The 144,179-nt window shown below is 39.6% G+C and overlaps 1 protein-coding gene and 1 pseudogene across 1 annotated transcript; one reads left to right on the forward strand and one right to left on the reverse strand.

Annotated features, from left to right (window-relative positions):
* The first annotated feature begins 23,864 nt into the window (after window positions 1–23,864).
* LOC107826498 (katanin p60 ATPase-containing subunit A1-like) lies at window positions 23,865–113,942 on the forward strand (annotated as a pseudogene).
* Window positions 113,943–114,959: 1,017 nt separating this feature from the next.
* Window positions 114,960–119,150, reverse strand: LOC107798223 (glucuronokinase 1). The gene is made up of 6 exons (XM_075234613.1): window positions 118,705–119,150; window positions 117,916–118,065; window positions 116,651–116,784; window positions 116,371–116,563; window positions 115,779–115,939; window positions 114,960–115,388 (listed from the first exon to the last, which is right to left on the reverse strand). The coding sequence occupies exons 1-6, from the start codon at window positions 118,921–118,923 to the stop codon at window positions 115,142–115,144; spliced, it is 1,104 nt and encodes a 367-aa protein (XP_075090714.1). The 5' UTR covers window positions 118,924–119,150; the 3' UTR covers window positions 114,960–115,141.
* Window positions 119,151–144,179: the final 25,029 nt, after the last annotated feature.

Here is a 144,179-nt window from a genome sequence, read left to right on the forward strand (position 1 = left end):
CAGCTCAATCTTCTTAGGATCCACCTTTATGCCTTCTGCCGATACAACATGCCCCAAAAAGGCAACTAAGTCTTACCAAAACTTACATTTTAAAAACTTGGCATATAACTGATTATTTTCAAGGTGTGAAGCACACTTCGTAGATGCTGCTCATGTTCCTCTCGACTGCTGGAGTAAATCAAGATATCATCAATGAATACAACCACAAAAAAATCTAAATAAGGCTTGAACACCCAATTCATCAAATCCATAAATGCTGCTTGGGCATTTGTCAACCCAAATGATATCACTAGGAATTCGTAATGCCCATACCGAGTTCGAAAAGCTATTTTAGGGACATCAGATACCCTAATCTTCAACTGATGGTAACCAGACCTCAAATCGATCTTCGAAAATACCTTGGCACCCTGAAACTGATCAAATAAGTCATCAATTCTTGGCAGCGGATATTTGTTTTTGATAGTGGCTTTGTTCAACTACCGATAATCTATACACATCCGCATAGAGCATTTCTTCTTTACAAATAATACTGGTGTACCCCAGGGCGAGACTCTGGGTCTAATGAATCCCTGATCAAGCAAGTCTTGTAATTGTTCTTTCAATTCTTTCAACTCCGGCGGGGCCATACGGTATGGTGGAATAGAAATGGGCTGAGTGCCCGGAGCCAAATAGAAGTCAATATCTCTGTCGGGTGGCATCCCCTGCAAATCTGCAGGAAATACTTCTGGAAATTCATGAACAACTAGTACTGAGTCCATGGAAGGAGCATCCGCACTGGGATCGCGAATATAAGCCAAATAGGCTAGACACCCTTTCTCTACCATACGCCGAGCTTTCATATAAGAAATAACCTTGCTGGCAGAATGACCAGGAGTTCATTTTCACTCTAACCGAGGTAACCCCGGCATGGATAGGGTCACTGTCTTGGCATGAACATCCAATATAGCATGATAAGGGGACAGCAAATCCATACCCAAGATGACATCAAAATCTACCATATCAAGAAGTAGAAGATCCAGACTAGTCTCAAGATTACCAATAGTAACCACACACGAATGATAGACATGATCTACTACAATAGAGTCTCCACTTGTGTAGATACACACACAGAAGCACTCAGAGAATCACAAGGCACAACCAAATATGAAGCAAAATAGGAGGACACATAGGAATAAGTAGATCCTAGATCAAATAGAACTGAAGCATCTCTATGGCAAACTGGAATAATACTTGTGATCACAGCATCAGATGACTCGGCCTCAGGCCTAGCTAGAAAAGCATAAAATCAGGGTTGGGCCCCACCACTCTGAACTACGTCCGTGGGACGGCCTCTAACTGGTTGGCCTCTACCTCTAACGGTCTGACCTCCAACTCTAATGGACTGACCTCCACCTCTAGCTGCCTAACCCCTACCTCTAGCTGGCTAAGCAGGCAGGGAAACAACCGGTGCCGGTATGATGGCACGAGAATCTTGCCGAGATCTGTTACTCGCCAATCTAGGGCAATACCTCCTGATGTGACCAATGTTTCCACACTTATAACACTCATCCTGATGTCGTGGCTGGTAAAGCTGACCCAAATGGGCCGGATAACCGTTGTAGTAACTTTGGAGTGGTGATGCACTTATAGGAGCTGAATGTGCACTGAATACTGGCTGCCCAGAGTAAGGCATAATAGGACCGTGACTCCTTGAAGCACCGGGAGATGCATGAAGTGCTGAATGAAACGGTCTGGGAGGATGACCCCTACCAAAATTACCCCTACCTCCAGACGAGGCACCACTGAAGCCACCGAACTGACGAGGCCTCTTATCAGACCTCTTCCCTCTCTCCTATGCAAGAACCATCTCGATCCTTCTCGCGACATTAGCATCCGCCTAAAAAGAAATCTCACTTCCGGTCTCCTTGGCCATCTGAAGCCTGATAGGGTGAGTGAGTCCCTCAATAAACCTCCTCACTCTCTCTCCCTCAGTAGGTAGTAAAAGGAGAGCATGACGGGCCAAATCTACAAAACAGGATTCATACTGAGTAACAGTCATACTGCCCTGCTGTAGATGCTCAAATTGCTTGTGGAATTCCTCTCTCAGTGTGATAGGAAGGAACTTCTCCAGAAATAGCTAAGAGAACTGCTCTTAGGTAAGTGCAGGCGATCCAACTGGTCTATTCAATGTATAATCTCTCCACCACCTTTTGGCAGAATCCGTCATCTAAAATACAGCAAAATCAACCCCATTGGTCTCAACTATACCCATGTTCCGCAGCACCTCGTGGCAGCGTTTAAGATAATCCTGTGGGTCTTCAGAAGGTGTACCACTAAAGGGAACTGGAAAGATCTTAGTAAAATTATGCAGTCTCAATAAGGCCTCAAAAGACATGGAGGGCCTATCACCGATCTATGCCGCAACAACTGGCTGAACTACTCCAACTGGCGGGGCTGCTGGAACCTGATTCTGGGGAGCCATCTGCTCCAGAGCGGGAGTAGTGGGAGTTTGTGCTCCTCCTCCAGCCTGTGAGATGGCTGGTGCCACTGAAAATGTACCATTCTGGGCCACGCCCTTCATAAGATACCAAACGGACTAGAGCGTCCTGAAGTACTAGAGTGGCTATGAATCCTTCCGGGACCTGAACTGGTCCAATTGGTACATTCTGAACTGGAACTTACTCCTGAAGATCCATCTGAGGTTCTATAACAGGTGCAGCTGCTCGAGCTCTGGACTGAGCTCTACCTCGGCCTCTAGCACGACCTCGACCTCAACCACTACCCCTGGCCATAGTTGTCACCGGGGGTTCTGGTCCCTATTCATCGGTAGAGGTATTACGTGTTCTCACTATCTGCGAGAGAATAAGAGTAGAATAATTCAATCATCGATGATAGAATAAATTCGCACGACAAAATAAGAAAGAAGTGATATTATTCTTAAACTTTATAGCCTCTGAGAGATAAGTACAGACGTCTCCATACCGATCCATCAGACTCTACTAAGCTTTCTCGTGACTCGTGAGACCTATGTAACCTAGTGCTCTGATACCAACTGTCACGAACCGAAATTCCCACCTTCGGACCGTGATGGCGCCTAATATTTCACTTGCTAGGCAAGCCAACGTTAGAATAATATTATCCATTTTAAAAATAATTTTTAAATTTATTAATAACAAAGAACAATTGCGGAAGTAAATTCTGAAATATGATGAATAATCCATAAAAACAACGATGTCTAAATACCATCCCAGAATTGGTGTCATAAGTGCACGAGCTTCTAGAATAAATACAAATAAAGGTCTGAATAAAATAAAGTTGTCTGGAAACAAACACACAGCTAAAATAAAATACACGGGGACTTTAGAACTGCGGACGCTATGCAGTTATACCTCAAGTCTCCTTCGAGTTGCTGAAATTCGAGCAAGTCTATGGTACGCCGCTGGGACCAACTCCGAAATCTGCACAAGTGCAGAGTGTAGTATCAGTACAACCGACCCCATGTACTGGTAAGTGCTAAGCCTAACCTCGACGAAGTAGTGACAAGGCTAAGGCGGGTCACTTACATTAACTTGTACGCAATATTAGTAACAACAACAAATAATAAAAATAAATCAGGTAACTCATTTATAATAATTGAAGTCAACTCAACAGTCATAACCAATTATCATTTCCAACAAATTCCGTTGCAGCGTGCAACCCGCTCTCACAATATATTCACATTCAATTCTGTTGCGGCGTGCAACCCGCTCCTCCAATATATTCATTTAAATCAATCTATTGCGGCGTGCAACCCGATCCTCTAATATGGACTTTTAATAAGTCTGTTGCGGCGTGCAACCTGATACTCCAATATATCCATTTAAATTAATTCTGTTGTGGCGTGCAACCCGATCCTCCAATATATCCATTTACCAATTCTTATAGAATAAATTTTCCCAATAAATGTAACAAATAATATAAAATTATAAGACAACAAGCATACAATAATTATGATTTAATTATAAAACAAACAATGACAAATAGCAAATTATTATGGAAATCAGGGAGAAAATAGGCAGTTTAATATTTAATATGCTAAATGTCAAATAATAATTAAGACACATAACTCAAATAGCATGTAACAATTAATGCAGGAATTCAAGAATTAATATTTGACAAAGAATAGGAGAGAAATAATTATTATAATAATTAATTCATGATTTAAAAAAATTTATGATTTTTCAAGTAATTATGCAAATTAATTTGACGACGTATAGACACTCGTCACCTCGCATATACGTCGTTCACATGCATTTCACATAACAAATAGTTTAAGGGTTCTATTCTCTCAAGTCAAGGTTAACCACAACACTTACCTCGCTTTGCAAATTCCAATAAATTACTCGACCACGTCTTTTCCTTTTAAATTTGTCCCGAAAAGCTTCAAATCTATCCATAAACAATTCAATATACTCAATATGAATTAATTTCATATGAATTTACTAATTTTTCGGATAAAAATCCAAAATTCATTAAAATATTCGACAGTGGGACCCATATCTCAAATCTCACAAAAAAAACTTACAAAATCTGAAAATCCGTTCCGATACGAGTCCAACCATATAAAATTTATCAAATTCCGATGTCAAATGAACCTTCAAATCTTAAATTTTTGTTTCTGGAAGATTTTATAAAAATTCCAATTTCTTCCATCTAAATCCGAAATAAATGATGAATATAGACTTAGATTTATGAAATACAATCACTATATGATAAAGAATACTTACCCAGTTCGAAATCGTGAAAAAACTCCTTTGAAATCGCCCCTAAACCGAGTTCTAATTGAGGGTTTGTGAAAAATGGGAAAAATCTCGTTTTGGTTCTGTTTTAAGTCACATGCGTCAGGCCTTCTTCGCGTTCGCGATGATTAGCGGCCAGTGGCTTTCACGTTCGCGAGTCCTCCTTCGCGTTCGCGAAGGCTTTTTCCCCCCTGGGCTTCGCGTTCGCGTGCCAGTGCTCGCGCTCGCGTAGAAGGACGACTGACCCCTCCTCCAGGCCTCTAAAGCTTCGCGTTCGCGTTGAGCTGGTCGCGTTCGCGAAGGATAAAGTCCCCATAGCTTCGCATTCGCGACCCAATCTTCGCATTCACGAAGAAGGAAAATTCAGCCAGCCCAGTTTGCTCTTCGCGTTCGTGAGAGTACATTCGCGAGCGCGATGAAGGAAATACCAGAAGCCTGAAGTTACAGAAAACCAGATTTTTCTAAGTTCAAAATCATCCCGTATCCTATCCGAAACTCACCCGAGCCCTCGGGGCTCCAAACCAAACATCCACACAAGTCCTAAAACATCATACGAACTTGCTCGCGCAATCAAATTGCCAAAATAACACTTAGAACTACCAATCGGACGCCAAATCAAAGAAAATTTCAAGAAAACTTTAAAACTTATATTTTTACAACCGGACGTCCGAATCACGTCAAATCAACTCCGATTCTCACCAAATTCGGCAAACAAGTCATAATATTATTGTGGACCTTTATCGGGCTCCGAAACTAAAATACGGACTCGGGATCAATAAATCCAACATCAGTAATTTCTTAAAAATTATTAAGCTTTCAAGCTTTTAATTTTTCATCAAAATTTCATATCTTGGGCTAGGGACCTCGGAATTCGATTTTGAGCATACGCCCAAGTCCCAAATCACGATACGGACCAACCGAAATTGTCAAAATACTGATCCGGATCCGTTTGCTCAAAATGTTGACCAAAGTCAACTCAGTTGAGTTTTAAAGCTCTATTTCACATTATAATCCATTTTTCACATAAAAACTTTCCGAAAAAATTATACGGACTGCGCACGCAAGTCGAGGAATGATAAATGGTGCTTTTCGTGATCTTAGAATACAGAATTACTTATTAAATTTAAAGATGACATTTTGGGTCATCACAATCTATTTTCTAAAACATAATTTAACTTTTATTTTATAACTAAAAAATATTTTCTAAAAAATATTTATGTGATTCTTAAAAGTTTATGCTCATCGTCATCGATATGAGGTACACGCGCAACGCACGTGCCTGGGTACTAGTTACAGAAACACAGTGCAATAAGTGGTACAAAAACCTCATCTGCTTGTATTACTATTCGACAACATTTGATAATGTTGCTTGTTAAGCCATAATCTAGACATAAATGACGACAAAATATTTACTAAACTCCAATTGTAAATAATCTTTAATCTTCTCCTTACAAGGCCAAATTGACTATAGATGAGATTCTATATAAAAGAGGTAGACTTTACTGTTATAGTAAATAAAGTTCATTAATCATAGCGAATATGTACAAGACTCCTTCACCTAGAACTTTTGATTGCTGCATCCAAGAAAAAGTCAGTGGGGAGGATAAAGCTGAATCTAAATGCTGGTTATACATACTATTTGGTGCTGACTTTTACCCCTATTTGTACTGAGTTGAGACTTTAAGACCTTTTATAATATTCTCAAATTTAATTATTCTTTCAATAAGTATATAAGAACTTTACACCTTATTGAACTCAAAATGTGGTGTGCTCATTTAATATAAAATTATTTGGCGAACACTACAAGAAAAGCACTGGATTTTACTTGGGATTTTATTCGCAGATTATACCTGCGGATTTTCATGGGAAACATTAAAATTTCTAAATTTAAAATATTTTACCTGCGATAAATATTTTTATAGGAAACTCCATAGGTAACTTTGGCGTCATTATGCGCCAAAATATTACCTTGGAAATTACCTACGGAAATAAGCCGGCAAGTACATTTCCGTAAGAAAATCCGCAGGTAAAAAAATAAAGAAAATGGAAAAAAATTCTATGTTAATCCGAAGGAATACCCCTAGGTAATTCTACATGAGAATTTAGTTGGGTATATTTTCTTGGGAATTTGCTTATTCGGAAAATAACCTGGGGATATTATTGTTGCGGTTTTAGTTGGAGATTTGTTCTTGGAGATTTACCTGGAGAATTACCTGGGATGTTATTGCTACAAAGTTAGTTAGAAATATTTTCTTGGGGATTTACCTGTGAATTTTCTTACTTTGAAAATTACCTAGAGATTTGGTTGATGTGAATTTAGTTAGAATTTATTTTCTTGGGATTTACTTATTTGGTAGAATTACATGGGGATTATATTGTTATAATTTTTGCTAGAAATTTATTCTTGGTATTATAGCTTGGGATTTACCTAAAAAATTTATTACCTAAGAAATTAGCTAGAGATTATTTGTGTGGTTTTAAACGAAAATTGTTTCTTGAGAATTTACTTGATTATTTCATTATATAGTTTTGACTGGGGATTTGTTCTTAGGATTTAGCTAGAAATTTTATTGTTGTTGTTTTACTTAGATATATAGTATTTGAGAATTTACATGAGGATTTTATAACTACATATTTAAGTTTAAAATTCTTTAAATACTTTTAAAAATATTATTTGAATTTCTAAGACGATGTTATTTTTTAATTTAAAATTATATTTTTTTGAAAGTTACAAGAACTTGATATAAAAGAATTCTTTAAATAATTTGAAAAATATTATTTAAAAGTACAAAATATCATCAGAAATTCAACTAATATCATCAGAAAATATACTAAATATAACTAAATGATTGATACCTAATTATGTTTATGTATACGGAGAAAAGCGAGCTCATGGTGCATCCTAGCCTCCGACAAGATAAGTCAGGCTCGAGGTATGGCAATAAGAGACCGGAACCGAGCCTAAGTCTCACCGGATTAGAACCCGGGGGAATGATGCCTGCCTTCGAGGATATCGAGGTCATAATCCCGGAATCGATCCTAGCCTCGAACGACTTCGAAGAATATTGTCAGACGATCCAGCATAGCCAATAGAAGGCTGAAATATTCGTGACTGGTCGAATATTATAGTGGGAATCTCGGCACGTATCGATAAGGAACCAGCAATCAGCGAATCAGAAGATCGTTTACCTTTTATAAAGTTGTACCTAAAATAGGACTCCCCTACTATATAAAGGGGGTCTAACAATTCATTTGACACACGATAACACACACTAAAAAGCAATACATTGTTATTTTCTCTGTTTTTAAGCTCTTGTTCTTTTTTATCGGCACAGGTTATGGTGAGCCCGGCTCGAAAGCGACTATTCCATCAAAGCTGAAACTATCCAACTCGTGTGGTTCAAATTTAGTTTATCTTTATCTATTCAATAGAAACTTATTTTATCGCTTTGTGTCAAGTTAATCTGCGTATCCTTAAAACCACCTAAAAATTTAATTGTTATCCGATTTTGAGGGTAAACAGTTTGGCGCCCACCGTGGGGTTGAGGATAATAGCGGCAATTTGATACAAATTCCCGTAACGCACCCTATTTTACATTTGTTCTTTGAAGTTTTTTTTATTCCAGGTTAAAATCGAAATTTCAAACCTACAGTTTGCCCCTCTAAACACGGACACGGAGTCCAGCAACCATGGAGAGAACAACAATGCAGCACCCAGTAACGAGGTGCCCCTAGTCAATCTCGGCGGAGTCTCGGTGGTGGACCCCATCGACACCAGTTCGCATGTGGCCATCAACACAAATTTGCCTACTGATCCCGAAAACAGCGTATGTAGAAAAGTCCGATCAATTGCCTAGAATACGCACATCGGTGAAAACGATGGGATCAACTTGCGAGTGATTTTCGATATATTACAGGCTCAACAGGCGGCGATAGTTCAGTTGCAGAACCAAAGCCGAGCACCGAACAGGGTTGATCCCGAGCCATCCTGGGAAGGACACCTGTAGAACTGAACCGATCACGGAGAGGACGAATGAAAATGAATCGGGGACTAACCCCGTGATCATAAAAATGCTCGAGGAGTTGACAAAACGGATAGAATCAGGGGAGAAAAAAATCGAAGCCAATGACAAAAAGGTGAAAACCTATAACTCCAGGGTCGACCAAATCCCAGGAGCACCTCCGATATTGAAGGGCTTGGATTCCAAAAAGTTTCTTTAAAAACCTTTTCCTCCGAGCACAGCTCCGAAGCCGATCCCGAAAAAATTTCACATGCCTGAAATTCCTAAGTACAATGGAACAACCGACCCAAATGAGCATGTGACCTCCTACACATGTGCCATCAAAGGGAAGAACTTGGAAGATGACGAGATCGAATCTGTCCTGCTGAAAACGTTTGGGGAAACTCTATCCAAGGGAGCTATTATATGGTATCACAACCTACCTCCTAATTCTATTGACTCGTTTGTTGTGCTTGCAGATTCATTTGTAAAAGCACATGCCGGGGCTATCAAAGTGGAGACCAGAAAGTCAGACCTTTTCAAAGTGAAGTAGAGGAATAACGAGATGCTTAGGGAAATCGTGTCCCGGTTCCAAATGCAACAGATGGATTTGCCTCCAGTCGCAGACGATTGGGGCGTTCAGGCCTTCACCCAGAGACTCGATGCTCGAAGCTCGTTGGCTTCATAGTAGTTGAAGAAAAATCTGGTGGAATACCCGGTTGTCACTTGGGCTAACGTGCATAATTGGTATCAATCAAAAATCAGGGTCGAAGATGATCAACTCGGGGCCGCTTCTAGGTCTGTTTATCCCGTTAGATCAGTTGGCAGAGTCAAGAGAGATATCGATCGTGAACCACTGTCGAACATGTATCAGTATCAGCCATACAATGGAGACCGAAGAGGTGGTGGATCTGGGAAAAATCCTGTGAAAAGTGAAAGAAGTCCCATCGGGCGGAAAGAAGCGCCAAGATTATCGGAGTACAACTTTAACGTCGCTGCCGCCGCCATCGTATCCGCCATTGGACGTATCAGAGATACCAAATGGCCTCGACCTTTACAGTCCGATCCAGCCCAAAGGAATCCTAACCTAATGTGCAAATATCATGGAACTCACGGTCACAAGATAGAAGATTTCCAACAATTGAGGGAGGAAGTAGCCCGACTATTCAATAACGGGCATCTCCGAGAGTTCCTGAGCGACTGAGCGAAGAACTACTTTAGGAACAGAGATTTTGGTAAACAGACCGTACATGAGGAACCTCAGCACGTCATCAACATGATCATCGGTGGGGTCGATATTCCCCAGGGGCCGATGCTGAAGCGCACCAAAGTATCTATCACAAGAGAAAAATGAACTCGAGATTATGTATCGGAGAGAACCTTGTCCTTCAATGACGAAGATGATGAAGGGATCATACAGCCCCACAACGATGCACTGTTAATATCAGTACTTATAAATAAATCTCGAGTTAAGCGTGTATTAATTGATCCAGGTAGCTCGACCAACATCATCAGATCGAGGGTCGTGGAACAGCTCGGCATGCAAGATCAGATTGTGCCCGTGGTCCAAGTCCTAAACGGGTTCAACTTGGCATGTGAGACCACTAAAGAAGAGATAACATTACCGATAAACACCATCGGGACCATTCAGGAAACAAAGTTCTATGTGATCGAAGGGGACATGAGGTACAATGCTTTGTTCGGGAGACCATGCATTCACAACATGAGGGCGATACCATTCACTCTGCACCAGTTGTTGAAGTTCCCGACGCTAGGAGGAATAAAAATAGTTTACGGAGAACAACCGGCCACAAAAGAGATATTCGCAGTCGGCGAGGTGGTCCTGATATCCGCACTTTCGACACTGAAGGAGCTGGGTCCAGTCACCAAGGGAGAAACCAAATAGCAACTACTGACACCGACTCTGTCCCAACCGAAGAAACATGAGATGGGCGAAGATGACAACTACATGGTTCCCAGGTCTTTCATAGCTCCCAATGAGTCTGACGCTACCAAATAGACGATCGAGGAACTGGAGCAAGTCATATTGATCAAAGACTTGCCCGATCGGAAGGTATACCTGAGCACGGGGTTGAATCCCGAGCTCAGGAAAAAACTCATTCAATTTCTTATAGCTAGCAAAGATTGTTTCGCTTGGTCCTACCTTGATATGATACGGATCCCGCCGGAAATAACCACTCAGAGGCTAAGTTTGGACCCGAAGTTTCCCCCGGTCAAGCAGAAGAGGAGACCCCAGTACGAGGTCAAACATGCTTTCATCAAGGACGAGGTATCTAAACTCCTTAAAATAGGATCCATTTGGAAAGTAAAATACCCGAACTGGTTAGCAAACGTAGTAGTAGTCCCCAAAAAAAGGAACAAATTAAGAATGTGTGTGGATTATAAAGATCTGAATAAAGTGTGTCCCAAGGACTATTTCCCCTTGCCTAACATCGATCGCATGATCAATGCGACGGCCAGCCACGAGATCCTCAATTTTCTCGACGCCTACTCCGGGTACAATCAAATTCGGATGGACCCAGGTGATTGGGAAAAAACTTCCTTCATCACCAAGTATGACACCTACTACTATAACGTGATGCCGTTCGGACTAAAAAACATCGGCGCCACTTACCAACGCCTAGTAAATCGGATGTTCGAAGAACAAATAGGAAAATCAATGGAAGTTTACATTGATGATATGTTGGTTAAATCCCTGCGAGCAGAGGACCATTTGAAACATTTTCAGGAAACCTTTAACATATTGAAGAAATACAATATGAAGCTGAACCCGGAGAAATGTGCATTTGGAGTCATGTCCGGTAAATTCCTCGGATTCATGGTGTCCAGTCAGGGGATCGAGATCAATACCGATAAGATCAAGGCCATCAAAGATATCATTGTCATGGACAACATGAACGTCGTACAAAGGTTAACCGGACGCATAGCCGCTTTGGGACGATTTATCTCGAGGTCATCCGACAAGAGCCACCGTTTCTTCTCACTGTTGAAGAAAAAGAATAATTTCTCATGGACCCCGGAATGACAACGGGGCTTGGAGGAGCTCAAGCGATATCTGTTGAGCCCGCCGCTGCTTCACACACCAAAAACAGATGAACTATACCTATACCTGACAGTATCAGAGATAGCGGTAAGTGGAGTCCTGGTCCGGGAAGAGAAAGGTACGCAATTTTCAATTTACTATGTTAGTAGGACCCTTAGTGAGGGCGATACTAGGTACCCTCATCTAGAAAAGTTGGCACTCGCTTTGCTAAGAGCCTCCAGGAAGCTAAAACCGTACTTCCAATGTCACCCCATATGTGTCGTAACCACTTACCCATTGAGGAATGTAATGCATCAATCCGAGCTCTCGGGACGGTTGGCCAAATGGGCCATAGAGATCAGTGGACACGACATCGAATATCAGCCTCAAACTGCCATTAAGTCTCAAATTTTGGCAGGCTTGTGTCAACTTTACACCGGCCTTAATACCCGAGGTCGAAAGAGAGTTGTTATTGAACTCGGGGACCTCTTCGGGAATCTGGACACTCTTTACGGATGGCGCCTCAAACGTGAAGAGGTCCGAACTTGGGATTGTATTGAAACCGCCCGCAGGTAATATAGCTAGACAATCTATTCGGCCAATAAGATTAACTAACAATGAAGTCGAGTATGAGACCATGATTGCAGGTCTCGAACTGGCCAAAAGCCTGGGGGCAGAGGTGATCTAAGCTAAGTGCGACTCCCTTCTTATGGTGAACCACGTTAATGGGACCTTCGAAATTAGAGAGGAACGAATGCAAAGGTACCTGGATAAACTGTAGGTAATGTTGCACCGGTTCAAAGAATGGACCCTACAACACGTGCCTCGGGAGCAAAACAGCGAGGCCGATGTCCTTGCTAACTTGGGGTCATTGATCAATGATGATGAGTTCAACTTGGGAGCGGTCGTGCAACTCATGAGATCGGTAGTGGAAGAAGGTCACGCCGAGATAAACTCAACAAGCCTAACTTGGGGCTGGAGAAATAATTATATAGAATAATTCAGGACCGAAAAATTGCCTTTGGACCCTAAGGAATAAAGGACTCTGTGTACGAAGGCAGCCCGGTTCAACTTGTCCGAAGATGGTACATTGTTCCGGAGAACGTTCGATGGCCCACTCACAATATGTCTTGGACCCAGAGACACCGAGTACGTTCTGAGGTAAATACACGTAGGCACTTGCGGAAACCATTCGGGCGCCGAATCATTAGTTCAGAAAGTAATCAGGGCCGGCTACTATTGGATCGACATAGAAAAAGATGCAAAGGATTTCGTACGAAAATGCGACGGATGTCAAAGGCATTCTCCGATGATTCATCAGCCCGGGGAGCTACTGCATTCAGTCTTATCACCTTGGCCATTCATGAAATAGGGGATGGACATCATTGGCCCCCTTCCATGGGCAACGGTAAGGCTCAAATTATATTGTTTATGACTGACTATTTTTCTAAATGGGTGAAAGCCCAGGCGTTTGAAAAATTCAGGGAGAAGGAAGTCATTAATTTCATCTGGGACCACATAATATGTCGGTTCAGAATGGCGGCCGAGATCGTGTATGACAATGGGAAGCAGTTTATCGGCAGTAAAGTAAGCAAGTTTCTCGAAGATCATAAGATCAAAAGAATACTGTCAACACCCTATCACCCTAGTGGGAACGAGCAAGCGGAATCCACGAACAAAACCATACTACAGAACCTCAAAAAGTGATTGACCGACGCCAAAGGAAAATGGAAAGCAATCTTGCCCGAAGTCGTATGGGCATACCGCATGACCTCGAAGTCCAGTACCGGAGCCACCCCATTCTCATTAGTTTATGGTGTGGAAGCCCTAATACCGATCGAAGTAGGAGAACCATGTCTCGGGTTACGATATGCAACCGAAGAATCGAACAACGAAACCATGAACACGAGCCTAAAACTGTTAGACGAACGGCGTGAAGCCGCCCTCATCTGAATGGTCGTCCAAAAACAACAGATCGAGAGGTATTACAATTGAAGATCCAACCTTCGACACTTCAATGTCGGGGATTTTTTCTTGATGAAGGTCACATTAAACACCCAGAACCCGAACGAAGAAAAGTTGGGACCGAACTGGGAAGGTCCATATCAAATTATCGAGATCACCAAAAAAGGGTTGTACAAACTCAAAACAATGAACGGTGGACAATTACCGAACAACTGGAATGTAACTCACTTGAAATGATATTACTGCTAAGGTACGACCCCGATCACTTCTTTTATTTATCTATGTTTTGGACTAACACTTGTAGGTTGCCATCAAAGAACGACACAAGTTTTTAGGCCTGAAAGCACGCGTTGCACTATTTTTCCCTTGAACCGGTTTTGTCCCAAATGGTTTTTTCGGCAAGGTTTTTAACGAGGCAACACTGGATTATGTTAACTTAGAATCGAAAACCGGTTGCCAACAGTATTTGAGGCTTCTCTACGATCAACCCCGAACACTGGGGGGCATTACTCTTGGAAAACAGTTTTGGCAAGGAAAGAAACTATGTGCTCGAATAGTGTAAGCTCGATCGATAGGATTTACTGTAAGGGCCAAACAGTCAAATGAACTGTGCCCACATAGACCACCCGATCCCGGACACAAAGCTTGAACACATGTGTAAATTTGTATATTACGCACAAAATTGAAAGGAAGTTTCTATTGCGGATAAATATTTTGCCATTTGAAAATTTTTCCTTATTACATTCGATTCCCCAAAGACGTCGAGCCCAAGGGACACCTCTCTCGGGGACTGCCGCCCAAGGCAGGTTCAGACATCCCAAGATAATAAAGTCCGGAGGCACAAAGCTTATTTGGAAGTGACCGAACTTTAAAGACTACAACCACCCCATTCGGGAATGGTTATCTCGATTAAGCCTTGATGACTCGGGGTAACAAGCCCACTGGGCAACACCCAAACTAGAAAGGCTACGTCCGTACTAAAATGGCTCGAAGACGTCCGAGACTCGTAACAAAAAACAAGGCCTTCAAAATTTCTAAATCGGTTCAAAAGGCTACCCTCGGTAAATTATAATCTAAAAAATTCTAAGTACTTTGGGAAAAGCTCCCGGTTGTACCGAGCCCCCACGAGTCTTAAACAAAATAATATCGAAGGTGAGGCTTGTTTGAACCTCCAAACAAGACCTAATTATTACATGGTAAGGCATTTCGATATCTTTACAATCATAAAGAATAAAGCGAAAGGAAACAAACTTAAAAACTGTCGAAGGGAAAAAAAGGCCTTATATTATATATGAAAAGATCTTTACAAAGTCCAAATGACCTTCACAAAAAAAAGTACAAAAGTATAAAAATACAAAAACAAAGATATACAAGGAACTTAAATGACTTAGTCTTCACCGGATCCCGCCTTGTCACCGGAATCATCGGAGTCTCCTCCGCCCTCGGATCCGCTCGAACCTTCGGAGGCTTCATCGTCCTCGAGATATGCCAATTTCTTGGCCTTGGCTTCGATCTTCTTAGCGCTTTCGATCTCGACCGACAAATCAAAACCCCGAGCATGAATTTTCTTGAAGGCCTCCCTTCGGGACTGCCACTTCACGTATTCGGTGATATCTTTCAGTCGGTCCTGGGCTACCTCTGCATCGGCCTTATACTGGGCCATCATCTCTTCGGCATCAGCTTTGGTTACTTCAACCACCGACTTGGCCTCCTTAAGCTCCTTGGAAAGGGTCTCTCAATCAGAAACAACAGAGCTTAGTTGAGACTGGAGCTCCTCAATCTTTTGGGACCGTGCCTCAGCCTTCTCCCTTGTCGCTCGAAGCTGGACCTCCGCCGAGGTCAACTACGCCCGGGCAGTCTCTTTTTTCGAGGCCAGGCAGTCCATCCTGCCTCTCCACTCTTCGACCTTGACTGCATCCATCTCGACTCGGAGCTGGTCGATCGGATTAATCTTCTGTTGAACCTGCGGGTTCCGACCATTAGACATCGTGTCTATCTCATCGTCTGTGATGACCCAAAATATTATCTTTAATTTAAACATTCATTTATGTGCCCTAGGACCTCGAAAAGCACTATTCATCATTCCTCAACTTGCGGGCGCAGTCCGTAAATTTTTTCAAAAAGTTTTTATGTGAAAAATTGATTAAAATATGAAATGGAGCTTCAAAACTCATTTGATTTTGATCAAACGGACCCGGATCAGTATTTTGATAGTTCTGGTAGGTCCGCATCATGATTTGGTACTTGGGCGTATGTCCGAAATTGAATTCGGAGGTCCCTACCTCGAATTATCACCATTTAACGAAAATTAGAAATTTAAAGGCTAAAGATTTCCAAAGTTTGACCGTGAATTTGACCTTATCGATATCGGACTCGGGTTGAGATTTCGAGAGTTGGAATAGCTCTGTTACGTCATTTATGACTTGTGCGCCAAATTTGAAATCATTCCGGATTCATTTAATACGTTTCGGCACGGGTTTAGTAATGTGAAAAGTTTGAAACTCATAAGTCTGAATCGAGGAGTGAATTGTAATTTTGACGTTATTTGACATAATTTGAGACCCCGAGTAAGTCCGTATTATGTTACGAGACTTGTAGGAATATTTGGTTGAGATCCCGAGGGCCTCTGGTGGATTTTGGATGGTTAACGGAGTTTAATTTGGATATTCTAGAATGTTTCGACGTCGTTTCTTAACAAATAAGTGGTATCAAATTAATCAAATTAGCTCTAAATTCAGTTTTGATTGAATCATTAGATCCATATCGAAATTTTGGAGCCATAGCAAAAAGAATCGTCGAATTCGGACATCGTATGAGAGAGTTATGCCCATTTCCGTGTGGGGAAATATTTTACGTCGTTGTCAGCGTCCAGGATAGCGTGGGGCGCTATCCCTGGTGCTGGACTGCTGGAGGTACTGAAAACGGCGCCACAGGCAACGCCCCACGCCACCTGTGGCACCACGGACATAAAAAATCTCATAAAACGGGGAGTTTTGCCATCTTTACTCATTTTTGCGTTTGGGGAGCTCAGTTTAGGCGATTTTGGGGCGATTTTCACGGAAAAACATTAGGGTAAGTGTTCCTTATCCAATATTGATTATATTTCATGATTCCATACTCATTTACATTATGAATCCGTGAATTTATGAAAGAAAAATTAGATCTTTATAAAATCTTTCAAAAATGTAAAATGAAGATTTGAAGGTCAATCCGATGTCGTAATTAAATACTTTTTGTATGGTTGAACTCGTATCGGAACGGGTGTTCGGATTTCGTGAGTTTTTACGGGATTCGAGAGTGGGTCCCACTATCGATTTTTAAAATAAATTTCAGATTTTAACCCGAAAAATTAGGAAATTAATATGAAATTAATTCCTACGATTCGTGTTGAGTATATTGAATTGTTTGTGACAAGATTTGAAAATTTCGGACACGAATTCGCGAGGCAAACGTTTATTTGAATCTTGAAATTGGTTGCGAAACGAGGTGAGTGTCGTGGTTAACCTTGACTTGAGGGAATAGAACCCTTGAATTATTTGTTATATGAAATTCATGTGAACGACGTATAGGCGAGGTGACGAGTGTCTATACGTCGCCAAATTAATTATTTGCCTAATTATTTAAAAATCATAAATTATTTTAAATCATGAATTAATTATTATATTAATTGTTTCTCTCATATTCCTTGCTCAATATCTTGAATCCATGCTATAATTGCTACATGCTTATTTGATTTATGTGACTTAATTGCTACTTGACATTTAACATACTAATTATTAAATTTCTTATTTTCTCCCTAATTTTCATAATTAATTGCTACTTGTCATTACTTGTTTTCTAAATAAATCATAATAATTGTATGCTTTGTTGCCTAATAATTTCTTATTAAATGTGGTATTTATTGGAGTATTTTTACATTTAAGAGTTGTTTAATTATATTGTTGGAGCGAATTGCACGCCGCAACGGATTTATTGAAAGTGTATAATGTTGGAGCGGGTTGCATGCCGCAACGGAATTAAATTGAAAGATTATATTGTTGGATCGGTTTGCACGCCGCAACAGATTTTATTGTTAGAACGGGTTGCACGCCGCAACGGAGATTAATTAAAGGTTTATGACTGCTGGATTGACTTCAATAATTGATATGATTTACCGGTCTTACTTCTATTCTTGTTATTATTATTATTATTATTATTATTATTATTACACACAGGTTAATGTAAGCGACCTGCCTTAGCCTCGTCACTACTTCGTCGAGGTTTGGCTCGGCATTTACTAGGTACATGGGGTTGGTTGTACTCATACTACACTCTGCACTTCTTGTGTAGATACCAGAGTTGGTCCCAGTGGCGTATAGTAGATTTTCTCGGATTCAGCTATTCACATGAGACTTGAGGTATAACTGCATGGCGTTCGCAGTTCTGAAGTCCCATTCTACTTTATTTTAGTTGTGTGCTTTCTTTCGGTCAGCTTTATTTTATTCAGACATTTGTTTGTATTATGCTAGAAGCTCGTGCACTTGTGACTCCAGTTCTGTGATGGTATTTAGACATTTCTATTATTATGGATTATTCACTTTATTTCACACTTTGTTTCCGCATTTGTTCCTTTGTTATTAATTAAATTTAAAATTATTTTAAAATGGCTAATATTATTCTAACGTTGGCTTGCCTAGCAAGTGAAATGTTAGGCGCCATCACGGTCCCGAAGGTGGAAATTTCGGGTCGTGACAAGTTGGTATCAGAGCAATAGGTTACATAGGTCTCACGAGTCACGAGCAAACTTAGTAGAGTCTGAAGGATCTGTACGGAGACGTCTGTACTTATCTTCCAGAGGCTATGGAGTTTAGGAACAATTTCACTTATATTCTACTCTGTCGTGCAATTGTATTCTATCATTGATGATTGAACTCACTATTATTGTTCTCTCGCAAATGGTGAGAACACGCACTACGTCTACACCCAGGTAGGATCCAGAGCCCCCAGTGACAGCTATGACTAGGGGCAGAGGCGAGGCAGAGCCCAGCCTTGAAATCGAGAAGCAACACATGTTGCAGGACCTCAAGCGGATTTGGAAGCAGAGGTTCAGGCTAAGACTGTACCTGAAAAGTTTGTACGTGTCTCTCTTCTTAGTAAGCTCTCTAACTTCGGCTTCGAGCTGGTTCAGCTCATCCCAGTACCGGAGGAAAGTTTCATGGTGAAGCACCGAGGCCTACAAATACGAAGAAAAATACTAGGATTATTAATGAATTAATTCAAGTATAAAAGGAGAAATTGAAATCATCTAGAGTTATCTAAAGTTACCTGGTTCAGCGCATGTTGTGCTTTGTTGAATAGGCAGGGCGCATCTACCTCGTTCATTTTGGCCTGGTCTTCTTCTGTCACTAGGCACCGGAGGTAACTGGCCATCTCTACGGGGGCGAAAAGAACCCGGGCATCCTATGGAACGGTAATGACAATGGATCACTTCTGATCAGGATCCATACTCGAGGGCACCGTTTGAGCCTCGTTGTACATGGACTCAGTGAACGAGGGTGACTCAGTGATGTCTATCACACCGAGTGCTTCCTTTGGGGCATTGTCCGCATCCCGGGAAGCCTCTGTCACGACCCAAAATCCAACTAATCGTGATGGCACCTAACCCCAACTCGCTAGGCAAGCCAATTAACAATATCTAATTCCAATGAAATTAATAAAACAATTAAATAGAAGATATTATCTGAATCTTATACATTCCCTAAGGACTGGTAGTACAAATCATGAGCTTCTAAGAATAGAATTTACAAAGTTGGTATGAAATAAATACATCATCTATTCGAAAAGTACATAAACAGAGTTTTATGAATCTAAGGCTACCATGAACAAGAGGCAGTTGCAACCGGAACGCAGGTACGTCTTCAAGTCCAGCTCCCGTCGAACATAACAACATCATCAGTCAACATCTGCACGCAAGATGCAGAAGTGTAGTATGAGTACAACAGATCACATATACTCAATAAGTAACAAACCTAACCTTAGGTTGAAAGTAGTGACGAGCTAGAACAAGGTCGTGTCCAACACCAATAGCCAACAATAGTTCGTAACAACGTAAAGCAAGTAATAAAAGAAGTAATCCAGAGATGAAATGCTCAGCTTATTCATAGTTTCCCGGAAAATAGTTTTGCCTTTCAAATATATCAGTGAAAACCCAAGTCGTTTACCGAAGTTGCCAAAAGTATGAGTAAGTTTGAAAACAGTAATTTTCCCAAAAATCCTCTCAACAATAAATAAGATGTTTCATTTTCTTTCCAGATAGCCAATGTAAAATGCATCCCTATGCCCATATGCCAATATGTGTGAGAAGTCATGAATGACGCGATACCATACAGTATGAGGAAAATACATCTCTATGCATGTATATCATGTATGCATGTCAATGCAATGTATCTCAGAGATGAACTCATGTACTCACACTCTCAGAGTACTCAATCTTACTGGCTCACACTTTCCACTCATCATGCTCAATTAGTCAGTATTATATATGGCCAATCCGACCCAGGGAAGATCCATCCCGGAATGTATACATCAACTTATCATCAGTCACTCAGTACTGAGTAGGGCCAATCTAGCCCGTGGGGAAGATCCATCCCCGGGTATAAATGCTTCGGACAAGATCCATGTCTAGGAAAGATCCATCCCTCAATATAAATGCTTCGGACAAGATCCATATCCAGGGAAGATCCATCCCTTAATATAAATCAATCACGCTCATTGGGGGGGGTGTACAGACTCCGGAAGGGCACCTTCAGCCCAAGCATTATCATAAATCAGTATAACCATTGTGGCGTGCAGCCCGATCCCATAATGTCACTCATAATCAGGCCCTTGGCCTCACTCAGTCATCAATCTCTCCAGTCTCTCTCTCTCGCGGGCTCACAATGTCATGAAACTAGCCCGAAAATGATGATATGATGTATCAATAAATAGCAACAGAGACTAAGATATGATATGCGTATGACTAAGTATGTAATGCAATGAAAGCAAATAACTCAACAAAAAAAATGACCTCAGTGGGTCCCAACAGGATAAGCATATAGCCTAGGCATGGTTTCTAACATGGATCACAGCTCAATAGCTCAAGAACTTAGAAATTTTATGGTTATAGGTAAGATCAGATAACTACACAGTACCAAGGAATAACAGAGTCATAATTCACACGGTGCACGCCCACACGCCAGTCACCTAGCATGTACGTCACCTCAACATCGACCACATAACACGTAATTTGGGGTTTCATACCCTCAGCACTAAGTTTAGAAGTGTTACTTACCTCGAACAAGCCAATTTCAATACCGAGCAAGCCAAGCGATGCTCCAAAATGCCATCTCGTGCGTACCGACCTCCGAACGGCTCAAAGCTAGCCAAAAGCAACTCAAATACATCAAATAAAGCCCAAGGAAACAATTCCAAATGATAAAGATCGAATCCTTAATCAAAACCCAAAACCGGCTAAAAGTCTCACCCGGGCCCGCACCTCGGAACCTGATAAAACTCACAAAATCCGACAACCCACTCAATTACAAGTCCAACCATACTAGTTTCATTCAAATCTGACTCTGAATCGGTGTTCAAAACTCAAAAATTCGTTTTATGAAACTTTAGGCTAAAACCCATAATTTTTCTTTAAAATTCATCAACCAATTGCCAAAAATAAAGATAGATTCGGGGAATAAGATCAAAACCAAGTGTAGAATACTTACCCCAATCCTTGTGATGAAATTTGCTCCAAAAATTGCCTCAATCCGAGTCCCACATCTCAAAATATGAAGAAAAAACCAAAACCCTCGATTTATAGCTTCTGCTAGCATTTTCGCACCTGCGGCACATTAGCTGCTTATGCGACACAACCTCCTCTCCTGAGGAATCAGCTGAGAACTCGACCCTCGCACCTGCAGAAAAAATATCCACTTCTGCGCCATCGCAGGTGCGAGCCACCATCCGCACCTGCGAAATACCTCGCTTCTGCGCTCCATCACTTCGCACCTGCGCATCTGCATATGAGCCCAAATCTCCGCTTCTGCGGTCTTCCTCACCCAATACTCACCTTGCCTCTGCGATGCCTTTGTCTCTTCTGTGGCTATCGCACCTGCGCAAAACCAGTCGCAGGTGCGATCACACCAGAACCAGCAGCATTCAGCAATGTACTATGCAACAAAAATAATCTGAACCTCGTTCGAAACTCATCCGAGCCACTCGGGACCCCGTCCGAATATACCAACAAGTCCAATAGCATAACACAGACCTACTCGAGGACTCAAATCACGCATAACAATATCGAATCGACTAATCGCACCTATCTTCGAACTTAATGAACTTTGAATTTTTCAACTTCCAAACCTCGTGTTGAAACATAGCAAATCAATCCGGAATGAACCCAAATTTTGCACACAAGCCCCAAATGACATAACGAAGCTATTCCAATTCCCGAAACCACAATCCGAACCCGATATCCACAGGTCAACTCTCGGTCAAACTTTTGAACTTTCCAAACCTTCAAATTCCCAATTTTCGCCAATTTGTACCGAAACCTTCTAGAAACATCCAAATGCGAATTCGGGCATATGCCCAAGTCCTAAATCACCATCCGAACCGAACGGAACCATCAAAACTCTGTTCCGGGGCCAAATTCACAAAAGGTCAAACTTGGTCAACTCTTTCAACTTAATGCCTCAACAATAAAATTCATTCTTCCAAATCGATTTTGAATAATCTGAAAACCAAAACTGACAATTCACATAAGTCATAATACATCATACGGAGCTACTCATGCCCGTAAACTATCGAGCGAAGTACAAATGCTCAAAACGGCCGGTCGGGTCGTTACAACCTTGGTCTCCTCATCGATCTCCCTGGCTTGGGTCAGATCTGCCTCACGGATCTCTGGTTCGGAGGCCCCTGCTTTTCGAGCTGCGACGGCTCACGGGCTACTAGAACAAAGGGTTCTTCTCCGGATTCGTCCCTCAGTCGATAGAGTGAATCCGAAGTTAGGGCTCGGGCGTTGGTGCTTTCTTTTGACTTGCGCACCAACCTTCTCCTTGTTTTCTTTTTCTCCAAGCTCGGGGAACTCAGAGCCCTCTTTTTCGGCCTGTCTCGGAGCAGGGGACTCAGTAGGTAAGTCCTCGCTACCGGCTGAAGGCCTCAGCTCGACATCCTTAGATAAACCTGCAAAAAAGAAGTAAAGGGAGTAAGGGCTTAATGTTAAAAGAGAAATCTTCTCACCATGGGAACGGGCCTCCCAACGGCCCTTCGAGAGCTTGCGCCACGAGCGCTCGGAATAGGGCATTTGTGATACGATACCCTCGACCCATTCCTTGAGTCGAGGAACAGCGTTTGGGACCCGAGCGGCAGCTGCACCACCACAAAGCACCAATAAGAAAAAGAGAAGTAAGTTTAAAATCGACATTCAAAAGTAAATCGTACTTACGTGAGGTATTCCACTTCTCGGGGATTGGCCTGCACTCGGCTGGGATTAAGTCTGAAGTACTCACTCGGACAAAACGGCCTTGCCAGCCCCCATCCCGGTCTTCATCAATACTTGAGAACGGGGCTTTACTAGCCCACCGCACAAGCTTTATCAGTCTCCCCCAGAAGATTCAGGGACTGTATAAGCATAGAAAATGGTCGATGGTGAACGATCACCCATCGATTTTGTTCACGAAGAACCGGAGGAGGATCACGATCCTCCAGAGCGATGGGTGAATCTGGCCTAGGCACACGCTGTACCTTCTGCAGAAATCCAAAATGACCGAATCCACCGGATCCAATATAAAGGGATAAGTGTAAACACTTAGGTATCCACCTAGGTACTAGTTACAGAAACACAGTGCAACAAGTGGTACAAATACCTCATCTGCATGTAATACTATTTGACAACATTTGATAATGTTGCTTGTTAAGCCATAATCTAGACATAAATGACGACAAAGTATTTACTAAACTCCAATTGTAAATAATCTTTAATCTTCTCTTTACAAGGCCAAATTGACTATAGATGAGATTCTATATAAAAGAGGTAGACTTTACTGTTATAGTAAATAAAGTTCATTAACCATAGCGAAGATGTACAAGACTCCTTCACCTAGAACTTTTGATTGCTGCATCCAAGAAAAAGTCAGTGGGGAGGCTAAAGCTGAATCCAAATATTGGTTATACATACTATTTGGTGCTGACTTTGGATTCTGAATTCATAATTTACTTCAATTTACCCCTATTTGTACTAAGTTGAGACTTTAAGATCTTTTATAATATTCTCAGCGTCCTTTTATACAACTATCAGAATGCAGAGTATACATGGCCTGATCCTCAATTGGCTGCTAGTCTTGAAAAGGAAATATTGGATACTAATCCAGGGGTGAGATGGGATGATGTTGCAGGACTTAATGAAGCAAAGCGGCTTTTACAGGAAGTAGTGCAGGAAAATATTTTTCATCATTTTCTGGTGTTCCCAAAGGGGGAAAATGATGTTATTTTCTTTATAACTATGTTAACTTTCACTTCATATTAATCGCTCCAAATAACATTTGGACAATATTATTTAATCTTAGTACTTACAATATTTCATTAAAATACTTCCGAATTTGCTAATCTGATACAATGGAAGTCACAATGTCTTGCTAATATACAAGTTCTGATTTGCAGCTATGCACAAGTTACACGGCACATTAGTAAAAGAGTGATGAAAACTTATTATGAAACTTCTATATTCAATGTTACTTGCAGGGAATCAGGAGACCTTGGAGAGGAGTTCTTATGTTTGGTCCTCCTGGCACAGGGAAAACACTATTGGCCAAAGCTGTTGCTACAGAGTGTGGAACAACATTTCTGAATATTTCTTGTTCTTCATTGTTGGGAAAATGGTACGGGGAGAGTGAACGACGGGTACGGTGCTTATTTGATCTTGCCCGTGCTCATGCTCCAAGTACAATTTTCATTTATGAGATTGATTCTCTTTGCAGTGCCAGAGGGTAAGTAATCAGCTCTTCTAAAGTGATTTCATATACATGTGGCGGATGAGGATTTTTTTCATTGTCTTGCTGTTGTGTAAGGTTTATTTTCATCACCATATGTGATAAATTTGACTTCTGGGCATATACATATGTTACGGGTCTACACGTCCTAGTAACTAGACTTCAATCATTTAACAGAACCTGATTGGTGATGGACCGTATATTGACCAGTTTGTTCTTGCTTTTTTTTTTTCCGATTAAATAAGTGAAGTTCCTCTACTAATCCAAAGCTTTGTATAGGAGCTGCAGAGAGCAGAGAAGATTAAAACAAACTTAAAACCTTAAGAGAATACCGAGTACGAAAGAAATTAGAAGCTCTTGTGTTTGCATACATCTCACAATGACATTTATGCATCGGCTTAAAAGTCAACATTAATTTGAGCCTTAATAGTTCTTAGGTGTGTTATACCTTATAATTTCTTAGTTTTAATTCTAGTGGTAAAACTTCATCAACTCTGAACCTGTTCCTTAGGGCTTCTGGAGAGCATGAAGTATCCCGAAGGGTGAAGTCTGAACTTCTAGTTCAGATCGATGGGTTAAACAACTCCACTAATAATACAGCAGGCAAACCGGTCACAGTTTTGGCAGCAACAAATTTTCCCTGGGGTCTTGATGAGGCACTAAGGTTAACTTTACTTCTAAAATCCCTAGTCATTATTAGTTTTTTTTTTTTTTAATTACTCTGATTTGTGTTCTATTTCATCTCTGGATCTTGTCTAATTGGTGATTCACTGTACTACTGTAGGAGGAGGCTAGAAAAGCGGATTTACATCCCGCTTCCTGATTTTAAGAGCCGAAAGGAGCTTATAAAGATAAACTTAAAATCAATCGCGGTAAGCTCTAATTATTGTTGTCTGCTGGTTTTTTAGTTCGAAGGTACTGTGTTTAGCTTTTTAAAAGACATTTGTCCTGCCCTGCCCTATCAAGCCCTGCCCTGCCCCGCCCCATTTAATTTTATTTTATTTTTTCATTTTATTTTTCATTTTGCAGTATGTTACTTAATTGTTTTTTTACTTTTTCAACTTTTATTGAAACATTTAAAATTGACATGTCAATAAGAGTTATTATGTATATTGGTTGAATAAAATATAATTTTTATTAATTTTATATAGTTTATCAATAAATTTCCCTATCATTAATGCTTCAATCCAAGTAAATGGTGAACTGTTTAATTCACTTTTGGGACTGTGTATTTAAAATGTGAAAATCAAGTATTAAATTCCTTCTTATTTGAACTAGGTAATATAACAAATCTGTAAAAGAAATTAATCCTTTCTAAATATTTTCAGTCCAGCAATAGAGTTCTAAATAATTAATACCTCCGGCAAGTGCGTTTACATAGAAGCCAAATAATAGACCACTTTCTCAGTTCTCCCTAAGCAAATTCCAAGTTTTATAACTTACATGTAATAAGAGTATGTATTATTCAGTTTTTAAATTGGGCCTCAGGCTATATAATGGCCCACTATTGGAACTAAAAGCCCACTTGCAACCTGCCCTGCCCCATTGAAATTTTTTAAAAATTAAGTTTTGTCCTGCCCCGCCCTATTTAAGTGTCTGCCCCGCCCTGCCCCAATTGCCATTCCTACTTTTTGGTAGTTCAAGCCTCGCAGTGGAGGTACCGATTCATATAACTGTAATCCAAATGTTTATAACAACGAAATGAATCCATTTTTTGGTATACTTACCACACATATTCCTTTCCATTCTAAATATACTAGATGGCCAACTTTCTGTCTGTTAATTGCACATCTACAAGATTAATGAAAAAAGTTAAACATCAAAAAAAAAAATTAATACTTATTTCAAGCATTTAACAAGATAATTGAAAAAGGAAGCACTATTGTCAAGTTATTAAAACTTTACAACATATTAACACTTAATAATATTTTCATGCATTGAGGAGAATTCTATATAGTTCAAATGTAACCTACGTCAAACGGCATTTGTAACATCAATCTATTTACTTTGTGGTCTTCATCCAATCTACGACATGTCGAAGAATGCATTATCGTAGAAGTATATCTACGGTCAGAACGGTCCTTGAAGATTTCCTCACAAACTTTTCGGAGGGGTTTTCTGCATCACGAACAAAGTGAGAATACATGGCAAATCTATAATATTGAAAAAGTGATCACAAAACTATAAAAAACCCCACGTAAAAAAAATCCAAAGCAACACTCTAAAGAAAGACAATGTTTTACTTAGGTGGCTCACTTGATAAAATCTCCATCAAGGAACCCACAAAAATCTCTGGCTAGATGAAACAGAGAAGAGCAACTTAAGACACTAAGATTATTTAAATAATCATACCATCATCATCATTATCATCATCATATCATCATATCATACTATACTAAAAATGGAAAGACCTAGTTGTAAAGTTGAATTACCAAATTATCCATCAAAATCTGACTGACGTTTTTACCCCCTCATCTAAACATTATTTCTATAATATTTTTGTGCCAAATAGTAAATTTACCTTCCATACATTATGCTTGCAAAACAATAGTGTAATATCGATCTGATACATGACCTATCTGAAACCTTTATTTATATTATCATTAATGATGTATTAAAGAAAGGAATTTCATAAGTCAGAAACGTATTGGAAGATAGGGTATGAAGTTGATGATACCACTTTCACCTTCTCCTTGTTCTATAGATAGTTTCAAAATTAAAAAAAAAAATGCTTTCTATCCATTTCAGGAACTGGATGAGTGGATTTGCTCCTCAAAAATAAATTCAGTGTTTCTCATATAAGAATATTAAAAAAAAAATGGCACCAACAAAAATAAAATTGTAAACATTTTAACATATGTATATTTTATTGCAATCTAGAATCTATTCATTGTAAAAATAAAGTAATTTCATGTTTTGTTTTGCAGAAATAGATAATGCAGAAGAAACTCAATTGACAAGGGTCTATGATAAGTCAGTGGAGCATGATTTCAAGCCTTTTCTACGGATATATACATTCATTTATGGCTGGAAGAAATATTTGGACTCGTGTGAGATGTCATGGGCAGAGCAGTTGAGGTATAGAGCCTGCATTACAAATTAAGGTGGAAATGAGTCTTCCAAGTTTTCCAGCAAGAGATATTTCATCCCTTAACGGCATGCAAAAAGGTATTACTCCGTTGTGTAGATTTTCATGTTAGTCCCGCCAATATTGTTGTATTTGTAAATAATAATTCTGAAAAATATAAGTTATCGTAATGAAACAGTAATTAATTCGAGCCCACTGAATTCACAGTGTTTCCTTAAGGAATTTAATCCCCTCCTAGTACCCAAGGTTATGGATTATTTCCTCCCAGGATAGAACGAATCACACACTGGTGTAGCGGTACTTCAAACCCCAGTGTTTCAGCGAACACAAAGTTCGGTAGCAAATCACACTTACAGTTGCTTTGTTTGAAGTTAAAACAATGCAGAACAAAGGAGTAGAAACTCAGAAAATCGTATGAAAATGCTGAGAGGAAGGAGTGCAATGTATAGCCAAAGTTGAGCGTTTTCAGTTTTGTGTTGTTGTGTGTCTTTCTTCAACAGCTGCTGCATATATTTATAGCAGTCAGCTTTGAAGATGAACGACCCTCCACCCTCCATGGTGGAGCATGCACTAGCTTATTTGTGGAGCAAGCACTTGGCCATAGTGGGAAGAACATTAGGCGGCTGCTATTGCAGCTGGTGGTCAATACACGGATTAGAACATATCCGTTACAAATGCGGATAATATTACATTAATATTTACTATTAACAAATAAATTTGGTCCAAAAAATTAATCAATCAATCGATCATTTGACCAAATCCGAATCCGAATCCGAAGCCGAAGCCGAAGCCGAAGCCGAAGCTGAAGCCGTAGCCGTAGCCGAAGCCGAAGCCGTAGCCGTAGCCGTAGCCGATCCGAGCAAGCGACAACGACAATGGCGCGAGGCTTGCTTTCTTCTTAACTCTTTAAGAGCTACAAGAAGAGCAATTATATATATATCCACCAAAAATCTTTTCCTCTTCTAATATGGGACAATGTCTCATTGTCAAGAGGGGGAAACTTAAAATTTTACTCAAAAATTTTATTTTTCCCTCCATTTTCCATTCACCCTCATTTTAAGACTATTTCATCTTAAATAAAAAAACTCAACAATCCCCCACATGAATGGGGAATGGCTATATCACGGAAGTATGCATGGAAAAACAATGTGATTTGCAAGCAATGATTAATCACATCTGGATAAGTAGGTTTCCCTTTGAACTTTCCGTAGTGAACTTATGTCGGATATACTCGGTCAATCGGTAGATTTGATATCTTTGAACCGTCGATCTTTGGTGTATACCTAGACAACCATAAGTCACACAATCAACCCTTAACCGTCTTTGGTTCTCATTGTTGTGTTCGTTTCAGCCATGAACACCGCCTGGTTTCATAAGTGCGTAGAGAACTGGCCTTACAAAGTTCTCCTTGAAGCGGCTAACACTTCACACTTACATAGGTGATTCCTAAATGTATCATCTTGTAGATACACTATTTGATATACCCCGTATCAAATTTAGAAATTATTAAAAAGCCTTAATGTTTTATCCTTGGTACTGAACATTGTCTCATCACGAGAACGGACTAAACTTTAATTTGACAATGTTGAACCGTCATTAATAACTTTGTTTGATCTCCTTGAACCTAGATCTTGGGATCTCCAGTCTTCTAGGTAGAGTTACCGCCACAATGACTTGTTCTCGGCCATAGCCCCATTTCCCTTGATGATTTCTCAACTACCTCTCTAGTTAGGCCTTTTGTAAGTGGATCCGACACATTATCACTTGACTTTACATAGTCAATCGTGATAATTCCTCTAGAGAGTAATTGCCTAACGGTTTTATGTCTTCGTCGTATATGACGAGATTTACCGTTATACATAACGCTCCCAGCCCTTCCAATTGCCGCTTGACTATCACAATGTATGCATATTGGTGCCAACGGTTTGGGCCAAAATGGAATGTCTTCCAAGAAATTCCGGAGCCATTCAGCTTCTTCACCGACTATATCTAAGGCAATGAATTCAGCCTCCATTGTAGAGCGGGCAATACATGTTTGTTTGGACGACTTCCAAGATACCGCTCCTCCACCAATAGTGAATACATATCCACTCGTGGACTTAAAATCAGTTGAACCGGTGATCCAATTTGCATCACAGTATCCCTCAATCACCGCAGGAAATTTACTGTAGTGTAAGTCAAAGTTTTGGGTATGTTCTAAATATCCCAAAACTCGTTTCATTGCCATCCAATGAGATTGGCCTGGATTGCTCGTATATTGACTCAGTTTACTTATAGCACAAGCTATATCTGGTCGTGTACAATTCATGATATACATTAAGCATCCCAACACACGAGCATAATCCAATTGTGATATGCTTTGGCCTTTATTCTTTACTAATGCAAGATTCACGTCAATTGGAGTCTTTGCAACTTTAAAGCCCAAGTGCTTGAATTTTTCAAGTACTGTCTTAATATAATGAGATTGTGACAATGCTAGACCTTGAGGAGTCTTATGGATCTTAATTCCCAGAATTAAATCAGCAACTCCCAAGTCTTTCATATTAAACTTGCTATTGAGCATACGCTTAGTAGCATTTATGTTGGCAATGTCATTACTCATTATCAGCATATCATCCACATATAGGCAAACAATGACTATGTGATTTGGAACATTTTTAATGTACACACATTTATCACATTCATTTATCTTAAAACCATTTGACAACATTGTTTGGTCAAATTTCGCATGCCATTGTTTGGGTGCTTGTTTTAGTCCGTAAAGAGACTTAACAAGTCTGCATACCTTCTTTTCTTTACCTGGAACCACAAACCCTTCAGGTTGTTCCATGTAAATTTCTTCCTCCAACTCTCCATTTAAGAAGGCCGTCTTAACATCCATTTGATGAATTTCAAGACCATACACTGCAGCTAATGCTACTAACATCCGTATGAACGTAATTCTTGTAACTGGTGATCCAATTTGCATTACAGTATCCCTCAATCACCGCAGGGAATTTGCTGTAGTGCAAGTCAAAGTTCTGGGTATGTTCTAAATATCCCAAAACTCGTTTCATTGACATCCAATGAGATTGGCCTGGATTGCTCGTATATCGACTCAGTTTACTTATAGCACAAGCTATATTTGGTCGTGTACAATTCATGATATACATTAAGCATCCCAACACACGAGCATAATCCAATTGTGATATGCTTTGGCCTTTATTCTTTGCTAATGCAAGATTCACGTCAATTGGAGTCTTTGCAACTTTAAAGCCCAAGTGCTTGAATTTTTCAAGTACTGTCTTAATATAATGAGATTGTGACAATGCCAGACCTTGAGGAGTCTTATGGATCTTAATTCCCAGAATTAAATCAGCAACTCCCAAGTCTTTCATATCAAACTTGTTATTGAGCATACGCTTAGTAGCATTTATGTTGGCAATGTCATTACTCATTATCAGCATATCATCCACATATAGGCAAACAATGACTATGTGATTTGGAACATTTTTAAAACACACATTTATCACATTCATTTATCTTAATACCATTTGACAACATTGTTTGGTCAAATTTCGCATGCCATTGTTTGGGTGCTTGTTTTAGTCCGTAAAGAGACTTAACAAGTCTACATACCTTCTTTTCTTTACTTGGAACCACAAACCCTTCAGGTTGTTCCATGTAAATTTCTTCTTCCAACTCTCTATTTAATAAGGCCGTCTTAATATCCATTTGATGAATTTCAAGACCATACACTGCAGCTAATGCTACTAACATCCGTATGGACGTAATTCTTGTAACTGGAGAGTATGTATCAAAGTAGTCTAGACCTTCTTGTTGTCTATACCCTTTGACTACGAGTCTTGCCTTGAATTTATCAATAGTGCCATCATCTTTGATTTTTCTCTTAAAAATCTATTTAGAACCCAAAGGTTTATTTCCAGGAGGAAGATCAACCAATTCCCATGTATGGTTGTTCAATATGGATTCTATTTCACTATTGACTGCCTCTTTCCAAAATAATGATTCGGAAGAAGTCATAGCTTCTTTAAATGTTTGAGGCTCATTCTCCAATAAGAAAGTCACAAAATTTGGTCCAAATGAAGTAGACGTTCTTTGACGTTTACTACGTCTTGGATCCTCCTGATTACATATACTTTCTTTTGTTTCTTCCCGAGGTCGTTTAGATCCTTCACCAAACGACTCACATTCATTTTTATACGGATATATATTTTCAAAGGACTCAGCATTATCTGATTCTATAACCGTATTATTATGAATGTCGGGATTTTCTGATTTATGAACCAGAAATCGATATGCTTTACTATTTATCGCATATCCTATGAAAACACAATCAACGGTTTTCGGTCTTATCTTTACCCTTTTGGGTTTAGGAACTTGCACTTTTGCCAAACACCCCCACACTTTAAAATAATTTAAGTTGGGCTTCCTTCCTTTCCATTTTTCATATGGAATGGATTGTGTTTTACTATGAGGCACTCGATTTAATATTCCATTAGCCGTAAGAATGGCTTCCCTCCACAAGTTCTGTGGCAAACCAGAACTTATCAACAATGCGTTCATCATCTCCTTTAATGTGCGATTCTTTCTTTCCGAAATCCCATTAGATTGGGGCGTGTAAGGGGCTGTTGTTTGATGAATAATTCCATATTCTAAACATATTTCTTCAAAAGGAGATTCATATTCACCACCCCTATCACTTCTTATCATTTTTACTTTCTTGTTAAGTTGCCTTTCAACTTCATTTTTGTATTGCCTGAATGCGTCTATTCCTTCATCTTTACTATTCAGTAAGTAAACATAGCAATATCGAGTACCATCGTTAATAAAAGTTATGAAATACTTCTTTCCACCGCGAGATGGTATTGACTTCATGTCACAAATATCTGTGTGAATTAAGTCTAAAGGATTTGAATTCCTTTCAACTGACTTATAAGGATGTTTAACATACTTAGATTCCACACATGTTTGACATTTTGATTTTTCGCATTCAAACTTAGGCAGTACTTCCAAGTTAATCATTTTCCGCAAGGTTTTATAATTGACATGACCCAAACGTACATGCCATAAATCATTTGACTCAAGTAAGTAAGAAGAAGCTGAAATATTATTATTGTTTTCCACAACCATTACATTTAGATTGAAAAGGCCCTCGGTGAGGTAACATTTTCTTACAAATATTTCATTCTTACTTATGACAACCTTGTTGGACACAAAAACGCACTTAAAACTGTGCTTAACAAGAAGTCCAGTAGAGACTAAATTCTTTCTCATTTCGGGAACATGAAGGACATTGTTCAAAGTCATGACCTTGCCAGAAGTCATTTTTAGAAATATCTTCCCATATCCTTTAACTTTGCTGTTGAAGCATTTCACATATAAACTGTCTCTCCGGGTCCAGCAGGAGCATAAGTAGCAAAAGCTTCTCTAACTGCACAAACATAGCGAGTGGCTCCTGAATCAAACCACCACAGTTTAGGATTTCCCACCAAGTTACATTCAGAAAGCATGGCACACAAGTTATCAACATCATCATGCTTTACTACCATGTTTGCTTGACCCCTTTTCTTGTCTTTCTTCGGAGCACGACACTCCGTAGATTTGTGTCCGATTTTCCTACAGTTGTAGCAGTTTCTACTGAACCGCTTCTTGCTTGGGTTGTATTTCGGACCAGAAGCCTTCTTCCTCTTTTTGTTATCTTCAACAATATTTGCTCCCATTATTGTTGAATTTTCACGGCCTCTCCTTTCAGCAGCTTTATTGTCCTCTTCGATTCTCAACCGAACAATGAGATCTTCAAAGGACATTTTCTTTCGTTTGTGTTTCAAATAATTTTTGAAGTCCTTCCACAACGGAGACAACTTCTCAATCATTGCTGCTACTTGGAATGCTTCATTGATGACAAGATCTTCAGCAAGTAGATCATGAATAATCACTTGCAATTCCTGGACTTGGGTAATAACAGACTTGCTATCTACCATTTTGTAGTCCAAAAATTTTGCGGCAATGAATTTCTTCATCCCGGCATCTTCAGTTTTATATTTCTTTTCAAGCGCATTCCACAATTCTTTTGACGTCTCCACGCTACTGTATACATTATACAGATTATCATCCAGTCCGCTAAGAATATAATTCTTGCATAAAAAATCAGAATGCTTCCACGCTTCAATCACGATAAAGCGTTCATTCTCTGGAGTTTTATCTGGCAGATCAGAACCATCTTCCTTGATGAACTTCTGTAGACATAACGTAGTTAAGTAGAAGAACATCTTCTGCTGCCAGCGCTTGAAATCAATCCCGGAAAATTTTTCGGGTTTTTCTGCCGGTGCCAACGCCGGTGTTCGGCTTGTTGATGCGTAGGCAGTCACAGTCGGAACAGCTTGGTTTTCGCTTTCAGCCGTCATTTTTTTTTTCTGTAAAAAAGAAATGACACAAACAAACGTTTAATACACGTTTTCAAACTGGAGTAAAAATCACGTAGATTTTAATCTCCAACAAAACGCCACGAAGTCTTTACTCTCCAAAACGGGAGTACACAAAATCACAAAGGTTTTAGTTTGCAGAATAATAAGAATAACATAAATACAGAAATAAATATTAAATTCCTTAAGATTGTTAGTCCCGCCAATATTGCTGTATTTGTAAATAATAATTGTGGAAAATATAAGTTATCGTAATGAAACGGTAATTAATTCGAGCCCACTGAATTCACAGTGTTTCCTTAAGGAATTTAATCCCCTCCTAGTACCCAAGGTTATGGATTATTTCCTCCCAGGATAGAACGAATCACACACTAGTATAGCGGTACTTCAAACCCCAGTGTTTCAGCGAACACAAAGTTCGGTAGCAAATCACACGTATAGTTGCTTTGTTTGAAGTTAAAACAATGCAGAACAATGGAGTAGAAACTCAGAAAATCGTATGGAAATGCTGAGAGGAAGGAGTGCAATGTATAGCCAAAGTTGAGCGTTTTCAGTTTTGTGTTGTTGTGTGTCTTTCTTCAACAGCTGCTGCATATATTTATAGCAGTCAGCTTTGAAGATGAACGACCATCCACCCTCCATGGTGGAGCATGCACTAGCTTGTTTGTGGAGCAAGCACTTGGCCATGGTGGGAAGAACATTAGGCGGCTGCTATTGTAGCTGGTGGTCAATACACGGATTGGAACATATCCGTTACAAATGCGGATAATCTTACGTTAATATTTACTATTAACAAATAAATTTGGTCCAAAAAATTAATCAATCAATCGATCATTTAACCAAATCCAAATCCGAATCCGAATCCGAAGCCGAAGCCGAAGCCGAAGCCGTAGCCGTAGCCGAAGCCGAGCCAAGCGAGCGACGACGACGACGGCGCGAGGCTTACTTTCTTCTTAACTCTTTAAGAGCTACAAGAAGAGCAATTATATATATACCCACCAAAAATCTTTTCCTCTTCCAATATGGGACAATGTCTCATTGTCAAGAGGGGAAAACTTAAAATTTTACACAAAAGTTTTATTTTTTCCTCCATTTCCCATTCACCCTCATTTTAAGACTATTTCATCTTAAATAAAAAACTTCAACAATCCCCCACATGAATGGGGAATGGCTATATCACGGAAGTATGCATGGAAAAACTGTGTGATTTGCAAGCAATGATTAATCGCATCTGGATAAGTAGGTTTCTCTTTGAACTTTTCGTAGTGAACTTATGTCGGATATACTCGGTCAATCGGTAGATTTGATATCTTTGAACCGTCGATCTTTGGTGTATACCTAGATAACCATAAGTCACACAATCAACTCTTAACCGTCTTTGGTTCTCATTGTTGTGTTCGTTTCAGCCATGAACACCGCCTGGTTTCATAAGTGCGTAGAGAACTGGCCTTACAAAGTTCTCCTTGAAGCGGCTAACACTTCACACTTACATAGGTGATTCCTAAACGTGTCATCTTGTAGATACACTATTTGATATACCCCGTATCAAATTTAGAAATTATTAAAAAGCCTTAATGCTTTATCCTTGGTACTGAACATTGTCTCATCACGAGAACGGACTAAAGTTTTATTTGACAATGTTGAACCGTCATTAATGACTTTGTTTGATCTCCTTGAACCTAGATCTTGGGATCTCTAGTCTTCTAGGTAGAGTTACCGCCACAATGACTTGTTCTCGGCCATAGCCCCATTCCCCTTGATGATTTCTCAACTACCTCTCTAGTTAGGCCTTTTGTAAGTGGATCCGACACATTATCACTTGACTTTACATAGTCAATCGTGATAATTCCTCTAGAGAGTAATTGCCTAACGGTTTTATGTCTTCGTCGTATATGACGAGATTTACCGTTATACATAACGCTCCCAGCCCTTCCAATTGCCGCTTGACTATCACAATATATGCATATTGGTGCCAACGGTTTGGGCCAAAATGGAATGTCTTCCAAGAAATTCCGGAGCCATTCAACTTCTTCACCGGCTTTATCTAAGGCTATGAATTCAGCCTCCATTGTAGAGCGGGCAATACATGTTTGTTTGGACGACTTCCAAGATACCACTCCTCCACCAATAGTGAATACATATCCACTCGTGGACTTAGAATAAGTTGAACCGGTGATCCAATTTGCATCACAGTATACCTCAATCACCGCAGGAAATTTACTGTAGTGCAAGTCAAAGTTCTGGGTATGTTCTAAATATCCCAAAACCCGTTTCATTGCCATCCAATGAGATTGGCCTGGATTGCTCGTATATCGACTCAGTTTACTTATAGCACAAGCTATATCTGGTCGTGTAGAATTCATGATATACATTAAGCATCCCAACACACGAGCATAATCCAATTGTGATATGCTTTGGCCTTTATTCTTTGCTAATGCAAGATTCACGTCAATTGGAGTCTTTGCAACTTTAAAGCCGAAGTGCTTGAATTTTTCAAGTACTGTCTTAATATAATGAGATTGTGAATGCCAGACCTTGAGGAGTCTTATGGATCTTAATTCCCAGAATTAAATCAGCAACTCCCAAGTCTTTCATATCAAACTTGCTATTGAGCATACGCTTAGTAGCATTTATGTTGGCAATGTGATTACTCATTATCAGCATATCATCCACATATAGGCAAACAATGACTATGTGATTTGGAACATTTTTAAAACACACATTTATCACATTCATTTATCTTAATACCATTTGACAACATTGTTTGGTCAAATTTCGCATGCCATTGTTTGGGTGCTTGTTTTAGTCCGCAAAGAGGCTTAAACATCCATGTAAATTTCTTCCTCCACCTGGAACCGCAAACCCTTCAGGTTATTCCATGTAAATTTCTTCCTCCAACTCTCCATTTAAGAAGGCCGTCTTAACATCCATTTGATGAATTTCAAGACCATACACTGCAGCTAATCCTACTATCATCCGTATGGACGTAATTCTTGTAACTGGAGAGTATTATCAAAGTAGTCTAGACCTTCTTGTTGTCTATACCCTTTGACTACGAGTCTTGCCTTGAATTTATCAATAGTGCCATCATCTTTGATTTTTCTCTTAAAAATCCATTTAGAACCCAAAGGTTTATTTCCAGGAGGAAGATCAACCAATTCCCATGTATGGTTGTTCAATATGGATTCTATTTTACTATTGACTGTCTCTTTCCTAAACAATGATTCGGAAGAAGTCATAGCTTCTTTAAATGTTTGAGGCTCATTCTCCAATAAGAAAGTCATAAAATCTGGTCCAAATGAAGTAGATGTTCTTTGACATTTACTACGTCTTGGATCCTCCTGATTACATATACTTTCTTTTGTTTCTTCCCGAGGTCGTTTAGATCCTTCACCAAACGACTCACATTCCTTTTTATACGGATATATATTTTCAAAGAACTCAGCATTATCTTATTCTATAACCGTATTATTATGAATGTCGGGATTTTCTGATTTATGAACCAGAAATCGATATGCTTTACTATTTATCGCATATCCTATGAAAACACAATCAACAGTTTTCGGTCCTATCTTTATCCTTTTGTGTTTAGGAACTTGCATTTTTGCCAAACACTCCCACACTTTAAAATAATTTAAGTTGGGCTTCCTTCCTTTTCATTTTTCATATGGAATGGATTGTGTTTTGCTATGGGGTACTTTTGCCAAACACCCCCCAAATTTCTGTTTTTTTTTTTGCCACCCACCCCCTTCCCACCCCCACCCCACTGCCCCCCCCCCCAATAATTTTTTTTTTTAACTTTTTTTTTTATAATTTTAAATTTCTGTTTTTTCGTTTTTCTGCACCCCGCCGCCGCCCCTGCCCCCTCCCGTGGGAAAAAAATATTTTTTTTATATATTTTTAGTTTTAGTTTTTTCATCTTTCAGCTTGTTGGTTCGAAAGTTTATGACTTCATGTTTATTGTATTTAAATTATTTGTGAATATTCTTGGGAAGTTATTTTCCTTAATCTGCATACCAAACATCGGAAAATAAATAAGATTACTACTTATTTTCCAAGAAAATATTTTCTTGGAAAATATTTTCCACAAAAAAATATTTTCCGTTATACCAAACACACCCTAAGTGTTCCATTTTAGAAAATTTAAGCAGGAGAAATATTGACACTCCATTGAATCAAGCCAAAGTATCTGCTACCTCAATAGACAAATTAAATACGCTTTTGTTATAAAATAAAGACTATAAAGTAAAGAAACCGAAGACAAGTATAGAGGGAGATTGATATTTTTATTCAACTTCAAACTGTTGTACATAATGAACTGAAAACTTCTCTATTTATAGAAGAAAGGAAGCAGCTGCGAGACTTTTCAGGAAGCAGCTGCAAGGCTTTTTCTTTAGCTGCTTGTAAGTTGTCTGCATGAGCTGCTTGCAACCTACCTGTTTAATAAGAAGCTGCTGCAAATCATTTCATTGAGCTGCTTGCAACCTGCCTGCATCAGCTGCTTGCAACCTCCATGCATCAGCTGCTTGTAGATAAACTTCAACAGAGTACTAAATGGATAATGTTCTTCAGGAAGATTATCTATAGCGGAGTAATAAATGGACATCCACAATAATTATTTTCATAACACTTGGATGTTCATTAAAAGGTATTGTGCCTCATTAAAACCTTACTAGGAAAAATCCAGTGGAAAAAATCCTAGTGAAGGAAAAAGAGTATACATATTTAGTAATACACATTTCTAGCAGCCTCATTATAAACCTTATAAGGAAAACCCTATGGGAAAAAACCTTAGTAAGGAAAAAAGAGTACATCGCGTATTTTACTCCCCCTGATGAAAACTTTGTTTCAAATATTTGAGTCTCCGCATTTCAATATTGTATACCATCTTCTCAAAAGTTGAAGTTGGCAAAGATTTAGTGAATAAACCTGCCGGATTGTCACTTGAACGGATTTGTTGCACATCAATGTCACCATTTTTCTGAAGATCGTGTGTGTAAAATAATTTTGGTGAAATGTGCTTCGTTCTATCTCCTTTTATAAACTCTCCCTTCAATTGGGCTATGCATGCAACATTGTCTTCGTATAAAATTGTGGATCTTTTATCACACTCCAAACCACATTTTTCTTGAATAAAATGAATCACTGATCTCAACCATACGCATTCCCTACTTGTTTCATGAATAGCTATTATCTCAGCATGATTTGAAGAAGTAGCAACAATTGACTGCTTTGTGGAGCGCCATGATATGACAGTACCTCCACATATAAACACGTACCCGGTTTGAGATCGAGCTTTATGGGGATCAGATAAATAACATGCATCTATATAACCAACAAGATCTACACTACCTTTGTTAGCATAAAATAAACCCATATCAAGAGTTCCCTTTAAATATCGCAAAATATGCTTAATCCTATTCCAATATCTCCGAGTAGGAGAAGAGCTATATCTTGCTAGTAAATTAACAGAAAATGCTATGTCTGGCCTTGTAGCATTAGCAAGATACAGTAGTGCACCAATTGCACTAAGATAGGGTACTTCGGGACCAAGGAGTTCCTCATCCTCTTCTGGAGGTCGGAACAAATCTTTATTCACTTCAAGTGATCGAACAACCATTGGTGTACTCAATTGGTGCGCTTCGTCCATGTAAAAACGTTTTAAAACCTTTTCTGTATAGACAGATTGATGGATAAAGATCTCGTCTGCTAAATATTCAATTTGCAGACTAAGACAAAGTTTTTCCCTTTGGAGCTCTTCTGGAGTTCCTATGATATTTATGCCATTAACATAAACACACAAGTATAACAAACTATGATGTTGTTTTCTTTGTAAAAATGCATGGACAAATGCCTTCATTTACATAACCTTCATTATCAATTCATTGAGGCGATTATATCACATGCGCCCAGATTGATTTAAACCGTACAAAGATCTTTGTACTCTGATTGAATGCATTTCACGATGCTTTGAACTATATGCTTCAGGCATTTTAAATCCTTCAGGGATCTTCATATAGACTTAATCAAATGAGTCATATAGGTTATGCCTTGCATTTAGACGGCATGACATCTTTAGGTGTCTGGACTACAGGTCTGATCCTCACAATCTTTTACAATATTGTGAACTATATTGTATCAAATATATCATCAACGATCATTTCGTATCAGTTCGCAAGCGACATAACTTGTTGAGATCTTATCACTTTCTTTATTTTCAGGTACCTGAACTCCTTCCAGAGTTTCATGAAATGTTATGTCGTGGGCACTTCCAGAACTTATTTCCTCCTTATTATGATCATTTTCTCCTATTCTTTTCAAGGATTGTTACCTTTGGAACCGATTGGTCTACCACGCTTCATGCGTACAGTCAACTCTATCCTTTAGGGACTTTAATTTTAATAGGAGCATTTGCAGCTGAAATATGATATTTAATTTTTGGATCAGCAAATGCTTCTGGCATTTGACTTGAATTATCTTCTAAGCGAGGATCATATTAATGATAATTCGATTCATATAGCATATTTTCCAACTGCTTTATTCCATCCCCCAAATGTTAGAAAAACTAACACATATCCCCAATCTTCTTTGGGGAACCTATCTTTGTGCATTGTGGTAGAGAAATTAATCATATACCACACATTAAAAGTTATTAGTAGTAAAAATATTTGATTTCTGATCCTAAACCAATTGTGAGGGGAGAACTTATAATATTTTGTTGGTCTGATGCATACAAGTGCTGATGTATGCAATTTAGAAAATCTTAGACCAATACATGAGGCTTTGTTCTCATAAGCAATAGTTTAGCCATTAATAAGAGGTATTCGATGCTAAACTAGCTTTGATATAAACCAGCATCATCAAGATGAACTATCTTGATTTCATAATCTGAAAATTATGCTCTTAATTAAGAAAGACAATTTCAAATGCCAAACTGCAAGTTGACAATAAACATACATGTAACCATCTTATATATGCATCTATAAGTGGTTCACATGATAGGTGAATGGTCCCATATTCACCTTTTATATATATTTCAGAATTCGGGGATTTTAGTCCCAACTTTAGCTGGTATAATCAAGTTATTATGAGAACAAACAACACAAGAGAATTCTTGAAGAATCTTCTAGTTCTTCAGTATATGCTTATCTGAATTCTCAAATAGCTCATTTAAAAATGGCAAATGAAAACTTCAAGTTTATCATGACATGTGCTATCTCTAAGTAAACTTCTGGTTTACTATGGCATAAACTTTTGCATCAGTAAACTTCTTATTTACTGTGGCTACTTTTGTATCAGTAAATTTCTGATTTACTGTGACTGCTTTTGCATTAGTAAACTTCTGGTATACTGTGATACATGATGTAGTACAAATTTGAAGAATAAGGTAGGTAACTTCTCACATACATATTTACCCCATATGATTGTGGAAACATGAAGATTTTCATTCTTTCAATCATTTGTAGTCTCAGTATGATAGTCATATGTATTAGTAAACTTCGGGTTTACTACAACATATATTTTGACCATAATCATATAATTTGAATGACATATTTGTATATAAGCTCTTCGAGAGCCTTCATTTATTATCCGCAATCTAATATTTATCGGACACTACTGGTGTCATGTGTCTTCTAGACAAACAATTAGCTCTTCAGGAGCTTTTGTTGTACTACCAAATATTGCTCAAATACTTCTGGTGTCATGAGAGAAAATCATAATCAAATGAACAATATAAAGCTAATTCTAAAATTATAAATGACGAAAATTAAGAATTTTAATATTTCTACCACTAACTTTGTGACAAATATCTCATTCAAAGAGAAATATCATTATCATCTGAATATTTTATATCAATACGGCAACCACATAGTCATTGCATCTTTTAAGGAAAGATACACGAGTTGTTATTTCCTTCGGGGAACTCAATAACTAACCATAATATATTAATGTGGGTGTAGTAGAAAGCATTCTACAAGAATGCTTTTGCCTTAGAATGATACTTAATAAAAATATCCAAGATATTTTACGTACAACAGGTACGTGCGGCAATGATCTTTATACCACAAAAATAATATTTATATCCTCTATTATTCTACCTCTTTAGGAGGTGAGTTGTGGTATTTCTTCATTCACTCCAGGCAATGAAAATGTGCTTCAAAACTAACTTTGAATAGCTCATTATTTAGTTTAAGCACAGAAAGACACTGCTTCAAAATATTTTCCTACTTCAGGAGGAAATTTCAATTGTGTTACTTCTTCAGGAGCAAATTTAAAATACGAAATATTGAGTATATATTCTCTCAATCATATTAACTCTTCTGGAGGTGAATTGTAATATATTTACAACAAGAGCACGTTCATATTTACGACTTTATTAATATTATCACATTCACTTCAGGGAATGGATTAATATTTATCAAAAATTCTCATTCTTCAGGAAATCGAATATAATTATCTTAACGCGCATTAATCACATCAATTGTGATGCTTCAACCTTTTTAAAAATATTTACTACTTCAGGAGCAAATCGAGGCGTGCGTGTAATATAGAGAATATTTCTCTAGCTTATCTTTAATTTTAACCATAGAAAGCCTAAATTATCACTTCTGGTGGTCATAGGCATATACCACTTCTGGTGATTAACAAAATTTAGTTACAATGAGATATACGAAACATAACCACTTCTGGTGGTTGTATATTTCTTGCAAACTCTGCTGGAGTTTAAGTGGATCTAACAATGTTATCCACTTTGTAATCCTTTATTAAGATAATTAGGATGAAAACAAATACCAAAATAGGTACTATATACGTAACATATAACCAAGCAAGCGATGATAATGATATTAAAATATAAGCAAAAGGCTCAAATTAAATTACGCAAATTTGACCACACCAGATGTAAGTGATATCTATATCACTACTGCCAAGAAGAAAAACTCATCACCTCAAGGATATAATCTGCCTTATGATGCTCGTTATGAATAAGATCTAACCACAGACATAAGAGTGTCGCCTTATATCGGAGACGGACACTGAAATAGAAATTAAATTCGAAGTAAGTGCTCAAAATGGCAGAGTCTCGTGCTGATAACGTGTTATAAAATAAAGACTATAAAGTAAAGAAACCGAAGACAAGTATAGAGGGAGATTGATATTTTTATTCAACTTCAAACTGTTGTACATAATGAACTGAAAACTTCTCTATTTATAGAAGAAAGGAAGCAGCTGCGAGACTTTTCAGGAAGCAGCTGCAAGGCTTTTCTTTAGCTGCTTGTAAGTTGTCTACATGAGCTGCTTGCAACCTACCTGTTTAATAAGAAGCTGCTGCAAATCATTTCATTGAGCTGCTTGCAACCTGCCTGCATCAGCTGCTTGCAATCTGCATGCATCACCTGCTTGTAGATAAACTTCAACAGAGTACTAAATGGATAATCTTCTTCAGGAAGATTATCTATAGCGGAGTAATAAATGAACATCCACAATAATTATTTTCATAACAGATTTTACCTATTCATCAAAATCATAACTTTGTCTCTTGCCTTTAAAATTAATTCAATATAAAAGTAAATAGCCATTCCATGTAGAACCTACAAATGGGGCGGAAAAAGGAGAGTCAGCTACTAAATTCTTTGCTGGTTCAAATTTATCCTACAATAGATAGATAGGAACGAAGATAAAATTTCTAGTATGCAACAAAATATTGCACACAATCTGAGAAAAAACTTGCCTGTATACAATGTATGGAGCATCCAATGTATAGGAGGAAACCAAAAAGAACAAAATCTGGAATTCCACCATTTTTCCGGTGAGAGATATAAGTCTACTTTCTTATCCCAGATACTAAGATCAGAATGAAAAACCAAAGAAAGAAAAACTCTAAAAAATTCAGATGACAGAACATCATACATACATGTAAATTGAAGTAAAAAAGAAGATTTGGCAAAAAATAGGAGTAGTAACTTACCTGAAAATTGAAAGAGTAATCTGAAAAGACAGAAATTAACTCGAAAAGGAATGGAATGGAACCGGAAAAGTAGAATGGAGGAAGCTTTGCGGTGGCTATGTGCTGGCTGTAGGCACGAAAGCCACCTAGAAATGTATACATCAGCTAATATATAAATTGACTAAATTGCGATCGATAAATATATAAATGACCTAAAAGCACACGTCGAACTAAGAATCTTTTTCATGCTTCTATATAGTAGAAATGTAGTAGCTGACAAAGGACACACATCAACTTTTACTTTGCAAACAGAATTTGTAAAAAACTAAGAACCCTCATTCACTAGAATATCCCAGCACAAATTAACATGAACAAATTGAATCACTTTGTAAAAGCAGGAAAAATAAATTTCACCTTCTTTTCCTTCATCTCCTCTTCATCCTCGTCTTCTTCATCTTCTTAATCCGCATCTTCTTCGATAATATCTTTTATATTTTCAGATTGAATCTCCTTCAGCAGCCTCACCAGTAAACCATACATGAGGAATTATTTTGTCCCGAATTGTTGAGCTACACAAGGAAGAACAAAATATATATAACATCATATTCACTCTTCTAATCCAAACAACAGCAATTTATAACCCATAACACAAAATAGAATTTGTTGGAACAAAATATCAAAGTAAAAGTTGATTCTGGCTCTCTTCAAACTGCGATAATATATTTGACACATACAGTTACCACATAAAATAAAAATATTTAGTTTATTTATCAAAAAGAATAAAGTCGAAGTTGTGGAACCTACAGTGTTGTCATCATGGAAGATGTTATCGAAAAAGATGAGGATTATGGGTTTCAATAAATCACTCAATAATTTTAGTGGACATTTTCTTTCTTTCCATGTACAATAAATTTTGCATTTTATGGGATGTTATTTATGATGCTTCCTCTATGTTGGTATATTCTGTATAGCATTTTATATTGAGGCACTTCCTAATGAGAGAACCTTCAATTTTCAAACTACACGGCCCCATGTAAGTGTTGTGTTGCATCTAGTTATAAATTCCACAAAAGTACATACACTAAGCTCCTGAAATTGAGTTGCATCTAGTTATAAACAAGCCCCCTTCTTGTTCTATCCCTGACTTTGACATTAGCTGAATAATCCAATTGACGCTTTGCTATAGTCTTGTTGTGCTGCATGGTATGTTCTAAAAACACCAATTCTTATAATGAGTTATCCGACCTTGTATTTGTAATAATAGTTTGTCCTAGATTCACTTAAATGTTGATAATAGAATTTACCATCATCTTCTTGTCATGGTGCCAGAGGCGTATCCAAGGAGAAGACTCCTCTTCCTAAATCATGTATCACAATGTTATATTTCCTCAAAATTATTTAAATATATGTGCGTGAACCCGTGCTCAAAGACTATTATGGTGCAATTATTATTGGGTGCACATCTACAATTGAAATTGGCAGTTCAGATCCCACTCTAAACGGTATTATTTTCGGCATGAAGTATAGATATATAGGTGAAAATTACTAAAATTTCAAAAAGAATATAATTTTGAACCTATAATTTTAAAAGTATAGTAGGTCATGGTAAGAGACTAAAGTTAGACAAGTCAAATATAAATTCTAGATACATCTCTTTACAATAGTGCACCACCCTCTCGAAAACCAGTATCCGCCTCAGCATTGTGCTGATCAGACTTTTTTTTTCCAAGGCACTTCCAGCAAAGGAGGGAGTTACCTTATTTATAAGGATCATTTCTGCTAGCATCGTTGAACAAATATTTTGTTGCTTTAACAATTCTGCAATGTACCACAAGGAAAAAATTAAAACAACTTAAAACAAAAACACAACAAATTGTGTCACAACCGTAGGAAGGAACCATAGGTCAAAGAGAAAAGAGGGTGCCCAACGATGCAAGTCTTCTGGTTTTTTTATTTGCTAAATAGATTTTGCATTTTTCTTTATCCATGTCTACCAATTTCATCCTTAATAGGCATTTCAAAAAACCTATTCATCCTAAAAAAATATAGCAACAATTGACAATTTGATATTCATGCACAAACTTTTAGATACTCAACCAAATTGAGAAAGAAAAAATCAGAATAAAACTGACCAGAATCAAAAATCATAGAAGACATCGACAAACTGGAGTCAAGATGGAAAACTTTGATACGATCTCAAAAGCTAAGGCCGAAAATAGGAAAAACAAAGAAATAACATATTTGGGATTTCTTTGAAGACTAAGCGAAAACGAAGATAAACCTGTAATGGGGCACTGGAAAAGAAAACAAACCCAAATTGACGTCCATTAGAAATTAAAAAAAGGCGGAGTAGATGGTCTTTATTCCACACGTTCTGCTTATGAGGCTATCATTCACACAAATGCTGGTCATTCTTGAAATAACACATGTTTTAGATGGATTTGGTTACTCAAAACCCCAAATAAAATTAAGTTTTTTCTATGGATTTGTTATCATAATAGATTACCATCAAACAACTATGAATCTCCACTCTATTGGAAGGTGACAATCCCTTACTGTAAGAATTAATGCTTCTTGGTTTGTACTAATGCCAGGCTTTTTTGGTCCCAGTTGGGTATTGATATTATTATAAGCATTGCTGACTTCAGCTAATAATCCTAACCTGGCGATATTTGTTCCTTTTTTGCTTATGAAATATATGGATTAGTCGCAACCACAACTTGCATAATAATGCAAAATTACCTATTGTAGATATTATAGTTAGAACTTGTTTCGTCTGGATAGTTATGAATTAAAGAACAATAAAAAGAGTATCTCGAAAGGCAAGAATCCGAGTACATTTTTTTCGTTTAGCTAAATTTGAATTCAAAGTATTACTTGATTTAAACAATAATGAGATTCTTTAATTAATTAAAAATGTCAAATAATATTGAATAAAGGCCAAATACCTATTCGACCCCTTAAACTTGGCTCCAATTTCTATTTTAACACATCAATTTAAGTCAATACCTATGGAACACTCCAACTCCCATATTAGTGTGTCTATTAAACACCTCATATAATATGCTTAAGTAAGTCCAGCCGATGACATGGCAAAACACACGAAGCACAAAATGCCACATGACTTTTGAATTTAAAAAAGACCTTAGAGAAAATAAAAAACCAAAATAAAACAAAAGGAAAAAAACAAGAAAACTAAATATCTTCCACAAACCCATTACAGCCCCATAAGTCTCCAGCCATAACCTTCAATATTCTACCAACATCATCTTCCAAGAAAGCTCTTCCTCTTGCCAGACCCACCTTAATCTTCCCTTTCCCTGACACACACAACTATCAGATCCTCCTACTAGTATAATAAATAACTATTTTTCAATTTAACCATAAACGGATAAATAGATAAATGAGGAATAAATTAAAAATTGGTAAGAAGAAATGCTATTATCTTCAATAAAAAAGTTCTGCGCCAGATCTTACGGACAAGGCCACAAGGATTATGAAAAAGAATGGATGATAATTGTAAAAATTAAAGAAAATGGCAGTTAAATTTTTAGAACTCGCCGGAATTTTCATTACGGGCGAACACTGATTTGGCTGTCGATGTTATGTTCATGTAATCCCTGGGTAGTTTTTTTCTAGTATATTTATCATTTTTTTGTTCGATTAAAAAATTATAATTGATTAGTGGATAATTTAATGAGTAAGGGTGGTAGCAGTGATGGTAGGGAGAGAACAGGGTGAAAGAGAAGACTGAGTTATGGCGCAGAGATGAGGAGCAGGGGGGAAGAGAAAGCTGGGTTGGTGGCGGCGAGATGAGGAAAGAGAGAGAGAAAGAGAAGATGTGATTTTTTTGTTGTTGGAAAAACAGGAAAAATTTAATTTGAGACCAATTTACGCATGCGTGTGAGAGGTGAAGAACACGGGTTTTGCCATATCAGGGGTTGTGTTTAATAGACATACTATTATTGGAGTTGGAGTGTTCAATAGGTATTGGCTTAAATTGAGGTATTAAAATAGAAACCGGAGCCAAGTTTAAGGGGCCGTATAGGTATTTGGCCTTGAATAAAAGAACATAGTGTTTGACCAAAAAATATAATTTTCGGTTAAACTATTACATTTATATAATGAGGGGCTAAATCTAGTTAAGAATAATAACTCTAGATATTTAAGTACAAAGATGTATAATAGTTGGGACACATTCTTTATATGGTTTGTGGCAATAAATATAGAATACTCTTAAAGCAAGAATATTAAGAGAGATATAATTAACAATAAATGTCAATAAATGGCATTTAAGCAAATAAAGAGAATGATTCACCCAATAATGGGTGGGTTGGACGAATATTTTTCCTGACAATGATGAATGACAGATAGATCTAAGATTCACATGAACGATCCTCGGATCTGATGGAAAAGTGAGAACAATATGAATTAGAATCTTTGTAAAAAGGTAATCTTTGTGTTTTTGCAAGAGGAAAAGTCTTCTTCTCAAAAGTGTTCTTATCAGAAATGAATATTACATGTCTCTATCATTGTTTCTTCTTTCTATATATATGGGTCCATTTTCCTAGGAATCCCTAACAGTACAAAGGTAGTGAGTATCCACAAGAATATTCCCCTTTAGTAACCTATTCTGACAAACTAACCGTTACAAGTCTTATCATCGATAGTCAATCTCGACCTCGACCCTTGTTGACGTCTTGACTACGATCTCCGCCGATGTCTCGACCACGACTCATGTCAGAATCTCGGCCATTGACATCGCTGCGTCTTGGGCAAGCTCGACCGATAACTTTTTTTAATGCCATATTTCATTAAATGTTATGAAGACAGATTTTGGCTTATACAGTTAGTCCCTCCGCTTATTAAGGCCGAGCTCGAATGGCCTTGATGAGCGGACTCTGTTTTCCGTAGTTGACAAAAATTGGGCGAGCGAGTAGGGTGGCAGCGCTTTAGGCGAGGTGGAAACATGACTTTGCGTGAGCTGCAAACTTTGGGGATGTGTTGTTTCAGAATGACGTCATGACATCATGCATCACTGTGACGCACTTTCACTATGGTTAATGCATTCTCTGGTTCTAGTATGGCGCTTAACCCCCTCCTCATGGCGACGATGTTTCTGTTGCCCCTGAAGATGAGGGGTTCCCTACGGTGGAGGAAATAATTCCTCGCAGTGAAAAGATCAGATCTAACTTTTCGAAGTTGCCCGAAGACGATCCTGAGGTCTCGGAGTCGATGATGAACAAGGTTGACCTCACTGCGTTTAGGAAAAAGTTCAAAATTCCAGCTCACATCAATCTAGTTCCGGCGGGGCACGATATTGTACAGATACATCGCCCGGGATATTGCACGTTCTATGCGTTTCCGTTCTACGTGGGCTATTCTTTTCCTCTTCTTCCATTGGAGGAGAAATTCTGCCGTTACTATGGCGTCTGCCCGGCCCAGCGCTCCCCTTATATCTACAAGCTTATCCGTATGCTGACGAAATATGCGGAGTTGGCTGGCCGTGGGGTCTCACTTCTCTACCTGATGCATCTCTTTGCCCCTAGTTTCTATAGGGGATGATGCTACACCTTCGCCACCGAGGAAGTAAAAGTTTAGTGGTGAAGATGGACGATAAGGCGAATCGTCAGTTCTGGCTCAACTATTTCTTCGTCAAGACCGAGGACATGGTAGCCAACGTAAGCAGGTTCCCCGAGGCTTGGAATTACGCCCGTAAGTATCTTTTTGCCAAGCATTTATTTTGCCTGTTTTAGTCGTAGTCCAACTTTCCTTACCTTATTCGTACAGCTGAGACTTCGCCCCCTCCCTTGGTTGGGGACATTCATGACTGGGTCAGCCAGGTCTTGTCTCACACAGTGGGGATTCATGAATGGCCGGCCTTTATCAAGAAATTCGGGCCTGTGCCTTCCGTGACCGGTGAGTTCGTCTATATGTATTTATTTATGCATACATAATTGTCTTGTCTATACTATTTCAACCTCGTGGTTGTCTGCTCGTTGCGGTTTTGTACGGGAAGTGACGGTCTACTGATTTTTCTTTTTCAGCCCGGGGACCTTCGAGAAGGCAGAAGGCTCATGCTCCGACATTCCGTAAGAGGAAGGCTGTTTTTGTTCCTTCTACTGCGGTGAGGTCTGCTCGGTCGTCGACTAGTCCTGCAACAGGGCTTTCGACTTCCCCTTTGCATCATCTAGTAGACGAGGACGATGGGGAAGGATCGTCGTCGAATGGTGATAACTTGCTTCCCTGCAAGAGGCTATCTGTAGATGTCGGTGAAAGAGTTGCCCATGCGGGGAGTTCAGTGATGGAGGATTTCGTCGTCCGAGAAACGCCGACCATAGAACTTAGAGATGGCACCGAGTTACCGTCCACGATTCCGCTATCGTCGGGGACCGAGGAATGTACGTCTCTCCTGAGAGTGCGATGGATTTTGAAGGACCGTCGGCGAGAGTCCCTGACATCTTACGGGAGGACGAGCCATCCGCCTTATTACCAGCCGAGGATCCTTCTTCCCGGGTTGACACAAAAGGAAAAAGTCTAGCTGAATAAGGTTACGAGACGGGCTCCGATATGGACGCCGAGAAAGTTAGGATGATGGGGGAAGGACTTACCCGACTCGAGGTAAAATTGGAGGGGACCACATGGATTATAGTGATCCCCTTGGACCAGGATCTACTGGTTAATACGGAGGACGTGGTCCCTTCTCCTGGTCCCCTCTATTCCGATGTGGAGGGTAAGACCCTTGAGAAACTAAAGGACACCACTTTGTTGAGGAGTATAGTCGGCCTCGCTCTTAGGGTAAGCCTTTGATCTTTCTTCATTTTTTATGTCGAGTCCAGTTTTGTTCTGACTCATTCTGTCTTTCTTTCAGACCGTGAATTTGGAGATCGAGAGAGCCCGCCGAGAGGAGATGCGTACGACCATTTTCCAGAAGATGGAGCGGAAATATCGCGAATACCATGATAAGCACCGCGAGATCTGCAGGTGGTTCAGTGGAAGCAGTACTTTCCAGGCTCTTCGAGGTGAACTGAGGGAGAAGGATGACGAATTGATAAGGGTCATTGGAAAATATAGCGAACTCGAGGGGGCGTTGAGGGACAAAGAAGAGGAACTCGAGGTGAGCAAGGGGTTGAGGCTCAATGTGCCGATCTTCAAGCCGAGGTGGTTTCATTGCGCCGAGCTCGAGAAGTGTCAACTCAAAGTGGATGCTGTGAGTGGTGAGGTTGCTGATAAGGTGGCGGGCTTAGAGAAGGCGGAGTTGGCCCAGTTGTCGGTTGCGAGGAAGGCGGAGGCTTTCACAATCGTGATCCACATTCTTTGTTCTGAGCGGGAGAGTGCTTTGAAGACGTCCAGGCTCAGGGAGGAGCGGCTCGAGGAGCGGATAAGGGAGTTGGAGAAAGAGGCTTCAGGCCTTAGTGATCGAGTTGCAATTCTAGAGGCCTCGAAGGTGCAGTTGTTGGCTCATCCATCCTCGTCCCGCACTTCTGCCTTTCCTGACATTCCGCGGGATTTGTACGAGGAATGGATTCATGCTGAGGCCCAACTGGATATATTCAGGGACTTGATGGGGATGGGGGATGTTTTAGAAGCCGACTTCGAGGACGCTCGTGCTAAGGCACATAAAGCTCGGTTTGCTTATGACTATGATCCCGCTACACCGGAAGCCGGCAATAACGAGTAGGATGCGAGCATGGATCGGATCAAATAGGATGCCTGGTATGAGGATGAATATCTCGCTGGCGATGGCGATGTCGAGGAGGTAGGTGGAGACGGTCTGGACGATCAAGCTGGTGGCGCTGCTGGCTCAGGCGGTGATTAGTTGTTGTTCGTTTTGGTTTAGCCACAGATTCGTGTATACTTTTTGTAGGCGTGCAACCTTTGTAAAAAATATTCTAAGTATAAAGTGTTAGTTTTGTTATTCGTACCTAATTCTTTCCCTTTGTTCGGGTTTGTGCGCTTTTCTGATTTTGTTGCTTGGTTGCCTTTGTCGTAACAAATTTGTTCGAGTAGGCTGAACGATGTTCGATTAGACTGAATGTAACCTTTAATTAATTAAGGTCGTGGGCCGAATAAGTGTTAATTCGAACAAGGTCGAATGTAACCTTTAATTAATTGAGGTTGTGGGCCGAATAGGTGTTAACTCGAACGAGGTCGAATGTAACCTTTAATTAATTGAGGCCGTGGGCCGAATAGGTGTTAATTCGAACGAGGTCGAATGTAACCTTTAATTGATTGAGGCCGTGGGCCGAATAGGTATTAATTCGAACAAGGTCGAATGTAACCTTTAATTAATTGAGGTCGTGGGCCTAATAGGTGTTAATTCGGAGGAGGTCGAATGTAACCTTTAATTAATTGAGGTCGTGGGCCGAATAGGTGTTAAGTCGAACGAGGTCGAATGTAAACTTTAATTGATTGAGGCCATGGGCCGAATAGGTATTAATGTAAACGAGGTCGAATGTAACCTTTAATTAATTGAGGTCGTAGGCCGAATAAGTGTTAAATCGAACGAGGTCGAATGTAACCTTTACTTGGGGAGAGCGAGAATAAACTTCATGTACTTGTGCTTTATTCATATTCTTGGAGAGATTTACATATTTTTTGGGCACTGGCTGGTAGTTCAGTCCCAGTCCCGGTCTATCTAGTCCCTTCATTTATCGAGCTAGAAAAGTAGTGAGAGGTCGAGCAATAAACTGGTCGTCCAGTGTCTTCGTTAGTGTGCACTTCAATCCTGAAGAATCCTCATCATCGCCACGTTAAAAACCTCCTTGAGAAAACCCACTTGGGAACTTTGGGGACCTCATCTTTAAAAGTTGAAGTACTTGAGGTGTGTGATGTTCCAGTTGTTTGGTAATCGCTTTGCTTCCATTGTTTCTAGTGTGAATGAGCCTTTGCTTGCCGCTGCCGTGATTTTGTAGGGGCCGTCCCAGTTTGTTCCCAGTATGCCTTCCCGTAGATCTTTGCTTGCTTGTGTTTTATCTTTAAGCACGTAATCCCGGACTTTAAGTGGCCTGATCTTTGCTCTTTTGTTATAGTAGCGTTCTGCTTACTGCTTTAGGGCGACCATTCTCACATAGGCCATATCTCTTCGTTCCTCGACTTTGTCGAGTTCCTGCCTTCTACTGTCATCGTTCTGGGGTCCGCTTTTGCGGAAGTATCTTAGACTGAGCTCCCCGACCTCGACTGGTATTACTGCATCAGTCCCATAGACTAGCGAGTATGGCGTTTCCCCGCTGCTCGTTTTTGGCGTTGTTCGGTAGGCCTAGAGTACTTTTGGTAATATCTCCGTCCACAGTCCCTTGGCGTCTTCGAGTTTCTTTTTCATGGTATTCAGTATTGACTTGTTGGAGGATTCCGCATGTCCGTTACCCACAGGGTGGTAAGGCGTTGACAGTATTCTTTTGATGTGCCATTTTTCAAAAAAGTTGGCGACTTTCTTTCCTACAAATTGAGGTCCGTTGTCGCAGCTCATTTCTTTGGGGAGACCGTAACGGCATATGATGTTCTTCCATATGAAGGCGATTACTTCATGTTTGCGTATTTGGGCGAATGCTCATGCTTCCACCCATTTAGAGAAATAATCAGTTAAAACCAAGAGAAATCGTACGTTACCTCGTCCGGCTGGGAGGGGGCCCACGATATCCATTCCACATTTGATGAACGACCAATGGGAAGTTACTGAGTGTAGGTGTTCGCCTGCTTGGTGGATCACTGGGGCATACTTCTGGCACTGCTCACATTTTTTCACAAAATCTGCGGCCTCATTTTTCATGGTGGGCCAGTAATATCCCGATCGTATGAGGCACCTGACCAATGCTCGATTGCCGGAGTGAGCTCCATAGTGGCATTCGTGCACTTCTTCAAGGATGCGCCGCGTCTGATTTGGGCCTAAGCATTTCGCCAGGGGGGCGCCATATGTCCTTTTGTACAGGTCATTGTGAACTATGCTATACCTGGCCGCTTGCATTCACAGCTTCTTGGCCTCTTTTTTATCATTGGGGAGTATGCCGTCCTGTAAATATGTAATAATACGGTTGCGCCAGTCCCAAGTTAGGTTTATGGTTCTTACCTCGATTTGGTCTATCGACGAGTTGAGGAGGTGGACCACATTTTGGTCTCTGGTTGTGATGTTTTTGGTGGCTGCTGCTAATTTGGCGAGGCCGACCGCCTCGATATTCTTCGCTCGGGGGATTTGATCGAGCTAACATACGTCAAAGTCGGGTAGTAGTTTGCAGATTTCAGTCTGATATTTTTGTAATCTTTGCTCCTTGATTTGGAAAGTCCATATGACTTGGTTGACCACGAGCTGAGAATCGCAACATAGCCTTAGCCGCTTCGCCCCGTATTTGGGAGCTAGTCTTAGTCCTGCAATTACGGTCTCATACTCAGCCTCGTTGTTAGTCATGTCCGGGCACCTTATGGATTGATGAATCACTTCGCCTGTTGGGACTTCGAGTACGAGTCCTAGCCCGAATCCCGACGCGTTAGATGCACCGTCGGTGTATAGGACCTAGAGGTCATGTATTTGGGAAGAAGCATGAATGACTTCCTTTTCGACTCGAGCAGTATATGCGCACTGAAGTCGGCGAGGACCTGAGACTTTATCGCCGTTCGCGGTCGATATGTAATATCATGCTTGCTTAGTTCGATGGCCCATTTGGCCAATCTGCCTGAAAGTTCAGGTTTGTGTAAAATGCTTCTTAAGGGGAAAGTCGTGATGACCGAGATGGGGTGGCATTGGAAATACGGTCTAAGCTTCCGTGAAGCTACGACTAAGGCCAGATCTAGTTTTTCAAGGTGGGGTACCTCGTCTCGGCATCGACTAGTGTCTTTCTAATGTAATAGATGGGAGATTGCGTACCTTTATTTTCTTGGACTAAGACTGCGCTCACAGCTACTTCGTACACGGTGAGATAGAGGAGGAGAGGCTATCCTAGTTTCGGTTTTGAGAGCAACGGTGGCGAGGACAGGTACACCTTTAACTCCTTCAGCGCTTAGACGCACTCAGGGGTCCATTTGAGGCCGTTCTCCTTTTTGAGTACGCCGAAGAACTTATGGCATCTATTGGAGGATCGCGAGATGAACCTTGACAGAGCGACGATACGGTCGGTTAGCTTCTGGACTTGCTTTTTGGTGTTCAAATGCTATGGTATACCCTCAATGGCCTTGATTTGGTCAGGATTGACCTCGATACCTCACTGCGACACTAGGAAACCCAAGAAGTTTCCTGAGGCCACGCCGAATGCACACTTTTCGGGGTTCAACTTCATGTCGTATTGCCTGAGTATGCCGATGGCTTCTCTTAAATAGTCGATGTGATCTTCTTTCTTTTTGGACTTGACCAGCATGTCGTCGATGTATACATCCATCGTTTTTCCGAGTTGTTCTTTGAACATCTTCGTCACTAGCTTCTGGTAAGTTGCCCCCGTATTTTTCAATCCGAAAGGTATGACCCTGTAGCAGTACGTCCCCTGGTGGGTCATGAAGGTGGTCATTTCTTGGTCCTCTTCCTCCATAAGAACTTGTTGTAGCCTAAGTAGGCATCCAAGAAACTCAGCAACTCATGCCCGGCTATCGCATCGATGAGTTGGTCGATATGAGGTAGTGGAAACGAATCCTTGGGGCAAGCTTTGTTCAGGTCAGTAAAATCTACGCACATCCGCCACTTGCCATTTTTCTTTTTCACCATGACCACGTTGGCGACCCATTGGGGGTACTTCGACTCTTTAACAGGGCAATTTTTCAATACTTTTTCTACTTCTTCGCACACTGCATCATTGATTGCGGAATTAAACTTACGTCGAACCTGCCTTATCGAGGGGTAGATTGGATTAACGTTCAATCTGTGTGTGGCGATCTCCTTTGGGATACCTGGTATATCTGCATGGCTAAAATCAAACAAGTCCGCGTTAGCAATTAGAAATTTGTGAAATTTACCCGGTTCTTGGAGTTTGCAGCTGATGTAATCTTTCTTGCTGTGGTCGTTGACGTCTAGTTGAATGGGGTCGAGGTCCTCTATGGTCGATCCTGCGGCCTCGGCCACATCGGGGTCTCTGATGACGTCCTCGATATCGTCACCTACCGACCTCGGCCCTGTTGATTGCTATGCTTACTTCTCTTTATGTCTTATTTGTTGGGGTCCGTTCAGTCTAGGGCGATGCGGTAGCACTCTTGGGATGTGCGTTGTTCCCCACTTATTCTGAATATGCCCCATGGAGTTGGAAATTTGATGACTTGGTACAAGCTGGAGGGTATGGACCTCATGGTGTGTATCCATGATCGGCCTATTATGGCGTTGTACGCCGTGTCCTGGTCCATGATGTGGAATGTGGTCTCCAGAGTGACGCCACCCGCCAGGACGGAGAGTGTGATCTCGCCAGATGTTCGTTCAACTGCATTGTTAAAGCCTGTTAGTGTGATGCAGCGTGGTATTATCTTATCCTCGAGTGTCATTTGTGTGAGTACTTGGGGACGGATAATACACGCGCCGCTCCCGTCGTCTACCATAATCCGTCTTACGTCGGTATCTAAAATTGGTAAAGTAATAACAAAAGCGTCATAGTGAGGGAATGCCAAACCGTTGGTATATGACTTATCGAAAATGATACATTCTTCGAGTTCATCATATCGTTCATGGGTGATCGACTGTTTGAGCTTGTGGGTCATGGTGAACTTCACGTTGTTGATGGAAGTGTCATCTCCTCCTCCGATGATCATGTGGATGGCGCAGGCTGGCGAGGGCCGCTTCGGCGGCCCTTGATGTTGTTCGCGTCTGATAAGTGGAGATTTTGACTACTTATTTTTGCCTTTTGACTTTCATTTTAGTTCAAAAATGCTTAAAGGTATTTCTGAAAGCTGATGAAATATGCTTACTTGCAGAAGTATTGAAAAATGAGCCAAAGTGATGAAACTCAACTCAAGAAAGAGTGATTTTGAACTAGGACAAAAATCAAGCAAAAAGGCTAAAGTGCGGACGGCAGAATTCTGTCAGCGGCCGCAGAACAAGAAGAAAATTTGACAGTGCAGCAATGCAAAGTGCGGGCCGCACAATAATTGTGCGGCCGCAGAAGTCAAGGTTCAGAGAGTTGGAAATTCAAGACAATCAAGATCTGCGGACCGCACTATAATTGTGCGGCCGCACACCAGAATTGTGCGGTCCGTAGAACTCAAGAAGTGCGGCCGTAGTTCAGAATTGTGCAGCCGCAGAAACCACTCCTATCAAGAATTGCAGCAAAGTGCGGACCGCACACAGAATTGTGCGGCCGTAGAACCTCCGAAAGGACAATTTTGTCCGAAAATTTCAGGTGTGTATAAATAGTTTTTTTTGACGAAATTAGGTTAAGTTTTGAATATCTGAAGTTGGTAGCGATATTTCTTTACTGTTTTAGGAAACTTTATCATAGCTTGTCAATTTTACATTGGATTTTCATCTATTTATCATTAAATATGAGTTTAATCATCTTTTTTTGTTTATTTTCTTCATCACCCACTATGAGTAGCTAAATTTCTAGCTAGGGTTGTGACCCAAACCTAGTGTGGATACCTAATGGGTGTTTGATTTAGGGATTGTTTATGATTGGGTGTGTAATATTTAGCCTAGTTCTTGATATAATTGTAGAATTATTGGTTGCAAATATTGATTCAAACCTGTTTGACTTAGTCTCTACTTGAGTGGGTAATTATGTGTTGATTGCTATAATACACCCTGACCAGCAAAACCCGCTCTAAAGCCCACAACCCGTTAGGCAAATACCTAGGTGGAAGTCACAGCCCTAGATCTTTTACATACTTGAAAAAAAACTAAAAATATTATTCTCTAGCTTTTCATTTGTAAACCGTAGTATAATTTAGAAGTAGAATCAAAACACGGTTTGTGGAAGTGCGTCTTAGACACTTTACGTGCTTAATCCGAATATATATCTAATCCCATCTACGCTCCATGTGGATTCGATCCCGACTCCTTGTTGGGTATTATTATTGCAATCGACCGTTTCACAACCCCAAACTGAGGTGTGATTTGGGCGAGATCAATTTTTGGCGCCGTTGCCGGGGAGCATAAAAAATGGATTTAGCTATATACTTGGTTTTGTGTGTGACTTGTCTTCCTTTCCTTCCGTGTTACTAATCTTTTTGGTGAAACAATTGTAGGTACAAAAAAATAGCTCTCAACAACAATGATCCTCTCGGAAACTTGCCATTGGGGAGGATGTGGATGATGACCAAGTTGACGAGGTTCCTCTTGAACCTCAAGCAAATAGACGAGGCCGACCACCTCATGACAATGTTCCCGTCCCTCCCCCACCTACACCAAGAGCGGCTCCACACCGGGTGTTATCAAATGAAGGGTATGCAAGTGCCATAGTCCCGCCCCGCATTAGGGAGGGCAACTTTCAAATCACAAATGTTATGCTCACATTGCTAGAGCAACGTGGATTCTTCATCGGGGCTCCGAATCAAAATGCGTACAAACACTTGAAAGGATTTGTGGACACTTGCTGGGGGAGTAAACAAACAAACATTCCGAGGATGCTTTAAGGTTGAGGCTATTTCCTTTTTCACTACGGGGGAAAGCCTTGGATTGGTTAGAAAGGTTGCCAAACCATTCCATCTATACATGGGATGAATTGGCGGAGAAATTCATTTTCAAGTTCTTTTCTCCCGGGCATATGGCTACTCTTAGAGACGAGACTCTAGCATTCAAGCAAGAACCCAATGAGCCTTTGCACGAGATGTGGGAGAGGTACCGTACTATGGTGAAAGAGTGCCCGACCAATGACATGACTGAGGCTACGATTCAATAAACTTTCTATAGGGGGATCAATACTACCAATCAATGCGTGGTCAACCAACTTGCCGGTGAAAATTTCATGACAACACCATATGCCGAAGCTTGTGAGATCTTAGATGAAATGGCAGATACTTCATCGGCATGGCAAAGTAGAGCAAATGTTCCTCAAGGTGATCCAAATGTGATTCACCTACATAAAGAATTGCATGATCATGGGCAAGCAATTGCCGAGTTGACCACTACAATGAATCAATTAGTCAAAGCTCAACTTCAACAAGTTCAAGGTCCTAAACGAGTGAATGCAATGGAGGGTGTCAATATGATGGTAAACGAGAGAAGGCAAAAGGGTCAACAAGTGCAAAATCGTGCGGAACAATATGTGCAAGAAGATAGTGGGTTTGACCAAGATGAATCATACAATGAACAAGAGGAGGAAGTGAAATATGTGAACAACTTCCAAGGGCAAATAAACAACTCTCAAGGCCCGAATCAACAACAACGACGATCTCAAGGTAATCAAGGGATATTGGGGAGGCAACAACCAAGGGGGATGGAACAATAATCAAGGGAATCGGGGGTCGGGTTTTCAAAGGCCCCCGATGTATCAACAACCAAATAACCCGCCTTCTTATCATTCCCATGGTCCTAGCTCTTCTAACAATGAGATGGGGCGAATTGAGAACATTTTTAAACAAATGATGGAGAAGAATGCCGACTTCGATGCTCAACTAGCCTCTCACAACACTTCAATTCGCAATTTGGAAGTTCAATTAGGGCAAATCTCGCAAGCTTTGAACACTCGTCCTAAGGGGACACTACCAAGTGACACAGTGGTGAACCCGAAAGGTGGGAACAACACGGGACATGCCATGGCCATGACTACAAGGAGTGGAAAAGGTGGGGATGCAACCACCTCAATTCAAAGAATAATTGAGAATGATGAACAAGTCATTCAAGAAGATGAAATTCCAAACAATGTAGTGCAAGCAAATGAAGAAGTGAAAATTGATATTGATGAAAATGTGGAGGAGACTCAAGAAGAAGTAAACCCATCTAGGGAACACATTGTTGACATACCAGAATCGGTAGTGCTAAAGGCTAAGGCACCAATTCCAAGGCCTCCTCCTCCATACCCTCAAATTCTTGCCAAGCAAAATGGCGAGAACCAATTCAAAAAGTTCATTGACATAATGAAGAGCTTATCTATTAATGTGCCATTGGTTGAGGCTTTGGAGCAAATGCCCGGATATGCAAAGTTCATGAAAGATTTGGTGACAAAGAAGAGGTTGATGAATTAAGAGAATATAAAGATGACACATCAAGTGAGCGCAATCGTGCACTCAATGGCTCCTAAATTGGAAGATCTCGGCGCTTTCAATCCCTTGCACCATTGGAAGCACCGACTTTGCCAAAGCTCTTTGTGATCTAGGGGCGAGTATCAACTTGATGCCCTACTCGATTTTCAAAATGTTGGGGATTGGGCAACCAAGACCCACTTCTATGAGGCTACAAATGGCTGATCGTACTATGAAGAGACCATTGGGTATTATTGATGATGTGTTGGTTCGAATTGATAAGTTCATCATCCCGACGGACTTTGTGATTCTTGATTGTGAAGTGGACTATGAGGTGCCTATTATTTTGGGTAGACCTTTCCTTGATACGAGGAAGGAACTTGTTGATGTGGAAGCCGGCGAGCTCACCTTCCAGGTGGGGTGATAAAAAGGTGGTTTTCCATGTGTGCAAATCTATGAGGCAACCGGATAGCAATGCAGTTTGTTCGTTTGTGGACTTAGTGACTAAGGTGATTGTTGATGATGCTAGTGCCATGATTAATGTTGATGATACTTCGGAGGCCGTATTGCTTATTCATGATGATGATGAGAAGGATAGCTATGTGGAATATGTGAATGCATTGCAAGGAATGGGATCGTACACTTATGAACCCCGCAAATTGTCCTTAAATCTTTAAAACCGGAAGACTCCTCCAACAAAACCCTCAATCGAGGAGCCTCCCACTTTGGAGTTAAAGCCATTGCCTCCACATCTCAGGTATGAATTCCTTGGCCCGTGTTCTACTTTACCAGTTATTCTTTCCTCTTGTTTGACTAACGTGCAGGTAGATTCTACTTTGGACACCCTATGCGTCCCAAGGTGACGTAATAAATATGAAACTTGTTATTCATGATTTAAATGATTTTAAAGTCATAATATGTCTACATATTATGTGTGGATAGAAAAAATGAACTTTGGGAAAAATCGGATTAAAGTTGCGGAAACACCGACTAAGGATTTTCCTTGTAATAGAGCCTTTTGAAAAATAACTTTTGTGTGCTATATGAGATCTTTTTGGGATATATTATATACCAAATTGAAGGTCTACGAGTTTAGTTTGCAATGCATTAAACTGTTTATTGATACAACATCGGAGTAGAGAGATATCCACATTTTCGTGAGACTACGCAAGCAGTTCGGTTGGGACCCACTTGAGACGACCTCCGACCTTACATTTTTTTAAAGGTGTTTCAGACTCATTGCGGGTCATTTTTAACCCAAATCTCATCTAACAGCTCTCCAAAACCCTCCCTAACAGATCCCAAGAACCAAACGCAAGGGAAATCAACTCAAATCATCATCAAAGGTGTTAAGGACTACAAGAGAATGCTTCTATGATGTTGTGGTGTGATTGAGGGCTATTGTGAGCTAAGTTGAGACAGGGTTTCGAGTTGTAGCTGCTGTTCAAGGTATGTATAACATCTTCTTGATTGTGCCTAAGGTTAATCTTATGTTGGTTGTGTTGTTTGAGTGAGAAACCATAAGATAGCACTTGAAAGAACATGGGATGTAGTTGTCTTTGGTTGGACTGTTTTGTGATTAAATAGATGGTTTGTGGTGGCTGGAAATTGTAAGAAATAATTTTATAATGTCGTGGCTTCTGTTTTTAAGATTTTCTAGGTATTAATTAAGTTTATTGAAGAAGGAAAGATGAAAAACAAGTGATTGACGATAAACATTAAGGTACTAGACATATGAGGCTGATTTGGAAGGCATTTGTGGATGTTTTGAACTAGAAATAATATAGTACATATAAGTATGATGTTCTGAAGGTTATAAACTAATTTATGGAATAAGATTTGGATTCAATTTATATCTTGTTTTGAGTAAAAATGAGTTTCCCGCTCAATTTGGTTGTTAAGATAATCGGAAAAACTTATATTGGATTATATTGTTGTTATTGTTATTGTTGGATATAGTTGTTGTTAGGCTGTTGATGACCTTTAGTGGTCTTTGGGATGTATTAAAAATAGGGGAGTTGCTGTCCGATTTTTTCTTAAACCATACGACTAGCCAAATATGATGGTATGACATTATATGTTAACGGCAATACCATTTCAATTGTTATAGATGAAAGAAGTTATGTTGAGCTTGGTTGAGTAATAAGGAAGAAATCATACCGGTATGTTAAGGCTATCCCTCCTTTCCTTTTGGCATGATCCGTACGATACAAACGAAACGAGCAAATACGCAACTTTCATAAATGACTCTATTCATAGAAATACTAGGGATGTCTATATTCTTGATTCCCCATGTGAATTATTATTATATCCTCTTTTCATGAGTCTTAGAAAAATATGTATTTGATAAAATTTGTCCGAAAGACATATTGATTTTATGATATTAGAGAAATCTTATTAACGTATTTCTTATGCATTTCATGCATTTATACATATACATTAACCCATGACCAGAAGACGTTATATAGGTGTATATTATATGTATATGGGATATGGAAAAAGGTTATGGCGTTATATACGTACCACCACCTGATCAGCTGGTATACGTTGATGATTTGCCCACAGTGGCCGAGATGATATGATGGGATGCCCTCAGAGGCTTGATGATGTTATGAACGCATATACCTATGCATGGTATGATATTTATACGTATATGCATGACATTATAATATTAAACGATTCACAGAGCTATTCAGACTTACATGTTGAGTCTTTTACTCCATGTTTCTCTTATGTCTATGATTTACTAATTTTCATTCCTTACATACTCGGTACATTATTTGTACTGACGTCTCTTTTGCCCGGGGATGCTGTGTTTCATGCCCGCAGGTCCCGATAGACAGGTTGAGAGTTCTCCTAGTAGGCTATCAGCTCAGCAGAAGGTGTTTGTGCACTTCACTTGCTCCGGAATTGCCTATTTGGTCAGTATGATTTGAATATATATTGTTTGGTATAGCGGGGCTCTGTCCCGACCTTTATGGTATTTATGTACTCTTAGAGGCTTGTAGACAGATGTCATGTATACGGATACTGGTATGGCCTTATAGGCCAGTACGTCATATGTATAAGTCGGTATATCAAGTTGGGTCACCCTATATTGAGTATTTCCTCATGTTTTATTCTACTTATCTCACGACAGCCTCTCCGGCTCATTTACCTATGATAGTATGATATGAAAGATACGTTACGTTGGTACTCGGTTGAGTAAGGTACCGGGTGCCTGTCGTGGCCCATCGGTTTGGGTCGTGACAAAAGTGGTATCAGAGCAGTTCTGTCCTAGGGAGTCTACAAGCCGTGTCTAGTAGAGTCTTGTTTATGGGTGTGTTGTGCACCGCACTTATAAGCAGGAGGCTAAAAGGCATTTAGGACTGTCACTCTTTCTTCTTACTCTGGATCGTGTGGTAGAGCTCAGTTGTAAGAAATTCAAACTCCTAAATTCTATTTTATTCGTTATACAATGATATTTACATCCAGAAAGACAGTTGGTAAGAGATTGAATGTGGCTGTAGAAGAGTTAATTCAGAGGAACTCGATTTTGCATCATGCTTATGATGAGTAAATGTGAGGTCTTTAGCATATCATCTGTGTACAAAGTTGTGTAAGCTTCTTGATAAGGATCCCTAGGGCAAGAATATCTATCCACTCATATGGTAAAAAGGAATAAGAGAATCAGAAGGTAGACATAAGTTTCAGCAAGTAAAAGAAGCAAGATGAAGAAGGGTTTGAGGTACCTAGTTAATGAAGATTATTCGCATTTACAATCCAGACAGAGAAATATAAGCATTTTGAGTTACCTTCAACAATAACAGAGATATGTACAATTGGCCACACCCATCTTAATTATGCCCTATGGGAGTTAACAGATACAATTTAAGAGAATGATGGGATATCAGCATCCAACTAGGGTTAAAGTAACCCAAAATTGTGGATGAATTGTTATCATTAGCTCACATTTTCGAGGGATATTGCAAACGTGGTAATGGTTCTCCTTGTGAGAGACCCAGATGGTGCACTCTAGAATAGTACAATCATATACGAATACTAGAATGTTCAGAAATTTTAGAAGATTGGCATTGAAATCCTAGAAGGGATAAATATTTACCTTTGTATGGCTCTCGTCCCTAGTAAAGAGAGAGTGTTAGGCGACCCAAAGAGCCAGTGAGTTGAATCAAGGAGGACTAAAAGTGAAAGAATGTTTTAAAGAAGTTTTCATAATAAAGTGATAGACAGAAATATTAGCAGGAGAATAAGAAGAAAGTAAATGAAGCATTATGAGTAAGATGTGATAAATGGATAATAACGGTAAATCGAAATATGACAGGACTACAGATTCTATAGTCAAGTGAAGGAAAAGACAAGAAGTTACAAGCCCTGAGACAACAAAAGAGTATAAGCCATAAAGTCATGTCCCCATTTCGAGAAATGTGTTGGTGACTCATGCATGATTACCAGAAGGAAAAGTTAGACCCCGGAGTAATAGAAATTAGTATGGGCTAGTGAATAAGATAAACTGAACATGAATTCGGGACCGAAGGATTTGATAATAGTTGACATCATGAGAATTTTAGAGATCGCGTTCCCGGCGATAATTAAATGGACAACAGAAGAATAACTTTTAAAGGTCATTCAGGAAGACGTTTCCCTAAAACAAGCGTTGTGAGCAGAGTTAAGCTTAAGGGACTAAGTGTGCCAGTTACACTAGGTGTCACCTTTGTATGTAAGAAATTAAATTATCCCTGGTACAGAAGGGTTATCGCAAGGCAAGTAAGAGTCCATGAAGATGTGAAAAGATGCCAAATATGAAAAAGTGAAACATTTATAGGTAAATCTTCATAGCAATAAATGTTAATACTCACCTAAAGGGGGAAGATGGTGTGATATAGTATTAAGTAGGAGTTATGTGGTTAAGGTAACTACGGAATAGTAAAAGAAGAATGTGGTAGAAAGGTGAAAGGAATGAAATTGCATTTATTCAGATCCTACGGATATGATACGACTCTAGAACATTATGTAAGCGTGACGACGGGGAGAGGCAGAAAAGGGTTCCATCACTAAATGTTATTGATAAATAAGTGCAAATGAACACTAGATACATAAGGAGCCAGTATGCGGGGTAAGTTAAGACAAAGGATATAACCCATGAGAGATTACGCAGAATATAGATATGATAATGGACTAACGTGTAGTTAGTAGTTGATTCAGGAAAAGCCTAGCCATGGCTAAACAAGAGGGTACCGACAAATCAGCAGGTTGTGCAAGATAAACATAGTGAAACCCAACATAGGGAATTCAGTCTCGCAAATATGATGACATCGTAACCTTGAGAAATATTCAGATAGGAGTTGGAGTTGTTAAAGGTACCATACATGTGTTATTAAAAAAAGAAATCAGTTCAGAATCAACCTTACGGGCACAAGGGCGCGGGGGTAAGTAATTAAGGATAATTATAGACGAGTAAGAACTTCAAAATTTCTTTCGGGTATACGATGTAATAAGCTCGCAGCTTTACAGAAGTCAAATGGTTTCTCTTAAGTACTACAAAGAAAGACTAGCTGAGGGAATAAGGAAGAAGGCATCAAATTAAGCATAGTGACATAAGGAAAAAATGGTCTTGTAACAACAGTCTCACAACAACATTGTATGTACTCCATAAGAAAGTGACACCTATCGTGGCTAATGAACGGTAAACAAAAATCAAAAGATGATATTTGAGATCATATGAGTTACAGGAAATTCCAGTATTTGTGGGCAATGAGATAAGCCATGTATTCATGCAACAAGTGGTAGAACGACCATGAAACGTAATTGCTTATGTTTAAAGACAACTAAGAAAGCACGAGAAGAATTATCCGACCCACGATTTAGAGTTAGCCGCGGTGATTCATGCATTAAAGATGTGGAGGCACTATTTGTATGGAATTTATGTTGATATCTATACGGATCATAAGCGCCTTCAATATATCTTCAATCAAAAGGAATTGAATTTACGCCAAAGGAGATAGTTGGAGCTACTGAAAGACTATGACGTTGATATTTTATACCATCCGGGGAAGGCGAATGCAGTAGTCGACGCCCCCACCCGTAGATCTATGGGTAGCTTGTCATATTTACAGCCAGAGAAGTGTGGTATAGCCCATGAGATTCATCAGCTAGCTAGTCTTGGAGTTCGATTACTGGACTCAAGTGATACCGGAGTTACTATTCAAGACACGACAGCATCCTCTTTAGTAACCAAAGTAAAAGAACGCCAGTATGAGGATCCTGTGCTAGCTCATTACAGAGATACCCCTCAAAAGGATAATACACCATTTAAAATTATAGGAGATGGAGTCCTCACATATCGAGGTTGATTATGTGTTCCTAATGTGGCAGGATTGCGCCAGCAGGTTATGGGAGAAGCTCACTATTCTCGTTATTCTATTTATCCAGGAGCGATGATGATGTATCATGATATCAGGGGAATATACTGGTGGGACGAAATGAAGAAGGATATAACAGAGTTTGTTGCTCAGTGCCCAAATTGTCAGCAAGTTAAGATTGAGCATCAGAAACCCTGTGGATTATTAGAGGCTATAGAGATTCCTACTTGGAAATGAGAAGTGATTAATATGGATTTCATCATAGGCTTACCTCGTACCCAGCGTAAGTTCGATTCTATATAGGTTATTGTCGCTAGACTTACAAAAGTAGCCATTTTTTGTCTGTCAAGACTACTTACTCAGCAGAGAATTATGCAAGGCTTTACATTAGTGAGATAGTACGACTTCATGGTGTCCCTATATCTATTATATCAGATAGTGGTGCTCAGTTTACAGTTAATTTCTGGAGGTCCTTCCAAAAAGGATTGGGGACTCAGGTAAGTCTTAGTACAATATTTCATCCCTAGACAGACGGTCAGGCTGAACATACTATTCAAACACTGGAGGATATGATACGGGCTTGTGTGATGGACTTCAGGGTTAACTGGGATGATCATCTTCCACTTATTGAGTTCGTATATAATAATAGTTATCATTCCAGCATTCAGATGGCTCTACACGAAGCTATTTACAGACGGAAGTGTAGGTCTCTTATAGGATGGTTCGAGATTGGGAAAACTAAGTTAGTAGGACTAGAGATGGTACAACGGGTAGTTGAGAAGATTAAGCTTATAAGGGAAAGGCTATTAGCAGCACAGAGTCATCAGAAGTCCTATGTAGATAATCGATGATCAGACTTGGAGTTTCAAGTAGATGACTGGGTATTCTTAAAGGTATCACCGATGAAAGGCTTTATGAGATTCGGTAAGAAAGGAAAGCTTAGCCAAGTAGCATATGAGTTAGACTTTCCTTCCAAATTGGAGTCTGTACATCCAGTATTTCATGTGTCTATGCTCTGTAGGTGTATTGGAGATCCCTCTAAAGTCATTCCAGTTGACGATGTTCAGGTTACAGAGCAGCTATCATATGAGGAAGCTCTCATTGCTATACTAGATAGACAAGTTCAGAGATTAAGAACTAAGGATGTAGCTTCGATTAAAGTACTTTGGATTAACAATAATGTGGAGGAGATGACTTGGGAAGCTAAAGAAGAAATGAAGACTAGGTATCCTCACTTGTTTCCACTTCCGGAGAAGGATCAGACTGAGACATCACAACCTTTAGGTACGTATATGGAACTTGATTCTTATGTTAGTTATTGTTATTGTTATTGGTCGTGTGAGGCCATTGGTGTTATTGATGATTGTGGCCCTGTGTGGCTTTATATTGTTGGATTTTCTGTGTGGAAAGTTGGTAGTATTACCGTTACAGAGGAGACTCTACCAAAATTTCTATAGATTTCTGGGAGTTTAACATTCGAGGACGAATGTTTCTAAGGGGGGAAGATTGTTACACCTTGTGCGCCCCAAGGTGACGTTATAAATATGAGACTTGTTAATCATGATTTAAATAATTTTAAAGTCATAATATGGCTACATATGATGTTTGGATGGAAAATATGATCTTTGGAAAAAATCGGATTAAAGTTGCGGAAACACCGACTAAGGATTTCCCTTGTAATAGAGCTTTTTGAGAAATACATTTCGTGTGCTATATATGGTCTTTTAGGGACATATTATATACCAAATTCAAGGTCTACGAGTCTAGTTTCCAACGTATTAAACTGTTCGTTGATATGACATCAGAGTAGAGAGATATCTACGTTTTCGTGAGATTGCGCAAGCAGTTCGGTTGGGACCCACTTGAGACAACCTCCGACCTTACGTTTTTTTAAAGGTGTTTCAGACTGATTGCGGGTCATTTTTCACCCAAATCTCATCTAACAGCTCTCCAAAACCCTCCCTAACATATCCCAAGATCCCAAGAACCAAACTCAGGGGAAATCAACTCAAATCATCATCAAAGGTGTTAAGGACTATAAGAGAATGCTTCTATGATGTTGTGGTGTGATTGAGGGCTATTGTGAGCTAAGTTGAGATAGGGTTTCGAGTTGTAACTGCTTTCCAAGTTATGTATAACATCTTCTTGATTGTGCCTAAGGTTAATCTTGTGTTGGTTGTGTTGTTTGAGTGAGAAACCATAAGATAGCACTTGAAAGAACATGGGATGTAGTTATCTTTGGTTGGACTGTTTTGTGGCTAAATAGATGGTTTGTGGTGGCTGAAAATTGTAAGAAATAATTTGATAATATTGTGGCTTCTGTTGTTAAGCTTTTCTAGGTGTTAATTAAGTTTATTGAAGAAGAAAAGATGAAAAACGAGTGATTGACGATAAATATTAAGGTACTAGACGTATGAAGCTGATTTGGAAGGCATTTTGTGAATGTTTTGAACTAGAAATAATATAGTACATATAAGTATGATGTTCTAAAGGTTATAAACTAATTTATGGAATAATATTTGGATTCAATTTATATCTTGTTGTGAGTACAAACGAGTTTGCCTCAATTTGGTTGTTAAGATAATTGGAGACATATTGGATTATATTGTTGTTGTTGCTATTGTTGGCTATAGTTGTTGTTGGGTTGTTGATGACCTTTAGTGGTCTTTGGAATGTATTAAAAATAGGGGAGTTGCTTTCCGATTTTTTCTTAAGCCATACGACTAGCCAAATACGATAGTATGACATTATATGTTAACGGCAATACCATTTCACTTGTTGTAGATGAAAGAAGTTATGTTGAGCTTGGTTGAGTAATAAGGAAGAGATCATACTGGTATGTTAAGGTTATACCTCCTTTCCTTTTGGCATGGTCCGTACGATACAAACGAAACGAGTAAATACGCAACTTTCATAAATGACTATATTCATAGAAATACTAGGAATGTCTATATTCTTGATTCCTCATGTGAATTATTATTATATCCTCTGTTCATGGGTCTCAGAAAAATATGTATTTGATAAAGTTTGTCCGAAAGGTATATTGATTTTATGATATTAGAGAAATCTTATTAACGTATTTCTTATGCATTTCATGCATTTATACATATACATTGACCCATGACCAGAAGGCGTTATATACGCGTATATTATATGTATATGGGATATGGGAAAATGTTATGGCGTTATATATGCACCACCACCCGATCAGCTGGTATACGTTGATGATTTGCCCACATTGGCCGAGATGATATGATGGGATACCCTCGGAGGCTTGATGATGTTATGAACGCATATACCTATGTATGGTATGACATTTATATGCATATGCATGATATTATAATATTAAATGATTCACAGAGCTATTCAGACTTACATGTCGAGTCTTTTACTCCATGTTTCTCTCATGTCTATGATTTACTAATTTTCATTCCTTACATACTCTGTACATTATTTGTATTGATGTCCTTTTTGCCCGGGGACGCTGCGTTTCATACCCGCAGGTCCCGATAGACAGGTTGAGAGTTCTTCTAGTAGACTATCAGCTCAGCAGAAGGTGTTTGTGCACTCCACTTGCTCCGAAGTTGCCTATTTGGTCAGTATGATTTGAATATGTATTGATTGGTATGGCGGGGCCCTGTCCCGACCTTTATGATATTTATGTACTCTTAGAGGCTTGTAGACAGATGTCATGTATACGAATACTGGTATGGCCTTATAGGCCAGTGCGTCATATATATAAGTCGGTATATCAAGTTGGGTCATCCTATATTGAGTATTTCCTCATGTTTTATTCTACTTAGCTCACGACAGCCTCTCCGGCTCATTTACCTATTATAGTATGATATGAAAGATACGTTACGTTGGTACTCGGTTGAGTAAGGTACCGGGTGCCCGTCATGGCCCATCGGTTTAGGTCGTGACATTGGCGGTGCTACAAAAGAGGAAGAAAGCTATCAGATGGACATTGACGGATATTCGGGGTATAAACCCCGCCTTTTGCATGCACAAGATTATTTTGGAGGAGGATGCCAAACCCTTCGTTGAACATCAAAGAAGACTAAATGAAGCAATGCAAGAGGTGGTGAAGAAGGAGATCATAAAGTGGTTGGATGCCGGGGTTGTTTACCCTATTTCCGATAGCTCGTGGACCTCTCCGGTGCAATGTGTCCCAAAGAAAGGGGTCATGACTGTGGTCACCAATGACAAGAACGAGTTGATTCGTACAAGAACGGTGACCGGGTGGAGAGTGTGTATGGACTATCGCAAGCTCAACAAAGTCACAAGGAAAGATCATTTCCCACTTCCATTCCTTAATCAAATGCTTGATAGGTTGGCCGACCGTGCTTTCTATTGTTTCCTTGATGGATATTCCAGCTACAATCAAATTCTTATTGCTCCGAAGGACCAAGAGAAAACTACTTTCACATGTCCCTATGGTACTTTCGCATTCTCGCGGATGCCATTTGGGTTATTCAATGCATCGACGACTTTTCAACGGTGTATGATGGCTATCTTCACCGACATGATGGAGGATTTTCTTGAGGTCTTCATGGATGATTTTTCTGTGGTTGGGAATTCCTTTGATGATTGCTTGAAAAACTTGGATAAGGTCTTGGCAAGATGTGAGGAGACAAACTTGGTGCTCAATTGGGAAAAGTGTCTCTTCATGGTCGAGGAAGGCATTGTCCTTGGCCACAAAATTTCAAAGAATGGTATTGAGGTCGACAAGGCCAAAATAGAGGTGATTTCTATACTCCCACCCCCTATATCCGTGAAGGGGGTGAGGAGCTTCTTGGGTCATGCGAGGTTCTATCGCCGTTTCATCAAGGACTTTTCCAAAGTGGTGAACCCCTTGTGTAAGCTTTTGGAGAAGGATGCCAAATTCCATTTCAACGAGGATTGCATGAAGGCATTCGAATTGCTCAAGTTCAAATTGACTACTACTCATATTATCCCTGCACTGGATTGGAGCTTGCCTTTTGAGCTCATGTGACGCAAGTGATGTGGCAGTCAGAGCAGTTTTGGGGCAACGTATCAACAAAATCTTCCATCCGGTCTACTATGCTAGTAAGATCATGAACGATGCCCAAGTTAATTACATAGTGACCGAAAAAGAGCTCATTGCTATTGTCTTTGATATGGAGAAGTTCCGCCCGTACTTGATGGGTACAAAGGTGATTGTCCACACCGATCATGCGGCGCTTCGGTACTTAATGAGCAAAAAGAATTCAAAGGTGAGGTTAATGCGGTGGGTGCTTTTATTTCAAGAGTTCGATCTCGAAATCCAAGACCGCAAAGGTAGTGAAAACTAAGTGGCGGACCACTTGTCTTGCTTGGAGGAGGAGGGGAGGCCACATCACGGCCTTGAGATTAATTACTCCTTCCCCGACGAGAAACTTCTAGCCATTTCAATGTCCGAGATGCCATGGTTTGCCGACTTAGCAAATTATCTTGTGAGTGGTATTGTACCGAATGAGTTCTCTTCAAACTAAAAGAAGAAGCTCAAACGGGATTGCGTTGACTATTATTGGGATGAACCGTATCTCTTCTGGATTTGTACCGATGGTGTGATTCGACGATGTATGCCGGAGGAAGAACAAGTGGAAATTCTTGAAGCTTGCCACTCTTCACCATATGGCGGTCACCATGGTGGAGCGAGAATGGCGGCAAAAATGTTGAGTTGTGGATTCTATTAGCCTACCCTCTACAAGGACGCTAGTGATCTAGTCAAGCGTTGTGATGAATGTCAAAGGGCCGGTGGGATTTCTAAGAAAAATGAGATGTCAGTCACCACCATCTTGGAAATTAACATTTTTGATGTATGGGGCATTGATTTCACGGGACTGTTCGTAAGCTCTTGTGGAACACATACATTTTGGTAGTTGTGGACTATGTGTCAAAGTGGGTTGAGGCCGTTGCTCTACCCAACAATGAAGCTCGAAGTGTGGTGGCATTTTTGAAAAAGAATATCTTTACAAGATTTGGCACTCCAAGGGCCATTATAAGTGATGGGGGATCGCACTTTTGCAATAAAGATTTTGATACCTTACTCACGAAGTATGGTGTCACTCATAAAGTCTCGACCCCCTATTATCCTCAAGCAAGCAGATAAGTGGAAGTCTCCAACCGGGAGATCAAAAGTATTCTGTCAAAGACCGTGAATACCAACCGGACAGATTGGTCGAAGAAACTTGATGATGCTCTATGGGCTTATAGGACGGCTTATAAAACACCGATTGGGATGTATCCATACCGGTTGGTATTCGGGAAAGCTTGTCACCTTCCAGTGGAACTTGAGCACAAGGCTATGTGGGCATTGAAGAAGCTAAATCTTGAGTGGAATGTCGCTGCCAACTTAAGGGTTGCACAATTGAATGAGCTTGATGAATTTCGGCACCATGCATATACAAGTTCTTCCTTATATAAGGAGAAGATGAAGTATCTCCATGACAAATACATTCGGAACAAGGAGTTCAAAGAAGGTGATCTTGTGTTATTGTTCAATTCTCGGTTACGGATGTTTCCAGAAAAGTTGAAGTCTAAGTGGAGTGGTCCGTTTGAGGTTGTGAATGTGACACTCTTTGGTGCATTAGACTTGAAGAATAAAAATGATGAAGTGTTTAGAGTCAATGGTCACCGGGTGAAGCATATCTTGGAAAAGTTGATAATGGCCACATTGTGGCATTAATTCATTTCAAGTGATTGATGGTAATCTGCGTCGTGCCGCGACGTTAAATCAGGCGCTTCTTGGGAGGCAACCCATGTTTCTTTTTATTCTTCTTTTTCTTCTTTTTAGATAGGTTTTGTTTTGTGCTAACTGATTTTGAAGTGAATTGCAGGAATGAGTGTGCTTTGCAGGAACTGTGCTCGAAAAAATGGCGAAGTGTTAAAAAAGTGCGGACCGCACAATCTTGCATGCCACAGCAAAAACGAGTATGTGGCAGCACAACTAGAGACTCAAAAATACGCACTCTCTGAAGTTTGCAATTGCAGAGAAATGGCTAATCTGCGGCCGCATTTGGAATGGTACGGCCCACACAAATATCTGCGGCCACACCCAATTTTGTGGGGACTGCAGATCTTAAGAGGGACCACGTACAGAGTACGGACCGCACACAAAATTGTGCGGCCACACTCAGCTGCACATTTTCAACCTATAAATAGGCCCTCCTCTCACTGTTCCAAACTTTACACACTTTGAACTCTTGGCACCTAAGCAAGCACAGTGCACAAAAATTGTTTTAAACATCACTCATTTCATCGTCCTAGATTCTCCCCTGCATCCTTCATCACTGGTATGTTCAATTCGTTTTTAAATTTTTCCAAATTTTCTTAGTTTTTGTTCTTAATTAGTATAGTTATTTTTAGGCCTAAATGTCAGATGATTCATCATGTGTGCTAAACATTGTGTGGGTAATTTCATATGTACTCATTGGAGGTTGGGTAAATCATGTATCATGTCTAATTTGCCAATATCATGTCTAAATTATGCAAAACAAAATTGAAAAACCTAAGTTCAGTGCCGTCTAATTTTGAATTGTGCAATCGCACATGAAATTGTGTGATCCGTAGATCCTTAGTTTTAGGGAAAGTCTATGCATTCAATGTGCGGACCGCACCCAAAATTGTGCGGTCCGCAGAAAATGATTTGCGGCCGCAGAAAAATTTGTGCAACCGCAGATCCAAACTTCAGAGAACTGGTATTACTGGGCCTATAATTGTGCAACCGCACTCACAATTGTGCGGTCTGCACTTCAATTGTGCGGTCGCACTTCAAAATTATGCGGTCCGCACAAGGCAGTCTACGGCCGCACTCAGAATTGTGCGGACCGCACTTTCACATTTGCATATTGTTTTGTCTGCAACTTTTTATAGCTTGTTTCTGCACTTTAACTGACTCATGTTGCTTTGTATTGCAGATAATGGTTCGATCAAGAGGTCTAGGTGATACTTCCAAAGGGAGGGGTAAACCCTCCCGAGGCCGAGGCAGGGGTACCCTACCACTCTCCATGCCAAAAGTGATTGGTAAGAAGGCAACAATATGTCGATGTAGATAGCCAGAGCCCTCTGAATCAAGTTCATATGCCCCTTCTAGGGAAGAATCAGAGGGCGACTTAGTGCAAAGGCAGCCTGTTGTGCCATCACAGCCACAGATGCCCCAGGATAGATACCGACTGAGAGACGAGCCTACCTCTTCTGTGAGTAATTCTGAGGGATTAGAAGGGAACAGTCAGGTTACAAAGCCCTTATCTACTCATTCCCCCTCCGCACTACTCACAGTTGATGATGATGATGATATTCCGGATAACAGGCCTGGAGAGGTCAAAGAAGAAGGAAGTTTGAGAAGATAGGTTTGTGAGCCTGACTGCTTTCAATAGGTTCCGAGAGTGGTGGCCGCAGAGATTGCTCACTCTTGAGCGGAAGTTTGTGTTAAAGGATCTGGATAGATACAACCCGAATGTGTTAAGACAATTTTGGAAAAGAAAATGGTGGAAATGGTTCATGAAAAGCATATTGGATCCTAAGGAGCACTTAGTCCGGGAGTTCTATGCCAATGTGGCGCACATCAAGAAGGGACTAAGGTGACTAAGGTGCGGAACTTGAAAGTCAGATTTGATCAAAGAACCCTGAACACTTATTTGGGGTTCGAGGATATGGAGCCGGTGCAGTATTTATAGAAGTTCGCACTTGGTGACACAACTCGCCCTTGGCTAGCTGAGATACTGGCAGCTCTAGGACCACCACCACCATGGATCACAGCAGGGGTTCCTATTCTACCGAACACCCTCAACTTTGAAGCAAAAGGGTGGCAAACATTTGTATGCAGTCGCATAGACCCAAGACGGAATGAAAACAGCCTTCCAATCCCCCGGGTAGTCTTAGTTGCATCTATCATAGTCGGGTACCCAATTAATGTGGGTGTTATCATGTCGGGCAACATGTCTCTGGTTGTCAGACAGGGTGAAAGCTCCTATCCGTATCCCAACACTATCACAGAGTATCTCACGGATGCAGGGGTGGAGCCCAAGAGCTTTAATACGAAGGTAATGGCTAAGCAGCCCTTCTCCTTGTACTCTTTGAAGGACCCAAGTAACCCGAAAAACAAGGGTAAGTCGACTACTACCGTAGGCCAGTCTGATGAGCCATCGGTGGTAGTTACAGATTCTGCTGCTATGCCTTCTACAGCTTCCATGCCTTCCACAGCAGTCGGTCCTTCCACCGAGACAGCTGACATGCTACCACCTCCATCTTCTAGATCATCAGCTTCAGTATCAGTGCCTTCCTCCTCCACATATCCACTCACTGTGCTGCGAGTCTCCCAAACATTGGCGAGTCTCAACAACTGGATGCAGACATCTACTGCAAAGCTGTCTGACATATCCAATACTGTTGCAGCTCAGTCGTTTACCCCAGCAGCACCACAGGTTCCTCCGTAAGTGGAGGAAACATTGAAGAAGATCTTGGACAATTAGAATACCACCATGGATACATTGGTGGCACATGGGGGGGCTATTGAGGATTGGGTAAACAGGTGAAGAAGATGAGGAAATCACGGGCCTCAAGAAAATCATTGGACAAGTTGAGAAAAAAGGTGACCAAGATAGTAGCAGCTGGTGATCTTCCATTTGACTTACTGATGGAGACAGATCCATTAGTACCAGCAGACCCAGTAGCACCATTAGCACCAGTGGCACCAGCTGGCCAGTCTGACGAGCCAGACCTTGCTGCCCATATTGCTGAGGAGGTGCTTCAGATGTTCACCAACCCCATTACTCCCCGAGCAGAGGATGATGAGATCCATTTGGAGGAGCGTGAGGATGGTGATGCTTCCATGCACACTGAGACCACATAGGGAGTTCTCTTTACTCTCTTCCCTCCCTTATTTTGATTTTTGTTAAGCATTGAGGACAATGCTTATTCTTAATCAGGGGGTGGTCTATTTTGATTTGATATGACATTGGCATGTATTGACTATAATACTCTCTTTTTATCTTTATTTTCTTTTTTATTATGTATATATTCCTCCCTCTCTATTGATGTATATATTCTCTTTCCCATTCTCGGCTTGTATATTCATTTTTGCTTTCAGTAGTTACTTCATAGCTTCTTTATTTTATTTCTTAGTAGTTTAGCTTCTTATTTACTTTAATAGCTTCTTGTTGATTTGGTAGCTTCTTTTTATGTTTAAGTGATCAATAAGCCTTTGGTTTTCTTAATGTCACGGTTCTTTCCAAAGGTGGTTTTTGTGTGAATAGGGTGGCTCTTCCCAATGATGGATGGCATGACAACCTTCTTAAGGGATTGAGTCCGTTTTTTATGATTAGGTAAAAAATTAGTAATAATAAATAAAAGGGTCAAGCATGCTTCACTTGGTACCAACACACTTAACTACACGCTTAAGGTTAAAAAAAGTTCTTGGAAAGAAATGGCTCTAGTTAGTGACCTTGTGATTCTTGTGTTGACTTAGGCAATCATCGAGTGGTTTAGTTGAACCATTAGCGATTTTCAATCTTGAATACGATTGTTGTGGGCCCTCGCCTATATCCTCTTTAACAATCCAGCTGTGTGAGAGATGAGATGTTTTGTTACAAGTCCAAGTACCCGTGCGAATGGTCTAGAACCTGCCCCGAGTGTGTTTCTAGGCGAAATTCTAAGTTTTGCTTGGCTTGAGAAGTGATTGTAGGCTCTCCTTGACCTATTTTGAAATTTTCCATGGCCCACCAATGATGTTATCCCTAGTCAACCATTTTGAGCTTAAAGCCTTTCTCATTCGATAACCATGTTACAAGCCTTTATCAGTTTTGTAGTGACCCTCACTTGGCACCTGAGCTTTCCTTAACACTCATGAGAAGTAAATTGGCAAAAAAATAAGTTTGGGGGAGAGACGAGGAGTTTGAAAGTGGTATCAAGGTACAAAAAGAGAAAAGAAATGAAGAAAAAGAAAGAACAAAAGAAAAACATAAAAAGAAAGTGAATAAATTGAAGAGTTGAAGGGATTCAAAGAAAGGAAAAAGTGCAAAGCGTGGAGAAAACAAAGAAGGAGAAAATGAATATCATGACCAATAAAGAGTGATGTCAAGTTTCTCTAGTTCCTCTAAGGAAAAAGAAAATGACTCAAAGAGTCGGCAAAGCATGAACCAAAAAGAGAAAATGGAGTGCTTAAGGAAAGATGAACCCGTTCTATTCCAATATTTCATACCTTAGTCCAAAAGCCTTCATTACATGACCAAAAAGCCCAAGGTGATTTCAAGCCGAGTGAGCTTACATTAGTGGTGATTTACACGAGGGGCAAGCATATGGTACTTAAAGTCGTACTTGTGACATTCTTTTGAGAGTGATGAGCGAACTTTTCACAAATTATTGAATTGAGTGCTACATTCTTAAGTGAGATGAGCTAACAGAGAGTATAGGAGGAGGAGTTTGGGATCCACAGTGACCTACATGAAAGTGCGAACTTCCTTGATGAGTAAAGTCAACTCTTGATGCTTAAGTCTCACATTAGAGCTATTTGTGCTTTAACCTTCAAAACATTGCCCTGTTGATGATTCATGAGTGTGTGGGTAATTGTTGGTTCCGATTGGTGTGTGTTTGATTCATTTTAGCTTAGATGGAATAGCTCTTTTCTTGTGGAGGTGGGAATTACCTTATTTGCTTGAGGACAAGCAAAAGCTTAAGTTTGGGGGAGTTGATAAGTGGGGATTTTGACTACTTATTTGCACCTTTTGACTTTTGTTTTAGTTCAAAAATGCTTAAAGGTATTCCCGAAAACTGATAAAATGTGCTTACTTGCAGGAGTATTGAAAAATGAGCCAAAGAGATGAAACTCAACTCAAGAAGGAGTGATTTTGAATAAGGACAAAAATCAAGCAAAAAGGCTAAAGTGCGGACCGCAGAATTCTGTCTACGGCCGTAGAATTTTGTCTGCGGCCGCAGAATAAGAAGAAAATTTGACAGTGCTGCAATGCAAAGTGCGGACCGCACAATAATTATGCGGCCGCAGAAGTCAAGGTTCAGAGAGTTAGAAATTCAAGACAATCAAGATCTGCAGACCGCACTATAACTATGCGGCTGCAGAAATCAAATGTGCGGCCGCACACCAAAATTGTGCGGTCCGCAGAACTTAAGAAGTGCGGCCGTAGTTCAGAATTGTGTAGTCGCAGAAACCACTCCTATCAAGAGCTGTAGCAAAGTGCGGACCGCACACAGAATTGTGCGGCCGCAGAACCTCTGAAAGGGTAATTTTGTCCGAAAATTTTAGTTATGTATAAATAGTCTTTTTTGACAAAATTAGGTTAAGTTTTGAATATCTAAAAGTTAGTAGCCGTTTTTCTTTATTGTTTTAGGAAACTTTATCATAGCTTGTCAATTTTACATTGGATTTTCATCTATTTATCATTAAATATGAGTTTAATCATCTTTTCTTCTTTATTTTCTTCATCACCGACTATGAGTAGCTAAATTTCTAGCTAGGGTTGTGACCCAACCCTAGTGTGGGTACCTAATGGGTGTTTAATTTAGGGATTGTTTATGGTTGGGTGTGTAATATTTAGCCTAGTTCTTGCTATAATTATAGAATTAATGGTTACAAATATTAATTCAAGCCTATTTGACTTAGTCTCTACTTGAGAAAGAGAGACTTAGTCTAGGAAAACTTAGCTAACAAGAAATTGGGATGAACTCAAGAAATTGATAGTCCCAATTAAAGGGTTGAATCTAGAGATAGTAAAACCCGACTTGAGCATCTATCAACTGTTTTGTGTATTACCCATTTGGACTTGAGAAAGCTAAATTGGGAAAAACAACTCTATTACCAAGAGGTATTGAGTGGGTAATTGTGTGTCGATTTCTATAATACACCCCGACCAACAAAACCCGCTCTAAAGCCCACAACTCGTTTGGCAAACACCTAGGTGGAAGTCACAGCCCTAGATCTTTTACATACTTGAAAAACAACACCAAAAATATTATTCTCTAGCTTTACATTTGGAAACCATAGCATAATTTAGAAGTAGAATCAAAACACAGTTTGTGGAAGTGCATCTTAGACACTTTACGTGCTTAATCCAAATATATACCTAATCCCATCTACGCTCCCTATGGATTCGATCCCAACTCCTAGTTGGGTATTATTATTGCAATCGACTGCTTCACAACCCCAAACTGAGGTGTGATTTGGGCGAGATCAATGTCCCCTGGCAAAGTTGGTTCTTCCCCGATAGCTCGGCAATTCTTTGAAGTGTCCCTGTCGCAGCATATTTATGACCTCTTGTCTTAGGGCGATACAATCTTCGTTTTTGTGTCCTCGCTCTTGATGGAACTGGCAGAAGGCGTCTGATTTTCTGGTATTCGGGTCTGACCTCATCTTTTGCAGCCACTTTACCTTTGGTCCGAGCTTTTCCAAAGCGTAGACGATCTCTGTAGGTGACACACAAAAATTATGAGCGGATAATAAAGGGGGCATACCTTTTTCATTCTGGAGAGTCCCTGTTCCTTCTTCATGAGGGGATAATAAATTGTGAGAAAAAATTATAAGCGAATAATAAAAGGGGCCTTCTTCATGGTGAGGTGAGGATACAGCGGTAGTTTTGACATATGGGAGATGTCGTTCCCGGTTCGTCCGTGAGGTCGTCGGATATCTTCTAATATTACTTCTCTGATCTTTTCTGGATTCTGCTTGTACTGAGGTCAGTAGATGAGTCGGCCTATTAAGGTCATCTTTGTCTGCTCGTACTTCGGCACAATATGCATTATGTATTTCGTCCCAAGTTGTTGGGGGGTATTTCATAAGACGGATTAATAATTTTCTCGAACCATTTATGTTCAGCCCATTTGGAAAGCGGCTACCTACATTCCTTCTGATACATTGGGCAGAGTCATTCTCACTCGATTGAAACGGGCGAGGAAGTCCCTCAGTCCTTCTCTCGGGGACTGTTTGATAGCAAAGATATCATTCACTCTCGCCTCGGCCTTCTTGCCCCCGGCATGGGTCGTTACGAACTTATCAGCCATTTCCTCGAAGGTTTCGATGGAACGAGCTGGTAGTTGTGAGTACCAGGTTAATACCCCTCCCGTGAGGGTTTCGCCGAATTTCTTCAGCAGAATGGAGAATACTTGTTCTTTGGCGAGGTCATTGCCTTTCACAACAGTGGCGTAGTGAGTCACATGATCCTCAGGGTCGGTCATGCCATCGTATATTTTCAGGTAAGGCGGCATTTTGTAAGTCTTTTGTATGGCATGTGGGGTAGCACTATCACTGTACGACTGCTCGACGAACCGACCGGTATCTCTCTTCTAAAATAACTTAGGAGCGCCTGGTATTTTATCGACCCTTTCTTGGTGCTCTCTCATTTGGTCCCGAAGTATCTTGTTCTCATTTTCCATTTCTTCCATCCTTTTCACAATGGTTATGAGAGCATCATCGCCTGCATTGTTAACAACATTGTGAGTGATACCTGCCGTCGCGGGTGGGGGGGAAGTTGATCATGTTGCTTGTTCACTGGTGGTGCAGCACAGGTTCTCGCGTTTGCTACGGCCGCGTCCTGAATGAGCTTATGGAGGACGCTGGTCAGTGTATCAGTTAGCCAGGCCTCAAGGAGTTTCTTTATCGCTGGTGGTGTCTCCTTCCCACGGACGTGGAAACTGTCTTGCCAAGGGATTTTATGATACTGCGGTGGGGGGGAGGTGATCCACCTCACCTAGGGGAGGCATTGGGTGTTGTGCCTTCGTCCACCGCTTCAGAGCTTTAGTGGATGGCGTCTATGAGGTTGGTTGGGAGGTCACTCATTATTCTCATTATTTATTCTCTGTTACATGCCATGTTAGATTTATGCATACAAAGAGAAGAAGATTTTTCTTTTTATTGTTTTTTTTTTTACGTCAGCAACCAGTGTCGGTTGTAGATCTAGAAGAAACTAAAAGACTTAGCTAGAAGTTCCCCACAAACGGCGCCAAATTGTTTGACCAAAAAATATAATTTTCGGTTAAACTATTAAATTTATATAATTAGGGGTTAAATCTAGTTAAGGATAATAACTCTAGATATTTAAGCACAAAGACGTATATTAGTTGGGACAGATTCCGTATATGGTTGGTGGCAATAAATATAGAATACTCTTAAAGCAAGAACATTAAGGTAGAAATAACTAACAATAAATGATATTTAAGCAAATAAAGAGAATGATTCACCCAATAATGGGTGGGTTGGACGAATATTTTGCCTGATAATGATGAATGACAGATAAATCTAAGATTCGCATGAACGGTCCTCGGATCTGATGGGAAAATGGGGAACAATATGAACAAGAATCTTTGTAAAAAGGTAATCTTTGTGTTTTTGCAAGAGGGAAAGGCTTCTTCTCAAAAGTGTTCTTATCAGAAAAATAAATATTAAATGTCACTATCATTGTCTCTTCTTTCTATATATATATATATGGGGCCATTTTTCTAGGAATCCCTAACAGTACAAAGGTAGGGAATATCCACTAGAATATTCCTTTTTAGTACCCTATTCTGACAAACTAGCTGTTATAAGTCTTATCATCAGTAGTCAATCTCAACCCCGGCCTTTGTTGACGTCTTGACTACGATCTCCGTCGATGTCTCGACCACGGCTCATGTCAGAATCTCGGCCATTGACCTCGTTGCGTCTTGGGCAAGCTCGACCGATAACTTTCTTTAATGCCATATTTTGTTAAATGTTCTGAAGACATATTTTGGCCTATACACATAGGAGTACTGTTTTTTTTTAAAAACAATCCCATGGCAGAACTTCAGATCCTAAATACTAGACAAAGCATTATCGGACGTAAGATTGTGTTTTAGAAAGAAATATTTAAGATTCAGTTTCTTTCCTATCGTCAAAATATTTTCCATTTTCTCTTTTACTAAAATAATGAAATTACTTAAATTAACTATAATTACAATTTTATCCAACTTGTAATGCGCCTATGAGCCTATTTAGATGGGCTTATTTTAAGTAACTTTTAGGGATAATACATAATTACTCCATTGGAGTTGTCCCGCTTTTTCAGTTGCACCCTTATACTTTGCGGGGGTCCTATGACCCCCCCTGGCTTTGTTTGGACTGTAGTAAAAACCACCTTTTTGGGTCATGTGACCTAGAGAGCGAATACACTCTCTTGAAGTAGAGTGAGAAGCGGAAAAAATATTAAAACTTTAATTTTGAAGCATTTTTCTTTTTGTTTTCTTCTTCTTCATTTTCATGTTGTTCTACTAAAATTTAAACTCATAAAATTTTTGTCATTTCTAACTTCTCCGAATGTGTCAACCAGTAGACGTAGACATTCTATTTAGCGACGGTAATGGTGAACACAACGCCGGTAATTTCTCCGGCAATAGAAATGACACAGTTGATCTATCAATGCTCCACTCACAATTCCATCTGAAAAGAAGAATCAAAGCATGGAGGAGTACTAATTGGAATGCCATAGTCCATATCATCCTCGTCCCAACACCATTTAAGCCTTTAAAATCCACTCATCCCTTGGTGATTGATATCTCATGTCTGATTTTTCTAAATCAAAAGTCTCTCTGTTAAATATGCTCAGTAGGTTCTTTAATTTTAAACCCTAAGGGGTCGTTTGGTTGCCGGTTAGAGTTATGCAGGTATTAGTTATACATGTATTAATTATACAGGTATTAGTTATGTATGTATTAGTTATGCAGGAATAAGTAATGAAGGGATTAGTTATGCATGTATTAGTTATGCAGGGATAAGTTATACAAGGTTGAGTTATGTTGGGATTAGTTATGCATGGATTAGTTATGCGGGGATTAGTTATGTGGTAGGTATATAAGGATTAGTAATATAAATATAATGTGAGTGCTATATATTATTAGCTTACTTTATTTTATTAAAATTGTTAGTATAGTTTAAATATATATTTTTAAACAAAAACATACAAGTTTGAATAAAGGGTATTCTTGTCATTTTGTGTTTTAATACAAGTATTACTAATATATGTATAAGTTATTCCACCTTCTACCCTGCATAAATAATACATAGATTCCCTCATAACTTATACATGAATTAGTTATGCGGAAAAGAAAAATATGAACCAAACATCGTATTAGCAATGCTATATTTTATGTGAAAAAGAGGAAAAAATAACCAAACGTTGTATAACTTATGCTAGATTCTATGTGAAGATTATATTTTCACATTCTTTTAACCAAACTATGTATAAAGTTATTCTAATTTTAATACATGGATAACTCCTCTCTAACCGGCTACCAAACGACCCCTAAGTCTTCCGATGAAAAAATCAGAGAGTATGCTCGGTGGATTCTTTAATTTTAAAACCTAAGTCTTCCGATGAAAAAAAACAGAGAGTGTGCCACTACACCACTACTGCTCCTCCGAAGGCCACCACCTCTCTTCTTCGGTCTCCCACTCATTTTTCACCATCTTCCATCACCTAATTAGACTGTCCCTCCTCCACCAGAAGGGGCGCAACGAAAATACAAAGAAGAAAGATGTTGACAAGGACCGAGGCTGCCAAGGTGCTATTCTCGAGCATAGATGATGACAAGGACCGAGGCTGGATGGGCCGGTTCATTCGAGTGAGGACTTCCGATCTAATTCCGGCCGAGAAGATGCCATTTCCCGAGAAATGGAATATGAAGCATAAGTACAATCCCAATGTTAGCTCCTATTTATTGTTTTTCTCCTTTGCTTCTTCTCATCGATATCCTTTTCCATGATGTAGCGGTCGCTTAGATGCCCGGTGCAATTCCTAACCTCGAGAGCTGGGTTCGAGACCTGGCCTCGACCTCTACGTACGCCGAGCACTCATGGCGCAATTTATTCAAGGGCCGATGAGAGGCCAAAAATCATGGTAAGCCCCTTTTCCACGTCTTTGATGATTTTGTTAAAACATTTATTACTTAATTTCTTTTCATACAGGCCTTGGCAAAGATATTGTCATGAGGCCTCTATCTGGTGAGGAGGAAACTTCGATCCCGGCACCGAAATCGGCGAAGGACAAAAAGAGGAAAAAGACCTCAACCTCCGAGGATCCAGAACCTAAGAAGAAGGCGGCTCGTAAGCCGAATAAGAACATCATCCTTTTGACCGAAGACTCTGTTCGGCATCTAAGGGAGGAAGACGAAAAAGAGGAAGAAGATGACTCCGGGCTGGTGGCCCGAGTGGGAATGAGCACTGATGCCCCAAAGGCCACTAAATCGGTGAAGGCTGTAGAGACTCCATATCGAGATGAGGGGGTCTTGGAAAAGACTTGGGCGAAGTCCCCGAGTCATCGAGGATTGAAGATGCCTCCCACCATAATGAGCCAACGGTGGGTACAACTGTAGGGGCTGGTCTCAAGGCCCCTCGAGATGGAGAGAACGCTCCAAGTGATCCACTTGGGGCAATAGAAATTGGAGGCTCCCCGTTGCTCCCCTCGATTTTTGAAGAGATGATTCAAGAGGCTAGGGCTTGGACGACCCCCTCCATCGAAGGAGCCCACGGAAGGGAGGATCCCTTCCGTGATTACTTTACTGGGATCGAAGATGCTACCGGCCTGAGTGATTTGGAGGTCTTGAGGAAGGACTCGGGCGAGGCATTAAGACTTTTCAATAAAGCGCAGCAAGCTCTGAATCGAGTAAGCCTTAACTCCCCTTGTTGGTATTACCCTTGTGTTCATTTTTTTCTTCCTGTCTAACTTTTTTTCTTCTTTCTTTGTAGGTCTCAGCGCTTCATCGGGAAGCATTTTCTCGGTCTCGAGCTAGGCTGAGTCAGTACGAGGCCGACATACAAAGGCTTACCGAGGAGAGGAATGCCCTCAACCTTCTCGGTGGGCAAAAAGAAGAAAAGATCAAGGACCTTCGAGTCGAGTTGGCCACGGTTCACAAAGATCAGACCGACCTGATCGAGCAGGTAATGAAAGTCTTAAAACCTCATGGGCTCGATTCGGGAACGGTGCCTAACATTTCAATGTCACAACTGCAGCAGAAGATCGAGAGGATCGAGCAGTTCCGCGAGGAGGTCAACATGATGAAGGCGGAGACCTTGGGGTAGAAAGAAATTATGGACTGCTTTGCAGCAGAAAAAGAGACTGCTCGAGCCCAATTGTCATCAATCGAAAGTCAGCTTCTAGGCATGAAGGAAAAGAGCTCGGCTCATGCAAAGAAAATAGAGGAGCTCGAGGCTCGGTTGGCTTCTGAACTTTCAAAGTACAAATCTAAAGCCGAAAAGGAAAAGGCCGAGGTAGATGCGATCGTGGCCGTCTACCGGGCCTATCCTAAAGCCGCTCAAGTCCAAGCGAGAGAGGCAGCCGAGACCGCTCAAACTCGAGCACATTAGATTGCTGAACTCGCCAAATGCCAATTTCGGAGGGAAACCCTCGAGGAGATCCACGCTCGAGGTTTCAATCTTACCGACGATATAATAAAAGCTAGAGAGCATGAAGCTGATGATGGAGCACTGGCCTCTTCCGGTGATAATTATGATGATGATGGCAGCAAGAGCAGGTCCGAGAATGGGGAGGACCTCGATGGAGAAGAAGTTGCACCTAAAGAAAATTAGGAATCTTAGGCTTTTTCTTTTTTGATTTTTTTGTGTGGGACCCTGATCGGTCCTTGTAAATATCTTTGTATATATAAAAGATCTTTTTTCTCTTTGACTTGTCTTTATTCTATTTCCTGCCTCGTGAAAATTCTGTTTCATTCATACTTTATGAAAATTTTGCTCATAAGTTCGAGGCTTAGGCAACTTGATCAAAGTCGGACTAGTGTAGTCTTAATCGAGTGAGTACTTGCTCGAACTCGGAGTAGGGTGACCCTTAGGTATTAATTGAGTGAGGATGATTTCTCGAATTTAAAAATAAAATCGCCATTTAGGCTCTTGAATTAGGCCGATACGGCCATAGTAAAAAGAAGGCTTTCTCCCCCTTTTCGGTTTGAAAAGTTTATTGTTTAATCATATAAAATTTGTTGTACCTTAGCATGAAATAAGGAATTTGCTCAAGAGTTCTAACGATTCCGTACCCATTAGGGTTTTTAAGGGTCGATATTATCGAGACCCTTTGTTTCGTAATGCCTTAGCATAAAATAAAGAATTTGTTCGAGAGTTCGAATGACTTTGTACCCGTTAGGGTTTTCGAGGGTCGATATTATCGATACCCTTAGTAATTCAGCCGAGGGTAGCCTTTTTAACCAGTTTATGAAAATATTCGAAGGCCTGTTTTATAACGAAAATCGGACGTCTTCGAACCGTGTTAATTTGGTCGTAGCCTTTAGCTTAGGATTCGCCTTTTGGGCTTGTTCCCCTGTTATACTTTGAACTTGTTCGAAGTATCATTCCCCGAGTGGGGTGGCCGTGGCCTATAAAATCGAGGGTTGCCTTTTTAAGGTCTTACGATCTCGAGGTTTTAGTAATTCAATCATGTCAATTTTTTGGATGGCAGTCTCCGAGTGCGGGGTCAATTGTTCGAACTTTAGTTGTGACCGGCCCTTGAGCCAGTTTCCACAATAGATCACAAGCATGACATTGTGAAGTAAAAATTTCTCTAAGGCATGAAATATCTAGCAAGGAAAAATACTTTTAAATAGATTAACATGCGTACATGTTTGCCATTAGGGATCGAGTAATCTACTTGGGCATGGTTCGTTCGACCGTTTGACCCTTACAAAATTTACCTATCGAGACCCTGTCGACACAAAGTATTTTCCTTGTAACTATCCGAGGGTGATGGCCCCCAGTATTCGAGGTTGATTGTAAAGGAGCCTCGGATACTGTTGAATTGCTCTAAGTTAGCACGAATAATGGTTGCCTCGTTAAAAACCTCGCCGGAAAAAACCCATTTGGGACAAAAACCGGTCTAAGGGAAAAAGAGTGCAACGCGTGCTTTCAGATCTAAGGACTTTGTGTTTGAAGAATCCTTTGATGTCTTCGATTAAACACCTGCAAATGGTTAGTATAAAATATAAACGAAAGTGGAGAAGGTCGTACTTTAGCAGTAATATCATTTGAGGAGTGATATGTTCCTATTGCTTGGTAATTGTTCGCCGTTCATCGTGCCAAGTTTGTAGGATCCCTTTCTGATGATATCGAGGACCTGATATGGTCCCAATCAGTTCGGGCCAAGCTTTCCTTCATTTGGGTCTCGAGTCTTGAGGGTTACCTTCCCCAGAACCAATTCCCCGATTTTAAAGTGTCGAAGATTGGCTCTTCGATTGTAGTACCTTTCGATCCGCTATTTCTGTGCGGCAATTCAAACGAGGGCGGCTTCCCGTTTTTCATCTAGCAATTCGAGGCTTGTATTCATAGCCTCATGATTTGACTCTTCCGTTGCATATCGAAACCTGACAATGGGTTCCCCGACTTCAACCAGGATCAAAGCTTTGGCTCCATATACTAAAGAGAACAGTGTTGCCCCCGTACTGGATTTTGGCATTGTTCGATACGCCCAAAGGACTTCGGGCAATATTTCTCTCCATTTTCCCTTAGCGTCGTTCAATCTTTTCTTTAGATTTTGAATGATGGTCGTGTTTGTCGATTCGGCCTGTCCGTTCCTACTAGGATGATATGGCATTGACAGGATCCTTTTTATTTTGTGATCTTCGAGAAACTTTGTCACTTTGTTGCCGACGAATTGCTTTCTATTGTCTCATATGATCTCGGCAGGCATCCCGAATCAGCATATAATGTGGTCCCAGATGAAGTCTATGACTTTTTTCTCTCTAATTTTCTCGAAAGCCTGTGCTTCAACCCACTTAAAGAAATAGTCAGTCATAAATAAAATAAATTTAGCTTTACCTGGGGCCGATGGTAGAGGGCTGACGATATCCATTCCCCATTTAATGAATGGCCATGGGGATAAGACTAAGTAGAGTTGCTCTTCGGGTTGGTGAATCATCGGCTCATACCTTTGACATTTGTCGCACTTTCGAACAAACTCTTTTGTATCCTTTTCCATATCGGCCCAATAGTATCCTGCTCTGATGACTTTGTGAACCAATGATTCGGCACCGGAATGATTTTCGCAAGTGCCCTCGTGGATTTCTCGTAGGACGTAGTCGGTATCTCCTAGTCCCAAACATATTGCCAAAGGTCCATCGAACATCCTTCTATATAGTGTTCCATCTTCAGCCAATGTGAATCGTGCAGCCTTCATATGTAGAGTCCTCGATTCCTTAGGATCCGATGGAAGCTTCCCGTTCTTTAGGTACTCGATATATTTGTTCCTCCAATCCCAGGTCAGACTTATGGAGTTGATTTTGGCGTGGCCTTCTTCGATTACTGACCTTGAAAGTTGTACGACAGTCCCCGGGTTAATCTCGTCGTCTTCGACTAATGGCCCCAAATTTGCAAGGGCATCGGCCTCGCTGTTTTGTTCTCGAGGCACATGTTGTAGGGTCCATTCTTTAAACCGATGTAGAGTCACCTGTAATTTGTCCAAGTACCTCTGCATTCGATCTTCTCAAACCTCAAAGGTTCTATTGACTTGGTTTACCACAAGCAGGGAGTCACATTTGGCCTCGATGACCTCTGCTCCGAAACCATAGCTAGCTCGAGACCTGCAATCATGGCCTCATACTCGGCCTCATTGTTAGTTAACTTTGAAGTTTTGATAACTTGTCTAATTGTATTACCCGTGGGCGGCTTCAAAACGATGCCTAGCCTGGACCCCTTCACGTTCGAAGCTACGTCTGTGAAGAGGGTCCACACCCCCGATGATGTACCCGACTTAAATAATAGTTCCTTTTCGACCTCGGGTACGAGGGCTGGCATAAAGCCGGCCATGAAGTCCGCTAAGATTTGAGACTTGATGGTCGTTCGGGGTCGATACTCGAATCGTACCCACTAATATCGACGGCCCATTTGGCCAATCGATCCGAAAGTTTGGGCTTATGCAAAATATTGCGAAGGAGATAAGTAGTCACCACATAGATTGGGTGACACTAAAAATATGGTTTTAATTTCCTAGAGGCGTTTATTAGGGCAAGCGCTAATTTTTCTAAGTGTAGGTACCGGGTCTCGGGCTCATCTAAAGTTCGACTAACATAGTAAACAGGAAATTACGTACCTTGCTCTTCTCGAACTAGGACCCCACTTACCGCGATTTCCCAGACTGCTAAGTACAAGTAGAGTCGCTCGTCCACTTTTGGGGTATGAAGCAGTGGCGGGTTCGAGAGGTACCGTTTTAATTCTTCCAGTGCTCGTTGGCATTCCGGGATCCATGCAAAATTATTCTTCTTTTTGAGCAGTGAGAAAAACCTGTGACTTCTATCTGAAGACCTCGAGATGAATCGGCCTAGGGCGGCTATGCACCCTGTTAAACTTTATACCGTCTTAACATTGTCCACGACTGTGATATCTTCAATTGCCTTGATCTTATCGGTGTTGATTTTGATCCCCTAATTTGATACCATAAAGCCTAGGAACTTTCTCGAGCCGACCCTGAATGCACATTTCTCCGGGTTGAGCTTCATGTTGTATTTTCTTAGTATATCGAAGGTCTACTGCAAATGTGTCAAATGGTCCTCTACTCGCAGGGACTTAACTAGCTTATCGTCAATATAAACCTCCATTGATTTACCTATTTGTTCTTCGAACATTCGATTTACATAGCGTTGATAAGTGGCACCAGCATTTTTTAGTCCAAAAGGCATTACATTATAACAATAGGTACCATACTTAGTGATGAATGAAGTCTTTTCCTGATCCTCCGGGTTCATTTGTATTTGATTGTACCCAGAGTAGGCATCGAGAAAACTAAGGATCTCGTGGCCGGCTGTGGCATCGATCATGCGATCGATATTCGACAGAGGAAAAGAGTCTTTAGGACATGCTTTGTTTAAATCTTTATACTCTATGCACATTCTAAGTTTATTTCCCTTTTTAGGGACTACGACTACGTTTGCTAACCATTCGGGATATTTTACCTCCCGAATGGATCCTATTTTGAGAAGTTTGGTTACCTCGTCTTTGATGAATGCATGTTTTACCTCGGACTGGGGCCTTCTCTTTTATTTTACCGGGCGGAACTTTGGGTCCAAGCTCAGTCGATGTGCAGTGATCTTCGGCGGGATCCCTGTCATATCTAGGTGGGACCAAGCAAAACAATCCATATTATTGATAAGAAATTTAATGAGTTTTTCCCTGAGCTCGGGGTTTAACCCCGTACTCAGGTATATATTTCGATCGGGTAGATGCTCGATCAGTATGATTTGCTCCAGTTCCTCGACTGTCGATTTGGTGGCGTCGGAATCCTCGGGGATTATGAAGGATCAAAGGATCCAGTATTCATCGTCCTTGTCCGTTCCCTGCTTCCCCGACTGAGTCGAGGCTGGTGGCTATAGTTGCTATTTAGCTTCATGTTTTCCTTTGGAATCCGATCCCTTTGTTGACGAAAGTGTCAATACCAGTGTTACTTCATCGACCGCGAATATTTCTTTGGCAGCATGATGTTCCCCATACACCGTTTTTACTTTATCCGGTGTTGGGAACTTCAGCATTTGGTGAAGGGTTTAGGGGACCGCCCTCATGTTGTGAATCCAGGGTTTTTCGAGTAGTGCGTTGTATCTCATATCGCCCTCGATCACATGGAACTTTGTTTCTTGAATAGTTCCGGCTACATTTACTGATAGGATGATTTCACCTTTAGTTGTTTCACTCGCCATGTTGAAGCCATTGAGAATGCGAGTTGTGGGTATGATCTGATCTTATAGGCCGAGCTACTCCACGACCCTTGATCGAATAATATTGGCCGAGCTTCCTGGATCAATTAAAACACGTTTAACCTGAATTTTATTCATAAGGATAGAGATTACCAAAGCATCATTGTGGGGTTGAGAGACCCCTTCTGCTTCCTCATCATTGAATGATAAAGTGCCTTCTGGCACATAGTCTCGAGTTTGTTTTTCCCTGTTGATTGATACTTTAGTGCGTTTGAACACGGGCCCTTGTGGAACATCGACCCCACCAACGATCATGTGAATCACGTGATGTGGTTCTTCCTGCTCGTTTTTCATGTTTGCATCCCTGTCTCTGAAATGGTTTTTAGCTCGGTCGCTCAAGAATTCTCGAATGTGACCCTCGTTGAATAGACGGGCCACCTCCTTCCTTAGTTGTCTGCAATCTTCAGTTATATGACCATGTGTACCATGGTATTTGCATATTTGATTGGGGTTTCTTTGGTATGGATCGGTTTGTAGGGGCCTGGGCCATCTAGTATATTTGATTCTCCCAATGGCTGACACAATACATGATGCATCGATGCTGAAGTTGTATTCTGATAATCGTGGTGCTTCTTTGGGATCGGTATGTTTATCGAAGCCATTTTTGCTCATAAGCCCTCGAGAGCTATGTCCTCGATCGTTACTTCGATCATTTCGGATAGGATTGCATCCTGGGCCGCTGTTTCTATGATCCATGTTGTATGGTTGATACCGATCTCTGTTCGATCGGGGTTCTCTGTCGATATCCCTTTGAGTTTTGCCAACGGGCCTGTTTGGATAAACGGAACCGGAAGGGGTCCCCAATTGATCATCCTCGACCCTGATCTTTGATTGGTACTGATTATGTACATCGGCCCAGGTTACCACTGGATATTCAATTAAATTCTGCTTTAGCTGTCGTGATGCCACCGAACTTCGTTCGTTCAAACCTTGAGTAAAGGCTTGAATAGCCCAATCGTCTGTGATCGGTGGTAGTTCTATGCGTTCCATCTGGAACCGAGATACGAATTCCCTCAATATTTCGTTGTCTTTTTGTTTCACCTTGAAGAGGTCCGACTTCCTAGTCACAACCTTTATTGCTCCGGCATGTGCCTTTATGAAGGAGCCTGCAAGCATGGCGAAGGAATCGATAGAATTAGGCGGCAAATTGTGGTACCATATCATTGCTCCTTTCGACAAGGTTTCTCCAAATTTCTTCAGTAGAACAGATCCGATCTCATCGTCTTCCAAGTCATTCCCTTTTATTGCGTATGTATAAGAAGTGACATGCTCGTTAGGGTCGGTGGTCCCATTGTACTTAGGAATTTCTTGAATTTGGAATTTCTTCGGAATGGGTTTCGGTACCGCACTTGGAGGGAAAGGCTTTTGTACGAATTTCTTTGAATCCATACCCTTTAGAATCGGTGGTGCCCCCGGTATTTGGTCAACCCGAGAATTGTATGTCTCTACTTTTTTGTTATTTGCCTCGATTTTCTTTTCTCCCGATTCAATCCGTTTAGTGAGCTCCTCTAACATTTTCATAATGGCGGAGTTAGTCCTCGATTCGTTGGCGTTCGACCTTTCCGGCATAGGCTCGGCCCTGTGGACGACTTCTGGTTCGATCCTACTCGGTGTTCAGTGCTAATTTTGTAGTTGTGCTATAGCGGCTTGTTGAGCCTGTAACATTTCGAATATCAATTGGAGGCTAACTCCACCATCTTCTCTGCCCTGCGTACCTCGACCACCTGATCAAAATTCCCTGTGTACGCTACCTTCGGGATCAACGCCTAAATTTGCATTTAGGGCGACATGTGAACTGACATCGACAGGATTTGCAGTTGGTGTTCCCCCGAGGGTAGCCTGAGGCACCTCGATCCCTGGGGCGGCTATATTGTCATTTTTCCTGTGAAATCCGAGGTCGTTATCACCATGTGTAGGCGCTGCTTGTGAGTTTGACATGTTTATCCTGAAAACAAAGATTCTTACAAGAACAAATATAAAGCAGTGTGTGTTATCGGAATCAGCATTAAGCAATCACTATTATCATTAGCCCCACGGTGGGCACCAAACTATTTACCCTTAAAATTAGATAACAACTAAACTTATAATGTGGTTTTAAGGACACGTGATTTCACCTGATACCAATTGATAAATGTGAAGATTAATAACATAAATGAACTATAAAGTAAAGCGAACCAGTGTTGAAACGGAATTCAACCCTCGAACTAGGGTGCCCTCGAACTGATTGATACCAAAACAGTTAAAAATAAAGCAAGCTGATGAACAAGAGAGTATAAGCTAAAGAGAGAGCGTTATATTGGCTTTTTTATGCGAGAACAATATATCTTACAAATGGTTAATACTCCCCTTTATATAGTAGAGGAATTCTACTTATGGTATAACTCTAATTACAGAAGAAAATCTCATGATTAGCTAATTAATTATTCCTAATTTGATCCGTTCCGAGATTTTCGCCATGATCTTCGACCAGTCACGGATATTTCGCCTTTCCGTTATTATGTTATCTTCGATCTTGCTCGATGCCTGTCTCATTCGGTCTCGATCGCTGTTGTCCTTGATCTCGACAGGTACCTCAAATCCCGAACTTAGTACCTTGTCCTCGTACCTTGGTCTGATCCACTATGGGGCCGACCTTCGATGTAGCTCCCTGGTCCCGGTCAGATAAAAAAATTGAATTGGCTCGATTTTAACCGTATACAAATACCTCATCTGCCTTTAATACTACCCCGAGAGCATTTTGATAATGTTTCTTTTTAGTCCATCATCTAGACTCAAATCACAAGATCAAATAAATTATAGATCGATATTTTATATAAGAAAGGTAGATTTTACCGCTATAGTAAATAAAATTCAGTAACCACACATTAAACTAACACATAACTTTTTTAGAGCAGTTGATGCAGCCACAGTTACAAAAACTCCTTTTACTCTATTTGTTCTAAGTTGAGACTTTAAGATCTTTAATACTCCATATTCTCAGCGTCCTTCTTTACAACTACCAGAATGCTATAGTAGGCGTTAAGTCAAAAGGAGAGTAATTTACAGCGCGCTGAGGATCTTTCTCATTGTCTAACTGTTGTGTAAGGTTTATTTTCATCACCATATGTGAGAGATTAAAATTTATGACACAGATATATATATATATATATATATATATATATATATATATATGTTACGGGTCTACACGTCCTAGTAACTCTAGATTTTAATCATCCAATAGGACCTGATTGGTGATCACACCATATATTAGTTTGATAACCAGTTCTTGCTTTTTCCCAAGTAAATAAGTGAAGTGCCTCTAGTAATCCAAAGAGTAAATTTTACGGATGATTATTCAACTTTGTGTTCATTACCCAAAAGTCACTCTTTTTTTTTTATTAAGTAAAAGTCATTAAATTGTGTTTATTACCCAAAAGTCATTTTTCTTTCTTTTGTTACACAAAAATCATTTTACTATACTTTAGTTATCATAATTGTCACTTTAACTAGATTTTATAAAAAATTTACCCGAAAAGTCTATTATACCCTTGACATTATAAATTCTCTCATTTATGTAATACCTTTCATATTATATGCTATATAATATATCTTTACCCAAGTATTTTACTTATAATTAATATAATTTATTATTATTTTTATAATATATTCGTACATTTAATTTTTCATTAACATTAATTTTCAAGATATATATGTAGCATTATTAAATTTGTTAGTAACATTACTGTGAACAAATCTCACGTCAACGTTCTTAACCATATTTAATAAAATATTTTTAATAAAAATTATAAAATCAAAGCTTATTGATTTATCAGCCAAGTCATTTGCGTTAATTCAATAAATAAAATACCTACTGACACATCAAATTAACACTTTCAAATAAATAATATTAATAGAAAAGGCTAAAACTTAATAATAAACTCAAATATCTTTGAAATATTTTTGTCAAAGTTTTACTGGCTATAAAAAATTATTATTTATTAAACAAATCTATTTTTATTATTTAAAATTAATATTAAATAATAAATATTTTTTGTCATTTTTATATTTTAAAATATGTTCATGTTTGAATATGATTAAACAAATTGAGTTCCATGAAAAAATTAAATATACTGATATATCATAAAAATAATAAATAAAATAATATAAAGTTATTTTAATTATAAGTAAAATATCTAGGTAAAAATATATTATATAGTATATAATATTGAAGGTATTACATAAATGAACGGATTTATAATGTTAAGGGCATAATAGACTTTTCAAATAAAAGTATTATAAAATCTGGCGAGGGTGACTTTTATGATAGATAGAGCAAAGTAAAATAATTTTTGTGTAACAAAAGAAAGAAAAATGACTTTTGGGTAATGAATACAAAGTTGAATGACTTTTACATAATAAAAAAAAAAAAGAAAAGTGACTTTTGGGTAATGAGAACAAAGCTAAATGACCACCCATGAAATTTACTCTAATCCAAAGCTTTGCATAGGAGTTGTAGAGAGCAGAAAAGGTTAAAACAAATTTGAAACATTAAGAGGTTGTATGTTTTATCAAAACTGAATCATACTATAGTTTCATTTGTGATGGGATCCATCTCATTCAAAAATCAAAGTAATAGGTATGTGCCTAAGGAAAATATTTGGTTGAGAATTTCTTTGGTTTGGTAGCCAACTTTGTTGAATTTCTTTGGTTTGGTAGCCAACTTTGTTGAATTGTCAACATTGAAGAAAAAGAAGGAAAAGTGTGTGCAAATTGTCAAATATAATAGGCTTTAGAGAGTGAGGCTTCGGTTATAAAAGGAGAGTTTCAGCTCTCGTTTCTACACACCAACAAAGAGAGAAAGAAAGAGTGAGGTTTCACAGACAAGGTATAAGAAAATAGTCTGTGAGAAAAATAGAAAGTAAGCGATATTGTAGTGAGGTGGGAATATCAAAATAGGGTTATTTCTTTTGAGTGTTGTAGTGATCTTTGGTGTATTTTACTCGAACCTACAAAATGTAAAATTTCTTGCTATAGTGATATCAGTTGCTCGTGTCGGGACCGTAATTTTTTTCTTATTCAAAAGGTAAACATATTGGTGTCGTTGTCACTCTTTTATTCTTGTTAATTATCGTATCTCGGTGCTACGTTATTATTCCGCTTTTATTACCGTGAATATTATTTCTGTATGGGGTTTATTCCAACAACTGGTATCAGAGCACAGGGTCTGCTCATTCACAGAACTATTGTTCACTGTCGGTAGTACTATACTTGGTTAAAAAAGAAAAAATCTGAAGTACGAGATAGCAAAATTCAACGGAGATAACGGTTTCTCAATATGGCAAAGAAGGATGAGGGATCTGCTCATCCAACAAGGATTACACAAGGTACTAGATGCTAATACCAAAAAATCCGATACCATGAAAGCTGAGGATTAGGCTGACTTGGATGAAATGGCTGCTAGTGCAATCAGGCTGCACTTATCAGATGATGTGGTAAATAATATTATTTATGAAGACACCGCACGTGAAATTTGGACAAGGTTGGAAAGCCTATACATGTCCAAAATGCTAACAAATAAATTGTACCTGAAGAAGCAATTATACGCCCTACACATGTGTGAAGGTACGAATTTTTTGTCACATTTAAATGTATTTAACGGACTAATCACACAGCTCGCCAACCTCGAAGTAAAAATCGAGGAAGAAGATAAAGCCATTTTGTTATTGAACTCGTTGCCATCTTCGTATGATAATTTGGCAACAACCATCATGCACGGTAAGACTACCATTGAGTTGAAAGATGTCACATCGGCTCTTCTACTCAATGAGAAGATGAGAAAGAAGCCTGAAAATCAAGGACATGCTCTCATCACAGAAGGTAGAGGCAGGAGTTATCAAAGGAGTTCGAGAAACTATGATCGGGGTGTTCATCGGTTGGTACGGTACGATATTTAGATATTTCGGTTCGGTATTTTCGGTATTCGATTTCGTAAAATGCTATACCAATACCATACCTAATTAAATTCGGTATGGTTCGATTTTGGTTTATTCGGTTCGGTAACTTCAGTTTATTCGGTTTGAATACTAGCTAGTGCATAGAGTCATAGACGGTAATATTCTTAATTAAAGTATGCAAAAATACAAAACTAAAAACGTTTGTTAACCAAAGTTTTGTCCAAAACCAGCAAATACCAACCTAGAGAGAGAAAACTTAGAGAAATATCTTGTTACTTGCTTAGAGTTAATTGATGAACTTAGAGAATAAAGGGAAAAAAAATTAGATTTCTTATATCTATGTAATAATTAATAAAATATGTATTGTGTAATATAATATATATTTCGATACGGTATCGGTATTTCGCTATTTCATTTTAAAATATCAAATACCATACCTAATACCATTTTGTTTAAAATTTAAACCAAATACCATACCGAATACCAAAATATCGAATACCGAATACCAAAATTTTCGGTTTCGACACGGTAATTCGGTATTTACCAAATTATGCACAGACCTAAACTATGGTATATCCGAAGCTCATGGGAAGTCTAAGAACCGATCCAAATCAAGAGCGAGAAATTGCTACAATTGTGATCAACCAGGTCACTTCAAAAGAGATTGCCCAAATCCAAGGAATGGCAAAGGTGAAACTAGTGGCCAGAAGAATGATGACAACACGGCCGTCATGGTGCAAAACAATGATAATGTTGTCCTCTTTATAAACGAGGAAGAGGAGTGCATGCACTTATCAGGTCTAGAGTCCGAATGGGTGGTTGATACAGCAGCATCTTACCATGCCACACCGGTAAGAGATCTTTTTTGCAGATATGTATCATGTGATTTCGGCACTGTGAGAATGGGTAACATAAGTTATTCAAAGATTGCGGGGATTGATGGCATTTGTATCGAGACAAATATCGGGTGCACATTGGTTCTAAAGAAAGTGCGACATGTACCTGATTTGCGGATGAACTTGATCTCGGGAATTGCTTTAGACCGAGATGGATACGAGAGTTATTTTGCAAATCAAAAGTGGAGACTCACCAAGGGATCATTGGTGATTGCAAAGGGAGTTGCTCGTGGCACGTTGTACAGGACAAATGTAGAAATATGCCAAGGTGAATTGAACGCGGCACAAGATGAGATTTCTACAGATTTGTGGCACAAAAGGATGGGTCATATAAGCGAGAAGGGATTGAAGATTCTTGCCAGAAAATCACTCATTTCTTATGCCAAAGGTACAACGGTAAAACCCTGTGACTACTATTTATTTGGTAAGCAGCATAGAATCTCATTTCAGACATCGTCTGAACGAAAATTGAATATACTTGATTTGGTATATTCTGATGTTTTTGGTCCAATGGAAATTGAATCGATGGGCGGTAACAAATATTTTGTTACTTTTATTGATGATGCTTCACGAAAATTATGGGTTTATATTTTGAAAACCAAAGATCAGGTGTTTCAAGTTTTCCAAAAGTTTCATGCTATGGTGCAAAGGGAGACAGGCCAAAAGCTAAAGCGTCTCCGAAGTGACAATGGAGGTGAGTACACTTCAAGGGAATTTGAAGAGTACTGTTCGAGCCATGGGATCAGACATAAAAAGACAGTTCCTAGAACCCCACAACATAATGGAGTAGCCGAAAAAATGAATCGCACCATTGTGGAGAAGGTGAGAAGCATGCTCATAATGGCTAGACTGCCTAAGTCATTCTAGGGTGAAGTAGTTCAGACAGCTTGTTACATGATCAATAGGAGTCCATCAGTTTTGTTGGCATTTGACATCCCAGAGAGAGTTTGGACGAATAAGGAGGTGTCCTACTCAGATCTAAAGGTGTTCGGTTGCAGAGCGTTTGCACATGTACCAAAGGAGCAGAGAACAAAGCTGGATGATAAATCTATTCCTTGCATATTCATCCGATATGGAGATAAAGAGTTCAGATACAGATTGTGAGATCCTGTAAAGAAGAAGGTCATCAGAAACAGAGATGTAGTCTTCCGAGAAAGCGAAGTTGGAACTATTGATTATACGCCAGAGAAGGACAAGAATGGTATAATTCCTAACTTTATTACTACTCCTTCTATTTCTAACAATCCCATAAGTGCAGAAAGTAGGACCGACGAGATTACCGAGCAGGTGGAGCAACCTGGTAAGGTTATTGAGCAGGAGGAGCAACTTGATGATGATGTCGAGAAAGTGGAGTACCCCACTCAAGGAGAAGAACAACCTCAACCTCTGAGGAGATCAGATATGCCAAGGGTAGAGTCATGCAAGTACCCTTCCACAGAGTATGTCCTCATCAGTGATGAAGGGGAGCCAGGAAGTCTTAAGGAAGTGTTGTCTCATCCAGAAAATAATCAGCGGATGAAAGCCATGCAAGAGGAGATGGAATATGTACATAAAAATGGCACGTACAAGCTCGTTGAACTTCCAAAGGGAAAAAGACCACTCAAATGTAAATGGGTCTTTAAACTTAAGAAAAATAGAAATGGCAAGCTGGTTAGATACAAACTCGAGTGGTGGTAAGAGGCTTCGAACAGAAGAAAGGTATTGATTTTGATGAAATTTTCTCACCTGTTGTCAAAATGACTTCCATTCGAACAATTTTGAGCTTAGCAGCTAGCCTAGATCATGAAGTAGAGCAGTTGGATGTGAAAACTATATTTCTTCATGGAGATTTGGAAGAGAAGATTTATATGGAGCAGCCAAAAGGATTTGAAATAGCTGGAAAGAAACACATGGTGTGCAAATTGAATAAGAGTCTTTATGGATTGAAGCAGGCACCAAGGAAATGGTACATGAAGTCTTACTCATTCATGAAAAGTCAAACATACATAAAGACCTATTCGGATCCATGTGTATACTTCAAAAGATTTTCTGAGAATAACTTTATTATATTGTTGTTGTATGTGGATGACATGTTAGTTATAGGAAAAGACAAGGGGCTGATCGCAAAGTTGAAGGGAGATTTGTCCAAGTCATTTGATATGAAGGACTTGGGCCTATCACAACAAATTCTGGGTATGAAGATAGTTCGAGAGCGAACAAGTAGAAAGTTGTGGCTATCTTAGGAAAAGTACATTAAACGTGTACTGGAACGCTTCAACATGAAGAATGCTAAGCCAGTCAGCACACCTCTTGCTAGTCATCTAAAGTTGAGCAAGAAAATGTGTCCTACAACAGTGGAGGAGAAAGGGAACATAGCTAGAGTTCCTTATTCTTCAGCAGTCGGAAGCTTGATGTATGCAATGGTATGCACCAGACGTGATATTGCTCATGCAGTTGGTGTTGTCAGCAGATTCCTTGAAAATCCTAGAAAGGAATATTGGGAAGCAGTCGAGTGGATACTCAGGTACCTGAGAGGTACTGTAGAAGATTGCTTGTGTTTTGGAGGATCTGATCCAATCTTGAAGGGCTACACGGATGCTGATATAGCCGGTGATACTGATAATAGAAAATTCACTACTGGATATCTATTTACTTTTTCAGGGGGAGCTATATCATGGCAGTCTAAATTGCAGAAGTGTGTTGCACTTTCAATAACTGAAGCAGAGTACATTGCCACTACAGAAGCTGGCAAGGAGATGGTATGGCTCAAGCGATTTCTTCAAGAGTTGGAATTTCATCAAAAGGAGTATGTCGTATATTGTGACATTCAAAGTGCAATAAACTTGAGCAAGAACTTCATGTGCCATGCAAGAACAAAGCATATAGATGTGAGATATCATTGGATTCATGAGCAGGTGGAGAACGAATCTTTACAGGTAAAAAAGATTCACACGAGTGAAAGTCCTATTGCTATGTTGACCAAGGTGGTACCAAGAGACAAGTTCGAGCTATGCAAAGAACTTGTTGGCATGCACTCAAACTAGAAGACAATGCTACCTCCTCTAGATGAATGAGACTGGAGGGGGAGATTGATAGGGTCCATCTCATTCAAAAATCAAAGTAATAGGTATGTGCCTAAAGAAAATATTTGGCTGAGAATTTCTTTGGTTTGGTAGCCAACTTTATTGAATTTCTTTGGTTTGGTAGCCAACTTTATTGAATTTCTTTGGTTTGGTAGCCAACTTTGTTGAATTTCTTTGGTTTGGTAGCCAACTTTGTTGAATTGTCAACATTGAAGAAAAAGAAGGAAAAGTCTGTGCAAATTGTCAAATATAATAGGCTTTAGAGAGTGAGGCTTTGGCTATAAAAGGAGAGCTTCAGCTATCATTTTTACACACCAACAAAGAGAGAGAGAAAGAGTGAGGTTTCACAGACAAGGTATAAGAAAATAGTTTGTGAGAAAAATAGAGAGTGAGCGATATTGTAGTGAGGTGGAAATATCAAAAGAGGGTTATTTCTTTTTAGTGTTGTAGTGGTCTTTGAAATATTTTACTCTGACCTACAAAGTGTAAAATTCCTTGCTATAGTGATATCAGTTGTCGTCTCGGGGCCGTGGTTTTTCCATTATTCAAAAGAGTTTTCCACGTACAAATCTTGGTGTCATTGTCACTCTTTTATTCTTGTTAATTACCGTATCTCGGTGCTACGTTATTATTCTGCTTTTATTACCATGAATATTATTTCTGTAGGGAGTTTATTCCCAATAATTTGAGCAGCGTAATCTGTTCTGAATTGATAGTGTCATCCATACACATGTTGGAACGTTGTAAAGACTCGGCCGATCGTTTTGGGAGTTATAGCCCAGTTTCCTCCATTTTTGCTTCATTATGTGTTATTCAGATGTTTTATGTTATACTGGTTAGTTGGTTCGGTTCTGAAGTGATTTCGGAGTAGAATGAGACACTTAGTCTCCTATTTAGAAGTTTAAGTTAGAAAAGTCAACCGGATGTTGATCTATGTGTAAACGATCTCGGATTTGAATTTGTATGGTTCTGTTAGCTCCGTTAGGTGATTTTGGACTGAGGAGTGCGTCCAGAATGTGATTTGGAGGTCTGTAGTGGAATTAGGCTTGAATTGGCAAAATTGGAAATTTAGTGATATTCGGTCGGCAGTGGAAAATTTGATATCGGGGTAGGAATGGATTTTCGAAAGTTGGAGTAGGTTCGTGGTGTCATTTGTGACGTATGTGTAAAATTTGAGGTCATTCGGACGTGGTTTGGTAAGTTTCGGCGTTGTTTGTGGAATTCGGAGGATTTGAAGTTCTTAGGATTGAATCCGAGGCTAATTTGGTTAGGGCTTGGGATTTTGGAGAGTTTAATTTAAGGATTTAAGGGACCAAATGATGTCGGATTTTGATAAATTTGGTATGGTTAGACTCGTGAATGGATGAGCTTTCTAGTTTTGTAAATTTTGTTGGATTTTGAGGTGTGGGCCCGGGGGCCGGATTTGAGCCGATTTCAGATTTTTGGTCTAAATTGGTAGTTTTTCTTGTGGAATTCATTCCTTTAGCATAAATTGATGGTATTGTACTAATTGTGAATAGATTCGGAGCATTTGGAGGCCAAATCGAGGGGCAAGAGCATCGCGGAGTAGGGATTTGATCGGTTTGAGGTAAGTAACGATTGTAAATCTAGTCCTCAGGGTATGAAACCCCAGATTTTATATCATTTTACTATTTTGAGGTGATGCACATGCTAGGTGACGGGCGTGTGGGCGTGCACCATTGGGAGTTGTGACTTGGTCCGTCCCATAGCAACTGTAAAGTTGCATATTTTGTTGAAACTGTATGATACTTATGAGTTTTAGAAATGAGTTTCTATAAATTGGGCGGAATGCCATGTTTGGGCCTTGTGCCAGTGTTGTTTGGACCCTTAGGGGCCTTTTTCTTACTATCCTCTCACTATTTTCGATTGAAAATCTATACTCAATCATGGTTATACCTGCTTACTGCATAACTCAGTTTTATTTCTCTGTTTTGATGCATATAAATGTTGTTTTGGGCTGAGTACCCTGTTTTTACTGAGAGCCCGAGTGGCTTGAGAGGTTTATGAATGAGTGAGGTCGAGGGCCTGATTTGTGAGGATATTTATGGGATCGGACTACACGCCGCAGCATGTTTGATATAGGCCGAGGGCCTGAGTGATTAATGCCATGATTTGGCTTGATATAGCGATTGGGTTGAAGGAGCCCCTCCGAAGTCTGTACACACCCCCAGTGAGTGCAAGTACCTACTGAGTGCGAGTGTCAAATGTCGAGTGTCGTGTGCCGAGTGATGAGTGAGTAGGAGGCATGAGTGATTGTGAGGTATGCCCGAGAGGCATGAGTGATTGTGAAGTATGCCCGAGAGGCACGAATGATTGTGAGGTTTGCCCGAGGGGCTGTATACGAGTGATATTGCCCGAGGGGCTGATTATGATTTCATCATTTTTGCTCACCTTTGCATTGAGCCTTTGTTTGAAAAACTATTAAAAATATCTTTAAACGATTTTTACTGGAACAGGGTTTAAATGAGATGATTTGATTCAAACACTAATTTTTAAAGCATGTTGTATTTTACCGAGATTTCATGATATGAACTTTATATGCTTTATTGCTTGTCACTACTGCTCAGTCTTTATTTACTGTTGTTACTTACTGAGTTGGCGTACTCACGTTACTCCTTGCGCCTTATGTGAAGATCCAGGTGTAGCTGGACACGGTAGCGGCTGTTGACTATTCCGGTTGCCAATTTTCTCGGGGATAGCAAGGTAGCTGCCTGGCATTCGCAGCCCTGCTCTTCTCCCTCTTATCTTTCTTTAGTTGTATTTAGCTATTTTCCTGACTATGTTAGTCTAAATATTGTCAGAAAATTATAGTAGATGCTCATGACTAGTGACACCCCGATGTCGGGCTTTTTTTTTCCGCACTTTTATTTTGATTTGAAATCCTTTACGAAGGTTTTTATGTTAAATAACCTTGAATTTTCTTTGAAATGAAAGTATCGGTTTGTTTTGGAAATGAGTCGTCTTGCCTAGTTCCACGATAGGCGCCATCACGACAGGGTTAGTTTGGGTCGTGACAAGTTGGTATCAAAGCCTAGGTTACATAGGTCTCATAAGTCATGAGCGGGTTTAGTAGAGTCTTGCGGATCGGTACGGAGACATCTGTGCTTATCTTCGAGAGGCTGCAGAACCCTTAGAAAACTCCACATTCTTGAATCCTTGTCGTGCGAATATGTTGATTTTAGTAACTAAACATCTGTTGTTTCATTCTCTCACATCTGGTGAGGACTCGTACTACCGGTCAAGAGGGCTAGCCACCAGTACCATCAGCCAGGGCCGCGAGAGGCCGAGGCCGCGGTAGAGGCCGTGGTTGGGGCAGAGGTGCAGCCCGCACCGCAGCTGGGGTAGTACTTGCAGATCTACCAGTTGCCCCAGATCAGAACCAGATTCCAGTTGTTGATGCACCAGCTCAGGCACCACCTGTGCCTATTGTGATTCTAGGCCTTCAGGAGTCCCTAGCTCAGATTCTGACAGTGTGTACCGGCCTTGCTCCGGCGGTCTCTATCTCGACGGCCGCAGCCGCTTCTCAGGCCGGGAGAGGCACAGGCACTCAGACTCTCGTCGCTCGCACAGCCGAGCAGGTTGTTCAGGGACTCCAGACACAAGGGGCACCACCAGCCCAGCCGGTTGCAGCTGCATAGGATTATGTGGTTCCTGTTATGCCTGTGGATGATCAGCGTAAGTTGAAGAGGTTTAGGAGACTCCAACCGCCACCTTTCAGTGGTACAGAGAGAGAGGATGCTCAGGACTTCTTGGACAGGTGTCAGAGGATACTACGTACTGCAAGTATTTTGGAGACTTGTGGGGTCTCATTCATTATTTTTTAATTTTTCGGGGCGCACTCAGATGGTGGGAGACTTACGAGAGGCGTAGGCTTATTGGCGCAGTACCCCTTACTTGGCAGTAGTTCTCCGTGGTCTTTTTGGAGAAGTTCGTGCCTCAGTCCCGCAGAGAGGAGCTGCGCAGGCAGTTTGAGCAGCTTCGTCAAGGTGATATGTATGTGACACAGTATGAGATGCGGTTCTCCGAGTTGGCCCGTCATGCGATCTGGTTGGTTCCCACAGACCAAGAGAGGATCAGGAGGTTTATAGATGGCCTCGATTTTCAGCTTTGGTTGCTTATGACCAGAGAGAGGGTGTCTGGTGCTACCTTTGATGAGGTTGTCGACATTTCTCGGCAGATTGAGATGGTTCACGGTCAGGAGAGGGTTGAGAGGGAGGCCAAGAGGCCTCGTGGTCAGGGTGGATTCAGTGATGCTCCTTTGGGGGGTCAGTTCCAGCACGATAGAGGTCGTCATTTCAGACAGGCTCAGTCAGCTCGACCTTTTCACCATGGTGCATCATCTGGCCATGGTTCTCACAGTTCTCATCAGGGCCACTCATCACTCGGTGCCCTTCCAGCTCAGAGTTCATCCCGTGCTCCACCAGTTCAGGGCTCCTCCATTCCAGGTTCTTCTACCAGTTATCCCGGCGCTAGGGGTTCCCTTCAGTTCCCGCCACCAACACCAGGGAGTTATTTTGAGTATGGGGAGTTTGGGCATATGTAGAGGCAGTATCCTCGTCATCATGGAGGTATATCGCAGTAGAGGAGTCAACCTTCGACTTCAGCACCAGTTACTTCACCACTCGCCAAGTCAGCTCGAGGTGGAGGTCAGTTAGCCAGGGGTCGCCCTAGAGGGGGAGGCAGATCAGGGGGTGGCCAGGCCCATTTCTATGCCATCCCTGCCAGACCAGATGTTATTGCCTCAAATACTGTGATTACAGGTAGCGTCTCAGTTTGTTATAGAGATGCATCTGTATTATTTGACCCTAGTTCCACGTATTCATATGTTTTCTCATATTTTGCCCATTTTCTGGATATGCCCCGTGAGTCTTTAGTTTTATCTATTCATGTATCTACTCCTGTGGGTGATACTATTGTTGTGGACTACGTATATCGGTCATGTGTCGTGACTATTGGGGGTCTAGAGACCCAAGTGGACCTTTTGCTGCTTAGTATGGTTGACTTTGATGTGATATTGGGTATGGATTGGTTATCTTTATGTCATGATGTTCTAGATTATCACGCAAAGACTGTGACGTTGGCAATGTCGGGATTTCCGAGGGTTGAGTGGAGCGGTTCTATAGATTATGCACCTAGTAGGGTGATTTCATATTTGAAGGCTCAGCGTATGGTTGAGAAGGGTTGCCTGTCTTATTTGACTTTTGTGAGGGATGTTAGGGCATAGACTCCTACTATTGATTATGTTCTGGTGGTACGTGATTTTTCGAATGTGTTTCCTGCAGACCTGTTGGGCATGCCGCTTGACAGGGATATTGACTTTGGTATTGACTCGGTGCCGGGCACTCAGCCCATTTCTATTCCACCTTATCGTATGGCACCGGCGAAGTTGAAGGATTTGAAAGAACAGCTTCAAGAACTCCTTAATAAGGGGTTTATTCGGCCTAGTGTGTCACCTTGGGGTGCACCGGTTCTATTTATAAAGAAGAATGATGGTTCCATGAGGATGTGCATTGATTAAAGGCAGTTGAACAAGGTCACAGTCAAGAACAAGTATCATTTGCCTCGTATTGATGGTTTATTTGACCAGCTTCAAGGAGCGAGGGTGTTCTCCAAGATTGATTTGAGGTCCGGTTATCACCAGCTAAAGATTCGGGATTCGGATATTCTTAAGACAGCTTTCAGGACCCGATATGGCCATTACGAATTCTTAGTGATATCTTTTGGGCTGACCAATACCCCAGCAGCGTTCATGCATTTGATGAACAGTGTATTCCAGCCTTATTTGGACTCATTCATTGTTGTATTCATTAATGACATCCTGGTGTACTCTCATAGCCAGGAGGAGCACGCTTAGCATTTGAGGATTGTATTACAGAGATTGAGGGAGGAGAAGCTTTATGCAAAGTTCTCCAAGTGTGAGTTTTGGCTCGGTTTAGTAGCATTCTTGGGGCACGTGGTGTCCAGTGAGGGTATTCAGGTAGATCCGAAGAATATAGAGGCGGTGCAGAGTTGGCCTAGACCGTCCTCAGCCACGGAGATTAGGATCTTTCTTGGTTTGGCGGGTTATTACCGTCACTTTGTGGAGGAATTTTCATCTATTGCTTCGCCCTTGACCAAATTGACCCAAAAGGGTGCTCCATTCAGGTGGTCGGACGAGTGTGAGGAGAGCTTTCAGAAGCTCAAGGCTACTTTGACCACAGCTCCAGTGTTAGTTCTGCCATCAGCTTCAGGTTCTTACATCGTGTATTGTGATGCCTCGAGGTTAGACATTGGTTGTGTTTTGATGCAGGAGGGTAGGGTGATTGCCTATGCCTCGCGCCAGTTGAAGACCCATGAGAAGAACTATCTTGTCCATGATCTTGAGTTAGCAGCCATTATTCACGCCTTGAAGATTTGGCATCATTATTTGTATGGGGTTCATTATGAGATCTATACTGATCACCGAAGTCTGCAGTATCTGTTTAAGAAGGATCTTAATTTGCGTTAGCGGAGATGGTTGGAGCTTCGTAAGAAATATGATATCACTATTTTGTACCATCCGGGGAAGGCCAATGTGGTGGCCGATGCTTTGAGTCGCTGGGCGGAGAGTTTGGGGAGTTTAGCATATCTTCCAGCAGCAGAGAGACCTTTAGCATTGGATGTTCAGGCCTTAGCGGGCCAGCTTGTGAGATTGGATATTTCGGAGCCTAGTCGGGTATTGGCTTGCGTGCTCTCCAGGTCTTCTCTTTATGACCGTATCAGGGAGCGTCAGTATGATGACCCTCACTTACTCGTTCTTCAGGACAGGGTTCGGAGAGGTGATGCTAGGGATATGACTATTGGTGATGACGGTGTGTTGAGGATTCAGGGCCGGATATGTGTGCCTAATGTAAATGGGCTTCAGGATTTGATTCTTGAGGAGGCCTACAGCTCGTGGTATTCTATTCATCCGGGTGCCGCGAAGATGTACCAGGATTTGAGACAGCACTATTGGTGGAGGCGGATGAACAAGGATATAGTTGGGTTTGTAGCTCGGTGTCTCAACTGTCAGCAAGTTAAGTATGAACATCAGAGACCGGGTGGCTTGCTTCAGAGATTAGAGATCCCAGAGTGGAAGTGGAAGCGGATCACCATGGACTTCGTAGTTGGGCTCCCACGGACTTCAAGGAAGTTCGATGCTATTTGGGTGATTGTGGATCGGCTGACCAAGTCCGCGCACTTCATTCCAGTTAGTACTACTTACACTTCAGAGCGGTTGGCTGAGATTTACATCCGAGAGATTGTTCGCCTGCATGGTGTCCCAGTTTTCATTATTTCAGATAGAGGTACTCAGTTCACATCACAGTTTTGGAGGGCCGTGCAATGAGAGTTGGGTAATCAGGTTGAGTTGAGCATAACTTTTCACCCTCAGACGGACGGGCAGTCCGAGCGCACTATTCAGATATTGGAGGACATGTTGCACGGTTGTGTCATTGACTTTAGGGGTTCATGGGACCAGTTCTTGCCGCTCGCGGAGTTTTCATATAACAACAGTTATCAGTCAAGTATTCAGATGGCTCCGTATGAGACTTTATATGGGAGGAGGTGTAGATCACCGGTTGGATGGTTTGAGCCGGGTGAGGCTAAGCTCTTGGGTACAGACTTGGTCCAGGATGCATTAGATAAGGTGAAATTAATTCAGGAGCGGCTTCGCATTGTGCAGTCTAGGCAGAAGAGCTATGCGGACAGGAAGGTCCGTGATGTATCTTTCATGATTGGGGAGAAGGTTTTGCTAAAAGTATTACGCATGAAGGGTGTTATGAGGTTTGGGAAGAGGGGAAAGTTGAGCCCCCGGTTCATTGGGCCTTTTGAGGTGCTTCAGAGGATAGGAGAGGTGGCTTATAAGCTTGCCTTACCACCCAGCTTGTCGAGTGTGCACCCAGTGTTTCATGTTTCCATGCTCCGGAAGCATATTAGAGATCCGTCCCATGTTTTGGATTTCAACACGGTTCAGTTGGAGGGTGATATGACTTATGATGTGGAGCCGGTGGCTATTTTGGATCGGCAGGTTCGAAGGTTGATGTCAAAGGATATAACTTCAGTGAAGGTGCAATGGAGAGAGAAGCCTATGGAGGAGGCCACCTGGGAGACCGAGCGGGAGATGCGGAGCATATATCTATGCTTATTCGAGACTCCAGGTATGTTTCTAGACCCGTTCGAGGATGAACAGTTGTTTAAGAGGGGGAGGATGTAACAACCCGGCCGGTCGTTTTGGGAGTTATAGCCTCGTTTCCTCCATTTCTGCTTCTTTATGTGTTATTCAGATGTTTTATGTTATACCGGGTTAGTTGGTTCGGTTCCGGAGTGGTTTCGGAGTGGAATGAGACACTTAGTATCCTATTTAGAAGTTTAAGTTGGAAAAGTCAACCGGATGTTGACCTATGTATAAACGATCTCGAATTTTGAATTTGTATGGTTTCGTTAGCTCTGTAAGGTGATTTTGGACTGAGGAGTGCGTCCGGAATGTGATTTGGAGGTCCGTAGTGAAATTAGGCTTGAATTGGCAAAATTGGAAATTTGGCGATTTTCGGTCGGCAGTGAAAAATTTGATATCATGGCCGAAATGGATTTCCGGAAGTTGGAGTAGGTTCGTGGTGTCATTTGTGACGTATGTGTAAAATTTGAGGTCATTCGGACGTGGTTTGGTAAGTTTCGGCGTTGTTTGTGGAATTCGGAGGATTTGAAGTTCTTAGGATTGAATCCGAGGCTAATTTGGTGTTTTGATGTTGTTTTGAGTGATTTGAAGGTTCGACTAAGTTTGTATGTTGATATATGACTTGTTGGTATTTTTGATTAAGGTCCCGAGGGTCTCGGGCGTGTTTCGGATGGTCGACGGATTGGTTTTTGGTATTTGAGAGCTGCTGCTGTGAATTCTGCTTGTGTTTCCGCACCTGCGGAAGGGGAGTCGTAGGTGCGAGGCAGAAGGTGCGCTTGGGAAGTTCACAGGTGCGGACAGTGCTGGGCTAGGCAGGATGCGCATGTACGAGAAATCTGTCGCATCTACGAGCCCGCAAGTGCGAGACGTCGGGCGCAGATGCGGAGAAGGGGATTTTGGCAGGCTTCGCAGAAGCGGAGGAAGATGCACAGGTGGGCTTTCGTAGGCGTGAGACTTGGAGCGCAGATGCGAAAAATGGGAGGCCAAGGCTGGAGCGCAGGTGCGAAGGATTGGCCGCACCTGCGAGCCCGCAGGTGCGAGGCCCGGGCGCAGGTGCGGAGGCTGGAGGATTTAAGAGACCAAATAATGTCGGATTTTGATAAATTTGGTATGGTTAGACTCGTGAGTGGATGAGCTTTCTAGTTTTGTAAATTTTGTCGGATTTCGAGACGTGGGTCCGGGGGCCGAGTTTGAGCCGATTTCGGATTTTTGGTTTAAATTGGTAGTTTTTCTTGTGGAATTCATTCCTTTAGCATAAATTGATGGTATTGTACTGATTGTGAATAGATTCAAAGCATTTGGAGGCTGAATCGAGGGGCAAGAGCATCGCGGAGTAGGGATTTGATCAGTTTGAGGTAAGTAACGATTGTAAATCTAATCCTGAGGGTATGAAACCCCGGATTTCGTATCATTCTACTATTTTGAGGTAACGCACATGCTAGGTGATGGGCATGTGGGCGTGCACCATTGGGAGTTGTGACTTGGTCCGTCCCGTAGCAACTGTAAAGTTGCATATTTTGTTGAAACTGTATGATACTTATGAGTTTTAGAAATGAGTTTCTATAAATTGGGCGGAATGCCATGTTTGGGCCTTGTGCCAGTGTTGTTTGGACCCTTATGGGCCTTTTTCTTACTATCCTCTCACTGTTTTCGATTAAAAATTTATACTCAATCATGGTTATACCTGTTTACTACATAACTCAGTTTTATTTCTCTGTTTTGATGCATATAAATGTTGTTTTGGGTTGAGTACCCTGTTTTTACTGAGAGCCCGAGTGGCTTGAGAGGTTTATGACTGAGTGAGGACGAGGGCCTGATTTGTGAGGATATTTATAGGATCGGGCTGCACGCCGCAGCATGTTTGATATAGGCCTAGGGCCTGAGTGATTTATGCCATGATTTGGCTTGATATAGCACTTGGGCTGAAGGAGCCCCTCCGGAGTCTATACACACCCCCAGTGAGCGCAGGTACCTACTGAGTGCGAGTGTCGAGTGCCGAGTGCTGAGTGACTGGGAGGCATGAGTGATTGTGAGGTATGCCCGAGAGGCACGAGTGATTGTGAGGTTTGCCCGAGGGTCTATATACGAGTGATGTTGCCCGAGGGGCTGATTATGATTTCATCATTTTTGCTCACCTTTGCATTCAGTCTTTGTTTGAAAAACTGTTGAAAAATATCTTTAAATGATTTTTACTGGAACTGAATTTAAACGAGATGATTTGATTCAAACACTGATTTTTAAAGCATGTTGTATTTTACCGAGATTTCATGATATGAACTTTATATGCTTTATTGCTCGTCACTATTGCTCAGTCTTTATTTACTGTTGTTACTTACTGAGTTGGCGTACTCACGTTACTCCCTGCATCTTGTGTGCAGATCCAGGTGTAGCTGGACACGGTAGCGGCTGTTGACTACTCCGGTTGCAGATTTTCTCGGGAATAACATGGTAGCTGCTTGGCGATCGCAGCCCTGCTCTTCTCCCTCTTATCTTCCTTTAGTTGTATTTAGCTATTTTTCAGACTATGTTAGTCTCGATATTGTCAGACAATTGTAGTAGATGCTCATGACTAGTGACACCCCGATGTCGGATTTTTCTTTTCCGCACTTTTGTTTTGATTTGAACTCCTTTATGAAAGTTTTTATGTTAAATAGCCTTGAATTTTCTTTGAAATGAAAGTATCGGTTTGTTTTGGAAATAGTAGGCTTGCCTAGTTCCACGATAGGCGCTATCACGACGGAGTTAGTTTGGGTCGTGACAAACGTATATGTTTTTCGACCATAGATATTTTTATCAAGCTACTAATTAATGCGTCCAAGCAGTGCAATTGGAGGTCGCAGTGACTTGAAACTGATATTTGCTAGATCGCATATATAGCATGTTAATTATTATCTTTATCAGGTCACCATTTAATGTTTCATGATAAAGATTTACAATATTTATTATTTTGAGTAACCTGATTGTGAAAATAATTTTATAACATCAGTGCATACACCTTAAACTCTAAATATTTCGCCCTGCTCCTCTTTCCTTCACTTACCTCTTGCGTTTGCATGCATCTCACAATAACATTTATGCATATGCATCTCACAATAACATTTATGCCCTGCTCCTCTTCTTTTTAAACTCTGATTTGTATTCTATTTCGTTTCTGGATCTTGTCTAATTGGTGATTCACTGTACTACTGTAGGAGGCGCGCGGCTAGAAAATTAAAGCGGATTTACATCCCGCATCCTGATTTTAAGAGTCGCAAAGAGCTTATAAAGATAAACTTAAAATCAATCGCGGTAAGCTCTCGTTATTGTTGTCAGCTTGTTTCTTACTCCCTCCGGTTCAAAAAGAATGTTCACTTAGCCATTTGCACACCCCTTAAGAAAATACTAACTCCTAAATAAAAATAGGTAATTTGACCAAACTATCCCTAGTTAAATATGTATTGCCATTTGGTCACTTAACACATAATAAGGACAAATCTGAAAAAATAAGGTTAATTCTTTCTTGATTTTGTAAGGGAACATTCTTTTTGAACCAAGAAAAAAAAGCTAAGTGGACACTCTTTTTTGAACCGGAGGGAGTACTATTTGTAGGTACTGTGCTTCATTGTCTTGTTCGCAGAAGTTAATTAGCTATATTGTCATCATATGTCTCTACTCAAAAGATGATCAAAGTCAATAAAAGGAATGACTATGATCTCACTGAAAATATGCATGACTTACACACAATAATTGAACTAGCCAGTTAAGTAAGCTATACTATGTTACTGCAGGTTATGGCTCAGTGATTATTAATACTGTAGATTTGTAGTGAATACAATATTAAGAGACCTTTTGGTTACATCTCAATAGAATTCTAAGTTACTAGAATGGCAAGGAAGGGTGATGATGGAAATGATCTATATGAATTTTATACTTTTGTTACATTATGACTTGAAAGCAAACTCAAATATTTTCTTTGTTCTTGAGATGGGATGGACAACTGCTAATCGTCAAAAGCAAATCCAGGATTTAGAGTTCGTAGGTTCAAAATGAGCGTAAAATCTCATTATATGTATAATTTTTAAGTTTTTTCGCATTGCATGTGGTATTTGAGCCGAAAGAAATGTGTTCAGTTGAACCATAGAACCGGCCCTAGATTAGTCTCTGATTATTATTGCTCCTCGAGATTGAATTGAAAATTTAATTGATACTAATAATTTGTATCATGAATGGCAGTTAGCTATTGACCAAGTGGCATGAAGAACAGAAGGTTTCAGTGGAGACGATCTTACAAATATCTGCATAGATGCTTCTTTAAATGGGATGAGACGTAATATATCAGGGAAAAACCCAGATGAGAATAAGGACATGTCCAAGGCTGAGATTTTGCAAATTCCAGTTATAATGGATGACTTCCTAGAAGCTTTAGATAAAATACACCCTACAGTTTCTGCAGGGGACATTGAACGACGTGAGAAATGGTTTTCAGAATTTTGGATCAAGTAAATGCTACTAGTTTTTTTTTTCCCCTTGAGTTTACGATCATTTAATTTAAAGCTTAATTTTGCTTTCTTTTTAATAAATAGGTAGTTGAGAATTTCAGGTTATGCTGTTGGAAATGAACAAGAATAAAAGGTTCAGAAACAAAATTACGCAAGGGAGTCTCTATTGTGTTAAATAGATATGTATATAGTATAGTCATGCAGTTGGAGTTGGATAAGAAAAAACAAGTCAGCTAGCACACCAGAGAAGTAAATCTGTAAATGGGTGTCTTGCAAAAAAAAAGAGAACTGAAGCCAGTATGCTACAAGTATATTTTACATCTTATGGATCCTAATCTTAGTTTAAAAAAACTATTCAGAAATAATAGTTAAACTTCTAAGTATTGTTTTTTTCTTGGAGAAGCCCATGATAAGAAAAGGAGAAGGGAGAGAGTTTGATAAGACACTCCATACTGGAGTTACCATATCAGTAACTAATCCTTATTAAATTTTCATTCGAATATTCTTTTTCTATTACAATGACTTCCTAGTGCAAAAGAAAGTCAAAGAACATTGTAGATCTAGTACATGTCTAACTAATATGAAATGGTTCAATCATGCAATAAGAAAATCCACTGCGCATGCTTCCATCTTTGGAGTTTGGAGGTGTCTGAAGAAAAAAATCCGTCTTATATGTTTCTTTAATCCTTTTACTGAATTGTTGCGTTTAAATTTACTGTCTACCTATATATACATAATTATAGTTCATACCAAAAAATATTTATGGCCTAAGATTCAAGAAAACCAAATTTTTTGGTATAATACTATCTGGTCTGATAAATCCAGTTTAGCACTGTGTAAGACCATTAAAGAGGAAACTACTGATATGTAGATTGTAGCTCCCCTCCATTGGTTCAACGCGGCGCAAATCTAGACTAATCAGGACAACATAGTTTCTCTTCGTGTTGGGGAGGCAAAGGATAGTTTGCAACTTAAGGATGGCAAGCACATTCCAAAGACCGATAAAAGATTGAGATCAGTATGCTTTTAAAAGGATTTGACTGCTCAAGTTGCATGAAGAGGTGTAATTCTCATGATCATTATTCGGAACAAATTAAAAAGGGCGATGGTACATACTTCCTGATAAGCTTAGCATAGACTAATAATAGGTGAAAAGAGTAAAGAATACAGAGGGCTCCATATTTGGCAAGCAGGTCATGGTTTTCATTTTGATCCCCGAGTTTGACAATCAATGTCATTAAGAAATGAAGGCATAACTTTAATTGGCTGGAAAGTGAAACCAGCACTGTGGCATGCATCCTCCAGCTGCTTCACTTGTGAAGGTCCATCCGGACAAAACACAACCACAGCCCCGCCACTTCCTGTGAACTTACAAGCAGCACCTACCCTTCGAGCAATTTCAACCATCTCTATATTCATAGCTCCAAGGGCATCATCTCCAAACAAACGCCTGCATAGTCCACCCACAAAATTTTAGCATTTGATATGCATATCATATCACCAGCTTATGTATAACAAATCGAGTAATATTTGAGTACATCAAAACTATGAAAATAAGATGCAAAAGGCCATATGAAACACTTGGATTTATTCTTTGTCCGGAGCCAAAATTTTAGATGGTCAAAGGCAGTACATTTGCTAGTTTAAATACCAAGTATAACCAGGAAAGGAATGTAAAGAGCACTGTGCCAGACAAAAAATTTGTACAAATAATAATATGAAAATGAGTTGGACAAGACACTACAGAAACAGGTTCTGCGATGCCACTCAGCACATACAAGATATTAACAAATGTCTTCTGAATCTCTGATCAATCTAAGCAGGTTGTCATATGTTTTACCTTCTCAGATCAAAATTATGATTCATGAGGGCCGCCAACTTAATGTAGTCCTTCTCAAGAAGTGTTTTCCGTCCCTCCACAGCTATGTTTGCAACCTCTTCCATGGTTGATCTTATGAATTCATCACCATCTAACCATCTCTGACGTACTGTACTATGTACCTGTATTTGAAATAAGTATCATCTAGTATTTTGTAACTACTACATCAAAGTAATTCTTAGTCACAAAGAAAGGGCAAAAGTTAATCCGGACACTGATATTCATGTTTCCTTAAAAACCTGCCACAACCATTATCTCTTCCATTGTCGGGAGAAATATTAAGAAATTAATGGAAAATATAAAAGGTTAACCAGTTAAAGGATGCTGAAACTAAAGTGCCTCCTTCATGGACTACAATCCCACATTGATACTCCTCTAATTCTTTTCACTAACTTCTTTGTGTAAAATGAAAACCAAAATGTAAATTTTAACCCATTGCATGGCTAAGCAAACAACATATCCAACCAAAACTCAGTCACTTGGTCCAAAGAATCTTTGAACCAGACACCAGAAAGATTTTCCACACTACATATCCTGCACATTAAATACTCACCTTTCCAGAATCACTGGGATTTTCTGCATAGATCAGATAAAGAGGTGGGAGAAGATCAACATCCATGGGTGTATATATACCATGACCCAATTCATCCATGTGATTCTTGCCAAAGTCCTGTAAAATAAAAGTAAAAAGGGAATATAAAATCAACTCTACAACTGTGGCAAGCTTAGTGCTGCCAAATATCACGCTGCTACTAACTTGTAATAAAAAGTACCCCTAGCTTAGTCACTTGGTTCAAAGAATCTTTGAACCAGACACCGGAAAGATTTTCCACACTACATATTCCTTCTCTGAATTTAGGACAAGGTTCGGCCTTACCTCAACTTTGATTAGGTGTCTGACTTTGTAAAAGTCAAGAAGGCAACTCAGTGCGGCACTAACAATTGCACTGGAACCTGAAAGCCCTGTCTGAGATGTGGAAATTATTTAGTGTATCAATCAACCATTTGAACATGAGATAGATAATATCTTTTATGTTATGATCAATAGCGATGACTTATCCAGATCATGATCATTTAAGTAGTCTGATGTACCTTTTAGTTATGATTGAAACAGCATGCCTGCTATTTTTTAATTTATTTGCATATCTTAAACCAGAAGGTACTATGCGTAGTTTTATGCATAGGGCTATGTCCAAGGTATAAATGTTTTAGTCAACTTAGTTATTTTAGGTAAACTGTAAACCTACTAGGTAAGGCACATGTAAACAATGAGACAATATAAATAGAAGTAACTACACTCTAAATTAAAGTTGTTCCCTCTTGTATTTTAAACTGAGTGGCTGGAAACTCGAGCTAAACTATATGCGAGATGGATAGTGACACCACCACAAAAATTTTGAAGCATGGAGGCTGAGCAGCTTGACAATTAGCAGATTCACCCGGTTGAAGTTTCTATTGAGATTAAACAATCAGTTAAAGCTTGAACAGACTTTCAGTCTTCAGTATAATTATCAGGCTAGCTCAACGTCAATTGGATAGACGATTTGGAATATACAGAGAACAACAGAGCCGTTTGAGCTCAATTGACAAGCTCACTGCTCATTTGAACTTTGTTTAGATTGTAAAAAACAAATCACTTGAAAATATATTATTTTTCAGCTCAACTCGACTTATTTTGCCTACTACATTAAGGTGGGGAACACTATAATCACTTTCAAAATGTTGGGCTGAAATCTCAACATTGAGACCATATTCACTTTTCATAAAATGTGATGACTTCCGAATCCATAATGCAAGGAATAACACAACTACTCGTGCAAATAAGGAAAAACCCTTGACTCTTAATACCAAGCAAGAACAACCTAGGTGCTTGCAACTAATTATCTATTCTAGACATAATATTTTTGCCTTAAATCCAAACTTTCACATATCTCTACTTGATTTTTACCTTGATATTCTCGCTATAAGGAGAAAATCTGAAACAATGTTTCACAATATAAACTAGCAAAAAGTTTTAAGTTTACCAATAATTAGTGTGACACGAAACCAAAATTGGAAACATCCAAAGGAATGTAAACCTTGCAATGTTAAGATCTACCTGGCGGGGAATGTTAGTTTCATACGAGAGAGTGAAATTTCCATCATGTAAGGTAACATTGTTCTCCTTGCAATACTTGTGAAATATTTTACAAATAGCCATAAGTAAACGCACCCCTCCATAGTAGCCCTCATTCTGCAATCTGTTCACCTGTCGACAACAAGCACAAGCATATTGTTTTAAAATAAAATCAATCAAACTGCACACAAATCAACAGAGCACGAAAAAATAAAGGGTGCCTATCATTCTAATTACTTCCTCCTTCTCAATTGATGTTAGGTTGTTAATGATTATGAAGTTTAAATAAGAAAAAAAATAACTTTTGGAACTTGTGGTCTAAAACTAGTTTTAGATAATTGTGTCATTGTAAATCGTCTCATAAATAAAATGAGAAGTTTAAAATTAAATTAAAAAAGTATCATTCTTTCACGGATAAAAAGGAAGAGTAGAACAGTATCGTTCTTTTTTGATAGACTAAAAAGGGAAGATTATGGCGTAAATTGGAACAAAGGGAATACTAAGCACCAATATTTCAGATGAGAAATAGCAATCATCATTAACTCGTCGTCAATTGACCACTTAGAACAACCGAATCAAACCAAATAGTAAACTCAAAACCATATCAATCAATAAACTACGTCTCAATCCCAAACTATTCACATTGCCTGGTCGACCGCAGCTCAAAATTCATTCTAATATATCCTCTAAACTCGAAACTATAATTTCTTCCAAAAAATATAAATTAAAAACGATTAAGGATTAGAAAAAAAGTACAAGTAGATAGCATACCAGGTGAGAAATGGAATTGAATTGAACGAGATCGTGAGAAGGGTGAGGAACAATGACGAGATCTGTAGAAGGTTCTAGACGAACTGAAGCCCAAAAGTTGCCGAGACTAAAAGAGATTGTATTCCCAAAATAAACGTCGCTAGGGTTTCCGAGCAGTCCAACTCTGGCATATGACTTGTGCTCGATCACCGCTGATTGTTTTTCTGATGCAATCTCCATTGTTGCTCAATTTTCCTTTGCTTCTTTTTGCTAATGTCAATGTTGAAATTGTAACGGCATTGGAATCAGTAGGTATAAATATAGCAATCTTGAGATCTAATGGCGGAATTTATTTTTATACTGTAATTGGATGAGGAAGACGAAATGATGATTCCATTAAGAGATTCATGTGATCACGGCGTGACGTGGCAAATCCAAACCTTTTTGAGTATACACAATACGCATTAGAAAAAAGAACAAAACAAAGTAGGTTTTATTTGCAAATTAATATTCCATCCATTTAGGTTTATTATTTGGAAAAAAAAAATACGAATTTCTCATTTTAACTTTTTTTAAAAAGTTATATTCAAACAAATGTTGTGATATGTTAAAATTACAAATTACAAAAGACCTCTTTCTTTCTTAAATTCCAGTATATTTAAACTTTATTATATAAATGGGAATGGATGGAATAGGTGTTTTATAATTTTGTTCATTGTTATAACTTTATTTCGGAATAGAAAATTTTGGAGTTAAAAAATTGGTTAGAAAAGTATTTCAAGTGAATACATTTTTTTTCAACTTCACTTTTAAATACTCATTTTTTCCAACTTTAACCAAATATTAATCAAACGAGCTAAAAACGTAAATTACGAAATATGTAAATGGACATGGAGTAAATGCAGTGATAAATTACTAAAACATGTACAACTAGATCGCAAGCAGCTCTTTTTTGTCCCAACTTTATTTTAATTTTTCATTTTTTATCTAATGGCTACAAATCTTAATAATCAGGTTTTCCATCACCTGGACTCGTTCCCGTTGAACGGGAAACGGGTTAGATAACTTTCTAGCGAAATTATAGGCCCACGAATTAACCCAAATTGCAGTTTACCCAACCGCTCAAACAAAATTGAGAAATTTTCAGAAATCGCTATTGTTTTGTGAATATTAACTTCATATAACTACTATATACATAATTACTTTCTATAACTACTATTCAGTTGTTACGGTAGTGTATTCGTTGTATTCATGAATACAGCAACAAAAAGCGCCTAAAAATCAGGGTAGTTCAGCTGTACGCGCATGTATTCGCACCATGTATTCATGAATATAACAACAAAAAGCGCCTAAAATCAGGACAGTCCAGTTATACGCGCATGTATTCACATGTATTCGCGCTGCTGTATTCATGAATACAACAGTAAAAAGCGCCTAAAATCAAGGCAGTCCACCTGTATGCGCATGTATTCACATGTATTCGCGTCATGTATTCATGAATACAGTAACGACAATCACCTTAAAAATAGGTATGTCTAGTTGTCTAAGAGAGAAAAAACATAAATAATATATTTCATGCCTTATTTCATGCCTCAATGGTAGTATATACCATAAATACTTATTTTGCTATAAAATATAAAAGGTAGCTATAGAAAATAATATTTTAAAATTATTTTAATTTATAATAAATAGGGTGTATACCTTTGCTATAGGAGGTAAAATTTCCAACAAAAATTAGCCGGTGGAAGTACAATATATGCGCATTTTTATGTATTATATGTGTATAATTATGTATAAATAATGTATAATTTATGTATATGGCTAGAAAAAGTAAATATTAAGTATGGCCGGCTATTTGTGTAAAGATCTCATTATTATACCGACTATCACTTTCTCGGGTATTTGGCCCATTGGATAAAACGGGAAAAATAAAAATAACAAGATTTACAATTGGTAGTTGTTTCAAAAGTAATCGAAATTTAGCCACTTTTTATGTAAATATAAAATCTGAACAAAAATACCCTTAAAATCTGAAAAATATTCCAGCATATTATGCTGGAGTTCGAATATTTTTACATATGAGCTTCCAACATAATGTGCTGGAGTTCCAACATAATATGCTGGAAGTTTATATGCAGGAGCTCCATAATCCCGCATATTATACTGGAACTTTCCATGTGTTGGAGTTCCAACATAATATGCTATAAGTTTATACGTAGGAGCTCCAAAATCCCGTATAATATGCAGGAACTTTTCGTGTTTCAGCAATACAATAGTTATTTCTTAATGACTTTGTAAATGCTGACTATTTTTCGATTACCAGTCTGAAAACTGGCTAGCCCGTGTTATTTTCACTATCATTTTCGTGTGGTAAAAGAAAAAGAGATTTTTACCTACCTATACTATATATGAAACTTAATTACCCCATCTAATCAAGTTTTAACTTAATTACATGATCATATACAATTTACCGATTATATACAAATTAGTTTTAAATGAATCCCTTGAATGTAACCTTTTAATTTAGTAAATCCCGAAAAATTCTCACAATTCCTTACTTACCCAAACAAACTCCAATCTTTTTAAAGATTTTCTTCTTTCTCTCTTTGAAATCAATCATCTTTCTACACCGATTCTACAAAGTTTTTTTTCTTTTAAAGCTCATAATTTTCTCTAACAATGGAGAAGAAAGGGATTAATCTTTTATCGATTGAAATTTTGCCATGGCTAAAGTTTGGAGCTTTTTGGGGCTTCCCCTTTTCTTGTTGGTGTTCCGGTGGCAGGCTAGCAGTAGATGTATATTAATTATTTGGCTGGATTATTCGAATTGAAACTGTCAATCAATAAATTTTGAAGGTGTTTAACTCTCCACCATTGATAGCAGCTTCGAAGCTTTGAATTCGAATTCGAATAAAAAAAAATATTTGAATTGGGTGTTATTGCAAATGATTGAGAATATTCTATAAAGTTTATATCTCGATTTTGAAGGTATTTGGTAAAAATTAGATTTGATTTGGCTGGATTTTCATATTGAAATTCGAAAAAGAAGTAGAAGAACACACCACATATAAAATATATACAAATTATATACAAAAGACATATTATATAAAATTTGTATGAAAATTATATTTAAGTTGTATGATGTTGTTGTTGTATTTAACTTGTAAGAATGATGTATGAAACTTGTAGATAAGTAGTAATAAGTTGTATACTGTATAATTAGTTGTATGAAATTTATTTTTAGTATGTATATTATTGTAAATATATCAAATTTTGTATTAAAATTGTATGAAATTTGTTTTTAATCTATATGTTGTTGTATCATACATCATTCTTTTCTTAAAATAGTAATTATGCCAAAGAGAGAGAAGTGTTGCGCTAATTATGGTTTAAAATAGGTAACACATAACTGGAAGGAGTCTTATTTAGATGGAAGGACAATCTGAACTTCGTTCCCTTCAGTTACGTCTTTTTCCAAGCAAAGAATTCATTAATTTAAGGTATTAATAATGTATTGTATATAAATTATAAGAAAAACTTATTTAAGCCAGGTAACATATAAAATTTGAACAATTTTAATAAATAAATTTCAAATATTATATAGGAATGAAAAAATCCCAAAGAGAAAATAGTTGATCCGGGTGTGACAACCCAAAAGGAAAAAAAGAAGTAGAAAAACAAAAACAAAATAAAACGGGCTTACCGTTGGAAGCCTTTGTGTCCTCAATAAAATATTAAACTAATATTTAAATTATATTTAAAGAATCGCATAAGGTCAAAAGTAGAAAATTAAAATAAACAAATGGAGTACACTAAGAACAATAGTTTTCTTTTCTTTTTAAGGAGCGCTAACCAACAGTCCAAGCCTGAAAATAGTAATTGGTAGCTATAGTAGGCTAGAAAGGCAGGCAGACATATATCTAATACTTTCAAAATATAATTGTGTTCGATGTTTACATCAAACTAATAGATATATTTATATACTTTTGAAAAAAAATTAAATATCTTTCGTTATACTTTGGATCCAAATATATCTCTATCGTTATACTTTTAGCTCAAATATACCATCCTTTGAAGATGCAAATATCAACGGAACTGGTTGATGAAAAGCATAACAAAGCATGAATGAAGAAAGATGTTTGTACAATAATATAGTGTTCATTCCCTTCCTACTAGTTTATCTCCATCCATCCAACTTTATACTTCCCTTAGCAAAAATGTTAAAAAGAAGGCCAAATGTCCTGTTCTCGTCTAATTTGGATTTCTCAAGATAGAGTAGAATCAAGAATCAAATAAAGGATTTAGCTTTAATTAGCTGAAATAAAAATAAAATAAAAAAGGAAACGCATAAAAAGCTTATTTATTATAAGTTCGAAGTAAATATTGCACTCAACAAATGTCATTAGAAGAAGTACAAAATAAGTAAAAGCCAACACTACTTGACAACCTACAGAAAGATGAGGCCATTGATGAAGAAGCCTTTGAAGCTTGCTATTCGGGTATGTGTATGAGTCTTTTTAATTAATTAGGAGATATTTAAAATTGATCAACCGGATAATGACACGTGTCCCTCCGTTTAAATGAGGGGTATATTTGAACCCAAAGTATAACATCAAAAATATGTTTGGACCCAAAGTATAACGAGAAGTATATTTAAACCTTTTCCGAAAGTACACAAGTATATTTGGCTATTTTATGTATAAACTTTTAGCACTTAACAATAATTAATTAAATCATTAACAAAAGTTATCATAGTTTTCGTAGTTTGATGTAAACATAGAATTCGATAAATAATTACTGCATGTTTCATATAGATTTTTTTTAAAATTATGATGATTCTTAGCTTGGGTTCCAATTTCCATGTCGCTAGCAAAGATGACAGAATCCAAAAAGCTTGGGAAAATAAAGTCATGAACTTGGGGATGGTTGCGCCGTTTGCAGTTTTTTGCAAAAAAGCAGCAACATTTAGCCTTGTCTGTTTCTCTATACTTTATACTTTTTTGGCAAGAATTATTGGCTTATCATTTGTTTATCTAGTGTATAAAGTATCGAAATAAAATAATGTAGTGTATAAAGTATCATCTCTTTCTAACTTTCTAAACATTAGTTGAAAAGTTGAAGTAGGACCAAGCTTTTCGTTTTGTGTAGGTAAACAAAAGAAGCTTAAAAAGGGTCTTTTTGCTAAGTACTTAGCAATCTAGTTAAGCAGCATTTGAAAAATAAAGAACTAGGAAAGCTTTTAGGAGACCCGTCTTCATTCCTTTTTCACGTCTCTCTTTTCTTTTTTATTATCTCAAGTTCCCAACCATCACTTTGCACGATAGGTGCGTATACATTCACTCCTCTGTATTCGACCTTATATAATATAACCGTCAAAACTCTCTATAACAATATTTATATAAAACAATATTTCTTTATAAAAATCAAGCTTTTTCGGAACTAATTTTTATGTTATATTATAATAAATATTCTCTATAACAGCACTTCCCTATAACATTCAAAAATATTCGGAACAAACGAGACTGTTATAGACAGGTTTGACTGTAGTCAAATAATTTTTAAAAACATTTATATAACAGCAACTCCGCCTTAATATCAAACTAAGTTATTTTCTATTATTAATCCTCACTGTCATGTTTTGAACTCATCTCGGGCCAACTTTATACACAATAACAATTAAAAGTAAAAGTACTAATTTTTTCTATATTTTCTTACTGACATTAAAATTTTCAACGATAGCTAAAAAACGCTTAGAAATTATTGGATCTAAAATAAATTAATAAACTAACATGACTAAAAGGTACTCTATATCAATTGGTATATCGCACATATATATTAGATAATTCGAAAATAATTATGCGACACTAAATTCAAACTAAATGAGTAGTGAATAGTGAACATAATTTGCCAACCATTAATTTAAAAACTATAGATTTGTCTCTATCATCAGTTAATAATTACTTGTAAGATGACATATGGTAACTTAGGTGAGCTGTGTTAGAGACTGAAAATGGTATTTTCTGCAAACAGACAAATAAATCGATCCAATTAAGTACAAGACGTTTATATAAATCCAATATTATGTGATGAACCAACTCATCTAATATTGAGACTCCCAAACACAAAACAAAGTCTTAAAGTTCCCCTAATTAATTTGGAAGCAGGCATGCACAGTCATAAATTGGTTGTTTCAAATTAAATACACTTAAGTTCCTATTTTAACATCTAATTATACTACACACATCATAATATAGACTTTTTTAAAACCATTATAATTCAAATTGTTAAATTTAATGACCTCGCAATTTAAGTGGTATATAGAACTTGAAGACGAAGAAAATCGACTAATTAGAGCCACTCAAAGTTGGTCACTCAAAAATTGGCCTTGTGAATTTGTGAGTCAACTTGTGCACCTATGGTCATCTTCCATAATAAAAATGCCATGTTTTGTCCTTTTCATTGTCGATATTAGCAGTACAATTTTTAAGTTGGAATGAAATTTTTTTGTTACTAGCTTGTGCTTGTTACTCTTCCCGCCCAAAATTTAGTGTTTTTACGAGAGAAAATCAGAAGGGGTATAATTCAAGAGGCTAACGCCTAATATATGTACTTCTTTAATATCTTAAACTCTAGTTAGTTTTCGAGACAGTAAAAAAGAAAAATGAGAACAATTTACGGGTGCATTTAGAAAGTTATTTTATAAGTGGACATAGGAGATCATTTTCTCTTTAAAAAGTTTAAAAGGTTGATTTGATTGAAGTAGGAAAAAAAGATAGAAATAGTAATAAGAATAGGAAGGCAACTAGGAATATTGTAAATCTAAAATTATGTTGAAGCAAGGTTGAGAAAAAATAAACATAGTATATTAATTCTAAAATACTGGATACTTTTAATTTTCTTGAAATTTAAGTTAAGAAATTTCAACTTATATTTTAAAAATTACTATTTTATTTTCATACTACTTTGTTATTTTGACATGTGAGAAAAGTTGCCATTCAAAGTATTTTTGTGTACAGTTCCTAAATATTTAGGTATGATTTTAAATTAGTTAAGAATTTTTATCGAACTTGGCTTATTGTTTACCCTAAAACCAGATAACAATTGAATTTATATGTGGTTTTAAGGACACGTGATTTTACTTGGCATAAACTGAGAAAATATACAAACCGATATTGAAATTGACTGTAAAGAAAAATAAAAGCAACCCCAACGAGATATGTAGCTTGGGCCCTCGAACCAAATGAAACAACAAAGGAAATATAAGCGAAGTAAAAGAATATTGAGAACCTTGAGAAAAGAATATTATATTATTTTTTTACTGTCTGAGCTCCCATTTACAAATGATCATACCCCCTTTATATAGTAGGGGAGTCCTACTCTTGATACAATTCTAAATATAGTAAGGACTCTCATGATGGGCTAATTAATCGGCCTCTTCTTGATACGTACCGTGATTTCTGCCGAGATTTTCCCCTAATTGCGGCTGTAACGGCTTTTTATTTCTTGGCTTGACCTTGATCCTGGCCGATCTTGATCTTGACCGACCTCGATCTTGATCGGTCTCTAGGTCTTCGAGCTCGGTCTTGACTGACCTCGATCTTGATCGGTCTCTGGGTCTCGAGCTCGACAGCATATTCTTCGTACCATGGTTCGATATTACAATGATGAACCTTGAACCATCATATTCCAATCTCGATTAATCATACGAAGGGTAAAACTCGGTTTCGACCATATACAGATAGTCCCCTCGTTTCTCGGAAAGAAGATGGTGAGAAATGATATGAATTTCCGAACTTCGACTTGGTGGATGATGATGTTAGCGACGAGCTCGATTGTGACGTATGCGACATACGTCCCATCGGTCCGGTTACCAAGGCATTAAATGTGCTCAGTTGATGGTCGGCCATTACCAATTTTGAACCGTCATTGTGAAACCAATAAATAGCTCCTTTCTTCATCATTCCAAACTTTTATTTTCGAAACTTTTCCATTCCTATCTTCCTAGTTTTTTGCTTTCTCCAAAGCTCCCTATTTCCAGGTTTTCAAATTTCGTTGCTTGTTCTTTTTAAAACACCAAATACTTCAATCTCCATTCTCCTTTGTTCACAAAAACTAAATGGCAAAAAAATCTAAAACCGTTCAGCAGAAAGAGGATGTTTCCTCATCTCGGTCGGCCAGCGAGAAACCAGTGGTGGAGCCACGCCTTGAGGAACTTATTCCCGGGGGATGTGTTATTGATTTCGATTTTAAGGTCGATAAAACCTCATCGGTTGCTGGTCGATGCGAGCCGGTATCGAGATATATATGCTCGATACCCAAAAGTCTTCTTGATCTGGTGAAGAAAGATTGCAATTGGGAAAATAAAAAAGTTGTGATACCAATACTGGAGAAAGCGATCACTACCTACGTGGAAGGGTATCTAAGTATTTATACTTATCCTTTCACGCTGGGTCCCCTCGATCCGATCATCGTCAATTTCTGCAAGAAATATCAGGTGATCATCGGCCAAATTCACCCTTCTTTCTGGAGGATCGTGATATTGCTCTGTTTCTTCGTGAGTAAAATCGATGGTCTCCCTTTCACCCTCGACCACCTCGTAAGATTATACAACCCTCGAATCTAACGAGGTAGGTTGATAAAGCTTCAACGCTGGGCCACCAAGGCGTTCATCTCGAGTATAGATGAAGATAAAGATCGGGACTGGATGGGCCGGTTCGTTCGGGTGAAGACCTCGGACCTAATCCCGACCGAGAGCATGCCATTTCCTGAAAAATGGAATATGAAACATAAGTATGATCCCATTTTTTATTTCCGTTTGCAGTTTTTACTTCTTCATCTTTTCTCGTCTATGTTTTTCTCGATGCAGCCGTTGCTTGGATGTCAGGTGCAGTTCCTCACCTCGAGAGCTGGGTGAAGAGCCTGGTTTCGACGTCAACATACGCCGAGCGTGCGTGGCGCGATTTGTCAAAGGGTCGGTGGGAGGTTCGTACTCATGGTTGGCCTTCTTCTTGGATTACTGATTTGCCTATCGTTCGAGCATTGTCTCAAGCATGAATTTACTTACTTTCTCCTTTTGTAGGTCTCGAAAATGATGCGGCTATGAAACCTCCGTCCAGTGATGAAGAAGCCTTACCGCCTATCTCGAAACCGGCGAAGGTGATTAAAAGAAAAAGGGCTTTGGACTCAAAGGGTCAAAAACCCAAGAAAATAGCGGCCCGTAAACATAAGGGGAACACAATCCCACTGACTATGGAGTCGGTCCAAAGACTAAGGGAAGAAGAAGAAGAAGAAGAAGAAGAAGAAAAAGAAGAAAAAGAAGAAGAAGAAGAAGAAGAAGAAAAAGAAGGTGATTCTGGGCTGGTGGCCCGTGCACGAGCTAGCACCGATATTCAGAAGACTTCGGAACTGATGGGAGTCGATACTGCTCTGTCTAGGTTCGACGAGGTTGAAGAGGAGACTCCGGCCCAAGTTCCCGAACCAAGGGGAACCGAAGATAATTTACCTCGGGGTGAAGAGACCATTAAAGAGGCGGTAGATGCCGATGCAGAAACCGGGCTTGAAGCTCGTTGAGTGGGAGGCGATGCCCCAAAAAACCTACTTGGGGTAATAGAGATCGGGGATTCCCCCTCGTTTCCTTCATTTTCCCAGTCGATGATACGTGACGCTCAAGCCGAGGAGACTTGTCACGGGAAGGGGGCCCATGAAGAGGAAGATCCTTTCCATGGTTATTTTGTCGGGGTAGAAGATGCCACCGGTCTGAGTGACTTGGAGACTCCGAAGAAGAGTTCGGGTAAGGCGGGAGTTTCTTGTCTTTTCAACGAAGCTCAACAGGCCCTGAATCGGGTAAGTTCATTTTCTCTTTGTCAATTTTCATACTTGTATTTTTCTTTTCTTGTATAATTCCTTCTTTCTATTTTTGTAGGCCTATGTGCTTCACTACGAGGTTTTTCTCCGATCCCGAGGGGAGCTGAGCCGGTACGAATCCGAGGGCTTACTGAGGAGAGAGATGCCTTCAAGCTTCTCAGTGAGCAGAGAGAATGAGAAGTAGAAGGACTTCGGATTGAGCTAGAAGCAGCTCAGAAAGAACAAGCTGATTTGTCCGAGCAGGTAAAAAGAATTTTTGAAGCTAACGACACCGACTCTGGCGTGATGGATAACAGTTCGGTCCCACAAGTCCAACAAAAGCTCGATGTGATCAGGCAGCTTCGTGTTGAAGTGGACGCAGTGAAAGTGGAGGCTAAGGAATGGAAAAAGAACATGGACCGCCTTGCCTCAGAAAAGGAGGCTGGCCGGGCTCAACTAGCCTCGGCTGAAACCCAACTCTGAATCTTGAAAGAGAAAGCCTTGGTGCAAGCCAAGAAAATCGAGGAGTTCCAATATCGGTTGGGCTCAACAACTTCTGATCGAGAGAGACTGGCCATAGAACTTGCAGAGGCCAAATCGGAGGTCGAAATAGCCACGGCTAATGCTGATGCAATGGTGGCCGTCTACCGGTCTGATGATGATACTGCTCAGGTTCGAGCAAAGGAGGTTGCCGAGGCTGCTCAGGCTCGAGCAAACTGGGTTGCCGAGCATGCTAAATGCCAGTCTCGGAGGGAGACTCTCGAGGAGATCCATGCTCGTGGCTTTGATCTTACAGCCGATATCTAGAATGATAAGGATCTTGAAGCCGAAGCCAGAGTGTTGGCCTTTTCTGATGATGATGATGATACCGGGAGTATGAGCGGATCTGAAGACAAAGGAGGCCTCGAAGGCGAAGATGCTGCTCCCGGAGAGGACTAAGTCCTTTAGTATTTTTTGTGTTTCTTTTAAGACCGTTTCGGTCTTTTGTAGAAAAACTTATCGGTCCATGTTGCCCTTGTAAATGATTTTTGACACATATATATAAAACTTTCTTCCTTTCCGCCTTATAAAATTATGAAGTTGTATTCCAAGATCCAAGGTTTAAACAATTTGATTGGAACTGAATTAGTATAGCCCTTAGACTTTATGGTCGAGTGAGTTCTTGCTCGAACTGGAAGTAAGGTAACCCTTAGATGTTTTATCTGAGTGAGGACAGTCTCTCAAACTCGAGACAAAAGACAGCCCTTAGGCTTTTGTAAAAAGATTGTTTAAGGCTTTGTCCCCTTTTCGGCTTGAAAGAGTTTCTTATCATTTGTATTTGTGAAACTTGTAATGCCTTGGCATGAAATAAGGAATTGTTCGAGAGTTCGAATAATTTTGTACTCATTAGAGTTTTTGAGGCTTCGGTATTTATCGAATACTTTTATGATTTTGCCGGGGGTAGCCTTTTTAATCGGTTTATGAAAGATTTCGAAGGCCTGTTTGTTACGGAATTCGGACGTCTCCGATCCATATTAATTCAGTCGTAACATCTTTAGTTCGGGATTTGCCTCTTGGGCTTATTTTCCCGTTTTACTTCGAGTTTGCCCGAAGTGTCAGTCCCCGAGTGGGGTGGCCGTGGCCGTGGCCTATAAAATCGAGGGTTGCCTAAGAGGTCGTATGATCTTCGGAGTTTATATAATTCAATCTTGTTTATTTTTTGGACAGCAGTCCCCAAGCGTGGGGGTAATTATCTGAACTCTGGTTATAGTCAGCCCTTAAGCTTGTTTACATAATAGGTCGAGAGTATGGATTGTAGAGGAAAATACTTCTCTTTATAAATGATTATACATGCGTACATATTTTGTGCCAGGGCTCGAGCAAACTATGCGGGCACGATTCGTTTGACCGTTTTACCCTTATAAATTTTTCCTATCGAGACCCTGCTGCCGTGAAGTAACTTCCTCATATCAAAGTTGACATTCGAGGGCAATGCCCCCCAGTGTTCGACGTTCATTGTAAAGCAACCTCGGATATTGTTGAATTGTTCTAAGTTAGCACGATCAATGGTTGTCTCATTAAAAATCTCGCCGTAAAACCTATTTGGGACAAAATCGGTCTAAGGAAAATAGAGTACATCGCGTGCTTTCAAACCTAAAGGCTTCATGTCAAAGAATCCCTCATTGTTCCTGGTCGAACACCTGCAAGGGTTAGTTTTAAAATATAAAAAAAAGGGAAGGGCCGAACCTTAGCAATAGTATTGTTTTAGGTGCGATATGTTCCAATTGTTCGGCAGTTGTTCGCCATTTATCATGCCGAGCTTGTAGGATCCTTTTTTCGACGATTTCGAGAACCTGGTACGGTCCTTCCCAGTTCGGACCCAGTTTTCCTTTATTCGTATTTCAGGTGTTGAGGGTGACTTTTCTTAGCACCAAGTCCCCGATGTTAAAATGTCGAAGATTGGCTCTTCGATTGTAGTATCTTTCGATCCGCTATTTTTGGGCGGCCAATCAGACGAGAGCGGCTTCGCGTCTATCGTCCAATAATTCTAAGCTCATATGCATGGCTTCGTTATTTGACTCCTATGTTGCATATCGAAACCTGATGCTAGGTTCTCCGACCTCGACTGGGATCAGAGCTTCGGCGCCGTAAACTAACGAGAATGGTGTTGCTACGGTACTAGATTTCGATATTGTACGGTATTCCCATAGAACATCGGGTAGTATTTCTCTCCATTTTTCTTTGGCGTTGGTCAATCTCTTCTTAAGATTTTGAATGATGGTTTTGTTGGTCGATTCGGCTTATCCGTTCCTGCTGGGATGATAAGGTGTTGATAGGATCCTTTTGATCTTGTGATCCTCGAGAAATTTAGTTACTTTGCTGCCGATGAATTATTTTTCATTATCACATACAATCTCGGAGGGCATCCCGAATCGATATATGATGTGGTCCCAAATGAAGTCTATGACTTCTTTCTCTCTAACTTTCTTAAAAGCACGTGCTTCAACCAATTTTGGAGAAATAATCAGTCTTAAATAAATTAAACTGAACTTTACCTGGGGCCAACGGGAGAACGATGTCCATTCCCCATTTCATGAAGGTCCATGGGGAGAGGACCGAGTGGAGTAGTTCCCCGGGTTGATAAATCATGGGCGCATGCCTTTGGAATTTGTCGCATTTTTGAACGAACTCCCTTGCATCCTTCTCTATATCGGTCCAATAGTACCCTGCTTTGATTACTTGTGGCCCAGCGATTCGGCATCGGAATGATTTCCACAAGTGCCCTCGTGAACTTCTCGTAGGATGTAGTCGGTATCTCCTGGTCCTAAACATATTGCCAACGAACCATCGAACGTCCTTCTAAATAGCGTTCCGTCTTCGGACAAAGTGAACCGTGCTGCCTTTGTGCGCAGAGTTCTCCAATCCCAGGTTAAACTCGTGGAGTTTATCTCGGCGTGCCCTTCTTCGATTACCGATCTCATGAGTTGTACGACAGTCCCCGAGTTGAGTTCGTTATCCTCGATCGACGAACCTAAGTTTGCAAGAGTGTCGGCCTCATTGTTCTGCTATCGAGGTACATGTTGCAAGGTCCATTCCTTAAATCGATGTAGAGTCACTTGTAGTTTATCCAGGTACCTCTGCATTCGGTCTTCTTGGACTTCAAAAGTCCCGTTAACTTGGTTTACCACAAGGAGGGAATCACACTTAGCTTCTATGACCTCTGCTCCCAAGCTTTTAGCTAGTTCAAGACCTGCAATCATGGCCTTATACTCGGCCTCATTGTTAGTTAATTTTGTAGTTCTAATAGATTGTCTTACTACATTACTTATGGATGATTTTAGCACGATGCCTAGTCCGGACCCATTCGTGTTTGAAGCACCGTCCGTAAAGAGGGTCCACACTCCCGAAGATGTACCCAATTTTATCAGTAGTTCTTTTTCAACCTCGGGTACGAGGGCCGGCGTAAAGTCAGCCACGAAGTTTGCCAAGATTTGAGACTTGATGGCGGTTCAAGGTCGATATTCAATATCATACCCGCTGATTTCTACGGCCCATTTGGCCAATCGACCCGAAAGCTCGGGTTTATGCAAAACATTTTGTAGAGCATAAGTTGTTATAACACATATTAGATGACATTGGAAATACAGTTTTAATTTCCTAGAGGCTCTTATTAAAGCAAGCGCTAATTTTTCTAAGTGTGGATATCTACTTTCAGTCTCACCCAAGGTTCGACTAACATAATAGACAGGAAAATTACGTACCTTATTCTTTTTGGACCAGGACTCCACTTACCGCTATCTTCGAGACTACCAAGTACAAGTAAAGTTGTTCGTCCACTTTCGGGGTGTGAAGTAGTGGCGGGCTCGATAAATACCGCTTTAGTTCCTCTAAGGCATGTTGGCATTCCAGAGTCCATGCAAAATTGCTCTTCTTCTTAAGCAGCGAGAAGAATCAGTGGCTCCTATATGAGGATCTCGAAATGAATCATCCTAGGGCGGTTATCCGCCCCGTCAGCCTCTGCACGACCTTTATATTATCCACTATCGTGATATCATCGATAGCTTTGATTTTATCGGGGTTGATCTCGATTCCCTGGTTGGATACCATGAAACCAAGAAACTTGCCTGAGCCAACTCCGAATGCACACTTTTCGGGGTTAAGCTTCATATTGTACTTCCTTAATATATCGAAAGTTTCCTGCAAATGCTTTAAATGGTCCTCTGCTCGTAGGGACTTAATTAACATGTCATCAATATAAACTTCAATTGATTTTCCTATTTGTTCTTCAAACATTTAGTTTACTAGGCGTTGATAAGTTGCACCAACATTTTTTAGACTGAATGGCATTACATTATAACAGTAAGTACCGTACTTAGTGATAAACGAGGTCTTTTCTTGATCTTTCGGGTTCATCTGTATCTGGTTGTACCCGGAGTAGGCATCGAGAAAATTGAGAATCTCGTGGCCGGCCGTGGCATGGATCATACGATCGATATTTGGCAAAGGAAAAGAATCCTTGGGGTATGCTTTATTCAGGTCTTTATAATCTATACACATTCTAAGTCTTTTTCCCTTCTTAGGAACTACCACTATGTTTGCTACCCATTTGGGGTACTTTACTTCCCGAATGGTTCCTATTTTGAGAAGTTTGGTTACCTCTTCCTTGATGAAGGCATGTTTGACCTCGGACTGGGGCCTTCTTTTTTGCTTTACCGGGCGGAATTTAGGGTCCAGACTTAGTTTGTGAGTGGTAACTTCTGGTGGAATCCCTGTCATATCGAGATGGGACCAAGCAAAGCAATCTGTGTTAGCTTTAAGAAAATGAATAAGTTTTTTCCTGAGCTCGGGAGTTAGCCCCGTGCCGAGGTATACCTTTCGTTCGGGTTGATGCTTGGCCAGTGTGATTTCTTCCAGCTCTTCGACCATTGACTTGGTGGCATCAGAGTCATCGGGAACTATGAAGGATCGAGGGATCCAGTAGTCATCATCTTCGTCGATCCCTTGCTCCTGCAATTGGGTCGAGGCCGGTATCTATGGTTGCTATTTGGCCTTTTGTTTTCCCTTCGATCTTTTCATTGATGAGAGTGCCGATACTGGTATCACTTTATCGACTGAAAATATTTCCTTAGCGGCGGGTTGCTCCTCGTACACTATTTCGACTCCCTCTGACGTCGAGAACTTCAGAACTTGGTGAAGGGTCGAGGGCTCCGCCCTCATGTTATGGATCCAAGGCCTTCCAAGCAGGGCGTTGTACCTCATGTCACTATCGATCACATGGAACTTTATTTCTTGGATGGTCTCGGCCACGTTCATTGGCAAAGTAATTTCACCCTTGGTGGTTTCTCTTGCTATGTTGAAGTCGTTAAGTACTCGGGCTGCGGGCACGATTTGATCTTGTAGGCCGAGCTGTTCTATGACCCTCGACCGAATAATGTTAGTCGCGCTACCTGGATCAATCAAAATACTTTTAAATTGAATTTTATTCATAAGGACAGATATTACCAGTGTGTTGTTGTGGGGTTGTAAGATCCCCTCTGCATCCTCGACACTGAAAGATAAGGTCCCCTCCGGTACGTAGTCTCGAGTTCATTTTTCCCTCGTGATCGACACCTTGGTGCGTTTGAATACGGGTCCCTGAGGAATATCGACCCCTCCAACAATCATGTGGATCACGTGCTGCAGCTCTTCTGGCTCATTATGTCTGTTTGAATCTCTGTTCTTGAAATGGTTTTTAGTCCAATCGCTTAAGAATTCTCGAAGATGCCCTTCGTTGAACAAACGGGCTACCTCCTCCATCAGCTGTCTGCAATCTTCTGTTCTATGACCGTGGGTGCCATGATATTTACACATTTGATTAGGATTTCTCTGGGCCGGATCAATCTGTAGAGATCAGGGCCACCTGGTGTCTTTGATGCGCCCAATGGCCGATACAATAGCTGATGCATCAATGTTGAAGTTTTATTCCGATAGTCGTGGTGCTTCTTTGTGTTCGACATTTCTGTCGAAACCTCTTTTACTCATGAGCCCTCGAAAGCTCTGTCCTCGATCATTTCTTTTATCAGTTCGACCGAGGTTACGTCCAGGCCTGCTGTTTCTCCGATCTCCACCGTATGGCTGATATCGATCTCTGTTTGACCGTGGTTCCCGGTCAATATCCTTTTTAACTTTGTTGATGGTCCTGTTTGGATAAACGGACCCGGAAGGAGTCCCCAATTGGTCATCCTCGACCCTAATCTTTGACTGGTACCGATTATGCACGTCGGCCCAGGTTACAACTGGATATTCGATCAAGTTCTGCTTCAACTGTTGTGAGGCTAGCGAACTTCGTATGTTTAGGCCTTGAGTGAAAGCCTGAACGACCCAATCGTTGGCGACTGGGGGCAGATCCATGCACTCCATTTGGAACCGAGATACGAACTCTCTGAGCATTTCTTTGTCTTTCTGTTTTACTTTGAAGAGGTCCGACTTTCTAGTCTCGACCTTTATCGCTCCGGCGTGCGCTTTGACGAAGGAATCTGTGAGCATGGCAAAAGAATCAATGGAGTTAGGTGGTAAATTATGGTACCATATCATCGCCCCCTTTGATAAAGTTTCTCCGAATTTCTTCATCAGTACGAACTCAATCTCATCGTCCTCTAGGTCGTTCCCCTTTATTGTGCATGTGTAAGAAGTGACATGCTCGTTGGGGTCGGTAGTTCCATTATACTTGGGAATTTTTGGCATGCGAAATTTTTTCGGAATAGGCTTAGGAGCTGCGCTCGGGGGGAAAGGCTTTTGTATGAACTTCTTTGAATCCAAACCCTTCAAAATCGGTGGTGCTCCCGGAATTTGATCAACTCGGGGGTTATATGTTTCCACTTTTTTGTCATTCGCTTCAATCATCTTCTCCCCCGATTCGATTCGCTTTGTCAGCTCCTCGAACATTTTTAAGATAGCGGGGTCGGTTCCTAACTCATTCCTATTTGACCTCCCCAGCGCTGGTTCGGCACTGTGAATAATTTCCTGTGATAGTTCGGGTTCGATCCTACTCGGCGCATGGTTCTGATTTTAAAGTTGCGTTATTGCAGCTTGTTGAGCCTGCAACATTTCGAATAATATTCGACGGCTAATTCCGCCTTCTTCGCCGCCGTGTGAGTTCTGACCGACTGATCGAACGCTTCTGCGGATGCTGTTTTCGGGGTCGATGCCCATATTTGCGTTCATGGCAACATGGGAACTGATATCGATGGGGTCTGCAACTGGTACTCCCTTGGGGTCAATTGGAAGCACTTCGTTTCCTAGGGCGGCTACGTTGTCGTTTTTGCCATGAAAACTAAGGCCATTGTCGATGTGTGTGGGTACTGCTTGAGAGTTTGACATGCTGATCTTGGAATCAAAAATGCTTACAAGAACAAGTGTAAAGCAGTGTGTGTTATGAAAATTAACACCAGACAATCAGTATTGTCCTTAGCCTCACAGTGGGCGCCAAATTGTTTACCCTAAAAGCAGATAACAATTGAATTTATATGTGGTTTTAAGGACACATGATTTTACTTGGCATAAAGTGAGAAAATATGCAAACTGATGTTGAAATTGACCGTAAAGAAAAATAAAAGCAAACCCAATGAGATATGTAGCTTGGGCCCTCGAACCAAATGAGACAACAAAGGAAATATAAGCGAAGTAATAGAGTATTGAGAACCTTGAGAAAAGAATATTATATTACTTTTTTTTTACTGTCTAAGCTCCCCTTTACAAATGATCAGAACCCCTTTATAGAGTAGGGGAGTCCTACTCTTGATACAATTCTAAATATAGTAAGGACTCTCATGATGGGCTAATTAATCGGCCTCTTCTTGATACATGCCGTGATTTCCGCTGAGATTCTCTCCCTAATTGCGGCTGTAAAGGCTTTTTATTTCTTGGCTCGATCTTGATCCTGGCCGATCTTGATCTTGGTTGATCTCGATCTTGATCGGTCTTGGGTCTTCGAGCTCGATCTTGACCGACCTCGATCTTGATCGGTCTCTGGGTCTCGAGCTCGACAACATATTCTTCGTACCATGGCTCGATATTATAACGATGAACCTTGAACCATCATGTTCCAATCTCGATTAATCATACGAAGGGCAAAACTCGGTTTGAACCGTATACACTTATAAAAATCTTGAAAAAAAATTACTTTCCATAATCAAACAATGTCAAACAAACTGAGATGAAAATAAAATATAATTTAGTCAGCCATTCAGATTCCTCTCCATTCTACTGTTTTTGTAAACATTGGATTGTTTAATATTTTTGAATTGCTTGTATTTTGCGAGTTGCGGGGAATGAAATTATTCTGCAAGATTTTTGTGGATCAAGTCTGACACAGCTACTAAAGAATTAATTACTCCTACTTGAAACATTTGCCAATTTAATTCGAAAATTGAAATTTATAGTTGCATAAATATAACTGGGAAATTGAGTTGTACCTCTCGTTTATCAAGATCAAGTCTAGTCTACTACTACATCGACTATTGACTAAGTCTTTGTTCCAGGTTCACTTTATCTATGGAGTCAACGGACGAAATTTCCAAGAGAATGTAATGCAATATCTATCTATAAAATCAAAAGGCCGCATAAAGAGAGTGTAGTACAATATCTATCAATAAAATCAAAATGCTGCATTTATTTTCTTTTGCCTTAATGCGCGGGGCCAAAGGTAGAAGCTAATATTTTCTTTTGCCTTGTGCGCGGGGCCAAAGGCAGAAGCTAATTCAGACAGACATGAGTTCGATCGCACCTAATAATTTTTATTTTAAATAATATATTTTTGTTAATAAATTAATTAAATATGCACACACATAAAATTTACAATTCAGTTATTAACCCTTAAAGTTGTTATTCTAAAATTCAAAACTCATAAAATTAAGACAGGCCTCGTGCGTTGGGCGTTAAAGACGTTTAGACAATTGAAATAAAAGATTGCTGGAACGATTTAGACATATGAACGCTCGCGATAAATAAAAAGTACATTCACGTATATAGAGGCGCACGCACACTTATATATAATTACAAAATAAAAAAGAAAATCTATTTTTAAATACAATGATACACATGGTGTATGCGACTCTTATTATTCCTTTTGAAAAAGGAAAAAAAAATGAAAGCGACAAATGTCAATTTCATCTTTGCGCTTGGGACAATGATGCAGCTAGGGAGGTTCTAACCGGATGCGTCTATTGTTGATTGAAAACAACATGTCATTTTCGTTCGCAGAAAAAGGAAGGAGTCAACTGAAAAACGTAAAATTATGAAGGGGACATAGATATGATATTTTATTTGACAAATGTATAATAGTTCTTAAAAATGATAGTCAGTAATATATATTTTTTTTATATTAATGTATAAAATACGGATTTTATATATCATTAGTAGTTGTATCCGCGCGATGCGCGATCAATATTTAAAAATATTAATTAAATTTTTATCTACCACTTTCTTTTTGTAATAAAATAGAATATATATATTTTATTATTCTTGAAATATTTTTTTATTTTAAATTTTATCCTATTATTCTTAATAATATTATCTGAATTTTAACGAATAAAATCTCTATTAAATTAAAAAGAGTTGTATAGTAATTGATAATTGAATAACGTTTTTGTTATGTATTTTTCTTTATTATATTATCCAATATTTAGTACTATTGCATTGTTAATAGAAACTTTTATTAGCATATCAATTAATTTCAATTTTTGTATGCTACTTTTTTTTTTAAATAATATAATAGAAGATACATATATTTTTATTTTATATTTTTTCTATTATTTTCAATAATATTTTATGAATAAATAAACTTTTTATTTTTAAAAATAAAAACAAAAATTAATTAAAAAACATAAAAATTTTAAATTGGCAGTTTTTTATTTTTTGTAATATTTTTTTATATTTTAAATGTTTTTTATTTTTTTGTAATTTTAGTTTTTTATTTTAAAATAATTTAAAAACTCCAACTTGAAACTACTTTCCAATTTGAATGGACAATTTTTTTTTTAATTTTCTTTTTTTATTATAAAATATTTTATTTTATTATTTTATAGATATTTAAATTTAAAAATAATAACCAATAACTAATTATTAACTACTTATGCTATGCGGCTTTTTTCTAGGTTGCCATTTGGCTTAAGGAGAGGGTTTTTCCTCTCATTTTAATAATAATATATAGATATAGATTTGAAAACTCCAACTTGAAACTACTTTCCAATTTGAATGGACAATTTTTTTAATTTTTTATTTTTTATTATAAAATATTTTATTTTATTATTTTGTAGATATTTAAATTCAAAAACAATAACCAATAACTAATTATTAACTACTTATGCCATGTGACTTTTTTCTAGTCTGTAACTTGGCTTAAGGAGAGGGTTTTTTCTCTACTTTTAATAATATATAGATTTATTTTTTGTAATTGTAGTTTTTTATTTTAAAATAATTTAAAAAATCCAAATTGAAACTATTTTCCAATTTGAATCGACAATGTTTTTTTAATTTTCGTTTATTATTATAAAATATTTTATTTTATTATTTTATAGATATTTAAATTCAAAAATAATAACCAATAACTAATTATTAACTACTTATGCCATGTGACTTTTTTCTAGGCTGCCACTTGGCTTAATGAAAAGGATTTTTTTTTAAAATAATTTAAAAACTTCAATAACTACTCTCCAATTTGAATGGACAGTTTTTTAAAATTTTGTTTATTATTATAAAATATTTTATTTTATTATTTTATAGATATTTAAATTCAAAAATAATAACCAATAACTAATTATTAACTACTTATGTCATGTGACTTTTTTCTATGCTGCCACTTGGCTTAAGGAGAGGGTTTTTTCTTCTCCTTTTAATAATATATATAGATAGATATGGTAATTTTGTATATTTAGTTAGCAAATATATGAAAGAGTAGGTTGCTTCTAGTGGTGAGCACCCTTCACTTCCAAACAAAAGGTTGTGAGTACAAATCACCCAAAGAACAAGGTGAGGAGCTCTTGGAGGGAGGGAACCGAGTGTCTATCGGAAACAGTGTCTTTATAATTATTTTTAACTAAGTAACCAAATGTGTAACATGCCCAATTTGCCGAATAAAAAAAAGGCTAAAGTGGAATACGAATTAGCTACTGCATGTTATCTCCACTTGTATCAGATAAAACTGAAAAGAAACACTTTGTTAATACTATTAATCTGATAATTTCCTAGGGGATTTAGTCTTTCAGTTATTAAAGTTACATTATTTAAGTTAAAAATTATTTGTGACACGGCAGTGTTTGGCATAGTCAATTGGTCATGGTCATTGGACTAAACCAATTGTTCATATCGTTACTCTTTAGACATCATAATGTTAACTTAGAAAATGTCAAAGCATACGACATTTGGCATACAAATTTACAAATACTGGATCCTCAAAATCTAGTCCATACTCCTAAGTCCTAGGTTATTTGTTTATCTGTTAATTATGTGAAATAAATTACCTTGTTCTGAATTTCTTTTAAATTCTTTTGATTTCACGACCCAAAATCCACTAAAAGTCATGATGATGCCTAACACCGCCGTCAGGCAAGCCAACGGTGATTGATCACTTAACTACTCATTTTAGTATTTTGAAATCATAACTTTCATTAATTAAATAGTATGAAATAGAATTTACAAGGTAAAGGGTAATATTTACACGAACTACAAATGAACCACCCGACGTCACAAGTGCATAAGCATCAACTAGAAAATATGATAAAATACAACATCTGTCTGGAATACAAATTAGACAGGAGAATATAAATAGCTCTGATAGAGACTCTGCAGACTGCGGATCGTAACATGAAATGCACCTCACGGTAAAGTCCCTGCAATAGCCGCGCCTCTGCGCCCAAAAGACCACCAGACCTATATGTACCTGCACAAAAAGTGCACCAAGTGTAGCATAAGTACGTAAATCAACGCGTACCTAGTAAGTATCTAGCCTAACCCCAAAGAAGTAGTGACGAGGGGTCGACATCAACACTTACTAGTGGTCCAATAAGACAGATACAGTAGAAGTAAACAGGTGTGAGTCAGAGTAAATAAGCGGAATAACAAGTATAATACGTGGCACAGTCCACCTCTCAGCAATAACTCAAACTCTCAGCTAGTAGTTACCTCCTCAATCGGAGTATATATATTTTGGACCTTACCAGATAGGTCGTCACAGTTCAATAAGGAAAAACAGCTCACAGATATGTTAGCTGCTTGCCAATTATTACGCACGATTTCATAAGAGTATTTTATATAAATGCCGAGGCGTACAGCCCGATCCATCATAATGTGCTCACTGTCGAGGGTCGAACAGCACGAACCATAAATGTATCTATCCTGCCGAGGCGAACGGCCCGATCTCATTAGAATATGAAGCTTTGACGGGTCCTTGACCCCACTCACGAATAGATGTGTGAGTTATAAAATTTTAAGGGAAACCTTTCGATGAGAATGCATAACGCAGGATAAATTCGTAAGAGCAGTACAATTATTTCGCAGCTAATCATGAAGCCCGTCGAATCTCTACAATAACAAGTCTATCACTCTACACAAGTCTAGTCTCAAGTTGCAATGTAAAATAAAGGAATTTAATAGGCATGAGATAACTCAAATAATACAGTTATTGCATGGAGGGAACCTAAGTCTATCCGGACATAACATGAATCTAGCTATGCACGGACTCTCGTCACATTGTGCGTACGTAGCCCCTCCAACAAGTAGCACATAACAAATACATCACCTAGGGGTAGTTCCCCCCTCACGGAGTTAGACAGGAGACCTAGCTCACTCCGAAATTCCATAACCAGCTCCAAAGCCTCTCTAACACCTCAAACAAATGCTCGTCGATCCAAAACTAGTCAAACAAGGTGCAAACCAATCAAAATATACTCCAATGCTCATAATAATTTCCAACTCCGCTCGAAGAGTTTATAAAATCAACCCTCGTGCCCATGTGCCCGGATTCCAAAATTTTTTGAAGATAAATATTACCCATAACATTACGAACTCAAATATATAATTTATTCTCAATTCCACGTCCAATTTCGTGGTCAAAATTTAAAAATATCAAATTCTAGGTTTTCTACCAAAACTCCCACAATTTCTACTAATTTTCATGTTTAAATCCTTATACAAACCATGTATTTAACTTGTAATAGGTGGGAATCACTTACGTTGTGTTGCTTGATGAAAATCTCCCCTTGAAACTCTCTAAAATCGCCCCAACTAAGTGGAAAATAAATGGAAATGGGCCAAATCCCGCTTTTAAAAGAACCCCTCCGCCCAGACCTCTCGCATCTGCGGAACAATACTCGCTTCTGCGGCAACTCCCTCGCAGATGTGGCTTTCCCCGAGGTGCCAGCTTTTCGCTTCTGTGGGACCTCAATCGCAGATGCGCATCCACTTCTGCGGAAGTCACCCGCATCTGCGGTCTCCCTAGCTCGAACAGCCTTCCGCACCTACGCGTCCAACACCCGCACCTGTGATCTTCCAACCCCAGACCACCTTCGCTTCTGCGCTCCTTCTCGTGCATCTGCGCGCCCGCAGGTGCGGTAAACTCCTCGCACCTGCGACTCCAACCAACCTTAAGCCCAATCACTTCTGCGACACCAGGACCGCTTTTGCAGTCTCGCACCTGCGGCCCTTTCCACGCAGGTACAATTACATCAGATCCCAACTGCCTCAGCACTTCTTCCAAGTCCAAACTCGATCTGATTCGCATCTGAGGCCCCCGGGACCCCGTCCAAACATACCAACACATCCCGCCACACGATACAGACTTAGTTGAAAACCTCGAATCACGTCAAACAACATCAAAATCATGAATCGCACCTTGAATCGAACTTATAAATTTTTCAAAATTTTAAATTCTATATCTTATGCCGAAGCGCATCAAATCAATCCGGAATGACTTCAAATTTCGCACACGAGTCACAAATGATATAACAAAGCTATTCCAAGGCTCGGAACCCCCAACGGACATCGATAACATCAAAATGCAGAGATGAGGATGTTGAGGTGGATGTGCGGGCATACAAGGAAGAATAAGATTAGAAATGAAGATATTCGAGAGAAGGTGGGTGTGGCCCCCATGGAGGACAAGATGCGGGAAGCAAGACTCAGATGGTTCGGGCACATTCAGAGGAGGAACACTGATGCACCGGTGAGAAGGTGTGAACGACTGGCAGTGGTGGGTACGAGGAGAGGTAGGGGGAGACCTAAGAAGTATTGGGGAGAGGTGATCAGGCAGGATATGACGCGACTTAGGGTTACTGAGGACACGGCCCTAAACAGGGAATTGTGGAGATCGAGCATTAAGGTGGTAGGTTAGGGAAATTGTGATGTCTTTGTTACAGCGCACTAGAGTGAGACTAGCCAGTTAGGAAGTAGTCTTAGGATGCTATTGATCAACTACTGATGATGGGCTTTATCTCCTGTGTATTAATACCTTACATCTTTCTCGTATTTCCTATATCTCTTATATTGTTGTTACTTTGTTTTTATGGTATTTATGTTATGTTATGGATTTTATGGTACTTTATGTTGTTTTATTATGAGTCTATTGATAGTACTAATATAGTGTCTCTTGTTGCCTCTTTGAGCCGAGGGTCTCCTGGAAACAGCCTCTCTGCCCCTCGGGGTAGAGGTAAGGTCTGCGTACATATTACCCTCCCCAGACCCCACTTGTGGGATTACACTGGGTTGTTGTTGTTGTTGTTGTTGTTTAAAAAGGCCAACCTTCCATAATAAGCGCCGAGATACTCTCAGGTGATCCGATACTCAACCCGAACATACATCCAAGACCGAAATCATCATACGAGTCTATTGGAACCTTCAAATTCCGATTTAAGGTCGTTTACTCAAAAGTCAAATCTTAGTCAATTCTTCCAACTTAAAGCTTCCGAAATTAGAATTGTTTTTCCAAATCAATCCTGAATTTTCCGAAATTCAATTCCGACCACACGTACAAGTCATAATACCTTAAGTGAAGCTAATCAAGACCTCAAACCATCGAACGACGCGCTAGAAAGCTCAAAACGATTGGTCGGATCGTTACATTTGATTAAAGTAATATAACACAAATTCCTAGAAAAAGATTTGATTGATTAAAAAAATAATTGCAGGAAATATTCTCTTGA

This window comes from Nicotiana tabacum, chromosome 17 (assembly GCF_000715075.1).
Source record: "Nicotiana tabacum cultivar K326 chromosome 17, ASM71507v2, whole genome shotgun sequence".
Lineage (NCBI taxonomy): Eukaryota > Viridiplantae > Streptophyta > Magnoliopsida > Solanales > Solanaceae > Nicotiana > Nicotiana tabacum.

Excerpts from the sequence above, each read along its gene's own strand:
- LOC107798223 (XM_075234613.1), bottom strand. The coding sequence starts at position 118,923 with ATGGAGATTGCATCAGAAAAACAATCAGCGGTGATCGAGCACAAGTCA. Across the intron at positions 118,066-118,704 it reads TCAATTCCATTTCTCACCTG|GTGAACAGATTGCAGAATGA; the intron begins GTATGCTATCTA and ends TGTTGTCGACAG. Across the intron at positions 115,940-116,370 it reads ATCCCAGTGATTCTGGAAAG|GTACATAGTACAGTACGTCA; the intron begins GTGAGTATTTAA and ends TTTCAAATACAG.